The sequence below is a fragment of the Denticeps clupeoides genome, chromosome 3, assembly GCF_900700375.1.
Source record: "Denticeps clupeoides chromosome 3, fDenClu1.1, whole genome shotgun sequence".
Taxonomy (NCBI): domain Eukaryota; kingdom Metazoa; phylum Chordata; class Actinopteri; order Clupeiformes; family Denticipitidae; genus Denticeps; species Denticeps clupeoides.
The window spans coordinates 26635861-26779509 of NC_041709.1; the positions used below are offsets into that span (position 1 = coordinate 26635861).

The following is a 143649-nucleotide window of genomic DNA, read 5'->3' on the forward strand; positions in this document are numbered from 1 at the left end:
ACACTAAATTGTTATTTAGAAAAAGCGTAGACAGTTTAATCTCCATTTAATTGTTCTCGGACAAAAGGCAGATGAGTGACTGGACAGGGGCACTACAGTTCTTATTTTGCTTTGTGCATGCAGAAGTAAAGAATCCTGATTATGTGCTTTTTGCCTGATTGTGAGCGGAGCTGGTCATGGGCAGGGCTGGCCACATTGCAAACTGCAATGAGAACTTTGTCACCAGATCCGAAGACTAGGAGAAGAATCCACATTTCCTGTGTCTCTTCATCGGATGAATTTACCTTATGATTTTATTAACTTATTCTCACGCCTTATCAAAAAACAGCAGTAGTGTATTAGGGAAAAACATAACACAACAAAAAGACATTCTGGAATTCTTCAAGTTTTTCTACTATTTGTAACAAAATATTTCATTTCATTGATCCTATCCATAGGAGCACCAAGCATCACTTCAAGCACAGAGTAAGTCTTCTGTTTTAATGTTTCAACAATTTCACAACTTGTTTAACATAAACAATGACAACTTGACTGCTGTTAGACAATTTTGCACAGATTTTTTTAGCATCAGTAGTTTTTGCAGCCTGTTCACTAACAATAACGTTTTAGAACAAGTAGTCTAAATCATATTTCGTTATCACAGAATGACTGACATTCTCACATTATATTAATCTCTCTCTCAAAATAGTCTAAATAATTTTCTTGAATTGTCTGCACCATGTATCTTTACTATGTTTGAGCAATCAATAACACATTATGTTTAGTGGAGATATTTTGGTTCGATCCACATTAAACAGGCATTTAGTAACATATGATGCTATTTTTGGAAAAAACAGAACACTACAGAGAAATAAAAACAATATATAATTACGCATTAGTGTTATTATTAAACCAATTTGAGTAATAACTCAATATGGATGAATATTTTACACATTTTCCTTACACAAATGTTTACTATGTTTGAGCAATCAATAACACAAAAAATAAAATTATTAACACCAATTCCAATCTGACCCGCAGCCCCTTTGACCCCCTGATAATGCATGCCACTGTTCTGCATAGCATCAGGTTTTCCATTTGCTACAGCTAATTAAAACTTTTTATAATAAAAGTATTTTTTAAAGCTCATGACATGCATGTGCTTCACATTATTTACATGAAAGTCTACTGTGTGGGCTGGATATCGTTTATTTTATTTCATAAAAGGGATATTTAGTTTAACCTGCTGCTACAGAGATGATAGGAAAGTGATGTGGCCTTAGAAAAAAAAAGTCACGTGGCATGGATTTTTTGTTACACTGTGATCATTGTGTTTAAAACATTAACATCATTACAGACAATTTTGTAGGCTACTTAAAAAGAACCCTCCGACACTGGCGGCTTCTCTTTTTCTGGTGAAATCGATGCAGCTGCTCCCTGAATTCCTTATGGCGCATGGGCACATAACCATGAGGCTCACAAAGTTCCTGTAAAAACATTAAATAATAGCATTTATATGATCAATTTTATTGATACGTAATTATTGGTTGACCAGCTAGTTTGATCAACTTTAAGCTGCTTGTCTGGCTAGCTCAAGGTTTCATCAAATAGTATTTAGATGAATGCACTTGTACCGGAAAGCTATTATAGAATTGTTTGTATCCTCCCTGTAGAAGGTAGATCTCAGGGTGATAGAGAAGAGGGTATCTTCCTGCGTTTACTTTTCGATCCAGTTCTCTCAAATATCTGCATCTGAAAAGGAAAGAGAGAATTAGAACAACTTGACAGAGAGTCAAATGTCTATTTGTCTTAAACAAAGGCCAAATATGAATGGAGCATCATTACACCACTCCATACAACGATCAGACCACAACATCAAAACCATTTTTATCTATTTTTGCGTAGAAACACCCACATTCATATAAGAAATTTGTATCACTTTCTTTTCAAACAGTAAAATAAAATTACACTGGGTTTGTGGAAAAAGGACATTTAGACAAAAAAGCACATTATTCTTCAGAGTGCACTAAATGATTGTGCATGGCCACGCGTCCTGTCAGTCTTACAGGCGGGGACCTCTCTCTGAGGAGAACTCGCAGTGAAACACCACTAGTTTCCGGGGCGATGACTCTGCTGGAATGTCTGGTGAGCTGTTGGACTGTGACTCATCCCCATGAGAGAGACGCCGCATGCCCAGGACTGTCGTGTCTCCCGAAAGACTGAGTTTAGGCCCTGTTGTGGGGGACAGCTGGGAGTGAGACAATCCGTGATGAAAGGCCCGATGAAGCTGAGCTTCTGTGTGCAGGTTCACTGCACCCTGCCACAAAGGAATAGTTAAAAAAAACCATTTACTATTCTGAGTCAAGTTCAACTATTTTTAACATCTATTTCCCCTATTTGGTACACTTTTTAAGTAGTTTCCAACTAAATGTACAAAGAAGCCCAGTGCAAATCAGCGCAAATATCAGTCTTAAATTAGCCCAACCAATTAAATAAACTGCTATAATTAATGTAAAACAAATTAACTGTGTGCTGTGTGATAGCCTCACACTCTTTTGAAGGGTTAGACATGGGTGAGGGAGTCAGCAAATGCATGGCTTCATGGGTGCTGTGAACACAGTGCCACCAATTTAGTGATGCCACTGGTCAACACAACTTTTCTCATCCTCTGTATGCATTTAACAGTCATTTGAACCATTGAAAATATATGTATACACATACACACCTTTATATGGCCCCCTTGGTACTCATATGGATATCGACAGTCAACGATGAGGAAATCCTCCACTGCAGCACTAAATTTTCCAGTGATCAAAGATGCCACCTGTGTGATGGGACAAGGGGATCCAATGATCATCTACCTACAAGTAACACTATTGTGTGCACAGAATGGCACAATATAATTGCCTCGAAAAAAAAAAAACACTGACCGCTGTAGGTAATATAGAAAGGAAACTGTACATTTAAATTTTTTACACATGCGGGAGGTTGAAACTTGCAATTCTTACTGTCTGTGCTAAGACACAGTGCAGACCCAGATGGTGCATTCCCGCAATCGGAAGAAGGTGTTTCTAGGGACATTATAAAACATATTACTGTTTTGAAAGGCATTCATCCAATTCTATGTCTAAGCACAATTTTTGATATATACAATATTATATACAGTGCTTAACTAATATCACCTTGCTGTAGTCTCCTATTAGAATGCATTCTTCATCTGCTGGTTCTGGATACAGGAGATGTTTTGGAGCATGTATAGATCTGACCCTTCCCAGGGACAGCAAAGACTGTGAGACAAAATATTGTCTTGTATTAAACTAAATATGTTTATTAGGGAACAATGACTGGTATAACAGACATGGTTAGGTAAATGCTTTTCAACTTCCCACCATTTCCAGCAGTGGCCCTTTAGCCACCTGGCCTGGGGCGCCCTCTAGTGGTGACCACTGTAAACAGTCCCTCCCTTCGTCACTGGGGGCAGCAGCGGGTTCCACTGCAGACTGCGGGGACTCGGTGGTCACGAAGCGGCTGGCCAGCTTCACCCGTAAACGCAGCTACGAAGAAAGCAGCATGAAAATCGATCGAATGATCGATATGATGCGACCGTTCACATTTCAGTAGACGAGTTACCAGTTTGGGGTCAGAGCAACCAGGAGACGGTAAACTACAAAAAAAATAAAACAGTTGACAGAATTGTATGACATTTGTAATATACTTAAAAACAGAATTATCAGAATTATTCATTTTAACAGCCTTTGTACGTACCCTTCATATTTTCTTCTTGTGCTACATTTTGAGTATTTCTGTGCTGTAAGAAAAAGGTGGACACGTAAGATGAACCGGTAATTGGTCCGGTACGAAACATCTGCATCCAAAACCTGAACACTGAGTGCAATTAGTGTAGCTGCACATAACAGCATTCCATTTTCACCACAGTAAAACACGTACAAAATAATTATTATCAATACAAGTCGTTCTAGAGTATGGGGAGGGGGGTCGGTTGTTATCAATCGTATGGATATTTAGGATCGATCCGCACATCCCTTACAGGAATTTACTAATATAGCATCATATGGTGAATTTGTAAAGTAAAGAACACCACGGAGAAAATGATATATCATTACACAATCATTTTTATGTAACAGTGAATAAGCTTCAAGGTTTTCATTGTTAATTTTTACACTAAATTGAGTAAAATTAAATCTAAGAAGTAAGAGTTACTTTTTACTCTAATTTTGCCAAAATGTTGTCTGAAACAGAGTTCAATTAAAACTCTGTAGGTGTGCGCCAGCATCCTTTCTTCCTGGATTCTACAGAACTTTTTCTTTGCTGTCCACATGGAAACGGCGAGGTGTAAATCCTCCAGAAGGTGCTCTCCAGGGAGCAGGTAGCGGAACCTGCCTGAACCTGTCGGCGTGGCCACCTCCTGCGGGGTCGGGGGGCTCCGTGGGGGCGAAGTGTTGGTGCCACAGCTGTCGGTTTTAAATAAAAAGCGTTTTTAAAATAAATAAATAAATAAATGATTCACAGGTCAGCTGGTAAATAAAAAAGGTTAAAAGTGCGACTCACTCATCCTGGCAGCGTAAAGCGCGGAGACAGAGGGACAAGTCAGACAAGGGCGACGATCCGGTCCCCAGCGGCAAATCTCCGCCGACGACGTCCATGGAATTGGAAGTCGGTGGAAATACAGATGATGGAATATTACTATTTGTTTAGATGACATTTCATGATTTGCAATGCGCTCTTTTCTGAAGCCGGTGCCTCCGTCCGCGTCCTTCTTCTTGCATGTGGATCTGTGGAGTTGCTACAACAAGCGTCGCGTCGCCACCCCGCCCCGCCCACCACGCCAAGCCCCGTCAGGCCCCGAGTTGTCACTGGAGCAGTTATGGCTGGAAGGGACGCGCACAAACACATTTCTCGCCGAGTCCATGTGATCGCGAAGTTCCATGTTTGCAGCCTTAATAGATGGACTAAACACGGTTATAATCATCATCATGCCTGCAGTATATCATATAAGTGGGGACATAAGCTTGACGTAACAGGTTTATGGTTGCCGGAACATCCTTTCATGTTATATTTATTGGGGAAAAAAATACAAGGCTTACCAGCACCAGGGGTTTGTTTGTGGTGTTTGTTGACAGTCTCGTTCATATATGCTGTTATTATACACTATTCAAGCATACTACATTCTGCCCAATACTGATTCCTCAGACCATTCATAAACAATTTTATTCTGAAGGGGTCCAATTTGTCAGCAACAGCGTTTATGTAGAGGGTACTTACGCATAGTCATAATCAGTCTGTACTAAGGTCTTGGGCGGGAAGAGTCAGTCTTGACATTAATAGATCCACAGATCCGTAACAACTATAAAATCTGAACTTTCAATCGGCAATGTTGTGCTTTATCACGTGCATAAAATGGGCGTAAGACACACAGCCAATGGTAGGACGCCTGTCGCGTTGGTACTCAAATGTCAGGCCGTGATTGGTTGAGAGGACTGTCAATCAACTCTTTCCGGAAGCTGACTGTCAGGTGACTTGTTTGCTGGAGAGCAGCAGGATCGGCAGCGTTGTCGGGGAGTAAAACTGTCCCTCGTCCCGTTTTTGTCACCCTTCTGTCCACCGTCCCGTCTTTTATTGCTGCTGCGGAATGGACGAGACGAGCCCGCTGGTGTCCCCTCTCAGGGACGACTTCGGCTACTGTCCCACCGAGCCTACGAGTCCGCGGGGCGGATTTGGCGGAACGCCGGGCTCGGTGGTGCGCATACCGGCTGGGAGTCCCGGCCGGAGCCGCGAACGGCAGCCCCTGTTGGACCGGGACCGAGGCGCGTCTCTGCGGGACCCGCATCACAATGATTTGGCCGAAGACCCGGAGTTTCGGGAGATCGTCCGGAAAGCCGAGCGGGCCATCGACGAGGGCATCTACCCGGAGCGCATCTACCAGGGCTCCAGCGGGAGCTACTTCGTCAAAGACTCGCAGGGGGTAGGATGCGGCGCCTGGACGTTAGCCGGGCCCTCTTTCGGCTTTTGTGTGCTCCGAGTTCCGCTTCAAACTCGTAGCTCATCGGCACCTTGTGAGGAGCGGTCACATTCTGCGAAATTAGCCCTAATCGAATTGCCTGGATCTGCACAAACACGCTCTTCTGCGTCGGGGGAGCAGTTCTCTCTTTTTAGAACATAAATCCCATTTCCGCGTACCTCGTCCAGGGTTCCATTAGAAAGGGAACCTCATCTCACCAACTTCCCTCCAAGCGATGTCCTCACCTACACTCCTGCTCGCTTCGCCGCTCTTCCACCCTCATATTCTCTCGTTTTCTTTTAAAGAATAGTTCTTAACCTGTGGCACAACCGAAATTAAAGCATTAATAGAAATGGGGAAGTGGTTTGAAGCTAAAACCAGCGTTTCGCAATCTGGACCAATCAGATGAGAATCAGCTCGTGGTCTAAAGGTCACATGCAGGCCCCCATTGTGGAACCCGAGGATTAGGAGTGTGTGGTCTGTTGGGAGGAGGGATTCTGGGGAACTGTGGAAGGCCTTTCTTACTCCAGTAAGCGTAGAATTGTGCACTGTGTGGATTGCTGGCATTAATGTGATCGGAAGCTTGCTTTTTCTTCCACTTTTCGCTGTGTATCGCTTTGTCCGTGTTTGCTTGTGTACCTTTTCTCCACATCCTCCGCTAAAAGTAATTTAGGCCGCCTCCTACAAGCGACTCTCTTGATCACGTAAAACAATCCACCTCCTTGTCCCATGTTTCTTCACATGGCTCAGATTATAAATAATGGGCAAGACTCGTTTGAGGACTTTCTTTTACGGTGGTTTTGTCTTACAGCTGCTAAATGTCACCAGGGAAAACGATCATGATTGCTGACATTCCACAAAGAACCACAAAGTTTTTGTGAAGGTTTCTTCTTAGTCCAGCCACATTTGAAGCGGTGAAGGCTGGTATTGTAAATTCTTTTTTTTTGTTTATGAAACCGAATACCTCAATTTCTGTTTCGCTTTTTACTTCGCAGAGGATCATTGGTGTCTTCAAGCCCAAAAATGAGGAACCGTATGGCCAGCTCAATCCCAAATGGACAAAATGGCTTCAGAAGCTTTGCTGCCCGTGTTGCTTTGGCCGTGACTGTCTAGTCCTCAACCAGGGTTACCTCTCAGAAGCTGGAGCCAGCCTGGTCGACCAGAAACTGGAACTCCACATTGTTCCACGGACAAAGGTACGTGTCTCGGTACTGCCCTGAATCGCTGTGTGATCTGATGAACATCTCCATAGAAGGTTTTGTGATTATACTTGTTAAAACTACGCATGCTTATGAAACAGATATGAAAACCAGAAGGGTGATGATATACAAACTCAGGGAGCTTCTTTTAAAAATAGGATTGAGAATAGCACAACTGTGTACTTTGATTGTTTTGCTAGATTAGTCGTTGATTAGCTGCTATAGTGGCTCTGTGAACGAGCTTTCATTTAGTCTATATTGCATCCTTCAGGTCGTGTATTTGGCCAGTGAGACGTTTAATTATAACGCCATTGACCGAGTGAAGTCCCGGGGCAAACGGCTGGCCCTGGAGAAAGTTCCCAAAGTAGCGCAGCGCTTCCACAGAATTGGACTTCCACCCAAGGTAGGTCTATTAATGGAGAAATTTATTTATTTCATTGTTTTTACATAAGTGGATGTCAAAAGAAGAATCAAATAATTCACATGAATATGCATGAATATTTCATTTTGATTATGAAGTACATTGAAATAATATTGTACACTTATTATTTGCCTGTTAGACAATTACATACATAAACGGGCCTGGCAACTATTTTTTTCCAGTGTACATTTACATTTTACACTTTAAGCAGTTGAAACTATTTTTCATAACAAAAAAAATCTTTTTTTTTTTTTTTTCTTAAAAGGACAAAGAACCAAGGCAAAATGAATTCAATAATAGAGTGAAATTGACTATATGAATGCATGTGAAGGACAGAAAGCTTCCAACTTGTCATTCCAGTAGAGACTTTGCTTTGTCACCAAAAATTTGTATTAATTTCTTTGACATATGTTAATATGTGTCCATAGAACAGCATGACCTAGTTAGAGCTCTGACGTGATTTAATATTTTACAGGTAGGCTCCTTCCAGCTCTTTGTCGACGGCTACAAAGATGCTGATTTCTGGCTGCGAAGATTTGAGGCCGAACCCCTCCCTGAAAACACCAACCGGCAGCTGCAACTTCAGTTTGAGCGACTAGTGGTGCTAGATTATATAATCAGGAATACGGGTAACCACAGCATTTAAACATTTTTATTTAACCAAACATTCTCAACACTTAAGCAGTCTGCCTATTTACCACTCAAATTTTCTTCTGACAGATAGAGGCAATGACAACTGGCTTATTAAATATGACTGTCCCATGGACAACAGGGTAAAATACTTTACTTTTTGAATGACAAATTAAATGTGGTTTGTACTGGTTTCTGTGTCTGTTTAATTGTTCCCGTTTTCTGTGTGTTTTTATTCCTGAAATTAATTTGCAGGGATTCAAATTATTTTTATGTGATTTATATTGCAGGACACAGACTGGGTAGTGGTGAAGGACCCGATCATTAAAATTGCAGCTATAGATAATGGCCTAGCTTTTCCCCTCAAGCACCCTGACTCATGGAGAGCATGTGAGTTCTCAGAAACAGTCATTTAAGTAGTTAATAGCAACACAAACCTTTAATATGCTGTTAACGTTCATCTCGTACAGTTTGAGCATATTAATTGATTGGATTTTTGTGTTCCCCAGATCCATTTTATTGGGCCTGGTTGGCTCAGGCTAAGGTGCCCTTCTCTCAGGAAATCAAAGAACTGGTTCTGCCCAAACTGTCAGATCCAAACTTCATCAAGGACCTGGAGGAGGACTTGTATGAATTATTCAAGGTAGGGATGGAAGTTGTGTCTCAGCATCTGTCAACGATTCTCACGTTGTGTTAATCTTTTCTGTTTATACAACATGCTGCTGGAGCTTAATGACCATGATTCTGGTCATTAAGATGACCCTTGTGTGGTTTGGTTTTGTTTCAGAAAGACCCGGGTTTTGACAGAGGCCAATTCCATAAGCAGATATCAGTAATGAGAGGACAGGTGAGTCTAAAGCACACATTTCAATATTGGACATGTCACATGGTTCTATTAGCATCACTTCACTGATCACATATAACCAATATTATCTGAAGTGTCTTGTGTGTTTAAAACAGTACAACAGGAAAAAAAATGCATTTCTTCAAGGGATGTCATATGTGATTTTCATATTAGCTGATATATAAGGTTTATATATGATTCATTAAAGATTATCCTTTTATTCATAATTGTAAGAATGTATCAAAATTCATTTTAGTTTGGCTTCGGTTTTGATTGAATGGAATAGAAAGAGAACAAGGAAGCAATATTCAGTATTTACGACCTTGACAACACCATCAGAATTTACTGCATCCTTATATGAATCTTTCCAATTAAACCAAATTACCAAAAGAGAAAGGAGTCACACCCACCAATTTCTAGTCATTATATCAATCTCCTATTATGCTGTTCATGCAGATCCTAAACCTAAGTCAGGCTCTAAAGGATGGGAAGACTCCGCTCCAGCTGGTCCAGATGCCACCAGTCATTGTGGAGACAGCAAGAGCCCCTCAACGTGCCAACAGCGAGTCCTACACTCAGAGCTTCCGGAGCCGGCGGCCATTTTTTACCTGGTGGTGAAGGGTGCTATAGCTGTGAACTTTTGAAGCTGAGGCATCAAGCCTGCATGTCCAAAACAGAAAGGAAGCAATGGATGGACCATAAAAATAAAATGCAAAGGACAAAAAAGTGCACTTTTTTCCCCCTTTTTTTTTGTGGTTTCCTCTACAGGTACTTAATCCTGCTGTATGAAATTGTGCCTTGTTGAAGGCTTATGTGAGATTATTTTTGGACTAACCTACACTAAACCTTTGGACACTTCAGTCTGGACGAGCTTTGTAATGAAAGAGATGCATTCCTGCTGAAAAATAGCCAGAAACTTTCTACTAGACACCGTGTAATGCACACATGCATGATTCTTGTGACTCACTGATTCATGATTCTCTGACTGTGCACAGCTGGAACTACTGTTTTGCGTTTACCCCCTGATGTAGGTTACAGGGATTTAATTTCAAGGTTTGTGTGTGTGTCTTCCCTGGCCTGTAGTTACATTTTACTCCTCCATGGTGAAACTGGATGAGTTCTGCCCATGTTTTGACCTTTGATCTGATCAGTCACATTCTCTTGATGGTGGTGATAAATACATACATACATGGTACTGAATTGGGTGTAAGTGTGACTAGACGCATCCAGCAGTTTTGTTCTGGTGGCTGTCGATCAAGCTGGACAGTGGATGAAGCAACCTCCTGGGTCCAGAACGTAGGACTTCCTAGGGGCATATGGGCTCTGGATTCATAAATACACCACCCATTCCTGGTCATCAGTTTTTTTTTTTTTGCCTTTTCTTTTTACCAACATGTACTGATGTCAATAAATCTGGCCTAAAGTATATTGTGGCAGATACTGTATAAATAGTATGTAATATATTTAAAGGAAGATGAAAATATAACCCTATTCAACTGATGTGTTTGCTTAATATTTATTTACACCATCAAGCCTACATGGAATAGGCAAAAACGTTAGTTCAATCTGTTTTTTGTCTGATCCATTCTACTGAAAGAGTGATTTCCAAGTGTGTTCCAAGACACTGTAATGAAGTACAATGCATAGTGTTAAATACAGTACATATTGCTTTTGAAAAGGTAAAAGCTGTTTAGTCAAGTATTTTCAAGTAGAGTTGTGGAAAGTAGTGTTTCAGGGCTGAACATGTACATCATAGTTCGTTTTCCTTGACAGCATGTATCTCCCATCCTGATTCCAATTGATGGGAGATAAAATACCATTTAAGTGACTTCATGTGGAAAATCACTTCCAAGTTTACAACATTAACCCTGTAGTGTAAAACATTCCACATAATCAATCATGCACCAACATACAACACAATTAATACATTATTAGCAAGAACAGGGTCTGTTGCATTTTTCCCTCTTCCATGGTCTCTAGTGATTAAAGAGGTCAGGGTACAAAACTTTCAGGCTCAGACCACCAAACCTGGATGGCACCCCCATGATAAGGAATGCTCGTTATTGATTCAATCAGACGTAGATCATCAAGCAGAGATTAACTGCCCCAACCCCCATTCTCCTAGTTTTCCTAATCCTGCTGGCAGTTGGCCTCAGTGCCGGATCCTGTGGAGGTAGCGCTCTGGATCTTTCTCTCCACTACCATTCCTGGTCCAGGGGAGTTTTATGGGGGCGGCCTCGTCCGTCTTGGTCTCGTCCAGCCCTCCACAAGCTCCTTGCTCAGAGTCCACATCATGGAGGTAATTCACAGATGAACTGGATCCCTCATTCAGCCTATAAAAGATAATAGTATATTTTTAATGTGCAAATAATAATTGCACATTTTAAATTCCTGTTCATCTGTTTGTGTTACTTCATCATGGGTTATCCAACCTTCTCCAAAGCTTCATCCTTTGAGAGATTACTAGATTAATGAGGATTAGCTCATTTACTTCTTCAAAACACATTCACAAACTCGAATACTGTACAGCCAAGTGGTTATATTATATATACACACACACACACACACGTGCAGCAAAGGTTCATGTCTCACACTGCCTTACCTGACATGTCCAAAAGCTTTAACCAATCTGGTACCAGAGCCTCCATCTCGCATCTCCGCCCGGAGCCCATTTCTGGTGCGTGCTCGAACCCGGAGCCCAACCAACGCCTGAGCCAGTCCGCTCTCCACCTCAGCTAGTGAGTCCTCATTCTCGCCATCAGCTTCGCTTGCTTCTTGACTGCCCTTGCCCCACACCAGCTTTGCATGTTGCTCAGCATCCTGCTCCCCCGCAGCATGGAACAGGCGCCGCAGCTGTCGCAGGTTCACACCCTGGAAGATGTTGTGCAGCGCAGACTTGCGGCTCCTGGACTCCACGGGGCGACGGAGCGGAGACTGGGATGGGCCGGGCATGAGGCTGGGAGAAGCCAGGTCCTCCATGAAGGTCAGGGGGTCAGAGTTCATACGTGCAGAGGGTGGTTTAGCAATGAATGCGGGAAACGGCTCCACAGGCAAATCTGAAATAAAAAATACAATTGCCGTCAAATCATTAGTGATGCAACCTTAAAGGTTCATTATAATGTCAATCCTTTTTAACATGTTTTTAAATGTCCTCACACACACATATATATATGTATATATGTACATATGGCAAAAATCCTCCATAAAAGATTTTGCTCTGTTAATAGGTTTTGGAAATATCCAGAATTCTTGAGGAGGTCTAGAACAAGGTCGTTCAGGCTAAAGAGACTTTAAAACCGCAAGGCGAAACTATCAAGGCGAACAATGAAACTGGGTATGAGGCTCAAACGAAGTGCATTGGAGTAGATCATGAACAACAATATGCCCAAATAAAATAAAATAAAATAACGCACGTGCCCGAGGACTGGCCGCGACGCTCGTAAGCCACGAGCTGCTCATAAATAATGACGCACAATCCACGTCACGAGTCCTGCTTCTCTGAACAACGTCACAAACAGAGACACGCTTTCTGATTATGCGCCCATGCTTCAAAAACCAATCGCATCCAGACAAAACGCAGCAATATAAGCGTATTAACGCGCATCTACGCATACCTCTTTGCCACGGAAGCACGACACAAAACGTCCTATCTCCAGGATGTCATTGTCGAGTTTCTGTCGTCGCGACTGCAGTCACTTCTCTTCAACCTTGAAGTCGAGCAGCTCACGGCGCTTGATTCGACAAGCTGCCGAAAGTTTACGGTCATCGTGTTCGCCTGCTGAAGGCCGTCGGCCAATGGGAGAGCGGGTGAAGCGTAAAGGCCCACGCCCACTGCGCTGGCTCGACCAATCAGACCGCGGGAGCGCAGCACTGCCGTGCGTACTTGACTGCGGCGTAATCCTGCATTGACGTCAATGCTGGCGGGAGTGAGAGAGTGAGTGGCGGAGCCAGAAGAGTCACTTTTCGGACGGGGCTCCGCGAATCAGTTCACTCGGTTGGTTTCAACCCAGTTCCACCCAGCACGAGTCTGTTTATAGAACAGATCACGTCCACTCCTGGTCGGCGTTGCAATCACGAGTGAATGAACAAAACGCGAAAAGAAAGAAAGAAAACACGAACAGGGGAGAGTTGCCTGGAGAGTTGCATGCAGATTGTACAATGCTGGCACCGAGCTAAAGAGATTTAAGGTTAAAAAAGTGCTCTTAATTTGGTGTGACCTTTTAAGTAATCCATCACCCTTGATTTGTGCTTAGATAACCGAAGGAGTAATGTTCTTTCACCTAGAACTGAATCACAGGTCGACGTCAAACGACGACTACGTTTCTGGTACATTTTAATGGTAAAATTAACTGTCATTTTCAAAACCAACTGATTGCTCTGTGTACCTTCCCCTTGTAAGGTGTCCCGTGAATTTCTGTAAAATAATTTCCCAGAATGCATATCAAACAATTGGATTAACGTTATACAGCAGATACGATCTCAAAAGCAGAACATGAAGTTATTTACTTTAAAATGTATGGTCAATTTTTTTCCGTATGCATGGAAGAACAGTCTTCATTGTCCACAAGGTGGCGATGTTTTGCTGTTAGAAACTCTGTATATATGGCCAAGTCCTTCTAACCATCCCTCTGCCAGGAAGGGAATCCGTTATGAATTTTTTATCTACAAAACATGTGAAACAATGAGCAAAATGATGCAAATGTTTACGAATCAGTTTATACTTTTTGGTATTTTATTGTAGTAAATTGTAAGAGAAGAATGTCTGCAGAAGCGGTAGTTGATTAAGAGTGGTGGTTCAGTCATTTGACAGTCGGGATGAAACTGTTTAAGTGCCCAGTGTTTTTAAACCCAAGGAGCTCTGACCAGGGTGAGCTGATTTTCTTGCACCTTTTGTTAGGTTCTGATCCATGGAGGGTCTTATGCCAGGGGAGATGAGTGTCAATTATTTTCTACCTGGTGGGAATGATACACTACAGTGCTCCAGGAGCAAGATGCTGCTGTTTCAAGACAGACATTCATTGAGGGTGTAGAACTGGATGAAAATGTTCAGTGTTCCTCAGCAGGTGGACCCACATTGCTTTCTTGGTTGTGGAGAGGATGAGGTTGAGGTTTTCCCAGTACCACCCTGAGCCAAATCCAAGCCACAGCTCGAATCAGTCAATGCACAATTTTCAATGTAATATGCACTACTATTTAACTTGCATCCCCACTGTTGATGGTAATCTAATTCTCATGAGGTTTGGTTGGAATATTAAAAAAAGCATTTCAAATCCTGTTTTCCAACCATCTAAACATGCCAAACTCTCCAAATTACAAACCTGCTTGTTTTAAATACCTGCATTGATTTCACTCTATTTCATTACACATTAACTCATATCACTGTGATGCCCTGGGTGTCCCTGGAGACCACAGGTGGGACCAAACTGGACAACATGGGAGTGTTTGTACATTGCACCTGGAGGAATGGCATTTTGTGTCCATGTCAACTCATGTTGGACAACAGCTGCATAACAGAGACAGTAGAAAGTGCATTAAACAGGGTGCACACTCCACAATCACGGTTTTGATGGTGAAACGAGGAAAAAACTTTGCTTTTAGAGATATTGTGTAAATAGGGGTTAAATCTATAATGCTAAGCTTATTTCTCTGTGTGCAATGTTAATTGGCAACTCTTAGCATGTCTGGTTGTTGCAGTCATGACTTAAGGGTACGTCGGATCCATGTGCCGGTCCAGAGTCTGTTGGTGTTGATCAGTTCTGCCCCATTTCCAAATTGTATTCACCTGTTGTTACTTGTATTTAAGTAATCCTGTTGTGTCTCGTCTTTGCATTGTTTGTATGCAGGTTTGCCTTGTCCTGTATTGCGAAAAAAAAAACCTTGTCTGCATGACGTGTGTATGTGATCGCCAATCACCGTCACCCTGTGGCACTGGTACATTTCAGTCTTGGAAAGTAATTAGGAGTAAACTTCATTTAGGTTTATTTGTACCAAGTTCCAGTGCACCTCCACAGCAAAATCCATTTTACTGTGCAGCAATGGTACAGTGCTCACTCAGGGTGATGGGATAAATGCAGAGGACAAATTTCACTGTGTGCACTGTGTGTATCACATGTGACAATCACTTCACTTGAAATATACCCCAATCCTTAGCAATAAAAAAAAAAGTATAGATGTGGCCAAACGTTTTGAGAATGACACAAATACTGGTCTTCAAAAAGTTTGCATCTTCATTATTTTTAGATCTTTTTTTAGTTGTTTTGTGGTGTATTGAAGTATGAATACATCAAGTTTATGCAAAGAGTCAATATTTGCAGTGTTCTCTCTTTTTTCAAGACCTCTGCAATTCACTCTGGCTTGCTGTCAATCAACTTCTGGGCCAAATCCTGACTGATGGCAACCCATTCCTTCAGAATTAGTGCTTGGGGTTGGTCAGAATTTGTGGGGTTTTATTTGTTTACCCGCCTTCTGGCACAGTTTTTAATCATGCTGGAAAAGGCGTTGTTCTTCACCAAACTGTTCTGGGATGGTTGGGAGAAGTTGCTGTCAGAGGATGTTTTGTTACCATTCTTTATGGCTGTGTTTGTAGGCAAAATTGTAAGTGAGCCCACTCCCTTGGATAAGAAGCAGCCACATGAATGGTCTCAGGATGCTTTACTGGACAGGACTGATGGTAGCGTCACCTTTTCTTCAGACAATAACTTGTTTTTCATTTCTTCACACCTTTCCTTCTCTGAACTTTGCAACTCTTCATAACAATCTGGATTATATGCAAATTGCAATATGCAATAATAAAAATAGAAAAATCAAACTTTGTGAAAACCAGTATTAGTGTCATTCTCAACATCTTTTAAAACCCAGTGCCCCTTTATTATTTGTTAAATCCTAGTGTTCGTGAGTTGTTCTTTTTCAACCTCATCCCTTCATGTCATGTAATCCTGACCATTTTTGATCTGCTTCTCATTATCAGTCCCCTCTCTCAACCTCTGGACTCATGCACTCCTAAGGCATTTTTACAGCTACCATGTATTTTAATTTAACTGTTTGCAAATGAATTACATATGTTCACATTTCAGCTTTTTGAAACTGTTTCTTCCACAAATGCTTATGGAATAGAGGGATCAGCTAAAACATGTCTCCTGATATTTGCTATGAAAGCCCCGGGCCTGCAGAGCAGGCAGGACTGTTACTGCATCAGCAAAAGACCAACCTCTAGAGATATAATGTAACAGTCGGCTGCATGTACTTCATCTCTTCAAGTTATGTTTTTTGTTTTTTATGTATGACAACTGCAACCTTCTAATTACCTTTGATATTTTGACATGTACATAAAATATGTCTGTGACTAGCCAAAGGTAAACTATATACAGTGCCTAAAACTTTATTAATGTGGACTAATCAATAAAATATTAAGCACTAGAAATGCTTAATCAATTATAATTTGCTATTTAGTACTCATCTGGGCTGTCCTAAAAGGCGTAGTATAAAATGTCAAAATTAAAATATTGATATTTAAATAATTGTTAATATTGTTATTTAACCAGCACTCTTGGTGGCTTTTCTAGGAACCAGGAATTGATGGTCTGTCATGAACAAAAAATAATACTAACACAAAATTTTCACTTCTGAAATCTGCATGAAAGCCTTGTGAATACACCTTATTACTACCATCTCCCCAAACTGCCCCTGTAAAACTCTGCACCACCACATTGTACAAGGACTTGCTTGTGACCACATTGATTCTTCGAGTTTGCCAAGAGGCACCTGAAGGACTCTCAGACCATGAGAAACACAATTCTGTGGTCTGATTGACCTCTTGGTATGAATGGCAAGCATCACGTTTGGAGGAAACCAGGCACCACTCATCACCAGGCCAGTACCATCCCTACAGTGATGATTTTCAGCTGCAGGAACCTGGAGACTAGTCAGGATAGGGGGAAAGATGGGTTAGAGCAGGTCCTTGAGTGGCCCAGACAGAATCAGATTAAACATCTCTGAAGAAATCTTAAAATGGCTGTGCACCAACACGTCCCATCCAACCTGATGGAGCTTGAGAGGTTTATATCCACTGGATATAAAACTCAAAGTTTCTGCTTACAATCTTTGTAGGCCCCACTTCAGCATTTGATTAGAGAACTTCAATAGGACATTAATGCTGGCTCCTCTGGGGGTCTTCGTAGGACTGTATCTGAGAGCAGGGCACACAGACCCTGGTAGAGAACTGTGGGATAGAGGGATTCCATTAAAAGCCCATGTTTTCTGTTCAGTAATTGATAATTAATAGTAATAGAGACATGGGAGGATTGGACCCTTGGTGCAATGACTGCTGTGTGCAGAGAGACCACTCATTTCCTTTTAATGCAGATTTATTCCAGGCATGCTGTGTCATCTTAGATATATTTTCTCTTTGTTTAAATCTTATCTTAACATGCTCTGATATAAAATGGTGCAACAGACATAGCTGTAACTTGTTAGGTAGGGTACCATTCATGCAGTGCTGCCAAGTTTAAATGCTGTTCAATCATAGACCCATATTCATAAAAATGTAACTTGTGTTTGACCTCTATGAATCATACACATAGGCATACACCCATTTCTGCACAATTGTCTGAATTACCCAGGATTCTGCAGTTGTTCCTAAGCAGGAAGCTGCAAGAGCTGCCTACACTTAACACAAGCGATCAGTGTTAACAACACACACACACACACACACACACACTCACTCACACACACATCAGACAGGCACAGAAGGTTACCCTTCGGGGAGGAGATGATTAGAGCACAAAATTAATTTCAACTGGTGTCACTAGTAGAGCATTTCCAATTTTATGTCTGCATGGCTTTTTTTCCTCTTATGGATGCTGTCAGGAATTAATCAACACACACATTACCCCTTCGTCTATCTGCTCCTGAACCTGGTGACTTCATTTACTCCTGTCGTGGAGAAGGAGGCGGAGATGTCATTCCTTGCCCTCCCTCATCCATTCTCTAAGTTTCACACACACACACACACACACACACACACACACACACACACACACACTTACGCGGACCCATACAGAAATTACTTTCTTCTCATCTTTCTGTAGATTTTTGCCTCTACTTCTACCCCAGCCAACCCTTTCTGCATGTTTTCATGGGTTCAATTGAATTTCAGAGCTTTGACTTTATTTGATTGGAAATTCTGCTCAGAAGCAGATGCAGAAAAGAGGGAGGGTCTGCCAGTATTGTAGTGTTGCACTGTGGATTGGTCATACAGACTTGAAAAAGCCACTTCAGTACTGGCAGTTTCTTGTTGGCAATTGAGTAAAACAAATAAAACATGGGGTGGCTTGGCAGCATCGCAATATAATTTTTTTAACAGTGAAATACTTTCGTGAAAGTGAAAGACTTTCGTAATATTTAATAACAATAGCAAATAATGGGGTCTACATGGTGGCATGCCAGTTAGCAACGTGGCCTCACTCTCCAAAATGCTTTACAGTTGAAGTTCCCATTGAGAGGTGAATTTGAAGAGAATTGGAGTAATTATAAGGAGCAATTGGTCCCTTTGTTTATTGAGGATTGCTATGGTTTCAACACACACTCTAAGGGAGTGCCTCTGTTCTTCTGGTCAATTCTTTGGGGTCAATTTTTAGAACAGATTGAGAAACAGCAGCAAGTTAAAATGGTTTCAGGACCCCATTTAGGTCAGCTTGTCTAGATGCATGTTCATGTCACCTGGAATGAGAAGTGGAATGGAAGACATCAGAGACTAGCTCACACACAAGTAGCCCATCTGCAGCCAACATAATAGCATGTTGCTTACAAAGAGCTATTTGTTTGGATCGGAGTTAGAAATGAGAATTCCAGACAGGGTATGAACAAATAGGAGCAAGAGCAAACAGTGGAGCCAGGGAAGAAGTCTTTCCTGATCCGATCCAGGTCTCAGTGAGACAGTCTGCGCTGTTTACTGGAGAGTGGGAGTTCTGCAAACCCACTGAGAAGAATGAGAAAGGGTTAGCCAGATTTCTTTGCCTTCTAGTTCTAGACGACATGGTTTCTGAAGAAATTATATGAGATTTTAGTATATTTACTACCACCACTCAAAAAATGTCAATGACAGAGATAAAATGTGATATTATTTTCACTAAAGCAGCTTTTCCATGAAAATGTTAAAATACAATAGTTTTCCTTTCTTGTTAACAAGATAAGAATACAGTATTAAAAGTGTGCAAATGTCATGAAAAGTTGGTGAATTCATAAACAGAAAATGATTTGAAGCTGGCTAAGGGCCACATCCAGCCCTAGAAAAGACTCTTAGAAATAAAAAAAGAACACCTTGTGCATGCACATTCTGGACACTCTGTTCTAACTCTAAGTCAATCTATTTGCTATTTTAACATTTACAGCATTTGGCAGACTTTCTTATTCTTAGCAACCTACATAAGTGCTTTAAAATATCAATCATTGAAATCCATCACTAGGACCCAGTCTGTAGTACTTTTTAGTCTAGGATCAAGACAGAAGAGTCTAGATGAATGTTTTCCTAGCACCTTCCTAGCGACTACAGGCGAGTGAAGTAATAACTTCTTTTTTATTAAGATTACTAGCACACGAGTAACAATTGAAGTTATCACTTCTAATGGAGGAAGAATACGTTGCACTGAGCAAATTGAATATGTGAAGGGAGCCATTCTACTGACCATAGATGTCGAGAAGAGCATACAAAAGGCACAGAGCAAAAAACAATTCAGGTAAGGGTGGCTTCAAGTCAAATCCAGTAATTTATTCTTCGGCACAGATAAATTGCCCATAACCCAATTAGCACAAAAACTGAAACCACAGTAGTATGACAAACACACAGCCAGCAAGCAGCGGAAGTCACTAGTGGTGTAATCAGGCTGTGTGAGGGACAGGCTGAATGCCTATGGGGACTAGTGACTGACTTTTCGATATTCTTTTAAGTGACAGTGGCACTGTTGGCTTGTAAATCAGTGCCTTTGTTTAGCTGTATTAATATTACGAAGGGTGTCACTATACGGTCCGAAAAGGGGTTACTCCAGTCTGGGATCCGGATTGGAGTTTCATTGTCATGTTCCCTAATTGTTTTCACCTGTGTCAAATATATAAAGCTGCCCTGTTCGTTTCTGTTTGCTGTCAGGTCTTTAACGTTATGTTCCATGTTCACTAGTGTCAATGTCTCGGATGTCTCCCCTGTCCTATAATGATTCACCATTAAAACCCCTGTTTCGTGATGTCAGGTGATAGCGTCCTTCATTCCTCGTCACTCTTCGTCCTCCTCTCCATGCACCCGCCGCGTCATGCCCGCATGGACGTGACAAAGGGTTTTGTACTTTTCACAGGGAAAGGGGTTGTTTTTGCAGTGGGAGCGAAGAATGTGAAAGTTAATTTTAAAATTAAGGCTGTGAGGCTGTAAATAGCTGACCTGTAATCAGTCCAAATAAATTTTGTTTGGCAGATACCTTTAAAGTATTTTGACAATAAAACCTTTCATTTAATAAGGTACACAGTTCAATCGGGCACTTTCAACAAAGAGTGTACAAACACCTCTAAAAACAGACCACGTAAAAGTTTTATAAAAGGTGTGTGTTAACAGTTGGCCAACGTAGTATTTAATATTTAAGTTTATACATTTTTAAACTTCTATGTGCCACAATTGTACTATATTAGGCTACTTTTGGATAATGTGAGATTAATAACAAGCATAGAGTGGCTCAAGAGGAGGGGGGTCAAAAGGTCATTTGCATCTATTGCAATAGATCTGCTGTGAATTTTTAACACAACCTTTATCCAGTGGGATGACTCAGCAGCTTACACAAGAGGAGATTTTATTTGAAAATTACACTATTATAGATAATTACTTGACAAATACTCCAAATGGAAATTAGAAAATTGTTATCTTGAGAAAATTTTCTCTTGAGAAAATTGTTAAAAAATGTATTGAGGTATTTTTTTTCTTTCTATACTGATGATGGAGTCATATTTGATGCTGAACTAAAACAAACAGGAATTGATTTTTTCCCCTTTAACCTCTTGCCATACCTGCCGGCAAAAACTGACCCTTTATATAAATTATATCTAATTTATATACAATTGAGCTCTTCCGCACAAAAAACAAGGGTAGATTACAGACTCACTATTGAGACTATTGCATTTATCAATAGAAATGTTATTTATCTTGACTTAGTTAACAAGCAGGAAACTCACATGGAACTGACATAGCATGAACAGAAAAACAGGCCCTTCTTTAAAACCCAAATCTGGCAGAAGCAAAAAAGCAAGGTTAAATTAGCTCATTTCAAAATGGAAATCGCATTTCCATCACTTATGTTAACTGCACCCGGGCCCAAATCACATGCCTTATATGTAGACATCACAAAACAGTTTCTAATACTGAAACATTACATTACATAAATAACATCAGACTGGAAACAGGAGAAATGAAATATTTAATCAGTTCTCAGAGCTTTTACACAATATACATCCTATAATATAGCCTTTCTTAGCAGACAAAGAGTTGAAGGACTTTACAAAGAGCTAGGCCTTATATTTTGAAAGGAATAAAACCTTAATTTGGGGATGCTGTTGTTAAATTTTAATTTCAATGCTTTGTCATCACAATTACTTGAGTTGCAGAAAATATTTTTTTTACCCAAAGGCACCATCTGTATACATGCTGTTCTAAAATGCACCACATTATTGTAATTGCCTGCCAGAGACAACTAGGGATAGAAAACAGAAAGAAAAGAAAGAGACGTTGTGAATAGATGGTATAGAAATAATGGTGATATAGCGAATAATAGTCATAATCAGTACAGTGGTGTTCCATTAAAATGGATTTGAATTTCACTCCCCATGCAAGAAAATGAACCCAGTCCAGCCATTGTGTGTGGTTCTCTAGTAAAGTCATGGCCAATGTGTTTTCATGCACACTCTCTCTAGTTATGCTAATGGTGCTGTGCAGAGACAGAACATCAGTGTAAAAAGCTGTTCCCTGTGGCCACATCAAGTCTGTTCCTTGATATCATGCATTATGCAACATGATGCTTAAGATTCTAAAAACTTCAATGCTAGCATAACAATTTATGGTCCCCATATGGAAAATCTGAATTATTTATTGCAGTGTCAGAGAACAAACATATATTTATTATCAGTTAATTTGACAGAAGGTGTAACAATATGGATTTTCTTCCTTCAGCTGAAGATGAGTTCAGTGTTTCCAGTCAGCTTGTTATTTTTAACCATGGTAACCATTCAGTTTTTTTGTTTGCATTTTTGTGCACCGATGTCATTGTAAGAATGTGAACAGCATCAAGTTAGTCTTCACTGGTTAGGTTGTCCCCAAAGGCATGTAGTGCCATCGCTGTTTCCCAAAGTTGACTTACTTCCAGCTTTAGTCTTGGTTGTTCCTTCATTCAGACACTATTTAATCCAGACTGCTGGTGCTGCTTCAGACTGAAATAGACAGAAGAGTCTGTCAGTGTTCCTCAATACTGAACTGACAAGAGTCATTTACAAAAGGCTTGTGTTTTCTATGTAACCTGGGTGTGGGTGGGTTTATAAGTCTTCGGTGAATATTACATGAAAGGTCGGTGCACTCTGGGACCACTCTAAGCACCTCAATGCTCTAGGGGATTTGAAATGGCTGACCCTGTGCTATGACCCCAAAGAAGCAAATGTACCCTTGATAAAGTGATTCTATTCACTATTGCATACACTAAAAACATAAAACCGTAGCTGTATGTTAAAAGTTTTTTTCTCATTATTGTAGTTTAATATTGTAAACTTAATATTGTAAAATTTATGGTCATGAGTATTTTTTTAACTTTACTGTAATGCTAGTGACAGCAGAAAAGTTGGTCCACGCCTTTATTACGTCAAGGTTAGATTTCTACAACACATTGTTGTAGAAATGGATGTTCTGGATGTTCTAGTAGGTGACTGAGTAAACTCCAGCTAGTTCAGAATTCTGCAGCAAGAGTTCTAACCAGGACCAGGAAATATGACCACATCACCCCAACTCAGCATGAAACGTACCAGAGGGTCACCACAGCCACCACCACCATAAAAGCTAAAATAGACCAGTAGCATTATAATGGACATGCAATGTACACCATGATACTGGACTAAAACCTACTCTGTACTGTCCAGTACCTCCAAACATGGACAGATGCTCTATACTATACTTTGGACTTCTCCACCTCTCCAACTGTTGGACTTTTTTTTCTTTTCTTGGACAAATCATCACCAACCCTGCACTGACACCAAAGGCAGGCTCACTCTAATCTGGAAGGGGGTTCCTCTCTGTTGCACTCTTTCCCAAGTTTTCTACTTTTTTTCTCTCCTAGAGTTTTTTTGTCAAGTTTTTCCTTTTCCCAAAAGGGTCAAGTGTAGGGGTGTCAACTGTAGGGTCTGTCAAAACCGAGACATACTATATGTGATTATGGGCTATATAAGAAATAAATGTTGTTGTCGTTGTAGGTTTGTTTGGTTTATACACATTACGCCAATGCTAAAATATTAGGTGTGGCAAATTGCTTACATTTTTTCAACCTTTCAGTATAGACTCAAAAAAGTCCCAAGTTAGAAATGTTTGCCACATTTAGACAGAACAGAATCTTAAAATATATTTGCACAGCAGCATTCAGCCTTTGGGCATCATAACAACACACATTCAATTCAATGGAGTGTATATTAACGTATAAACACAAAACTGTGTCCTCTAATATCCAGAAATAAACTGTTTTGCTCACTGTGGGACAAGGAGTTCAATAGACCTGCAAATGTCGGAAAGGGTTTATGAGATGGCACTATATGACATAACAATAGGATCTTGCACGGCAAGTTCCAGTGTGCATATAATTCTCCTTTCCTCCCTCTGATCTACATGCTGCTTCCAAAATCTCTGCATGTCTAACAGACATCTCGTCTTGTATGGCAGCCCATTACCTCCAACTCAATCCCACCAAAACTGAACTAATATTCATTCCAGCAGATTCTTCACCACATCAGGATCTTGCTATTTACCTAGACAACTCGCAGCTCTCTCCTTCTGCAACAGCCCGCAACCTTGGCGTAACAATAGACAACCAACTCTCCTTCTCAACTCACATCAGCAATCTTTCCCGCTCATGTAGATTCCTTCTCTACAATATCAGACGAATCCGCCCTTACCTGTCAACCCAGGCCACCCAACTACTGGTTCAGTCCTTAGTAATCTCACGACTGGACTACTGCAACTCCCTTCTAGCTGGTCTACCACTATGTACCATCCGACCTCTACAACTCATACAAAATGCAGCAGCACGACTGATCTTCAACCTCCCCAAATTCTCCCATACCACCCCTCTGCTACGTTCCCTCCACTGGCTCCCAGTAGCTGCACGCATCAGGTTCAAAATACTGATGCTGGCCTACAAAGCCAAACATGGAGTAGCACCATCCTACCTCACAGCCCTTATTACACCTCGCACTGCACCTCGTTTACTCCGAGCCTCCAGTACTGCTCGCCTGGTCCCTCCATCTCTGAAGGTAAAAGGAAAACACTCATCTAGACTCTTCTCCGTCTTGGCCCCTCGGTGGTGGAATGAACTTCCCCTCGAGGTCAGAACAGCTCAGTCACTGAGCACCTTCAAATGACAGCTCAAGACCTTCCTCTTTAAAGAATATTTAGATTAAATTGTAATTTTCTTGTTGTCGAACTTTGTGTACAGAATCTACAACAGAGTGAATTAAATAGATGTATTCATAGTTGGGGTCCTAGTGAACCGGAATTGATCTCTTCATCGATGGTAACTTGAAAGCACGTTGTAAGTCGCTCTGGATAAGGGCGTCTGCCAAATGCCATAAATGTAAATGTAAGTAGTTGATCCCTCATCAATCAAATATCTGGCTCCCAGTTGTATTTTATACAGGTAAGGATCTGTGTTGTATATTGTGTTGTTGTTTTTTTTTTATTGTATTTATACCTTTGTATTCAATGTTACTGTTTTGTATTTAATGTTACTTGTATGGGTCTGAGAGTAACATAATTTCAATTCTCTGCATGTCCTGTACATGTGGCAGAATTGACAATAAAGCTGACTTGACTTGACTTGACTTTGACATTGGGAGCTTCCCAGGTCTTTAACTGTATAAAACTTAAAGACAGCAGCATTGTTTGGTTAATTCACTTTACGGTAATGCTAAAATATTAGGTGTGACATATTGCTTCAATTTTTTTTCAAGTTTAGCCAGAGTTCACTTTTTTCAGAGTGGACCTACACAACGTTGGAATGGGCTACAAGTGTTAAGATGAGACCAAAATTGAGCTCTTTTGCATCAACTCAACTCGCCATGTTTGGATGTGGAGAAATGCTGCCTATGCACCATCCGCACTGTCAATGCTTTGGGGGTGTTTTTCTGCCAAGGGAACAGTACAATTGCACTACATTAAAGGGCGGATGGATGAGGTCAAGTACAGTCTCATCTTGGGTGAGAACCTCCCTCCCTCAGCCAGGGCATTGAAAATGACTTGGAGAGGATCTGCATAGAGGAGGACATAGTATGTGCGAATTGTCTTGTCAAGTAAAAGAATAATCTGACCTCTTTGATGCCAACAAACATTTTACCAGAAAGTACTAAAAGATGTTTTGAAAAAAAGTACTTATTTAATTTTTTTGTTATTTATCTGTCTCTCACTGTTAACTCACAACTCATCTGTCTCTCACTGTTAATAAACTTACAATTGAAATTATATACTGATCATTTCTTTGTTACAAAATCAGAATAATTATTTACCCCACTGCACCTTAAATAACTCTAAGGGCATGCATATATAGGGATAAACCCGAAGGGCCTGCCCACTACTTGGGTATGTTAGGTATGAAAGGCTTTCTCTTGCTTTCCAGTCTTTTCTGAGATTGTAATTGATTTTTCACACAGCAGGAAGCTCTCAGGCACCTTCAGAATTTTCTTTAGGTCTTTTCCATTAAACATGTCTGTATTGAAGATCAAGCAGCATGAAGGGGTGGTGGGTCTCACTCAATATTAGCTGCTGGACCGAATAAAAACCCATTGATATTTTTAATATGATTGGATATTGCATTGTGGCCCTGTATAATTGGAGGGAAGCATTATTTGATTAAGTTCATTTTTGCTGAGCAGTACAGAACCAGTGATAATGATTACTTACTCACTCACTCAGTGTGTATACATAACCAAACCCACATGGGTCCTCTGTTGAATCACCCTTTTACAAAGTGAATTGATGTCTGTGCTGCTCCTTTCCTCCATTCTACTTCCTAGAATCTCTCCTGTTGTGTCTATTAGTATTTTGTTTTTCCAAGATTATGAATTTGTGTTGTCTATGTAGATCAGACTATGCACCAGTGTACATCTATATGTGTTGCTGTTTGTCCTGGAAATACATCTGTACTGTAAGAGGTTAAGGTTGCGCCTATGATCGTCTTGACTAACAGCAACATGGGAATATCAGATTCACAGTAACATACATTTACACTCATCCACATCAAACAATACAGATATACACAATACACATGTAGGCTAGAGTGAAGGCACTGAAAATAGAGTTGTAATATTAATCGGATTATTAGAAGCATCTCTTAAAAACAGACAATTCCCCTTTTGTAAACTAAAGACTACAAAGTCACAGGTTCAAACCCCTCTTATTGCCATTGTGTTCCTGAGCAAGACACTTAACCCTAAGTTGCTCCAAGGGTACTGTCCCTGTAACTACTGATTGTAAGTCGCTCTGGATAAGGGCATCTGATAAATGCTGTAAATGTAAATATCATAAATGACATAAAAAAGAGTGAATTGTAAGTGAAGCTTTTGTTGATGTATTTGTCATGTGACGTTAAATTTATATAAAAAATATTTTAGACCTTGAGATAGTAATTCCAAAACAATTGTGTATTTAATGCTGGTAATTTAAGTCTAATGATGGTAATTTAAGTCTCACACCCTGATCACAGGCTCTTTGACCTGCTGCCCTCTGGCAGACGTTATAGAAGCCTGCAGACCAGGACCAGCCGACACAGGAACAGTTTCTTCCCCCTCGCCATCTCCCTCCTAAACAGCTGATACTGTAAATCACCTCCATAATTGCACAATGCACTTTATGTACACTTGTATATAGGATTTAGTTTTTTTGCCTATTTATTTCATAAAAAGTAGATATAGTTATTTATAAATCACAAACAAATCCACAACTTGTACAATAACACTTACCACATCCTTGCACATTGTTCCTGTTGTTGTTTGTTGTTGTTGTTTTTTCCTACATTGTACTTGAGAGACACCATCTACCGGAATCAAATTCCTTATATGTGCTTGCACTTATTGGCCAATAAATATGATTCTGATAATTGCTCTGAAAAAAAATTACTCACTGGAGTCCCATATAAAACATATTGTGTTCCTTTATGTCTAAAGACAGCTGTTATAAAATCACTGCTTAAGAAACCTACTCTTATTCCTGGGTTTTATCAAATTATAGATCTATTGCTAACCTTCCATTCATGTCCAAAAAGGTGGTAGCACAACAACTTTGACCACAAATAACATTACACATTTTTCAGTCAGGTTTTAGAAAGTACCATAGTACAGAAAGTGCCCTACTAAAAGGTATTAACACTAGAACTCCCAGAGAGGGGCCATTTGGCCCGGTTGTTCTTACCTAATATCCTTAATCATGTGTGAATAGGTGCCTTTGTTCTGCAAATGTGGCAATTTGCTGGCCATCAGTTCATAGACAGACATGTCCCAATCAAAAACAAGAAGCTCTGCAAGCGATTTTTGACAGTTCTTCTGACTTCTTCTGTTGACTCTCCATCACATGTATATGTTTCTAGTTGTGAGTGGCCTCCCTACATCTTCAACCCACACCATCTTTTTGCGCCATCTTTTGCCATCTCATACTTGTAGTCTTTCTGTGTGGGCTGTGTCTCCAGCCGACCCACGGAGGAGAAGTGTGGGTGGTAGTAGCCTAGTGGGTTAAAACCCCACTTACTACCATTGTGTCCCTGAGCAAGACTCTTAACCCTAAAATTGCTCCAGGGGGGACTGTCCCTGTAACTACAGAGTCGCTCTGGATAAGGGCGTCTGATAAATCCTGTAAATGTAAATGTAATGTTCTACTCTCTAACCCGGAACACATATCATCACCTGAAGACATGTCAGAGTCCAAACTCTCTTGCAAGTGAATGGATGGAAGGGTGGAAGTAGCCTAGTGGGTAACAAGTCAAAGTCAAAGCCAAAGTCCAAGTCAGCTTTATTGTCAATTCTACCACATGTACAGGACATACAGAGAATTGAAATTGCGTTACTCTCAGACCCATGGTGCTTACAGGTAACATTAAATACAAACAGTAACATTAAATACAAAGGTATAAAAATAAGCAAATGTATAACATTTAAAAAATATAATATACAAATAAGGGCACATGGTGGAGAGTGCAAACCACGTAAACAATGTGAACAATGTAGTGCAACAGAGCTTGTAAGTGTAAAAGTGACAAAGTGAGGTAGTTGGCAGACCAATGCTGCACAGAGTGACTGGTGCATGGTCAGTTTGTGTGTGTGTGTGTGTGTGTGTGTTAGAGTTCAGAAAGTTTGTGGAGCAGAAGAGGGGAGTGGGGGCAGAGCCAGGAGAGAGTTGAGCTTCCTGACAGCCTGATGGGTGAAGCTGTCCTTCAGTCTGCTGGTCCTGGCCTGGAGACTCCGCAGTCTTCTTCCTGATGGCAGCAGGCTGAAGAAGGTTTGTATTGGGTGGGTGGGATTGGCTGCTATGCAGAGGGCTTTTTTGGTGAGACGTGTGCTGTAGATGTCTTGGAGGGAGGGGAGAGGGACACAGATGATTCTCTCAGCTGCTCTGACTATGCGTTGGAGAGTTTTATGTCAGGACGCATTGCAGGCTCCAAACCACACAGGGATGCAGCTAGACAGGATGCTCTCGATGGTTCCTCGGTAGAATGTGTACATGATGGGGGCTGGTGGCTTGTAGAGGGAGTAGAGACGCTGCTGTGCTTTCTTGGCCAGTGCAGTGGTGTTATTTCTCCAGGAGAGATACTCAGTGATGTGCACACCCAGGAACTTGGTGCTGCCCACTATCTCCACAGATGCACCGTTGATGGTCAGAGGAGCATGCTGAGTATTTCCTCTCCTGAAGTCAACAACAATCTCTTTCGTCTTCTCCACATTCAGAGAGAGATTGTTGTCTCCGCACCATGTGGCCAGGCGGCTCACCTCGCTTCTGTAGTTAGACTCATCCCTGTTATTAATGAGACCCACCACAGTTGTGTCATCCGCAAACTTGATGAAGAGGTTGGAGCAGTGTGACGGAGTGCAGTCATGGGTCAGCAGAGTGAAGAGAAGGGGGCTCAGCACACATCCCTGAGGAGCCCCGTGTTTAGAATGATAGTGCTGGATGTGTTACTGCCAACCCGTACTGCTTGTGGTCTTCCTGTGAGGAAGTCCAACAGCCAGTTACACAGTGAGGTGTTGAGCCCCAGCTGGATCAGTTTTTGTGTGAGCTGTTGTGGGATTATAGTGTTAAATGCTGAACTGAAGTCTATGAACAGCATACGGACATATGAGTCTTTTTGGTCCAGATGTGTGAGTGCTGAGTGGAGTGCAGTGGAGATGGCATCATCGGTGGAGCGGTTGGGCCGATATGCAAACTGGAAGGGGTCCAGTGAGGGGGGAAGGACAGACTTAATGTGCTTCATGACTAGCCGTTCAAAGCACTTCATGAGGATGGGGGTAAGTGCAATTGGACGGTAGTCATTAAAGCAGGAAGGAGATTACTTTTTTGGCACCGGAATGATTGTGGTTTCTTTGAAACAGGCGGGGACGACAGCCTGGGAGAGTGAGATGTTGAAGATGTCTGTGAAGACATCAGTGAGTTCCACTGCACAGTCTTTCAGTACACGACCAGGAATGTTGTCAGGACCCGGAGCTTTGCGAGCGTTGATCCTGCTGAGGGATCTCCTCACACTGTCTGGGGACAGAGTCAACACCTGGTCACCAGGAGGGGATGGGGTCTTCTGTGCTGTGGTGCTGATTTTCACTTCAAATTGAGCAAAAAATGTGTTCAGCTCGTTCAGCAGGGAGATGGTGCTATCACAGGTCTGTGGAGGGGGCTTGTAATCCGTGATGGTCTGTATGCCCCGCCACAGGCTCCGTGTATCTCTGCTGTCATTGAAGCAACGAGATATTCCTCTGGAGTACTGTCACTTAGCCTCTCTGATGCCACAGGAAAGGTTGGCCCTAGCTGTCTTCAGGCTTGCCTCGTCTCCAACTCTGAAGGCAGCATTCCGAGCTTTCAGCAGCCTGTAGACCTCCCCTGTCATCCATGGCTTTTGGTTGGCACGGACAGTGATGGTTTTGGTGACTGTTCATCCTCAGTGCATTTGGTGATGTAGGCTGTAACAGTCTCTGTGTACTCCTGGAGGTCAGTGATGTTGTTGTAAGTGGCAGCCTGTTTAAACATATTCCAGTCTGTGGTGTTAAAGCAGTCCTGAAAAACCTCTGAAGACCCCTTTGGCCACACTTGTATCTGCTTACGAACTGGTTTGTTGACTTTAACAAGCGGTCTGTAAGAGGGCATTAGCATGACAGAGATGTGATCAGAGGCGCCGAGGTGGGGGAGGGGAAAAGCTTTGTAAGCTCCTCTCTGGGTGGTGTAAACAAGGTCCAGTGTGTTATTTCGCCGTGTTGGAAAGTCAATGAACCAGAACCACACTCACCTATGAACCAGAAGACCCAGGTTCAAATCCCACTACCATAACCATTGTGTCCCAAGGGGGCTCCAGGGGAACTGCCCCGTGACTACTGATTGTAAGTTGCTCTGGATAAGGGTGTCTGATAAATGCCATAAAAAAATGGATACTTCCCCGCCATCTGAGTCACAGGAGTCCATGTTTTGCAGCAGAGCCAAAGCCTTGGCAGCAGTGTAATCTCTTGCCATCTTTGTGGTTTGTTTGTACCCGTAACCATACCACAGCCATGCGTGAAGTACTTTAGCAGTAGATTTACCAAGTTTTTATTTTCTGGTGAGAGTCCTGAGATGTTTTTCAGTAGCTGCATTTTACAACAGGTAGCCAGTAGCTGTATTTTACAACATGCTGGACCTGGTGGTGGCTAATTCCTATGTTTTCTACAAGGTAGGTACAGTGTGGGAAGGCAAAAGAAGATTGCAGCAAAAGGCAATGGAGACAGATATGAAGGTTGCTGCTGTGCCAGGACTTGTATGGACAATTCAGAGCCAGGTACAGGAGAACTGCACCAGAATCACAGCAATTTTACCTGTGCAAAGTGTTACAAACTCACTTGCACCAATTGCAGGGACAAATTTTTGAAACACAATTTTTTAAAATAAATAAAACATTTGTTTCTTATTTTCAGGTCTTTCTTATTTGCAGGTCAGTCAGTGTGTGGGATATTTTGTATAGATATGGCAGACTTTTGAAGCCTTCCATGTCATACACAAAGGTTTGGCCTGTCTTTGATTTGAGCTATTCTGAGTAAAAAAATGAAAATGTGCCAGGCCTCACAGGTAATGGGTACTTCAGGTAAAGGGGGGATGGGGAGTGACACATTCCAATGGCCCACCCATTTACAAATGAATGGGAGCCAATTGTCGGTGATTGAGTTCTTAGTTTCAAATCAAGGGGCCATTTGGCCTACCTTTGGTATGACTGAGGGGGTCAGGAAAACCTGGACCTTATCTCTGTGGTAGTGCTCTTAGACCTTAGTGCAGCCTTTGACACCATAGACCATAACATTTGACTAAATGGGCTTGAAAAATTAGTTGGAATATGTGCGACTGTAACGGCCAATACACCACCAGCCCACCAAAGAGCGCCAGACCAGCCGGGGATATGGCAACCCGGAAATGGAAGTGAGAGCGGGAAGCGCCAAGTATAAAAGCCAGGTGACCTATAAAAACCACAACCTTTTCCTGTCCCTGACCTAGAACTTGGCCTGCCCCTCTTGTGACAACGATCTCCGAACGGATTCTCCATTGTGACCATGACCTTTGCCTTCCATTGCTAAGATGTTACCCCACCTTCCTGCCATCCCAGATGCCCTCCCGTCTAGCCTCCTTCCTTCGCCTCCTTCCCCACTAACCCCCACGGAGCCAGAATTCCTTGCGGCGCTTCCACAGCCACACTCCCGTTCCAACTCACCTCCGGCCTCCCTATCACCAGCAAAGCGCCTCCGACCCTCTTTTCCCAGTATGACGACTGGTCTCCTCTCTCCAAGCATGCCTGTGAATGCGTCCCCGAACTCGGCCAGTGACAGGGACAGCTATCTCCTTGTTCAAATCCTACTTACTGGATTGCTTTCACTTTGTTGGGCAGTGATTACTCTGCAAAAACCAGAGTGAAATACAGGGTTCCACAGGGCTCACTACTGGGCCTTTTGTTATTTTCATTGTACATTCTGCCACTCGTTCATTTAATCCATAGACATGGGCCAAATTTCATCTTTATGCAGACGACACCTAAGTGTACATCTCAGTCAAGCCTGACGAAGTTCACCACTTCCCTAAACTAGAAAATAGACTGAAGGACAGAGACTGGATGACCCGCAATTTCCTCATGTTCAACATGGATAAGACTGAAGTGTTGGCCATCAGTCTCAAAGGGGCAAGATGTGGATTGATAGAATATGCATTGGAGTGTGCTGGTTTTTCAACTGGTTCAGGTACATCTGTAAAGAATTTGGGTGTGACTTTTGATGCTGATTTTTTCATTTGATTGTCACATTCAAAATACTTCCAGGATGGCGTACTTCCACCTAAGAAACATTTCTAGATGCAGAAAAATTAGTTCACGAATTCATAAGATCTAGACTGAATTACTGTAATTCTCTGTTTTTTGGCTGCTCTGCTGCTTCATTGAATGAACTTCAGCTCGTCTCCAAAACTCTTGCACACACTACAAGGTATGATCACATTATGCCTTTGTTATCTTCTTGGCTTCCAGTTAAGTTCCATATTAAGTTCCATATTCAAGATTCTGCCTATAAAGTTTTGCATGGTCTGGCTCCAGTTTATCTTAGTAACCTACTAGTTCCTAATATCCCACCATGTTCGCTTCGTTCTCTGGGAGAAGGCTTACTGACTGTCCCCTGTTTATGTAAATCACTGCTGGAAGTAGAGTATTTGCTTATAGAGAGTCCCAAATCTTTGGAACAATCTTCAGAGGAATGTACAGGATTCAGACACAGTAACAGCATTTAAATCTAAAAACCTACTTATACAGTCTATTTTTTTAAACAGCACTCCCCTCGCCATTAGTAACGCTTTAGTAGTTAGTGCCACTGAAAAGTTCTCTGTTCAGTCACTGTCATTTTCTGCTAACTCATCACTAACTCATTCTACACTTTCCTCTGTCCTTGGCCATCCACTCTACTGTGGATGGTATGTCCTGCCTGGGGAATTTTCAGGTTTGGAGTGATTACATGACATGGCCGACCTCCATGTAGTCTCCTACTTGGCTCTACATGTATATCACAGGAGAAGCAAGCACATACAATGTATTGTGAGAGGTCTTCCATCAAAGCTCAGCACTACAGTGTATGGTGCGACTGCCAATGTACCATTACTATGCTCCCGATCGAATCATCTGTTGCCTTTCTCCCACACTGCCTGCAGTTATTTCTCATTTCTTGATAAGTTGTGTCTGCATCTACTCCCGGTCGGACGGCCGAACCTCATACAGTAAAATAAGAGGCCTGAACAACCTGACTGAGTGATCAAGAGTGTGCTACTTAAATGAGTCAAAAATGTACCATGTAGTTGGATGGACTGTTACTCACTTGTTCTGGTGCTTTGAACCTTGTAGGTGGGCATAATATTGTTCTATTGAGTTCAAGGTCATCGCACACATTCTGCAGGAGTAGCTACTTCGAAGACCTTTGGAGACACAGAAGCATAATTGAGTTAGGACCTGTGTACAGTCAACACACAATTAGCAGCTTTCTGTCTTGGCCCCGTCCACACAAGAATGTTTCTCTAAAACAGGGCAAAATTTCTATATGATCTGACCTTGCGTCCAGTCGAAGATGGCATTTCAGGCAAGCTAGAACGGTTATTTTAAAAAACGTGTTCAAGAGTAAATTTCTTTTTTCTGTGTGGACGGTAACATTTTTGGGTGAAAATGCTGATGTATTATCCCAACCTCCAACCTGACCAAAAATATCATACATACAACAATGGATAACATGTTCATTGTTGTGCTACAGCAACTACAAAAAATCCTCTCTATGTTGCACATTTAAAATGAAAAGACAAGGCTGGAGAACAACTGAGTGTTTAACTCACAGCGGCGGAGAACTAGATGCAAAACAAACAAGGAGAGTGAGGAGTTACAGCGCCACTTACAGGTGTGGCGGTTGGTTAAAACAGCGTGCTGGACATTTTCTTTGACACTTTGTGGACAACTACATTTCAGATAACGCTCCCATGTGGACACAGGTTTATTAGAAACCGAAAAACCCATTTTAGAGAAAAGTGTTCCTGCGTTTTTATATAATGGACATTTACATTGCATTATCAGCATACGTGTTTAAGGTTTGACCTCTGACCAGACCTGTTTCTATGGCACCAAAACTCCCTGCAAGCTGTTCCAGTAGCCGTGCTCGACTGGCATTCCTCTTGTGTTTCTTGCCCTCATAGTGCTGCTGTGCCATAAGAGGGTTGTTGAACCATGCCCCACACAGGCAGCAGAATTTTCCTTCTTCTCTGTTGTTAATGGTGATGGACCAGGCAGTGGGAGGAGCCAGTGTAGGTGGCGGTGGGCAGGGATCGGTGGGGCTATGTGTGCCAATAACGGAGTCTGTGAATAGAAAAGTAATTAAAATAGTATTGCAAATTACTAATATTTTTTAAGGCTAATGTTGAAAGGTTGCAAAATCATGGTGATTTAACCAACAAAATCTTCAAGGATAAAAAAAAAACTGATTTTGGATTTTCTTTGGCCACGCTGGGACAAAATTGTACATATAGACTAAAGTAATACTTGAGTGAATGTCCCTTCAAGCTTCAGATAATACTGGGAGTCATCATTAAGGTTCTGGCATTATCCTGGCTGGATATTTGATGATTACTAGGCAGAATTTGTATAAATTTGTTGGTTTCTTGGCATTTTAAGCAACAAATTGTTTGAACTATCTATGCGTTTGTTTGAGGTGATTCATTTCGTATAAAGAACCACAACCACTGGCAGCAAAAAGCTCTTGAGTTCTTTCACTTGTCCATAATAACTTGTGAGTGGTAAAACAACTCAAGGTTTGTCTGGTCTGATTATTGAAAGGTAGCTGTGAATTTCGGTAATGTCTGAGGCAGGGCTTCTGTCTTGAACAGTCACCTCTCAGTCCTGAACTATTTCTTCTTCTACTTTCATCTGCTCCTGTTAGCAACCAACGCAATCTTCCACCTGCACCCTACTCTCACTACAGTTCATGTTTGTTCAATGTTGAGTGTTGCTCAATCCAATGAACCTCTGACCACAACACAAATAACTTATAACAACATTTAGACTGATTATTGTTGATGTTGTAGTAACAAAATTCCAAACAAATTGTCAAATTGTCATGTCCTTGAAAATAATTTGGAATGGTCTAACAACCTCTTTTGCTGTTGCTGTATTTACATTTACTGTTGTCTTTATTATTCAAATCTTGTTGAATCACAATGGAGCCACAGGGTATCCTTCCACTCCACCAGAATCATTCCAGGCCCATTCTGGTTTAATGCAATTTTACATTGAAGGGACAGTCACTAACCTCACACTCACCTACACGAACTCAAGTGCATGCAGTGGCACTAATACCCTCTGTACCAGTGCTTCCTCCTGCTCCTATGGTCCACTATGAAACTTCACACGTTTTGTGACTATTTTTTTGCATGACGACACTACCATGTATGGCCAATTCAGTTTGTCAAATCGGCACAATATTGGTGCCTGGCCTTGTGTAGATTATTTCAGCACATCCTAAACCATTCCACCATTCCAGTTTTGCAATGTGCAATGGCTCATTATTCCCTTGAAAAAGGACATACATAAAAGAGAATACTGTTTCCACGAAGGGCTTTACACAAACATGAATACAGGACACAAGGTTTCCCAACACAATATTGCCTTTGCAAGATGGATTTTTTTCAATACTGCATCCTGGTGTATTCAATATATACACACCATGTAATAAAATATACCAGGCAAGCTTATTCCACTGCTCATTGCAGCCATGTTTGGCAGTGGACATGGATGTGGAAAAAAATGGAGGTTAATATTAATTGGTTAATTGGAGGTTACTATTATTTAATTTTAAAACATTGCATGTATATCATGTACTATACTGTATAATGTAACGTAGAACAAATAAAAAAGGTCATTCTGAATGAAAATGTAATATAATAAATGTAATATAAGGTGGACCTGACCTCACCTAGTGAGAATTCATCAATGCTTTTACCTCCGGGTGGCAGGGCAGCAGGCTCCCCCAGCACAAGTCGTAACCTCTTAGCATGAGTCTTGCCTCGGTAATGTGACTGAGCCACAATAGCAGAGGTGAAAAACATGTTACACAGAGTACAGCACTTATTCACGTCCACCTCTGTCTCTGAACTATCCTGAGAGAGAGAGAGAGAGAGAGAGAGCGCAACAGAGATAGAAGTGTGTTCAGCTGAGTTGCTGTTTGAAGGCATACATGTTGTGTAATCATCCATCATCTAGAAACAATCATTGCTGTTTAACACAAACTCATTACACACCTATCTGTTATTTCATATTGGAATAAAAATAATAATTATAATCCGGCAGGCGGATCATAATGCTTCTTGGAAGCTCTCCAGGCTTCTAATTAGAGATGGACCATGCAGACCCTCTGAACAGCTCACATGAACAAGACTGAGAGAGAGAAACAGAGCGATGCGCTTTTGTTCAAGAGCCTAAGGCCGCAGGCTTGCTTTTTTCATTGCAAACATGAAACACTAATCATTAAATATCTACAAATAAGGGGTTTTGTTAAATTTTCGATTTTGAATGATTCTTCCTAATCACACAAATGGATTGGATGTGTCAATACACTAAAGTGACTGGAAGAAGAAAAAGAACTAAAAAGAGTGAGGTGTGATGCCACGGTGCCCCAGCATCGCCAGGTAGCACCTATGGTCATGTGTGTTGGGTTCTAATCACCCAAACCCCGAAGCAAGAATTATCTATAAGCAAAAACAACCAAAGACAGACAGAATACTGTATGGGCATTTAAGACATTTAAACTTTGTGCACTTAAATATACGAATTATGGGTTAAAAGCAGGTGGCACATTGTATGTTCTAAAACTGAATAAAGTATAATTCAGATATGTCCTTCCAGGATTTCTGTATGGCAGATATGATATGAAACTGACATATGAGAACAGAATGTTATAATATATTATATTAATAGTCCAGTGGACTGCTAAAATGTGTGTGTGTGTAATCTGTATGCAATAAAAAAAATATGTTTTTATTGCTCGCTGGGTAGATTAATCAGCAGATCTTGGGGTGGGTTTTGTAAGTGCAGGTAGGGATATGTAGGGTTATGAGTGAATGTAAAATGCATGTCTTCCTTAAAATGCAAGCTTCAAAACACAGCACCAGACCTTAAAAGTGAGTGAATTTTCCATCAATTTTATTCTTCTCTCTCTACAAGTTTCATTTAGTCCTAGAATTTCTGTCTCTTTCCTTCATTCTCTCTCTCTAGTGTTGAGGAGACTGGAAATACTAATTATGCACATCTGTGAGTTGGGGAGACATCTCGCAGTGAAAGCTGGCTTTCTGGCTCTATGATAAATTTGATATTTAGAATGAAATTAGAATTTCCCATACCACACTGCCTTTTTTAGTACTGTTGTGTCATTTAAACTAAAGCTGTCTGCATTTATTAGCAAACTGAACATAATATATCATATACACACACACACACACACACACACACACACACATACACACCCACACACACTAAATCAGGTCATTGGTCATTTCTACCACTAGTCTTCCATTTAGACTGATTCCCAGTATCGGAACTCCCACCTGGGTGTGACATTCTCTACTGCAATCTCCACTGAACTTTTCCCAGTAGTCACTTTTTTTCTTTTTTCTCCATCCTTCTCTCTCTCTCCCTCACTCACACATACACAATCCCACATGGCCATATGACCCAATTTGAGTTAGCTGAGTCCACTGTTACCGTCGACCAAAACCATTTGTTCCTGCTCAAAAATGCGGCACTAGAGAACAAGAGCTTCAGGAAGCTGGAGGGAAGTTGGAAATAAGCATCATACTTGAATCTCCCTGGGAAAGAAAAGGTATGGATATATGTGAAAAGAAAAGAAAAGAAAAAAGGGAAAATAAATGCATATCAGAATCATATTTTGGAATGATCTTATTTAGAAAAATTGATTTTATTTTAGGTAATTTTAGGTTTAGGCATTAACAGCAAAAAAATATATTAATTGGCATGCTCCATAAATCAGGATAGGAAAATGTATTAAAAATTTGGTATAGGTGGAAATCAGAGAGAATAGTCTCAGTTAAAATAATATGGTCAGAAAACAATGACTTGCGATCACTTAAACACATGCTGAAGGCAGACTTATCATGCCACGCGGTGAGACGGAAGTGGTCGGAAATATACAAATAAAGCAACCAAAAAGCAGCATAACATTACCAACTAATCAGAACAGTGCAGGATGATAACCAACATATGTGAGGGCGATAACCAACATATGAATGATCAGCAGCAGCTATAGGTGATTAGAACTCTTGTGTGTATGTGGCTGGCCCAGGTCTGCCTTGGCGTCACAAGATCATGGACTATGCAATTGGGTTGCAACCAATTACTCTTTCGATAGTCGGCCCGTCATTGACTATAATTGACTAGTCGATAAATAATAAAAATATTATTATATTAATATAATATAATCCTATTTATTTACCAGCATTTACATTTAGCCTAAGGTTAAAACTAATCATTAAAATTATGTGGTGAATAATAAAGACAAGAAAGAAAATTCACTCAAAAGCATATTTAACAGGCACATTATCATAAAAAAAAAAAACAGGCAAAAATGATAATAAAAAAGTTTATTTCAGCATTTCATCATGGTCTCGGGTCAGGCTTGTTCTCCACTGCCGAGAAGATTCGCTCTGGAGTTGGACAGAGGGGGAAAACGCCCTTCAAGGGTTTTTCTTTTTGGGTATTGCTGGCTCTATGAATAACATTAATTTTTCTTTGCCTTATCTGGGCTGAAATGCTGGCAGTGGTGACCCTAGTGTTTAAGGAGGTGGCCCCGTAATCAGAAGGCTGCCGACTTGAAATTTGAACCGCCAAGGTGCCACTGAGATGCCACTGAGCAAAGCACTGTCCCCACACACTGCTTCCCAGGCACCTGTCATGGCTGCCCACTACTCACTAAGGTTAAAAGCAGAGGACACATTTTATCGTCACAATGACAATAACTTCACATCGTCCCAGATGATGACTGCCTGATTTGTGGCCTCCATTATTTTACCTGTTGCTGAATGCTATTGCGATGCGAATAGTGAACTGGTGCACTATTATAAGACTGTGGTACTGCACAGGTAGAAAGGAAAGCGTCCCAAGTTGGTTACAGACCGAATGAGGCCAGTCCGCCTGAAGATCAATTTTGTTTGTGCTTTCGAGAAACATGCAAAAACGGATGCTGAGGAGGTGACATGGATGCTAGCTTCTGGCAATTACAGCTATGTGTCCATCAAAAGGCGACTTGTTAGCCAGTATAATTGTCCAAATTCCAATTGAAACCCTTCAATAATGGTTCATGGAGCCATTGCATAAATGGTGAATGGAAGTAAATATCAAGCTGATCAAAATCTATATTTTCGACAGTTCAGTCGGCAAAGGTGAGGCTCTGCAAAACTATGCAGCAAGCCAATGACTTCAGGAAACATATATATATGTTTCCTGTATATATACATACACACACACACACACACACACACACACACACACACATACATACGAGTCCTTGGGATCACCCTCACTGACAGCCTCAAGCTGACAGAACACAATGCGCTCATTAAAAAAAGCCAATGAACTCCTCCGCTTCCCCAGGCAACTTTGGAAAGCAAAGAAATTATACACGGCCCAGACCAACTTTTACAGCTACAATTCTCAGAAACCACTCAGCACAGGACCAAGGCTGAGAATGTCTTGGGCAAGCAATGCAGGACATCTACACTTCTTCCTCCAGCACTTTTCTGTCAGTTCGTTTAAAATGTATTAACCTCACCAAAACCATCATTTGCACTTTTACTTTAATTGTTTATTTGCAATTACACTATACTGACAAACGTGAATTTTCATGACATCCCGTTCTGGACCCATAGTCTTTAATATGGAGTTGGACCCCACTTTGCAGCGATAACAGATAACAGGAATTTTTGACCATTCTTCCAGAAGAGCATTTAAAAGGTCAGGCACTGATGTTGGATGAGAAAGCCTGGCTCACAGTGTCTGCTCTAACTCAGCCCAGAGGTGAGGTCAGGGCTCTCAAAATATTTGGGAAGAAATCGCTGATACCAGTGTTAGCATTCGAGTTAGAACACGGTACCTACCAATGTTAAAAATTCATGGACTTCATGTGGTGCAATGAAAAACATCTTCCTGTGTGAGATGAACGTAATCTCAGCCTTTGTGCAGACACTACTAAACCATGTCTGAGTTCATTGATGTCGCATTAACCTTTGTTTAACTAATCACCTATTAATTCATTCTCCCTCACACTCTGCCACACACACACAGAAACACACACATACTGGGTTATCAGGTCTCAACCTCTTGGAAGGTGGTCCTCCATCCTCTGGGTGAAGCATATAGAAAAGACGTACTTTGTTTGCATGCTTCTTACTCTAAGAGAGAAGTACAATAATATTCAGTATTAGAGACACAGTGACAAAAGTTGAAACACACACAAAACACACCACACAAATAAAATTGTTTGAATTAAAGCAGTGATGATTTATCTGCATATACAGTTTGGTAGCAGCCATGGTCCACAGAGCCACAGTGGTGATCTTACATTCAACATTCAACATTCAACATTCAAACATTTTACATGATTAGTAAAATCATCTGGCTTTCTCTCACCTCATAGTGTGCAACGCGCTGAGACTCTGAGATCAGCTGGGCATTGCAGATGTTGCAGTATCTCTCAGTGAAGAGTCTACCATCACACACTCCAGCTGTCTTCATCTGAATGGACATGGAGCAGAGGAGTGGCACTCAAACAACAGAAAACAGGAAGGGACCATTTTTATATATATGTCAGAGCTCTCAAACAGACATCTAAACACGGTTCTCTGCATTAGACTATTAAGCATATTCTCAAATGGACATACATCATAGGACATTATGTTAGGACATAACATAGGATGAGAAAAATTTCCTTGTTGTCAGGAAGGCAGGTTTCTTCAACAACAATCACAACAGTTTAGAAGTGAGACTGAAAGGAGCTTCCACTCCAAAGATTCAATACCACCGTAAATCTATCAGCAAATCTTTCAAGCACTGTATGTATTCTTTCTTGCACAGAGCCAGCCAAGTGTAATATGGTGTTTATGTCACTTTCTCGCGCAGTCTTACAGGAACAATGTACTTCATTATACATTTCTGTGTCAGTCAGATTTCAATGACTTTTCCAGAACTTTATATGTTTATTTCATATTTCATATTCCATAGAGTTTTTTTATTAACTGTAGGAACCCTGCCACTTCAGGGCACACACACAAACACACACACACACACATCATGTACCATTTTTATTATCTAAAGTAATTTTATAAAACCAATAAGGCACTCAAGGTAAAAATAAGATGTGGCATATGCTGAAACACTTCCACACTGCACTGAATGAATAATGGTTTTTGGGAAAATCCATGAATAATGGTATTTAGGAAAATCATTCTGCACACATCCATTGTTGTACAATAACATCACGGGCAGTTGCACCATGTGTGCAAGGGCCCGTAATCACTGCTTGCAGTTATATTTTTCTTTGAAACATCTAAACCTGCTGATTCCAGGTAATGTGACACCCTTTTTATAAGCAATCAGTTGGGCCTGCTGATATTAATATTAAACCAGCTGATATTAATTTAAGGCAGGATTGCCATCTAATTTTCATAGATTTCTGATGGTGTCATGACTTTTCATGCCTTTTTGCACCTCCCTTTCTTCATGTATTTGTTACTTGCATACCTGTTTCATTCCATTTTATTACTATATTTATGCAACTTAACCAAGACATGGTGTCCGGGGTGTAGGACAAGGGCTGGGCGTCCTGGTGGCCGTTCAGTCCAGGGCCCAGTGGACGAAGTCCCAAGTGTGGTTGTGTTAATTGACTGAGGGGATGGGGCCTTCTGCAACCACGGAGGGGGCGTGTCGCATGTTGGCTTGGAAGGGGGACAATGAAATGTTCTTGTTGCAGGCGAGCTGTAGGTTTCCAGTCCTTGGTTGAGCTGTTTTGTTTGGCTGTTCATTTCCGAGTGGTAATTCGATTGGACATGCTGCTATGTACTCTGCCACGTCTCAGGGGAGGCTGGGCCACCAGAACTGGCATTGGATTCAGCTCCACTGTTTGGTTGAAGCCGGGTTGACTGACCAGGATGCTGTTGTGCCTCCATTGGATGGCAATTGGAAGAGGGGGCTCTTGGCCCCGTCTTTGGCGCTCCCATTGAGTGAGAGGGGCACGTGCTTGTTCCAGCTGCATTGGCAATGGCGGTGTCCAGGTCGGGACCTCAGTCCCAGTTGAGCATCTCATACTTATTACTCCCTCTTAGGCTGTGGTAGAAGATGGGGTGTTGGGGGAGGTGCTGCTTTATTCCATTCCATTCATGCAGATTTCCCACTGTTGCCCTGGAAAACTGCCTGGATGCACTCCAGAAATGATGAGACTGAGCGAGAAAAACAGAAACTGCTGCAGCCATGTGATGAGAGAGGCCACAGCTGTTCCAAGCTGCTGGAGGGCGTTCTGCTGCTGGTTCTGGGTTGAGCGCAACAGTGTGATTGCATCCATGACCGAACTGTTGTCCGCTGCATCTTGTGATTGCCCGCTCATACTGTCAGCGTTCTGGGCACTGGGCACAGAAGCAGACATAATGACAGTCGTAGGTGGAGGAAGAGGCTGGCAGACACGGATGGGGCAGTAGCGTTTGATGGGGCGCTGGGGAGATCCATGTGCTGTGCTTGAGAGTGCACAATGTGCACTGAGGCGAGAGATGCAGCACCTTTACCATGATGTGCTAGAAGAGGATCGTTACAGACTTCAAGAGGTGAGCACGTTGCGGGGATGTTCTTAGTCTTTGGAGGAACGTTCAGTAGAGCGGGCGGTCGGCAGGAGTGACCAGAGTCCAGGTTAGACAAAGGGGGACGTTCAGAAGGGTTGGTCAGAATCCAGGCATGGGTCATACACAAGGAAACAGGGGCGAAGGTACAGGCAAGGGCAATCCAAAGAGGAGATTGAAAACAGGTGAAAACAGACGAGCAGCTACACTGAAAAATAAACCACGAGTGATGAGCGGGCATTGGATTCAAGATAGCAGCCAGCCTTTAAAACCAACGTTGACCACCTCTATTTTCAGGTTGCGGTTTCCAGGATTGGTTCGGCGCCCCCTGTGGGCATGAAGGTGGTGCGGGAAACATGACATGTTGATATCTGAAGATGTGCTAGAATTATATTATATAATTAGATTTTGTTGTCCCTGGTTTGCACTTGGTGCTCAGTACTGTATATAGACCTCCAAGTATAATAAAATAATGCACAATAAATATAATCAGCCTTTAAGTAAATGCCAGAATCCTGGCCTGATACCACTAATGCAAGACTTTACCTAGACCTAAAAATGTGCATTGTGTTTTAATTTGGATTTAGATTCGGGATTTTTTTCCCCCGGATTACCAAGCCTTAATGACCACATGAAAATGTTACTGTCCCTTATTTACTCACTAGCAATCTGTTTCTCTTCTATTTAGACAGCTGACTGCTTAGAAACCCCTCTAGAGGACATATGGCCCTGACCCTACTGCCACGGCAACTGAGCCACCACAGCAGAATCAGCTGCAAAATGTTGAATGCATTGAGCCCGATTGTACAGTGTGATATTTAATGCCACCCTAAGCAAGCGCTGCGTTACTGTTATTAAAATGTACCTGGATCAATACAAATGCAACTAAAGACCATGTGATTCTTCATCCGTGGATTCTGCCTCCTGCCTTCCTTAAATTTGCCCGAGACTAGAGACGCTTAACAAATCAGCCAGGTATGAGTCTCACTGCAGCAGGATGGATCCAGAGATCACATGCAGCAAAAACAACTGAAGCCAGAACCCAGGTGAATCGCCTTATCTTATTCACATTTATTAATATTTTTATTAATGCACAGCATTTGAAGACACTGTATAGTGTGTATACTGTTGTATGGATAATAAACTTCTCTTGAACCTCTTAAATCATCTGACCTTAGTGAGCATCGCTTAATTAAATGGTGGTAATGAATTTGGCAGCCTCAGGGCCCATTAGAACAGGTGGTGTCTCTCTCTCTCTGTCAGAGAAACTAATTCTGACCAAAACACAAAAGGAGATGGATGCATGACATAAAACACATGTATGAGGATGGATCTGGATATCCCAGGCAGCGGTTGGGGCAGTGGTTGGCCAGGCAGGTAAGGAATCAGAAGGTTCGAATCCCAAACTGCCAAGGTGCCACTGAGCAAAGCACCGTCCCCACACACTGGCTGCCCACTGCTCACTACAGAGACAGTTAAATGCAGAGGACACATTCTGTGATGCTGTAAAGCAGTGGATCACAATGAAATCACTTCACTTCATCGGACACACTGCGTCAACACAGGGACAGAGTGCAGATCCCTGGTGGTCTCTTCTAGAGAGAATAAGAGAAAACTCACCTTCTTAATAAAAGTAGGAAGTAAAGTTTGTGGAAGGAAGAGTCTCCGCTAGGTTGCTCGGTTCAGCCACCGGGGGACGAGAGCCGCTTGCCGCTTCTCCGCGGGGCTCCAGACTCGGGCTGCGGATAAAAAGCGAACCGGGAGAACGGACAGCAACTTGTCGTGCTTTGCCTCCTCCGAGTTTTTCCTGGTAGGACGTCGCTGCGCCGCCCAGATCCATTACTCCGCTGACGCCGGGAGGTGAAGTTACGGTCCAGGAGTTTATTCGCTTCCCAGCATGCACGAGTGGGAGCTGGGATAATAAATCTAAACTCCAATACTGCTTGTTCGCTTGCCTTCTAATATTCACCATTTGTGAATATTAGAATATTAGGTGGCCATGCTTCAGGGGTTTTACCGTAGTGATGATCGGTGTTGATTGTCATGTGGTAGAAATGGGGTGCATATTTTAAAGCTGGTAGAAATGGGGTGCATGTTTTAAAGCTGGCAGAAATGGGGTGCATATTTTAAAGCTGGTAGAAATGGGGTGCATGTTTTAAAGCTGGCAGAAATGGGGTGCATATTTTAAAGCTGGTAGAAATGGGGTGCATGTTTTAAGGCTGGTAGAAATGGGGTGCATATTTTAAAGCTGGCAGAATTGGGGTGCATATTTTAAAGCTGGTAGAAATGGGGTGCATGTTTTAAGGCTGGTAGAAATGGGGTGCATATTTGAGCTGGTTTGTAGCAATGAGCGAAGCCATTGTTGCTGGAAATGCTGATATTTCACATTTGCTGGGATAATTATAGACTGTAATTGCATTCTGTCTGTCTTCGCGAAGGTGGGGCCTTGAGAGATACTTTTTAAAATCTCTTGACATTTCAGGCTGTATTTTGTGTGCGTACTGAAAAGAGCAGACACTTTACTATGCAATCTGTACTTCATATAATCTGTACTTCATATGGCTCCTTCATTGATTGGACGATTCAGCAGGTGTCATTTTACTGCAAATATTAATTGGTTGTTTTGAATATTCCAGGACAGACGTCCAGTCTGAATATTTTTGTGTAATTGTATAACTAATTGTTAGCTACTAAAAAGGAGAACTAATCCGAACTAAACAGTAAATAAAAATGAGTGCATACTGATGAACTTATGGTGCAGTGGCTTGAGAGTACAGCAGTCACCAGAACTACAAAAAATGGCTTGTCATATATTCCATATCACAATGACATGTAACCATGGGTTGAAAGGCAAGGATAAATGTTTAAATATTTATACAAGATGGGTTGGGATGACCTTGAACTTTGATTATGTTGTATTATTCCCACATGGCATCATTATCTTCAAATATACATGCATAGAGTTCCAGTGGTTCTGGAGTGTGTCTGCTCAGCAATGAAAAAGCATAACACCAGAGGGCATGAGATCAACTGGACCCTGTGGGTGACAAGTGCTAAGGGTTTACAAGGAGTAAAAATACCAATCATTACTCATCAAATGGAGTTTTTTTTATGTTATACGTGGCTCAGCACGTAGAACCAAGGTAACCTCACACCTCCAGGGCTCTATCTTAGTGTGTGTGGCATTCCCGGCATTACAAGCTTCCTCTGGCTTCTCCATTTTCATTGCAACAGAGACAGGCGTTCATTCACACTATAAACCCTGGGAGTGTCCCTGCCCTGCACTCAGTCTCCTGGGATATAGGCTCTGGCAGCCACGACTCCTGACTGGGAGTAAGCAGTTATGGACAGTGAGCAAATTCAGAGAGCACTGTTTCGGAAAATTGCACAAGGATAAATACAGACTGCAGTTATGTACAGTAATAGTATCTATTATTACACACTGGTATTTGCACAATTTTTACTTCATTATTCATTTCACTAGTTTAACGCAGTATATCTGTCTTCTTTGTGACAATGACAATAAAGATTTATCTTTCCTTATCCTTGCACTGTCTGTGATCCCCATGTTTTGCATTTTATGCAGCCGGTTTGTCTGTTGCACATGTGCACTTTATGTCAGTATGTTACTTTGTTTAAATGTTACATGTAGCACCATGTTGTTTCGCTCCACTTTGTACTGTCTAACTTGTATGTAGCTGAAATGGCAATAAAATTCAACTTGAAGCTGAGCTTGTACTAGTTGTCCGTTTTTGAGGTGCATCTTGTTTAGAATGACATTGGCGACACCTACTGCCCGTGTTTCATACTGCGCACCTGGCGATCGACACACTCGGCCATCGATTTTCTAGTTAGACGACCCATCGCATAATCGGTAATCTGCATTAGAGCCTGAGACTTTGCGGAAGTTGCTAACAACTCCTGTCATCAGTCTGCGGCGCGTTTTATCCCATCCGGCTAACTGTAGCGCCCGCGTACATTCATTCCGATGCTGTACGAATAATTAGATTGCGGAGTGTGGTTAAAGCAGCACAAGAGGTAAGTGGAGTTCGCAGCTATCGGATCATTTTCAGGAAAGTTTGATCATCAGGAATCCGCGCCATGGCTCAGGTATAATTATTTAACATTAACTTCGAAGCAGTGGATCTATATCGGATATTACAATAATACACATTTGTAACATTTGTTGGTAAACATTAGTCTTCCGATTTTGCTGAGTGTCGTCTCTTCAAAGACGCAAAACCAGACGATGATCAGCATGAAGTTGCAGTAAGCCGGAGTGAAGTTTGGTGAAAGAGTTCTGCTGCTTTCATGTCAGGCAGGATGCATCCGGCAGCCCAGGAGCTTCAGCAGGGACACGGCGACATCACTCGGCTGCCTGACAAAGACCTGGCTGCCACCAACCTGGCCAGGGCCCGACCCCCGACCTTTGACCTGTTGAAAATGGTTGTCTCCTACAAGAGGATGGCCATCTACTTGGAACCAGTGTGGGACATAGTGGAGGTTGTGCGCTACCTGCTGGGGTGAGTGTTGCTGTTCCGAATGGAAAAGTTGGATTATTCCCGTTATTAAAAATACACGTCAAGCAGAAGACAATAGAATCCCTGTTTGCATTGTTTAACAGTGGGATTCATTTGGAGAATGACATGATACTGACATTGATCCAGATCGACTTACAATGTGCTTTCATGTTACCATCAATAAAGTAATCAGTTCTTGTTCACTAGGACTCAAACCATGAATACAATTATTTTATTCCGTCTGTTGTAGTTTTCTCTTGCATAACTATAGACAATCAGACTATAAGAAAGTTATCAGTTAGTCTAAGTATTCTCTAAAGAGGAAGGTCTTAAGCTACTATTTGAAAATACTCAGCGATTGTGCTGTTCTGACCTTGAGGGGAAGTTCTTTCCACCACTGAGGGCCAAGACAGAGAAAAGTCTAGATGAGTGCTTTCCTCGTACCTTCAGCTGTGGAGGAAACAGGCGAGCTGTCCTGGGTGGCCTGTGTTGACAGATAAGGAGAGATCCATCTGATACTGTACAGAAGGAATTTATATGAGTAGGAAAGATTGGTGATGTGCTATTTTGTATGCACAGTATGTATGTTTTAGTAAATTTGCATTTTGTTTAATGTAGAATGGCACATGGATCTCGTTTGCCACTTTTTGAGACTACTTTTAAGTGCAAATGCAGATGGAATCCAGTGTTAAATAAAAACAAGGACCTGCTAGATCGTGTTGAGGAGGAACTACTAACTTTCCACCTAATCACTTCTGTTTTAGTGTTATTATTTCTATCTATTATTATTCATTTTTTTCTGCCTGCATTGCTTTCTGAAAGTGAAGTGATTGTAATTGTGAAACACTGCAGCCAGGGAGCAGTGCATGGGGGCAGTGCTTTACTCAGTGCTCAGTGGCACCTTGGCGGATCGGCAACCTCCTGTGATCCCTCGTGCAGACATTTTGGCACCTATACATGCAGATAACTGTTAATTCCAGTATTCTTGGTGGACAAGTGAAAAACTCTCAATGTGCTATAATTTATGTAATCTGCCCCATAAAGTTTGTGCTTGGTGTGGCTTGCCATTAAAACACAATCCATCTTTTTGTGATGTATGATTTTTATATAGCTTTTATATATTTTTTTATATATTTCTTAATTAAGAATTAAATAATAGTACATCTATAAAACTAAGTAAATTGATATGATTAATGGTCATTAAAAAGCTGGAAAGGTTTTGAAAAGAGAATTTTCCAGGCCTTCTTAAATGATGGAAAAGTTCTGGAACAGTCATTGAAATCTGACACATGAATGTATAATGAAGTACATAGTTCCTGTAAGACATTTTTCTACGTTTATATCTACAACATTTAAAACTAGCGCAGGTCTATAGTATCTTTCCTGGCTTTACGTAGTGATCCACATCACGTGGTGCTGCTTGGTTGCTTCTGTATTCCAGCGATTTTTTTTTTTCCACATTTGCACTGCAATTTAAAGATTATATGGTCATGAAAATTTGCCTTAGAGTCATTGAAAATGTGTGCATGCTCAGCTCTCCGTGCTGAATGTCTCCTGCAGGTGGAGGACGCCTGTTTTCTCCCTGTTCTGCTGTGTCACACTGAACATCCTCTTGCTCACTCTCAGTGAAGGTAGGAGTCTGACTATTGAGACTAAATGTTATAAATTGTTCTGGAATTGGACAGACAGGCAGGTGCATGTATCAATTTGTCTATGAGGTCATATGTGTTAACCCCACAGTGAAATGTGTCCTCTGCATTTAAGCAGTGGGCAGCCATGACAGGCGCCCAGGAAACAGGGCCTAGGGATGGTACCTTCATCAAGGGGACCTCAGTGGCACCTCAATGGTTCAGGATTTGAACCAACAACCTTCTGATTATGAGTCCGCTTCCTTACGTACTCCCTTTCTTTGGAGAGGCGCAAATGTTTTGTTTATTAATAGGGATGTGTATTGGCAAAGTATCTCACAATACAATACGTATAACAAAACAATTATATCACAATATATTGTGATACTGTACATATTGAGATATTCTACAGTTCACTCAAAAAAAAAAAAAAAAATTAAAAACAGAGCTGATATATATAAGATGCTGTGATTAGTCTGTCATGCTGCGGTTTCCCTCTGCCTGAAATGCCAGGCAGTAATTCAAGCTGTCTCTGCTGACCTCACACCCAGTGGACTAAATGTGTATACAAAAATATGGATATTTGATGTCCCTGAATCGATAAAATATTTTTCGATAAAATACTTTGCTGTATTGATATTTTCTAACTTTCATATTTATTACGTAACCTCCCATGTGTTGTCTTCAGTTTTGTTTCATAATGAAAAAAATACAGGTCCTTCTTTAAAAAATTAGCATATTGTGATAGTTCATTAGACTTTCATATATTTTAGATTCATTACACACAACTGAAGGTAGTTCAAGCCTCTTATTGTTTTAATATTGATGATTTTGGCATACAGCTCATGAAAACCCAAAGTTCCTATCTCAAAAAATTTGCATATCATGAAAAGGTTCTCTAAACGACCTACTAACCTAATCATCTGAATCAACTAATTAACTCTAAACACCTGCTAAAGATTCCTGAGGCTTTTAAAAACTCCCAGCCTGGTTCATTACTCAAAACTGCATTCATGGGTAAGACTTCCGACCTGACTGCTGTCCAGAAGGCCATCATTGACACACTCAAGCTGAGGGTAAGACACAGAAAGAAATTTCTGAACGAATAAGCTGTTCCCAGAGTGCTGTATCAAGGCACCTCAGTGGGAAGTCTGTGGGAAGGAAAAAGTGTGGCAGAAAATGCTGCACAACTAGAAGAGGTGACCAGACCCTGAGGAAGATTGTGGAGAAGGACCGATGGGGGACCTGCGGAAGCAGTGGACTGAGTCTGGAGTAGGAACATGCAGATCCACCATGCACAGGCGTGTGCAGGAAATGGGCTACAGGTGCTGCATTCCCCAGGTCAAGCACCTTTTGAACCAGAAACAGTGGCAAAAGCACCTGACCTGGGCTACAGAGAAATGAAAGCAAATTTTGCATGTCATTCGGAAGTCCAGTGTCAAGTACCCACAGTCAGTGATGGTCTAGGGTGCCATGTCAGCTGCTGGTGTTGGTCCACTGTGTTTTATCAAGGTCAGGGAAGCTAGCTATCAGGAAATTTTGGAGCACTTCATGCTTCCATCTGCTGAAAAGCTTTATTTTATTTTTCAGCATGACCTGGCACCTGCTCACAGTGGCAAAACCACTGGTAAATGGTTTACTGACCATGGTATTACTGTGCTCAATTGGCCTGCCAACTCTCCTGACCTGAACCCCATAGAGAATTTGTGGGATATTGTGAAGAGAAAGTTGAGAGACGCAAGCCCCAACACTCTAGATGAGCTTAAGGCCACTATCCAAGCATCTTGGGCCTCCATAACACCTCAGCAGTGCCACAGGCTGATTGCCTCCACTGCGCATTGGAGAAGTCATTTCTGCAAAAAGATTCCCGACCAAGTATTGAGGGCATAACTGAACATGATTATTTGAAGGTTGACTTTTTTTTTTTTTTTGTGTGTTAAAAACACTAATTTTTTGAGATAGGAAAGTTGGGTTTTCATGAGCTGTATGCCAAAATCATCAATATTAAAACTATAAAAGGCTTGAACTACCTTCAGTTGTGTGTAATGAATCTAAAATATATGAAAGTCTAATGTTTATTAGTACATTACAGGAAACAATGAACTTTATCACAATATGCTAATTTATTTTTTTGGAGAAGGACCTGTGTGTGTGTGTGTGTGTATATATATATAAAAAAATAATATTTTCATTGAATAATGAAAGCCCGTCCAGTAAAGATGGCCAGCCTCAGTGTTTCTCTTGATTCCTCAGTGGCCTGGTTTTCCCTCTGCCTCTTCGCTGTGTCTGCACCTGCTGTCCTGGGTTACTTTGGTGACTGGTGTCTGAGTAGAGACAGCGAGACGCCGCTGCAGAGGTTCCATGCAGTCCAGCGCAAGGACCTGCAAACTGTCCACCTTACCAAGCAGGAGGCCATGCTGGAGGTGAAGGGCCTGTGAGTAGCCATGTTGGACATAATATCCAGTTCTTCTATATAGTGCACTACAGCATTTATAGTGGTGACAGAACTGTGATACACAGAGGTGTGATGTTACTCTAGTCATAATTAGTGGGAGTGTTAATTAGTAAAGGGTGGTAGTAGCCTAGTGGGTAAAACACTCGCCTATGAACCAGAAGACCCAGGTTCAAACCCCACTTACTACCATTGTGTCCCTGAGCAAGACCATTAACCCTGAATGTCTCCAGGGGAACTGTCCCTGTCACTACTGAGTGTAAGTCGCTCTGGTTAAAGGCGTCTGGTAAATTCCGTAAATGTGAAGATAAGTTTTTTTTTTTTTTTTTTTTTTTTTTTAAATCTGCCCTTAGTTGAACCCAATATATTTTAGTTAATATTTGTTGTTTCCTAACTTGTTTTTTACAGGCTAAAGCAGCTGGATGACCTGCTCACCCAGATGTGTGTGTGGATTGAGTCTGTATACAAGATGATGTACTGGGAAAGCCATTCAGCGTCTTCCTTGTGAGTGTCCTGTCGCTCTCTCACCTGCTTTTTAATATGGTTGTTGGTGACTTTTTTTTTTTTTTTTTTTCCCTGCACCTTTGGTGGCAAAAAGTTATCACACAAAGTTGAAATTATTTACAGCTTAATTGTAGAGGCAAAATATTGTTTTGATGTGGGGGGAAAAAAAAAAAAATCAGGTTCTGAAATTCAAAGGCTAATAAAATGTCAGTCAGATGGAACAGTTTTTTTTTTTTTTTTATCACCAAAGTTTTTATTACAAAAGGTTTTTTTATTACAACAAGAACAAGCATTAAAAACTACAAAAATGTACAGCATTTACCAGACCATCCAATCAGTTCAGGAACACAATGGTGTTCACAATGGTAGGTGGTGTTTGAACCTGGGACTTTGTCTTCTGTTTCATAGGCGAGTGTCTTATCCACTAGGCTACTACACACCCATATTTCATAAGATGCTTGTTTAAATGTTAAGTTAACTGAAATAGTTTTATTTTTAAATATAAATATTTTTGCTTTTTCCTGTAATCCTGGGGGCTATTTTTCTATTGCGATTTGCACACGCAAACCTGCAGTTGTGTCTTCATTTGTACCCTATGTGTCTCTTCAGGTTTTATGGGTGCCTGTTGTCTGCTGTGTGTTTGCTGTACATGGCACCTGTGGGCTGGGTGCTGGCCACCCTCAACAGCACCCTCTTTCTATGGAACAAAGACTTCTGCAGGGGTCTATACTTTACCTTTACCTTAAACCTGTTTTTAATGGTTGTTGTGTGGCTGTGAAGTTGTGTTACGTTGTGTTTGCAGTTGTGTATGAGCTAAAGGGCCGGTTCAGTGTCAGGCGGGCTGTTGAGGGAGCCAGTGAAAGTCCGGAGTCTGAGACCACACGACAGCTTGAACAAACTCCAACCCCAACCAGTGTGGAGGTCAGTGACCTCACCCCAAAAAGGTGGAACTGTGGTTCTCTACTGTGAGAGAGAATACTGTTCAATCCCAGGTCGTGACGCGCATTACAAGATATGGCAGCTATATCACTATTTATTACAGGCTGAAAATAGATGGCTTCTCCGACTCAGATTGACTTGTTTGAGCCATTCATGGTTTTACTTTTTCTGGAAAAACCAGAGGGGTATGACTGAGCAAGAGATACAATGGTGATTAATAATTTTTTTTACAGTTCAAGCCCATTCCCTCAAGCTGCAGGTGACATTTAGCAACAAGTCGAGTCTTTGTTTGTTAGGGAGAAGGTTCTCGTAACATTGGGAATAATAAGGTTCTTTCAACCTGTGACCCCTACCCTGCTGGCAACCGTGATGATAGTGTGTGTGTGTGTGTGTGTGGGTTTTTTTTTTTTTTTTTTTTTTTTGCTGAAGGATCTTTCCCCTGGAAGTGTTGAGGAGGCAGAAGAGGCCGAGCCTGATGATGAGTTTAGAGATGCCATCGAGGTACTGCAACCATTCCATCTTTCCATTTCTTTAAGTCTTATCCTCATAATATTTGTATGCAGTAATACCAGCACCAAGTTGATCTGTGTGTGTGATGTTTTTTACCCCACTGGGATGTAGTTTTCCCGCTTTATTTAATTACACTCTCCTCGTGTCTGATTTAGTCGTCTGTGTTGACCGTTCCACTGCCTCAGGAACCCAGTCTGGCCCTGCCGCCGGTGAGTAATGTGCTGTGCTGGCAGGATGGGATTATTATTCATAACTAGACTGAGTCGCCCCGTTCCATCCCAACAGTTGTGTTGACCTTACACGTTTTTGGAACACTGAAATGCACCCCACTGCTTAAGCAGTTAAATTCATAGACGTGATGTTTAAATAAAGATCTTGGTTTATAAAGATTTTTCTTATTTTTATTATGCCTTCTAAGGAGCCTACAATGGCCATATTGGTAAGTTTTTGTTATGTGTTTGCCATCATCAAATAACAATATCTGTGTGTGTGTGTGTGTGTGTGTGTGTGTGTGCGCACACGCGTACATCTTCATGTGCATGTTTTCATATTTTCATATTTTCTTGATATGTATTCACACACAGATCAACCACAACATTAAAACCTGTCACCAGCTAGTGAGCTGAATGACATTAATTCTCATATTACAGTGGCGAATAGTCATATTCTAGTATAACTACTAGCTGACAGACCTGACTAGTGGTGACCAAATCACTGCATTTTATAGTTTGTTTTCTTTAGACATGTATGCTTGCTGACATCAGCCATCCTTGTTAGGAAGGATACTGGATTTATTTGGCTGCAGATTTCCCAGCTATAGCTTTAATCCAGACTCCAGACCAATGTGGCCGATACATGACTTGCGATAATCATTTATCTTCAATCTGTAGTAATAATCTAATCCATTACAGCCGGTACTGTGTGAGGTATTTTAGGAATTCCTATTGATGAGCAGCAACACCAATAATGACTGTGAACTTGGAAGTGTTTTTTTTGGTTTTAATGGGCAAGAAACATATTTTGTACACGTCTCTTTATTACTCATATAGCAACCTATTTAGCATTCATACATCTCAAAATATACACATGCAATTTTCGTTAATTTGTTTAGTTTATTTGGGGAATAATTAGCACTTAGCTGCACAATGCCTTAATACAGGGCTAGTCTGAGGCAAAGGCAATATAGGAAATTGCTAAGGGCGGCATTTATCCAGGGTGCGCCACAAACGGAGGAAAACAAAAAATATTTGACTATTCTTAAAACTAGTTGGTATTAATGTATCTTAATATGAAAAGAACAAGCCAACATGAATTTACCATCTTAGCAAAGCCTATTAAGTAGCACTAGTAACAATAATAATGATGTGTAACTTTCCAATCATAAATTTTAGATAAAATGTTTTTTTTTTTTATATAAATATATACATTTTAAATAAATATAGGATGTTTATATAAATGTATATAAGTATACAAATTTTATATAAATATAGGACCTTTTTATATGGAACTGTTTCAGACTCCCCTAATGTGGACTGTACCATTTTAACCATCTCGGTCATAGAAGCAGTTTAGCCAGTTGCTAATGTTTTTCATGCGTAGGTAAATGTTGCCGGCAGAAGTCTAGCCTAGCCTTCATTTATTTGTTTAAGTGTTTCATCTGCTAATGCAAGCTGAAGTGATTGTCATTGTGATACACTGCAGCATAGCACACAGTGACACAACAAAATGTGTCCTCTCCTTTTAACCATCACCCTTACTGAGCAGTGGGCAGCCATGATGGGCGCACCGGGAGCAGTGTGTGGGGACGGTACCTTGTTCAGTTGTAACTTTGTGGTTCAGGATTTGAACTGGCAACCTTCAGATTACGGGTCCGATTCCCTACCTGCTAGGTCCCCATTTATAGCTGACATATTTATTAGTTGAATTACAGAGGCTGCTACAGTCAACATTTACATTTACAGCATTTATTAGACGCCCTTATCCAGTGCGACTTACAATCACGAGTTACAGGGACAGTCTCCCCCTGCAGAAATTTAGGGTTAAGTGTCTTGTTCAGGGACACAATGGTAGTAAGTGGGATTTGAACCTGGGTCTTCTGGTTCATAGGCGAGTGTGTTACCCACTAGGCTACTACCACCCAGTCAACATTAGTTATGTAACCAGGATCATTTGGGGAATAAATTGCGCCTTTCTGGTATTAATTCCACACCAATATCTGTAACTGTCGTTATGAACAGGTGACTTTAAGGCACACCCCCTTTTACCTTAAGTAGCGTATAAGAGCTCTTTCTTGCGAGTGAGAGGACCTGAGGAGTGTCTTCAGTCAATGCTACGTGTGTGAAGAAGGCAGGACTCGAGGAGGCCGGTTGTATCCCCCTTCTCCTCTGTGTCTCTCTCAAACAAATAAATACATATGTGTGAATCCCTTGTAACCGTGTGTACGCACATTTGATTTTGTTCTGAATAAATGTGCATGCCTCTGGGACGTGACCGGCCTCCATGTTTCGGTTTTGTCTTATTTAGCCACTAGCAGCTACACCTGGTAGTGCACTTCACACTCCAGGCAGGAAGAGTGTTACATGTTAATGTATTTGAAGGTTACAGAGTGTCTTGCTCAGGGACACAGTGGTTGTAGGTGTGGGGTTTGAAATGTTATGCTGTGAAAAAACATTCATTGATTCATATCAATGAAACATAGAGGGAAAAAAAAAAAAAACAGCTAGCAAATAATAAAGCTTAATTTAATTTTTTGTGGTATTGAGTTCTGTTCTCCTCAATTTCATATTTATTTTTAGAAGCTTCATCTATTATCCTAGATACGGTTTTGTTAAACATGGAACTTAATTTGCTTATTTAATACAGTGTTAATCAGTACAAATGTATGATGTTCCGCATGGGGAAAAATCCCCAACTTAAGCAATATTTCTTTCTAGGTCATGATCATTTTCTCATCACTGTTCTGAAAATAAAGGTTCCTGTAGTTCTATGACAGGTCTGTCCTTGCACTAATTTAGCTTGTTCATGTGCACCTCCTTGAAACGCTGTTTTCACCAGGCCATAAGTGATTGTGAAACTACCCAAATGAAGGTATTGCAGAAAGGAAAAGTAATGTTTGGGGTTCTGTGTGCACAAGCACACAGATACTTAATTTTATCCAAAATAACCATAACACATTTCTCTTTCATTGTGCAATCAGTTTTAGGAGCAATGCCACCACCTTCTGGTTGTAGTAAAGCATAGTAACTGACCTTTAGCTTCTCAAACACATTTTTCTTATAAACTATATGCAGTAGTGCTGGAAATCATTGTACAAATTGCCAAGATATTTCAATTAGTGTAATTAGATTCCAAATAACAATATCTAGTCGGGAGAAATATGGGAACATTTTGAGCAACCCCTTTATTTTCTTGTTGCTTAGTAAAATAACGCATGTCCACCAATGTCACAACAACTAGTTGTGGACATGGGCAGTGGTTGGCTTGTAAGCGGACCCATAATCAGAAGGTTGCCTTCTCAAATCCTGAACCGCCAAGGTGCTACTGATCAAGGCACCATCCCAACACACTGCTCCCTGGACGGCTGTCATGGCTGCCCACTGCCCACTAAGGGTGATGCAGGGTTAAATGCAGAGGACACGTTTCGTTGTGCCACCGTGCACTGTGCGTGTGGTGTATTACAATGACACTTCAATTTTTCACCTTGAAATTACAGAACGAAGAACTGTAAGGGTCAGACAGTGTCACCACCATGTGCTGTGCTACAGTGTGTCACATTGACAATCACTTTACATCATTTTCAAATAGTTTGCAACATTGACATGTGGAGTTGGTTTGGTCCTTTGACGCCAGTGGCTGAGATTATGTTTGCAATGTGTGATGATGCTCTGTGTGGGCAAGGGGTCCAAAGAGAGGAGAAATGGAGAAGAATCAATGCTTCACAAGGGGTATTTCGGAGCTGCAAGTTGTCTCTTCAAACCCCTCCCTTTGCTTAGAAGAACGTACATCTTTTGGGAATATTGGGATGTGTTGGTAGTTGGTTCCTCCTCTATAATATATACTTAAAAAAAGTCAAGGCATACAAGTGACCTTTGCAGAAACCATAAGTCTGCCTGGAGAAAATGGATCATGATGTCATCCTGGTGGGACAACTGAAAAATACAACTGATATTCGGTGTATTTATGTTTTATGGAGCTCACATCACAAATGTATTATTGTTTATACATTTGTCATAAGATTAATGGTCTCAATGCCTGGGGGATTTATTGATTTCCTCTCTCTTTCTCACTTTTTCTGTTTATTGAGCACATGCTGGTTCAGCATTCAGTAGCTGAGTTCAGGAGAGTTCCACTCATTTCTCATTAATCAGTCCAATCTTTTCTTGCCAGGATGATGAAGATGTTTCAACAAGTACACCAGACTATGACTCCATCTCCGACAACGGCCTGCTGAGCAGAAACGAACCAATCCGCAGCAGAGTGTCGAAGTTGACGGAGAAACTTCGGAAACGTGTCCCCTCCAACCCCACAGGTCAGCATATAATGAAGTGGCTTGCCAGAACAACTGGGCACAGAGCTACTTTTTTATATATTATTGTAACTATATTTCTTTGTGTTAGTTTTCTCATTATATATTTCACTTAATTTATGTTTCCATTTTCTAACTAACTAGTCAACATTTGCCGTGTGAGAGAATATGGCTGTTCCGAGTTGAATTTATGGTTCCTTTCAAGTGGGAATTTTTTTTATTCTGCTGCGCTGCAGTATTGATCTTCAGAGGGTTTTGCATGCACTGTGAAGATGTTCTGTTTTCTTGAATGTTTGGTCTTTTTCTTCCAGGTAACTGCTCAACATGTGGTAGTGTTTTTAATGTGCTCAAAAAGAGGGTAAGTTGTTTAACATGTGATTGCATTTGTAAATTGTCAGAAAATGTCTATTTCCAATACTCACTTTTGACTGACAAAACGACTGATTTCAAACTCTCTGATGCTCCAGCGAAACTGCAGTAACTGTGGCAACAGCTTCTGTTCTCGATGCTGCTCGTATAAAGTTCTGAAGTCCAGCATGGGAGCTACAGGTGAGCACCAGTCCCTTACTCAGACCACTCAGTCCACTTTAGTTCCACATTACCCCCCCCATTTTGTCTAATTAGCTTGGCTGCTCCCTGCCCCACTTTTATCTCCCTCTCTTTTGTAGCTCCTGAAGCCCAGAGAGAGACTGTGTTTGTGTGTGCAGCATGCAACGCCTATCTGTGCAAGAAGGACTGAGAACAGCTTGGCAGAAGATTTCTTTGGTCACCCCATTCTCCTATCAGTGTGGCAAAGTAGAAAGGACCTGTCAGCTACCTGGAAGAGGGACATGCTTGATCGCGCTTCTCATGAGAACCTCGGGAGGAACTCTTAAGGGTGGAACCCGTGTTTAACAATGTGTTGCTAGTTCAGAGCTGCCTTGATTTTGACCGTCTCACCCAGGTGACTCATGTCCCCAAATGACAGTGTATTTCTGGCTATTTTATCTTCATCATATCACTGATAGCTGCTGTATGGTTTGTGGTGCTTCTGTGTCAGTCAGTGGTGCAGCTGATGTCATTATATTGTGGGAATTCTAAAGACGGTTGGTTTTATTTATTTATTTTTTTAACATGCTTGTCTGCTCAGAAAAGGCAGTATTTTAACACACAAATGGGGCGGGCAGGCAGCTAAGTACTATTATGTTACTGAAATGCTGGGCTTTTTGACCAGCATCTGCTCTTAAATATCCAAATGATCAATGCTTTAAAGTTCTCATTTGTGACTTAAGATGGTAAGAAGTGAATTCTTGGATATATAAATCAAACAGGATAATTTTTGTAATCCTGTTTTTACACATCCTTACATCCTGTTGCACATAAAACAGAACTTGTACGTTATTCATGGTATGGTTATACTTGATTTTTGCTGTTTTGTTTGATTCCACGTCAGTACATTCACCAAGATGTACTGGGTGCTTTTCAGACCCCAGTAATAATCTCAGCAATGGACCAGCCAGCCATGTCTCTCTGTTCAGAATGGGTCACACTTTTTTCTCCTTTTCTTTAGGAAGCGTGTTACTCTCTATGTCTCTCTAATGTGGTTAGTCTGTCATTTATGCAAATGCAATAGTTTAAAATGCTGGGCATAGTAAACTGTTGAATCAATTTTTAATCAAGTTTTTGATTGTCGTTTAGGTAGAAGTGGTGATGTGCAATTTTATAATCTCATGCGCTTCTTTCTATGGTCACTTTTCACATCACTGTGTGGGAAATCCTAGAGTTCTCTTGGTGGAAAATATTTTAATGTCTTTTTAAAATAATTTTTATTATTTAATGCTTTGTTTAAAACAAGCTGAATGTAAAGGGTGTATATGGGTCCTTATGTCATCCCTGCTGACTCAGTACTGTAATCAATATTTTAGCCCCCCACCCCCCCGTTTCTGTTTTAAAGATTTTATTATTCGTACGTGTCTGTATCAGTCTTGTGTCATGTTTTTACCCTTAATAAATACTGTGGACTTAATATTTTCCTTATTTTATTTTTTTGTTTTCAATCTGAGTAATCCCATTTTTGTATGTTATAACCGACCACGCGCGCACCTCGTCCTGGTTGATGATTGGTCAGACTATTGAATGAAACAGAGCAGTTCAGAATGTCGTCTTTTGCTCATTTTAACCCCAAGAAAGACCGCAATGAAAATATTTCAAATAAGTTCACCTTTAAATCCAATAAATAACGTGAGCGTGTCAGCCATGTCTACCGCCCCGCCCACCTGCTCCAAGCCCCGCCCCTCACGCACGGCTCCACCCCCGTATCCCGCTAAACCGATTTCAGCGCTGGGCCAGTGACATGGCGACAGAGGTAAGCGCATTTCCTTTCTCCTCATCCTCCCTCCGCAGCGTTTGCAATGTTCGCCGCGTCTGACAGCCGAGGGCTCAGGCGTCGGCCGGACCAAATCAGCGCCCACGATTCGCCCATGTGCGGCCTGAAGGAACCTAGAATCACTAGGACGCAGCCTGTTCTGTAGGGAACCCGTTACACCCGAGATGGTGTAGCCACAAGTGCGCCGAGCGCCTGTTAAATACAGCGTCAGAAGATTTCATCAATAACTACGGCGTTACTCTCCGGATCTAACGATGTCCCTGCGTTTTCTCATGAAACTGTTCAATCGAATTTATATATATTTATACCGTCTGAAAATATATTGTTGTTCATTCAGAGGTCATTTTGAGTAAAGATCGGGTTAATTATTTATTTATTTTTTAAGTCGTTAGCACCATTCCGGCCTGTTATTTGCGATTTCCGGATCGTTTTCCATCAGCAACATTGTTGCTTACGCGGGCATGTTTTTTTTCTCCACGGCTGATGACGTCGACATCTGTCAAAGAGGATCAAGAACCAGTCCTCTCCTCGCTGAGCCCTTTTGGTGAAAACACAGACGAATATATAACATTTCTTCTTATTATTTCAAATCCCCGAGCCGAGGTCAGAAATGCGTTCAGCACCACGGACAGCAGCCAGGAGAACAACTCTCCCGTTCTACCACCAGTCTGTAAGCCTGTCTCTCTCTCTCTCTCTCTCCCTCTTTTATTCCCCTCTTCTGGGGTCTCCGGGTTGCTTTCAGGTCACAGCATCCGCCTGAGAATCCGTAGTTAACCTTGGGCTCAGCACAGGCGCGCCACGCCATGCTTTTTTTTTTTTTTTACAACTTTGGAACGATTTCCTGTTTGCGCTTAAAACGCCTAAAACATCCAAAAGAAAGAAAAGCGATGGTCGTCGCGCAGGGCCGGCAGCGACGGAGTCCTTGTCTTTGCGGTATCGACCAGCTGTTTTGTTTGGACGGCAGCTTTGTCCTCGCGTCTCGGATGTCGCGCAGAGGGGCCCTGGGCGCATCCAATTTTAATGAAGCGCTTATAGCAGCAGCAACAGACTTTTACTCACGGATTACAACGGGACTTCAATTTACACACCCAGGAGACAAGGCAAGGCCAGCTGTAGGCTGAGGAAGGTCACAACGCTGCAGCAGCAACACAGAGACACAGACACACGCAGATGCATAAAAACACACGCAGACACAGGCGACACGCATACACAGACACACGCAGATGCACAAATCCACACAACACGCAGGCATGCACACAGGAAACAGACCCGTAATCGGAAGGTTGCCGGTTTGAATCCCGCTGAGCAAAACATTGTCCCCGTCTGCCCTCAGGGGATGGTTTAAAGGCATTGAGTGCCCTGGGTGCTGTGCTGTGGTGTGTCACATGTGACAATTAGTTTCATTTCACTTCACTTTCAAACTCATGAAGAATACCATTATACATTGTGTCAAGGACAAAGGCCGTCTGCAAAGATCTAAGTGATCATTGAACATTAATATAAAAAAAAAAAACAGAGCATTCAAGGTTTAGTATTCTAGATGAAATTGTGTGGTCTTCTGTCTGTCAACTGAACCTGGGGTGAAATATGATCATGCATATCATCATAATTCTGTCATATATTCACTGCATATATTTAAGTGCGTGACTTCACACCTGTACGCCTGTAGTATTTTAGCAATCTGTAATCTTTGCATTTTTGTGTATATAAAATGAGTGTACATTGTATATTGTCATTGTGCTCTAGAGACTTCATTGGCCGGAATCAAATTCCTTCTATATGTTCACTCACATACTTGGCCAAAAAACACGATTCTGATTCATTTGAAGTTTATATGAATCAGTGAATATGAATATGAATATTGCACATGCGCAGAGGGGGATGCGTTCTGTGGTCTATTCTGCAGTGCTGTGATGGTTAAAAGATGGAAGACGGAACTGTAAACCTGTCTCTGTCCAGTTTCACAATCTGCAGGAGCTGAGGCACAACGCCTCTCTGTCCAACAAGGTCTTTGTCCAGAGGGACTACACCGAGGGCACTGTCTGCAAGTTCCAAACCAAGTTCCCCTCTGAGCTGGACAGCAGGGTGGGTTCTCTTCTTCTCCAATGCTTAAAAATGCTGGATTTTTTTTATTATTATTACCTGTCTATCATGCAGATAAGTAAATTTCAGTGAGGTCATAGTACAGTATCTAAGTGATATTTGTACCTTTAAGAAAAGTGACTGATCATTATAGAAGAAGGATGCAAGATGTTGTTGGAAATGACTGGAACAGGAAAGCTAAAGAAAGATTTAACAGAAGATAGGAAGTACATAATTTCTGCCAGCTTACCTAGCTCTAGTCCAAACTCCGGACCTGGAGTAGCCCCTGTCAGAACGGATCATGAAAAAAAGAGGGCAATCATAAAATTGGGACTTTTGAATTGGGACAAAAATTGGGACAAAAATGTTGCCATGTTGCAGAAATGCTATATGATGTTTCGCTGCACCTTGTGAGTTCGAGAAATGCTCTATTGACTTTATTGATAAAACCAGCCCCATCCCAGTCATGTTCTGCTTTCCATCTATCTCTGTAAACCCTGGAATAGTGCCTGTTTATTTATGAATGGGCAGATTGAAAGGACACTTTTTGAAGACACAGTGAAGACACTGAACAACTACTATGCAGAGGCAGAGAAAATTGGTGGCCAGTCTTACCTGGAGGGCTGCCTGGCTTGTGCTACTGCCTACCTCATCTTCCTGTGCATGGAGACACGCTATGAAAAAGTACGTCCATTAACTCTCGAACAATAACACCTAGACATTTTGACCCTGTCTGACTTAATTTCTGTATGTAATTGAAGTGAAAAAGTGAAGTGTCACTGCGATACGCTGTAGCACAGCACACGATGACATAACAAAATGTGTCTTCTGCTTTTAACCCAGCACCCTTGGTGAGCAGTGGGCAGTCATGACAGGCACCCGGGAAGTGCTGACAAAGTGTATAAAATTATACACACACATACAGTATTGGGGCAGTGGTGGCCTAGTGGTTAAGGTAGCGGCCCAGAAGGATCAGAAGGTTGCCGGTTCGAATACTGATCCGCCAAGGTGCTACTGAGGTGCCACCGGGCAAAGCACTGTCCCCACACACTGTTCCCCGGGCGCCTGTCATGGCTGTCCACTGCTCACTCAGGGTGATGGGTTAAATGCAGAGGATACATTTCACTGTGTGCACCATGTGCTGTGCTGCTGTGTATCACATGTGACAATCACTTCACTTTATTTATTATTTTATTTTACAGGCCGAAAATTTGGACACACCTTCATGACCATTGGTAGATTCTAACTGAAACTATGAATAAACACGTGGAGTTATGTACTTAACAAAAAAGGCGAAATAACTGAAAACATGTTTTATATTCTAGTTTCTTCAAAATAGCCGCCCTTTGCTCTAATTACTGCTTTGCACACTCTTGGCATTCTCTCAATGAGCTTCAAGAGGTCGTCACCTGAAATGGTTTTCCAACAGTCTTGAAGGAGTTCCCAGAGGTGTTTAGCACTTGTTGGCCCCTTTGCCTTCACTCTGCGGTCCAGCTCCCCCCAAACCGATTGGGTTCAGGTCCGGTGACTGTGGAGGCCAGGTCTCTACTTTTTGCTATGTACATAACTCCACATGTGTTTATTCATAGTTTTGATGACTTCAGGGAGAATCTACCAATGTAAATGGTCATGTAAATGGCCCACAAAGAGGCATATAATTGTATAAAAGAAAACCCATAAATCCTGAGAACATGAAAATGTTTAAAGTTTCATAAATGTTTTTCTATGCATAGGTTCTGAAGAAGATCTCCCATTACATTCAGGAGCAGAATGAGAAAATCTATGCCCCTCGAGGGTTGCTCATCACGGATCCCATTGAGAGGGGCATGAGAGTCGTATCCTAAAGGACAGCAGTCATGTTGGCATTGAAATTTTTTCATTTTATAAAAAAGAAAAATTATGTATAGAAAGTACCCCCTCAAATTTTTCACTCGTTATATTGCAGCCATTTGCTAAAATAATTTAAGTTAATTTTTTCACCTCATTTATGTACACACAACACCCCATATTGACAGAAAAACACAGAATTGTTGAAAATTTTGCAGATTTATTAACAACAAAAAAACCCTGAAATATCACATGGTCCTAATATTCAGATGCTTTGCTCAGTATTTAGTAGAGGCTCCCTTTATGATCTAATACAGTCATGTGTCTTTTAGGTCTCTCCAGAGATGCTCAATTGGGTTTAAGTCAGGGCTCTGGCTGGGTCATTCAAGAAATGGAGCCACTCCATTATTTTAGCTGGGTGCTTAGGGTCATTGTCTTGTTGGAAGGTAAACCTTCGGCCCACTCTGATGTCCTGAGCACTGATGTCCTGAGTTTTTGTCCATGCTATCACTGTACATGGCCGCATTCATCTTTCCCTCGATTGCAACCATTTGTCCTGTCCCTGCAGCTGCAAAACACCCCAATAGCAAGATTAAGACCAGATAATCTTACTTTTCATTTTAACAAACTCCATGCAGGCTTTCATGTGTCTTGCACTGAGGAGAATCTTCCGTTGGAGGGCTACAGTGATGGTTGACTTTCTACAACTTTCTCCCATCTTCCGACTGTTATCTCTCTCAGCCACAGTGCTCTAGGAAGAGCCTCTTTAGGCAGTTCTTTTGACCCCCTGATTCTCATTTACTCTGCCTAATCAAGTCCAATCAGTATAACCAAACACTGGTGGACTCAAATGAACGTTTAGAACCATCTCATGAATGATCAGAGGAAATGGACAAATGGAGTTAAATATATGAGTGTCACAGCAAAGGGTCTGAATACTTAGGACCATGTGATATTTCTTTTTTTTTTCTTAATAAATCTGCAAAAATGTCAACAATTCTGTGTTTTCTGACAATATGAGCTGCTGTGTGTACATTAATGAGGAAATTATTTTTAAAATGATTTTAATGATATTAGCTGCAATATAACAAGTTAAAAATTTTATACTTTCTGTACCCACTGTAAGTATAGGAATCCTTTGTGTTCTGCGTTGATTGTCTTTAACTGGCCACTGTTAGATTGAGATCTCCATCTATGAGGATCGTGGCTCCAGTGGCTCCAGCTCAGGAAGCAGCTCCACCACCTGCAGTAGTGGTCGATGACCGTTCCCTGAGCTTGTTAGGGTAGGGTGCACAAGCAGACACTGCCCCACATAAAACCTTATCCTCCAGACGTAACTAAACAAAAAATCAATCACTTTTCACAGACATCATCCTTATGTCACCAGATGGATGCTCAGAACCTGGGTCTGACCCCAAAACATGCTCAACTCCAACTCCATCACAACCCAACCATGAAAGCTTCATCTAACTGGACCATCCTACGATGACCAAACTGGACCATTAATTTGCACTTAAACTGCCTGAATCTATAACTGCTGTAGGAATAAATCCTGAGTGCAGGCTGGCCAGAAATGTGTGTGAGACCATTGCTTCCTCTCAGATATTGCTTGTCTCTGAAAATCACAACAAACCTGTAGACTTAGTACTATGGACCAAGTTTACGTAGATATCTCTCACTGTCAATTATGCAAAAGTAACTGGACCATTATGTAGCAACACTTGTGAATGAAATTTATGAAGCGTGTCTTCCAGATCGTCATAAAGGTATCATATATATTTATTTACTCATTGCACAGCAGCCTTCCAAAGAGTTGTTCATAACTGCCATAAACATGTAAGAAGTCTTTTTTTAGGAAGCCATTTTTTCATATTTGCAAAATTAGAATTTCATGAGACATGCTGCCATTGAAATGCACTGCCTGTGTTTTGCCACATAGCTGGGCTAATAAAATATATTCTCATACCACAGTGTCTTTCTTTCATTCTTTCAACATGATTCAGTTCAGACCTGGGTCAGCTGGTCATCCAAACTGGAACTTGTCAGTAGAAGTATCTGTAGGCTACAGCATCCCATTTACCAGTGCCTGGGGGCTCTAGTTTCAGATACACACAGCTATGCAACACAACTACACCATCATGACCCCGTCGCACAAGACATACCACGGATTTCACCTGTGTCTCTTCATGTATCTTTCCAGTGTGTTCCAGTGTGTAAATATATACATGTTCCCTTCATCTCTGTTTCTTGTAAATGCTTGTACCTACAGGATTTTGTTTTCATCTTGTTCTTGTATCTTTAGGTCAGTTGTTTTTAATAAACATCACCATGTTGCCAAGCACTTGTGCCTTGCTGCCTTCATATATGAAAGATGTCCGGATATTCATATATTCTGAACATATTTAGTGTTTTATATTCAAAGGATTCAAAGATTCAATTCAATGTGTCCATTGTCATATGTACAGAATTAATTACATTAAGGTGTTCTAGATAAGGGAATTCTGATAAATGCTGTACTTGTAAAATGAGAAGTTTTGTTTAATCAGATAGGTGGGGTAGGTATGGAGAACATTATTAATCCCTTGGAAGGTTCTTCCGGGAAATTTAGTGATGGAAGAAGAGTGAAATGAATATGATTCACATGTTTGACCGATATGTAAAGTACTTTACTTTTCATCCAACAATCAATTTACTTCTGAACCTTCAATCGGTGGCATCCCTGGTGTGTACTCAGATGAAAATCCAATCCACAAACATGGGATGATAGTGATCATGACCAGCATAATAATTAAAATCAATTAATATTATTTGAGTTCAAGTAAAGATTTGGGCCAAATTTGCAGATTTTCAAGGAATTGAGATATAACAATCTCATAAAATTATTATTTGTAAATAAATTAAGTGAAATAATCTGTATGCAACCCTTTGATGCATCTATTGCAGCATCATACCATTCCTGAGTTTACTTTCCCTTTTCTATCTGTAGGGGTCACTAGTTCCACACACAGGTCACAGGAGTGGCGAGCAGAAATCCCCTGTAATGAGGGAAGCTACTGCATGATATTAAGCATGCTTGCCAAACCACTGTTTTTTTCTTCCCTAAGCGGACGTGAAAAATCCTGTATTTCATTTAACGTTTTCATTTAACAATTTCACTTTGCCTTACTTTTCTGTAAAAGTCTTGATATAATATAAATGAAACAAATCAACATTTTAAACCTGATAAATGCTGGTGTGGTTCCTTCTCATGCAAAACATGCTGGGATCTGTTGAGACAGGAAGTGCACAAGACCTCTGTGGTATAGTGCACTAAGACTTTCATAGTGTTGTCTGCATTAAGGCGCAGTGGTGGCCTAGAGGGTAAGGAGGCAGACTCGTAATCGTAAGGTTGCAGTACTGGGTACTGTGGTGTGGTGCGTCACTTTCAAATTGAATTAATTAATTCTTAGGACTTAATTAATTCTTAGGAGATCTTAGGACTTCAAAACCTTGACTTCTTTGTCAAATCCCTCAGACCCCTCCTGAACAATATTTCTGGTGCATGAGTCTTCTGAAAGAGAAAATATTGTTGCCATGAAGGTAGATGGTAGGTGGTACAGCCACGTGAATTCCTGGAGCCAAGGTTTCCCAGCAGAAAATTGCTCAAAGCACACTGCCTCTACCCCAGTGCACATTCCTGTCATCTCTTCCCTTGATATATAACACAGTGGTCCACATGATATAAAAAATTTTGTTTATCTTCCATTGCTCTGTGGTTCTCACAATGAGAACACTTGAAAGTGAATGTGAAGTGATTGTCATAGACAGCACACGGTACACACAATAAAATGTGTCCTCTGCTTTTAACCCATCACCCTAGGTGAGCAGTGTTTGGGCACAGTGCTTTGCTCAGTGGCACCTCAGTGGTACTTTAGCGGATCGGGATTCAAACCCTTTGTATATTGAGAAGAGCCATCATTTTGCAAATGCCACAGTCCTCTAGCATCACAATAAAATTGTTCATCTTTAAGAATTACTAATATGTTTGACCCACCCCTAATGTAATAAGATGATCAGGGTGATTGGCTTGACCTGTCCATTGCTTTGGTGTTGTCTTACATGATATGTAGTGGTGGGTCTCTTTGTACAATGCTTAGCGTAGAACTGACGGATACAATTTGGTGGAGTCTGCACTCAAGATCTTCCTTGTGTGTTTCTGCTGTCTGCATTTAGGGTTTGGCCAAGCACTTGAAAATGTCTGCCGTCCCAATGTTCCTGCCGGCATTGTAAAGGGTCCTTTGAAGTAGGCCGTAAAACGATCCAGTGGATTTCTTAGCTAGGGTGTGCCTGGGCTTCTCTGGTATACCTGAGGGATCAGGAGAAAGGGCCCGCTGGGTTGAGGGAGACAGAGAGTGAGGCAGGTGGTCAGTGGAAGTGGTGGATGAATGGGTGTAAGCAGATATTGCTGAGAAAGGACAAACAAACAAAGGTAGTGATGAGGGTAATTTCTTTAATTGTACCAATTTCTCTAGCGGGTTAAAGATGGATTGGTCCTGAAACAATAAAAAAAGGAAACATAATTTCACTAACAATTCACTAAGGCTTGACCTTATGATATAATAGTACTGTTTCAGTCACATTAATTATAATAGCACACTAAGTTCTGTGGCATTTTGCCATTGTGATTGGCTGATAGGGATCATGGGAGTGACACTTTCTCATAATAATGCCACTCTGACATCTCTTTAATACTTCATCAAATGTATCAGATCTAAACCTCTCCTTTTTGTTTGTTTTTTTACAAATAAGTATTAAATATCAAATTTGGATTATAATATACCTTCTGCTTAGTGTCAACAATTGCAGCACGCCAGTGCCAAATACTCACTGTATAACACTCCACCTCATGTGTTATTGCTTTAGAAGAAATTATGAGTTACACTAGGTATTATGTATTCTCATATTTTTTTTTTTTTTACATTTACACCATTTACCAGACGCCCTTATCCCTACTGATTGTAAGCGACTTACAATCAGTAGTTACAGGGACAGTCCCCCCCTGGAGACACTTAAGGTCAAGTGTCTTGCTCAGGGACACAATGGTAGTAAGCGTGGTTCGAACCTGGGACTTCTCTTTCACAGGCGAGTGTGTTACTCACTAGGCTACTACCACGTATGATCATCAGCAATCATGGTCGTGTGAACGAAGAAATGATTCCACCAATAATCCACTGAAATGTGACAGATGATTAGAAAACAGATGCCTTGCTCTCATCCTGTTGAGGAAGAGGAGGAGGAAGAGGAGGAGGCGTTTGCCCGTTTTGACAGAATGACACTTAGATCGCAGCAACAGCGATTCCGAGCTTCTGAACAAATGAGTCGATCGCACGATTATACGGGAATTATTTTACAGCATTTTTTTTTACAACTTTGCGTTCTGAATATAGAAGCGTCAGCTGCGCGTTTGTGGAACTTGTAGCCGTAAATAGTTTTTTTTAAAAAAGAACCATGGTTGATAAGAAAGTGGTTCGCGTTGTGTCCTGCCTGCTCCTGACTTTCTTCATCATTGTCCTGATGGATTTACAACTGCGGCTCCGACGGCGACCGCCGCCACCGCCGCACTGGTCCCCCGCGTCGCCGCTCCAGCTCGGTGACATCTTCATCGCCGTCAAAACCACGGGCAAGTTCCACCAGACCCGCCTTGCCCTCCTGCTCGACACGTGGGTGTCGAAAACCAAGGAGCAGGCGAGTTTCCTATAATAAAGTAAAGTATCTATGCTGCTGCACGTGCTGGTAAGAAGTGGAACAGATGCTGTGCAGGTGCTGTGCTGGACAGATTCCTCTTCCTCTGCCCCTGAACACCATCTTTTATCTTGTTACGAATGACTTCCGAGCTGCATTAGACAAGAGAACCTGTAATATTCGCATAATGTCGAAGGTGCGATTTAGATGCAGGTGCAAGAAGCAGTACGTGCTTTTATCCCACTAATATGGACACACCATCATATACTTTCATCATCGTAACGAGTTTTATTTTTCCGTTCTCATGGAGCTCTTTGTGCATCTGAACAGGGCTCTGCATCTAACAAATGCTTCCCAGCGACCTTAAACATGGCAGTAAAATGCTGTTGCAAACGGTCACACAGCACAGCTCTGTGCCAAGACTCTTATCTCTGAGAGGCAAATTCCCAACATGAAAGACATAATGTAACACTTCCAAAAGAACATCCTGCAATCTGCCTGTAAAACAAGGGCTGCTTACTAGCATTTAAAGCCTTTACTGGGACATTAAAACACTCCTTGTGAATATTGTGTACAGGCCCCACTCATGCTTCCAATACAGCTCTGACACAGATTATAAGACATCGAGACACTAGCAGCAGGTTGGCTTAGCATCTGAGGAATTTGGATGTCCAAGTCGTGAAATCGTTGTCAGGTTCCTCAAACCATTCTTGCGAAATTCGGCAGGCACGTGGCAGCTCGCATTTTCCAGCAGAAAGGGGATTCATCAAAGCAGAACACTTTGCGTTGCTCCATTGCACAGCTTTGATTCTCACATTGTGCACCACCGACTTGATCAGGAGTGAGCAGGGCTCAGACAGTCTGTGGTTGAACTTGGTCATGTGCTGCCAGCTGCAATACGTGATGCGTTCTGACACTTTACTGTCATGGCCAGCATTTCACTCTCTTGCAGCTCTTCTGTGACAAACTATTCATGATAACCTTCATGCCCCACAGGTGACAGTGGGCCTTAAATACTTTAAGCAAAGTTACCTTTTTATTTCCATGGTTATTTAATCATTTTAGGTGCTTTAGTCTGCTACGCACGTACATAATACTGACAGGAAGTGATAACCACAGCCCAATTCTGAAAACTATGAAAAACAGAAGCTCATGTATCAACAGGAAGTCTAGCACAGTGAAACTGACTGCAAACTTTCCACCCACACGCACCTCCACGAACTTCACTCACGCATTGTCTGTTCGCCACCTAATGAATTTGACTTGTAATTTAGCATTTTGAATTTGATCTGTGAACACAGCTGAATAGTGGTTGGTTACAAACAGAAGCATCAGAGCACAATAGAATTTACAGTGCATACATGTTTGGGTAATCTGTTGCACCTGCAGTAATAGCTAAACATCACATTTGAACTCACCTTTATTTTATTGTCGTTTGTGTGTGCGTTTCTTGACAGACATATATATTTACTGACATGGCAGATGAAGTGTTGGTCTCCAAAGGTATGATATGTTCATTTAAAAAAATTGCTTATACAGAAACAAGTACCTGAGTTTGCTGCTACACGTTTTTCAAGGCTACAACATCATTGTCACCTCCTGTCCTCCTGAACACAGTCATCAGGCCCTGTCGTGCAAGATGGCTTCTGAATACGACTATTTCATGGCGTCTGGCAAGAAGTGAGTCAGCGCTTTTGTGAGAGAATTACAGAACACTGTAATTGTCTTTTCTTGGTCTTTTTATTAGAACATTAGTTCAGCTGGACAGTTTAGACTTCTGGATTGATTTGAACTATCAGCAAGAACAAGAACATTTAAAGTGAAGTAAAGTGATTGTGAGACACTGCAGCACAGCACATGGTGACACAAAGAATTGTGTCCTCTGCTTTTGGCACCTTGGCGTCTTGGGATTCGAACCGGCAACCTTCTGATTACGGGGCCGCTTCCTTAACCGCTAGGCCATCCACTGCCCCAGATTCTAATAGTCTAGTCTTGTCAGATTTTTTGGAAATGTATAGATTTCCCTGTGAAAAGAGGGAAACCAATGATTTAGGGAGAAATAGACTATATCACAGCGAAAACCACACTTTTGTAAACTGGACCAATATATAGGGCAAAACTGGAAAGTAAAGGCAGGTGAACCACATGACATGGTAAAGAAACAGGTGAAAGAAGAACTCTGAGGGTTGTATTCACATGCAGCAATGCACAGGGATTAGCTTTTTCGCCAAGCCTAGGTAAGAGAGTAATAGTTTAATTTAATAAACCTTGCTTTCACATACTTCACTGTCTTTAAGTGGTCTGATGGCCATTTTAGATTAAACACTTAAGGTTCGCAAAACAAATATTTGCATGATTATTTTTCAGTGATTTTTCCTAAACTATGAAATATGACGCACAAGCTCTAATCCACAAGCAGCATAAACTCTAACAAAAATCCAAATCTCTGCTGTAGTTCCGTATGACGCCCCTGGCTTTCTTTGAAATCACAGAATTAAACCCAACATAGTTAGTCTCCCTTTGTAGTACAGCTCTCTACAGAGTGAAGATGGTGTAATATATATATTCAGCCCAGGAGTGCGCCTTAAAGAAATTGCTGAAATTGAAAGGTTTTTTAATGATCATGTTGGCAATCGTCAATGTGAGAGGAAAAGGGCGAGAACACAAATGAGCAGAAAAGAGCAGATTTCACTTGTCATTATCTATGTAGAAGTAAACGTTATGCACACATTACTTTTCATTTCCAGTATACTTTGGCAGTAATGCATGGTATTATTTCAATATGTTCATTGTAAATACATTAAAGTAGCACAGGTTTTATATCATGCAAGTATTTACATGCAGTCTAAACATATTTAATTTTTTTACAATAAATATAGGAAAACATGTTTCCATTGAGTGCTTTATTCTTAATTTCTTATAAAATATTGAGCTAGACAGATGCATGGTGGTCAATGTCAATGTAGGCTACAGCTGGTGTACGCCACATACTTTCGACATTCTGTATTTATGTTATAATGACAGATTTGTTTAATTTCATTGTTGTAGGTGGCTGTGTCACGTTGATGATGACAACTACTTGAACCCTGCTGCCCTGCTGTCTCTTCTCTCTAAGTTCCCTCAGGATAGTGACATCTATGTGGGAAAGCCTAGCTTGGATCGTCCAATGAAAGCCCAGGAGCTGCTGGAAGGCAATAAGACAGTGAGTGTTTGTCATTATTAAAAATTAATCTGAATGGATTTGTCACATGCATGTTTGAACAGTCCATACACTTGTTCCATGAAAAGGAAACACATACAAGATCCAAAATAATTTTTTGTTGTGTTGTATTTTTTTGATCCTGCAGGTGGCAGTAAAGCACCAACACGAACTATTTCACCTTAACATAATAGAGGGTGTGACTGAATGGTTTTGGCACAGAAGTGGAGAATGAAAAAGGCCCACACATGCACACACACATGCAATGCAATGAACAGGGAAAGCAGGGAAGGATATACTACCATGAGATCCCCAGTGTGTTGTGTAGGGCGGAAAGCTGCCCCCTCCGTGTTTCCATTCTGCATTGCTTTCTTGTCCTCTCATCTGCTACTTTCCCCTCTTTCAGCCCTTTCTTCAGTGCTCTGCCATCCCCATGGATAACGGAAATAAAAGGTGGCTCACATAATTACCGACGAGCCACTGGGTCCTTAGTGCAAAAGCCCAGTGACTGCAGCTGAAAAGAAAGGCTGATTGTGTGGCTCGCATCTTCTGGCTTAGCCCACAAATCCCCACCATCTAAACCAGTGTCCTATTGAAATTTTCTAAAAGAGCTCTCCAGATCATTTTCTGAATGTGATTGCATTCATGGAAGACGACCAGTATGGAATCTTATTCAATTGGACACGATTTTGTGTGCGTGTGTGTATTTGCAGAGAGAAGTGGAGTTCTGGTTTGCTACTGGAGGTGCAGGCTTTTGTCTCAGCAGACGACTGGCAGAGAAGATGGCTCCGTGGGCGAGGTTTGTGTTTACACCTGCTAACTGACACACTCCTTGAACTCTGATGTTAAAAGCTGTCAATAATTAGGTGTGTAGACTGGAGTGAAAAAAAATAGGACAAGAGGATGTTAATAATGTTTGTGTGGACCTCTATACCTGAGTATACATTCAAAAATACACAGTGAAATGAGAATGGAGGGAAAAAACAAAAATTTTATGCAGTAAATCCGTTGGTGTCCTCAGTGGTCCCCAGTTTGAGCGGGTCTCAGCATCGATCAGGCTTCCAGATGACTGTACAGTGGGCTTCATAGTGGAGAGGAAGCTGGGCGTCCGCATGGTCCACAGTCCAGTGTTCCACTCACACCTGGAAGACCTGCTGCTGCTCACACACAGTGCTATGCTGCATCAGGCAAGGCTCGGTTTTAATATCCATCCTGTTGCTGACTGTGTTAACACATTGTACCTATCATGCTGCCTCGTGTGTTTCAGGTAACGCTCAGTTATGGGCTGTTTGAGAACAAGATGAACAGTATTGATATTAAGGGACCATTTTCTAAAGAGAGAGATCCTTCAAGGTCAGTACTATCAAAAACTTATACTTATAGTGCTCTCTAGCGGCAGGTGGTCAAGATGGTCAAGGCCTGAGCTAAAAGTGCATAATTTTATATAAAATATAGTGCACCCAGAAAGTAATCTAAGCGCATAAGTTTTTCCACATTTTGTTATGTTACAGCTTTATTCCAAAATTGATCAAATAATTCTACACAAACACCCTATAATGACAATGTGAATAAAGTTTGAGGTTTTGGCAAATTTATTAAAAATAAAAATAAAGTGAAATCACATGTACGTAAGTATTCACAGCCTTTGCTTAATACTTTGTTAATGCACGTTTGGCAGCAATTTCAGCCTCAGGTCTTTTTGAATTAGATGCCACATGCTTGGTACACCTATCCTTGCCCAGTTTTGCCCATTCCTCTTTGCAGCACCTCTCAAGCTCCATCAGGTTGGATGGGAAGCCTCTGAGATTTAAAGATCTTGCCAGAGATGTTCAACCTGATTCAAGTCTGGGCTCTGGCTGGGCAACTCAAGAACATTAACAGAGTTGATGTCCTTTCAAAACTTGACTGTGTGAGTAGGGTCGTTGTCCTGCTAAAAGATGAACCATTAGCCCAGTCAGAGTTCAAGACTGCTCTGGAGCAGGTTTTCATCCAGGAAATGTCTGTATATTGCGGCAGGCATCTTTCCCTATATCTTTCCCTGTCTCAGATGTCTATAGACAATTCCTTCGACTTCATGCTTGGTTTCTGCTCTGACATGAACTGTCAACTGCGGGACCATATATAGACTGGGATGTGTCCAAACAACATTTTTTTCCACAGTTTAAGTCAATTTAAGCTGTAAAAACATCTCAAGGATGATCAGTGGTAACAGGATGCACCAGAGATCAATTTTGAGCTTCATGGCAAAGGCTGTGAATAGGCAGTGGTGGCCTAGCAGTTAAGGAAGCTGCCCCATAATCGGAAGGTTGTCGGTTCAAATCCCGATCCACCAAGGTGCCACTGAGTAAAGTACCATCCTCACACACTTCTTCCTGGGTGCCTGTCATGGCTGCCCACTGATCACTTAAGGGTGATGGTTAAATGCAGAGGACACATTTCACGTGTGCTGTGCTGCAGTGTTTCACATTCACTTTCACTTATGTGCTTTCAGTTATTCAGTTTTTTTTTATTATAAAATTGCCAAAACCTCAAGTAAACCCTTTTACTGTTGCCAGGGGTGTTGAGTGTATAATTCTAGAATTCATTTTGGAATAAGGCAGTAACATAACAAAATGTGGAAAAAGTGATGCCCTGTGAATATTTTCTGAATGCACTGTATAATGTCATGCTTAGACATCTAATAAATTAAAAGAGACATTTGCAAATCATTCTCAGATTGTTTTCCACGTAAACCATCTTCATGTTGGAAGGTTAATTTGGTGCATAAACTGGAAACATGGCATCTGTAAATAGGAATCTGAACAAAATCACATATAAGGTTAATATTTCTTTTCACAGATTTATGACTGTGCACTGCCTTCTTTACCCCCTAACAAGCTGGTGTCCTTGAACTTGAAATCCCTGGATTCCAGGAGGCAAATGGGGTTCAACAAAAGTGAAAGTTCCTTGTGGCGGTTTCATAGTTGTGGAACTGTCAGGATGAATATGTTTTCAGTCAGCGGAGCCCTTACGCTGAGCATAAAATGTTCTTTTGTAACAGCAGTGCAGGCACATTAAAACCGATGCTGAACAGCAGTGCTTTGTTAGCTGCACTTTGGTTATCTAAGGAAATTTTTGCACTGTCTGTCTGGTGGCATTGTTAATTTTCTTGCTGTGCACCCACATCTTCCAACACGGACTGTATACGATTATGATTACATGGAACAGTGGCACTCCCATGCATAACATGATCATGTGGTTTCCCTTTTTTTTTCGTCCAGTGTGCCAGGATGGGCTCTTGCACCAACTGTTATTGAAAATGAATGAGTGAGTGCTCTTGGATGGTGGTGTGTGTGTGTGTGGACAGTCAGAGCTTCTTCCTTAAAGATTTTAAACTTTATTTTTCAATGACCATAATGTTATTTTGTGTTTTGTAGTCTCTGAATTGTGATTTCTTATTTATTTAAAGCTTTATTTATTCACAGCTGTGTGCCTTAGATCAAAGAGTCATGAGATTGTTTCACAGTATGAAATGTGCCTTTGTGTTGATGTAGATTTGTGCACTCTAGATTCATCCTTCTATCCAAAGGCATGCAGCTTAAGATTAGGAGTGGTGACTTGAGTGGCTGTATATGTACATGTGTCAGTGAGTGTTATCTGTAGGATGGACAGATTGGTGCTTTTGATGAGTGTGAGGTTTTAAACTCATGGCCCAGGAATAACTGATAAGGTTGTAAATGTAATAGTCTAATTCTACAAATTTGGTATAAAACTACAAATGTGGCATTTGCTTGATTGTAAGTTTGGTGTGATTATGTCAGTTGCTTTTTACTTATTGTTCATTGTATCTGAGAAGACTGAAATAATGTTTTAAGAATGAAATATTCTTCTGGGTTTTACCCTGCTTTGAAGGAATCCATTATATTGTTTGTGCAATTTACATTATGTTTCCTTATAACAATGTGCCATGATACAGATTCCAGTGTTTTTCAGAATTCCCAACAGCAAGATCCCTGAATGAATTAAAAATATTCCATATTGGAATGCAGTCTTAAATTTTCAGATGTAGTCTTTAAGAACAATTTTTGATAAAAATCAGATGAAAGCAACGAAATCTTATAAATTCACTAAAGGTTTCTTTCTGGCAAACACGCACAAACTGTTCTTCTGTTTTAACTTTTCATTATTATTCATTGTTATTTTTACTATTGTTCCTGAATTGATGATTAAGCACAGTTCAAAGAAAAACCCTTGTCTGAATAAGAGAGATATTCAAATGAACATTACTTTCATGTGGACATTTGATGTGGACGGTCTTAAATCAATGACGACCCCCATTTTAATTTTGCACAAGACAAGAAGGACAGATGGAGTCTGATGGTGTCACTTGTCAGCACAAAACCCTTGATCATTGGTAGATTTTTTGTCTATGAGTCTCTCTCTTCCTCTGGTGACTGTTGAAAACATCATGAATAAAAAAGTATTTAAAATGTTTTTTCAAATGTGACAGTTCCAAATTGATATAGATACAGGGAGTGCAGAATTATTAGGCAAATGAGTATTTTGTCCACATCATCCTCTTCATGCATGTTGTCTTACTCCAAGCTGTATAGGCTTGAAAGCCTACTACCAATTAAGCATATTAGGTGATGTGCATCTCTGTAATGAGAAGGGGTGTGGTCTAATGACATCAACACCCTATATCAGGTGTGCATAATTATTAGGCAACTTCCTTTCCTTTGGCAAAATGGGTCAAAAGAAGGACTTGACAGGCTCAGAAAGTCAAAAATAGTGAGAAGTGAGATATCTTGCAGAGGGATGCAGCACTCTTAAAATTGCAAAGCTTCTGAAGCGTGATCATCGAACAATCAAGCGTTTCATTCAAAATAGTCAACAGAGTCGCAAGAAGCGTGTGGAAAAAACAAGGAGCAAAATAACTGCCCATGAACTGAGAAAAGTCAAGCGTGCAGCTGCCAAGATGCCACTTGCCACACGTTTGGCCATATTTCAGAGCTGCAACATCACTGGAGTGCCCAAAAGCACAAGGTGTGCAATACTCAGAGACACGGCCAAGGTAAGAAAGGCTGAAAGACGACCACCACTGAACAAGACACACAAGCTGAAACGTCAAGACTGGGCCATGAAATATCTCAAGACTGATTTTCCTAAGGTTTTATGGACCGATGAAATGAGAGTGAGTCTTGATGGGCCCGTGGCTGGATTGGTAAAGGGTAGAGAGCTCCAGTCCGACTCAGACGCCAGCAAGGTGGAGGTGGAGTACTGGTTTGGGCTGGTATCATCAAAGATGAGCTTGTGGGTCCTTTTCGGGTTGAGGATGGAGTCAAGCTCAACTCCCAGTCCTACTGCCAGTTTCTGGAAGACACCTTCTGCAAGCAGTGGTACAGGAAGAAGTCTGCATCCTTCAAGAAAAATATGATTTTCATGCAGGACAATGCTCCATCACACGCGTCCAAGTACTCCACAGTACTCTGCTGCTGTAACTACAGCAAAGACCAGATACTTCCAGGACAAAGTAAACAACTGCAATGACTCTCGAAAACTTTTCTCGACTTTCAACCGTCTCCTGAATCCTCCACCCCCTCCCCCCTCCACTTCTCTCTCATCTGAAGACTTCGCCACCTTCTTCACAGAAAAGGTGGCTGACATTAGCAAACAATTCTCACCACCTAACCCCAGACCCCGTCCTGCTGTTACCTCTGAAACCAGGAATCTGTCTTCCTTTACTCCCCTCTTTGAATCAGACGTGTCTACACTTCTCCAGTCTAGTCACCCCACCACCTGCTCCCTGGATCCAATCCCCTCACACCTCCTTCAGTCCATACAGCCCACCATATTATCTGCTCTGACACATGTCTTAAACTCCTCACTCACAACAGGAACATTCCCCACTGCTTTCAAACAGGCTGTCATTACTCCCCTGCTCAAAAAACCCACATTAAACCCATCTCTACTGGATAGCTACCGCCCAGTCTCCAACCTTCCTTTTCTTTCAAAAATTCTTGAAAGAGCAGTCCTGGCTCAACTTTCCTCATTTCTCCACAAGCATGATCTTCTTGACCCTTTTCAGTCTGGTTTCAGGAAAGGGCATTCTACTGAAACCTCCCTCCTGGCAATGATGGATGACCTTCGTGCAGCAAGAGCTGCCCGCAGATCATCCGTCCTTGTTCTACTTGATCTATCTGCTGCCTTCGATACAGTTAACCACGAAATTCTTCTCACCACACTCTCTGATTTAGGAGTCACAGGAACCGCACTAGATTGGTTCACCTCTTATCTCTACGACAGGTCCTTCAAGGTATCATGGGGAGGTGAGACATCTGTCCTCTCTAGGGTAACCACAGGGGTTCCACAAGGCTCTGTCCTTGGCCCCCTTCTATTCTCAATATACACTCGCTCACTTGGTCACATCATCCAATCACATGGCTTCTCCTATCACTCCTATGCTGATGACACCCAGCTCTATCTGTCATTCCCACCAGAAGATGCTACTATAGCAACAAAAATTTCGGCCTGCCTCTCAGACATATCGGCATGGATGTCTGAGCGACACCTCCAACTCAACCTATCCAAAACCGAGATTCTGATCTTTCCGGGCAACAATTCTCCTCAGCAAAACCTTTCAATTCAAATTGGATCGCTATTGTTAACACCCACGGCATCTGCAAAAAGCCTTGGGGTTTGGATAGATAACAAACTGAGTTTGAACCATCATGTTGCTGCGATCTCCAGATCCTGCAGGTTCACTCTCTACAACATTCGCAAGATTCGGCCTTTTCTCTCACAACAGGCTACGCAGCTCCTCGTCCAGGCAATGGTCATCTCCAAACTCGACTACTGTAACTCTCTCCTGGCTGGAGCCTCTGCAGTCACCATAAAACCACTCCAGATGGTCCAAAATATGGCAGCCCGCCTCATCTTCAATCAGCCAAAATACACCCATGTTACACCTCTCCTTACCTCCCTCCACTGGCTCCCGGTAGCTGCTCGCATTGAGTTCAAATCCTTGATGCTTGCCTACAGGGCTGTAAATGGAACTGCGCCCTCCTACATCAACACACTACTACCTAGATACACTCCTACACGCTCTCTCAGATCGGCAAACGAAAGGAGACTAAAAATTCCTTCTTCACGGGGTCTCCGATTCCAATCATGTCTGTTCTCCGTTGTTGTCCCTGGCTGGTGGAACAACCTACCCTCCTCCACACGACTAGCCGAGACTATCACCACTTTTAAGAAGAAGGTGAAAACCCTCTTATTCCAAAAATATTACAGACAAATTTAACACATACACATGCATACACATTTAACAAACAAATACAAAATGTATAAATACATTATAATTTTTCTTAGTCTAGCACCCAACACTCTCCGAGCATGTTCTTCAATGACAAGTCTAAGCCTTATCAGGGCTCTTAGTTTGTATACTTGATATTCTATAGAAATCGAACGAGAATTGCTGGTGTCTTCCCATTGTAAGTCGCTTTGGATAAAAGCGTCTGCCAAATAAAGTAAAGTAAAGTAAAGTAAAGTAAAGCGTGGCTGGCAAGAAAGGGTATAAAACAAGAAAAATTAATGACATGGCCTCCTTGTTCACCTGATCTGAACCCCATTGAGAACCATCATCAAATGTGAGATTTACAAGGAGGGAAAACAGTACACCTCTCTGAACAGTGTCTGGGAGGCTGTGGTTGCTGCTGCACGCAATGTTGATGGTGAACAGATCAAAACACTGACAGAATCCATGGATGGCAGGCTTTTGAGTGTCCTTGCAAAGAAAGGTGGCTATATTAGTCACTGATTTGTTTTTGTTTTGTTTTTGAATGTCAGAAATGTATATTTGTGAATGTGGAGATGTTATATTGGTTTCACTGGTAAAAATAAATAATTGAAATGGGTATATATTTGTTTTTTGTTAAGTTGCCTAATAATTATGCACAGTAATGGTGACCTGCACACACAGATACCCCCCTAAAATAGGTAAAAATAAAAACAAACTAAAAACTACTTCCAAAAACATTCAGCTTTGATATTAATGAGTTTTTGGGTTCATTGAGAACATGGTTGTTGTTCAATAATAAAATTATTCCTCAAAAATACAACTTGCCTAATAATTCTGCACTCCCTGTATAACAATAGATATATTTGTCATTGCATCAAGCATTTTTTTAATACTGATGAATTGAGGTCTTTAATTTTGTATGTTGATGATTTCAAGGTGTGTAATCCAATAGGAATCTCCAGGAAGAAACACAAGACAATGGCAATATCTCCTGGGTGTTAGGAAATATTCCACCACAAATGCGGTCTGATTCAACCTCCATTCACTTGGCAGTACTTTGTAAATCAAATGATGTGAAAATACATGGTTTTTCAGTCCTGGAACCATTACTGAATGCCCTTGTAGTTTTGGTGTCAGATGGATTTCTTGTTTCATGTCTTTCCAGTAAGATGAAAGCTACTGTGCAGTGTGTACTAGCAGATAATTTAGGTGCACATTCACGATTTTCAGGTTCATTCACATGCAGACTTCGTCTGGGTCACTACTCAGATTATCAATTGAAGGAGGCAAGAACAGGTGAATTTCAGGTACACTCAGTGCACGTTCAGACTGGATTGCATGACCAAAGAAGTTGCAGCTCTTTTTGGTGTCAAAAACCAGTCTGTACTCACTGAAGAACTGAGTAACTTTCATGTCTTGACAGGGTACCCTCCAGGTTTATTCCATGATCTTTTTGAAGGCATTGTTTTTCTTGAGTTAGTGTTAAGCTTGAAAGTCTTCTTTCAGAAAAAATAGTTTGCTTTGTCTGAGGTCAATGATTTAATCGTTGACCTCATGATTAACATTTTCCATTTTCCAAATGGAGTGAAAAAACTACCTGTCCAAAGCCAGTACCGCTCACATTCTCCACTTGGAAGAGTATTGGGGAAAATGCGCATAAAATTGAGATTTTATGTCATTTCCAGCTGATGAACCAGCCACTTTTGGCCACTTTTAATGGACCTGAAAGAAATTGCTGAGCTGGTTGCTGCTCCATTCCATACAAATGAGACAATTTGTTACCTTTCATTTTCTGGAAAAGAATTCAGAAACATTTTGTTATATTTTACCAACAAACATCACCTGCTAATGGCATATCAATCACAGAATTGAACATGTGTTTCACATATTCACATTGTCACAGGCTAACACTAACTCTGTGTCCTGCCCTGGTACTGTTCTGGTTTGATCCTGACCCATGGACCCACTGCAGGGCTCACAGATTTTGTTATACAATGCTGTGAAATGCAGGAGACACAAACGCTCAACATGAAATGTGAACATGAAATGGCCAAAATACAAAGACACAGCACAGAAAAGCAGCAATACAGTAACAATTCAGGGTAAGGGAGTGAGGGAGAAAACCAACATATGAAGGGTTCTAATCACCCACACCAAACCTCATGTGTTTTTGTGGAGCCCTGTGCTTCTTACTTTAACAGCAATAAAGGGCCCTCAGAATACATCCACTCCACTTCAGACGTACTGTCAACTGCGTCTTCAGGCAATTCATCAGATTTTCAGTTCATCAGATGAGACAGTGATGCTTCCCCCTCTGAGGAGTCAAGGGTTGCGTTCACAACACTGGCCAGCTCACTTTGATAGTCCTCAATTTCCATATGACACAGAGCTGATTTTGCAGACAGGAAAATAAGAGTTCCTTAAAAATGGGGGTCTCTTAACCCTTGTGCCCTATTCCTCAGTGCTACACTCAGGTAAGTGAATGTTTTATTTTTTTTGTATGTACAAGGATTTTATGTCGGATTTTATGTGTGTAATTTTTTGTACTTGAAGAGTGCGAGAGGGCGCAAAAAGATGCAATGGCACAAAAAAAAATGTCCAAGACTCAAATTGCTATTTATTATATAGAAAAAAAAGTTTTTTTATAATAATTGATTTAAATGATTAAACTGGCATTTAAAGTAAAAATCCTGAATTATTGAATATTTGATCATTTTTAAAAGGGCTCAGGTTGAATAAGTGATTTATGAAAAAAAATCAGAAGAAAATATTGATGTATGAGAATTTTATGGCAGATTTTGGTGCATATACATTTTTTGCCACAAGAGGTGTCATGACTCATTATTTAGTACTACACAAAAACTACTAATGCAGTCAAATAATTTTTTTTGCTTATCTTTTACACGACCAAAACTGAAATTATAACCATTGTCTCATCTCCCTATTATTTATTGTATGAAAAATATTTGTTTAATTATTATTATTTTTAATAATTAATCAGTGAATCAAATGATTGAACTGGCATTTAAAATCCTGAAAATCCCAATAAGTTTGTAAATGGCTCAAGTTGATTAAGTGATTTATGAAAAAAAAAAATTGATGTATTTTATGGCAGTTTTTATGCGTGTACATTTTTGTACACGAAGAGAGCCAGTATGGATGTCACTGGATTTTGCTAAAAATAAGATTAATTAATATCAATTAATGTTCATTCATATTTAATAAATCTGCTTATTTAAATGTTATTTAGCAAACTTAAACCTGCATGCTCAAAGTATAAAACTGAAACATTTTAATTATAATGTTGACTAATGTGTGTAGGTCTCAGAAATACATACACCTTTTAACTATTTTGATTACTAAACAAAATATGCAATTTTTCATCATAAGGTGTGCTCTTACCAAATGTGAACCTGCTAGGTTTAATTATTTACACATGATTTTGTAAGCTTATTTTTTTAAGCATTCTCTGTGTAGTTTTTGCTTTCAGAATATTTTCGCCTTAGTATAATATACCATGAGTTTTTTGCACTTAATTATTTGCAACTCACAGAAAGCAATCCACAAATAATTGTTGATATTCACAAATATTTCAGTATCCAGAAATATGTGTTTTTAGATTTGCGTTTTGTAATATCAACATTTATTTGTGGATTGTTTTCTGTGAGTTGCAAAGAATTAAGTCCAATAAAAGCTCCCACTGAGATACACATTGGGGCAGTGGTTGGCCTATTGGGTAAGGAAACAGACCAGTAATCAAATGCTTGCTGGTTAGAACATCAAACTGCCAAGGTTCCACTGAGGTGCCACCATCCCCACACACTGCTGCACGGGCGCCTGTCATAGCTGCCCACTGCTCACTAAGAGTGATAGTTAAAAGCAGAGGACACATTTCGTTGTGTCACCATGTGCTGTTTTTCACAATGACAAACACTTCACTATTTTATATAATGCATAGATAGCAACGTTCTTCAACACCTGTCACGGTTGCAGATGGGGGATGCAATCACTCGACTTGGGTTGGTGAATGAAGGTGCAGAAAGGAAGGCATGTCTGTGTTTTTCCCGAAAAAAGAAACCCACTGGTTCTTCAGAGTCTTGCATGACGGAACTAAAAACAAATATATTTGTGCTCATTTTTACATCCAATAACCTAGCAGTTTCAGTGCTTTGCATGTTTGGAAGCCATGACGGTCGGTGGAGAGAATGTTTTAGGGGAGGGGAGGGTGGAAAAAGCATGAGAAACATTTACCTGCTACTTTGAGTAGAAAAAGAAGTAATTATTGTAGTAGTAGCCATGATAGTAATAACATTTCTCAAATTTGTCTCAGGTTTATACTGTATATACAATACATGTATAAATGGTTATAAACAGGATGAATATTATATATTAGACATATACATTTGTTTCAGATACCTGTGTGGTTATAAATCATTGAACAGCAGAGGAGATCATTTCTATTTTCAACAATTTTCAAATACTGGTATACTGGCCAACAGACACTGTAAACTGGACACTTGTGGCACAAATGAACAATAGTGCAAACAGTAGTATAACGAAAAATTGGTAGAGTGGGAAATGGTGAGAGAGAAATAAGGCGTCATTTGCAGATGGCAGTAAAAAAAAAATGGATTGTCTGGAGATCCCTCCTGAACAGAGGTGGCACGTCTCATACTTTCTGAAATGAAGGCCTCTGTGAAAAAGCCATATATCACTCTTGATATGTGCATTTTTTTTTCCTTGATTGAATTACTACTCTAAAAATTCTCAGACCTACTGACGTACCTGCTACTCCACAAAGTCTTTAATAAAACCAGTCCATTACTGTGTGCTGAATAACTCAGAAAACATTGTTTTCAACAAGCTTTTCATAATGTGAAAATGGGACAAATGTCAGTGTCAAAATAATTGTGGCCTACTCTGCACACAATAGCACCTGATAGTGTCTTTGTTGGCGTGTGTCTTCACACTGTTTTCAAACTTCTTTTCTAGTGTACTATGAAAAACGACCTACAGAACTTGCATACAGTACAAGCAAAAAGTTTGGACACACCTTCTCATTCAATGTGTTTTTGACACGCGAACCGGGACCAGAACGAGAGAGACGTGTAGGAGGAAACGAGAGACCTCGGTGCGGCGGGACGCAGGGAGGCAGGTAAGTTCCTCCGCGTTAATCTGCGAACGTGGACGGCACGAGCCGCAACACCACACTGATGTTGTCGTTCGCGTTTTAAGACACAAGACAGGGCAGGACAGGGCGACAGGAAGGAGTTCGTGGATCAGGAGAACAGAGAGGACAGGTACGGTCTTACTGGGTTGAAGGTTTTCGGGGCCGAGTCGAATGGTGTGCGTCATTCAATGACTGAGCGGTTGGCAGCTGCTCTCCAGCCTAATATATAGGAGTCACGTTACCTCGTTTCCGTGTTACTCCCGGTCACATGATGGAATCATGTGACAGTACCCCCCCCCCCCCCTCCAGGGCCGACCCCCGACGGCCCCGGAGCGGCGGCGGTACGCTGCCGGTACTCAGTCACCAGTGAAGGGTCCAGGATGAAACGACTCGGGATCCAAGACCGTTCTTCTGGTCCATAGCCGGTCCAATGCACCAGGTACTGGACCCCCCGACCTCTGCGGAGAGAGGCAATAATGCGCTCCACCGTGTAGGCGGGTCCCCCGTCGACGATGCGTGGCGGTGGCGGATCCGGAGCCGGAGGATGAAGCGATGAGGAGGGCCGACCGCACAGATTTCCAGGCCTTTCGGCAACCGTGGATCATCTGACGAGCCGAGGGGACCCCACCTGCAGGCACCTGGTGCCTGAAGATGGGGGGCTGATATCCATGGCAGATCTCAAAGGGGCTATGGCCGGTGGTGGAGGAGACTTGCAGGTTGTGGGCCAGCTCCGCCCAAAGGAGAAACCCGGGCCAGGTGCGTTGGTGTTCCGACGCAAAGCACCGCAGGTATCGTCCCAGCTGTTGGTTGGCCCTCTCCACCTGACCATTGGTCTGGGGATGGTAGCCAGAGGAGAGGCTGCAGGTTGATCCAATGAGGCAACAGAACGCCTTCCACACAGCTGAGACGAACTGGGGTCCCCGATCAGAGACAATGTCCTGGGGGAACCCATGGAGGCGGAACACGTGTTGAAGGCCACCAGAATGCCCGGCGAATGAAGGAGAGGGTCCGTTGGCATCCTGGATGGCCTGAGAGGACGGAGGAATGGCCCCAATGCAATACATCGGGCCGGCAGGTATTTGGGACGTACAGGCACCCAGGTGGGGTGTTGGCTGGGCCAGGGTCGGACACCTGGGCAGCCCGGACCTTCGTCTCGAGGGACCACCGGAGAGGGCCTAGGATGCGATGAGGAGGAAGAACGGGTTCGGGGTCAGAGGATGGTGAGTCTGGGCCGTGTTGACGGGAAAGAGCATCGGCTTTTTGATTTTTGGACCCGGGACGGTAGGAGAGTTGAAAATTGAATTGCTCGAAAAATAATGCCCACCTCGCCTGGCGGGGATTGAGTTGTTTGGTAGCTTTGATTGATATGAGATTTTGGTGATCGGTCCAGACCAGAAAGGGGGTGTCACTGCCTTGTAGCCAGTGCCGCCACTCCTCGAGGGCCCACCTGACTGCCAGCAGCTCACGGTCCCCCACCCCGTATCGCCGCTGTGCAGGGGTGAACGAGAAGAAGCAACATGGGTGCAATTTCCGGTCCGGACCGCGTTGAGAGAGGACGGCACCAGCACCTACCTCTGATGCGTCCACTTCTACAACAAACGGAAGGGAAGGATCTGGGTGTTGAAGAATGGGGGCGGTGGTGAAATAATGACACAAGGATTTAAAAGCATGAATGGCCTCAGGGGTTAGGCAGAACGGACGTGGTGAAGGTTTGGTGAGAGCAGTGCGACAGGAAGGAGTTCGTGGATCAGGAGAACAGAGAGGACAGGTACGGTCTTACTGGGTTGAAGGTTTTCGGGGCCGAGTCGAATGGTGTGCGTCATTCAATGACTGAGCGGTTGGCAGCTGCTCTCCAGCCTAATATATAGGAGTCACGTTACCTCGTTTCCGTGTTACTCCCGGTCACATGATGGAATCATGTGACAGTACCCCCCCCCCCCCCCCCTCCAGGGCCGACCCCCGACGGCCCCGGAGCGGCGGCGGTACGCTGCCGGTACTCAGTCACCAGTGAAGGGTCCAGGATGAAACGACTCGGGATCCAAGACCGTTCTTCTGGTCCATAGCCGGTCCAATGCACCAGGTACTGGACCCCCCGACCTCTGCGGAGAGAGGCAATAATGCGCTCCACCGTGTAGGCGGGTCCCCCGTCGACGATGCGTGGCGGTGGCGGATCCGGAGCCGGAGGATGAAGCGATGAGGAGGGCCGACCGCACAGATTTCCAGGCCTTTCGGCAACCGTGGATCATCTGACGAGCCGAGGGGACCCCACCTGCAGGCACCTGGTGCCTGAAGATGGGGGGCTGATATCCATGGCAGATCTCAAAGGGGCTATGGCCGGTGGTGGAGGAGACTTGCAGGTTGTGGGCCGGCAGGTATTTGGGACGTACAGGCACCCAGGTGGGGTGTTGGCTGGGCCAGGGTCGGACACCTGGGCAGCCCGGACCTTCGTCTCGAGGGACCACCGGAGAGGGCCTAGGATGCGATGAGGAGGAAGAACGGGTTCGGGGTCAGAGGATGGTGAGTCTGGGCCGTGTTGACGGGAAAGAGCATCGGCTTTTTGATTTTTGGACCCGGGACGGTAGGAGAGTTGAAAATTGAATTGCTCGAAAAATAATGCCCACCTCGCCTGGCGGGGATTGAGTTGTTTGGTAGCTTTGATTGATATGAGATTTTGGTGATCGGTCCAGACCAGAAAGGGGGTGTCACTGCCTTGTAGCCAGTGCCGCCACTCCTCGAGGGCCCACCTGACTGCCAGCAGCTCACGGTCCCCCACCCCGTATCGCCGCTGTGCAGGGGTGAACGAGAAGAAGCAACATGGGTGCAATTTCCGGTCCGGACCGCGTTGAGAGAGGACGGCACCAGCACCTACCTCTGATGCGTCCACTTCTACAACAAACGGAAGGGAAGGATCTGGGTGTTGAAGAATGGGGGCGGTGGTGAAATAATGACACCAGGATTTAAAAGCATGAATGGCCTCAGGGGTTAGGCAGAACGGACGTGGTGAAGGTTTGGTGAGAGCAGTGAGGGGTGCTGCGACCGTACTGTAGCCACGGATGAAGCGACGATAGAAATTTGCAAACCCAAGAAACCGTTGCAGTTGCTTCAGCGTCGTGGGTAGGGGCCACGACGCCACTGCTTCCAGCTTCTTGGGCTCCATGGCCAAACCGTGGGACGAGATGGTAAAACCCAGGAACGTGGTGGAGCGCTGGTGGAAGGTGCATTTCTCCAGCTTACAGTACAGTCGGTGGGCGAGCAATTTCTTTAGGACTGCTCTCACGTGTTGAATATGGGATTCCAGAGTGGGTGAGTAAATGAGTACGTCGTCCAGGTAAGCATACACCCACCGTCCCAGCATGTCCTGGAGAGTATCATTGATGAACTGTTGGAAGATGGCGGGTGCGTTGCATAGACCGAATGGAATGACTAGGGATTCAAAATGGCCAGTGGGGGTGATGAAGGCGGTTTTCCACTCGTCGCCCTCTCGGATACGAATCAGGTTGTAAGCAGACCTGAGATCCAACTTCGTTAAAATATTTGGCTCCCGAGAGGGCGTCAAGGGCGGTGTTGGTTAGAGGTAAAGGTGTTCGATTTTTGACTGTGATTTTATTGAGTCCACGATAGTCCATGCACGGTCGCAGGCCACCATCCTTCTTGGTCACAAAGAAGAACCCTGCCGCGGCCGGGGAAGTCGATGGGTGGATGGTGCCGTTTTGAAGCGCCTCTGCCACAAACCGCTCCTTGGCCACTTGCTCTGCCTTCGAGAGGGAGTAGAGATGTCCTTTCGGGGGAGTGGTTCCTGGCAGCAGGTCAATGGCCATGTCGCCTGGTCGGTGGGGAGGCAGCTGGGCAGCTTTGGCTGGGCTGAAGACGGTGACTAGGTTGTGATAGCAGGAGGGGACATGGTCTAGGACAAGACGGGTCGGTTCTGGGTTCGAGGAGGCAGACGGGGAGGGCTGTGGCAGAAGGCAATGGTGATGGCAGTGCGCTCCCCACTCCAACACCACGCCCGATGACCAGGAAAGGTGGGGTTCATGGAGGGACAGCCAGGGGAACCCGAGGAGGAGTGGTGCAGTGAATGATGGGTCCTGCGGAGATAGGATGACCATCCACGGAGGTGATTGTGAGAGGACTTGTGAGGAGTTCCAGGGGAATGTGATGTTGTCGGATGAAGGAGTAGTCTATGAAATTTCCAGCCGCCCCGGAATCCACAAAGGCTGTGGTGGAGATGACTCGCTTATTCCATTCCAGGACGGCCGGGAAAGTGAGTCGGGAGGGCGGTGGCATCAGATGTGGAGGAAGGGACCCAGCTGACCGCGCCGTGCTGATCTGCTGGGTGTCCCGTTTCCCCGGACGAATGGGGCAGGTCAGGCGGAGGTGTGAGGGGGAAGCGCAGTATGCACACAAACTCTCCCGAAAACGCCGCTGCTTTTCTTCAGGTGTGAGGGTTGTCCGTCCCAGCTGCATGGGTTCCCCCCTATGGTCTGGAGGAGTGACGATGGGCTGAGGTGGTGAGAAAGGCGGTCGGGGAGTCTGGTGCAGGGTCGGAGTGGGGGCCGCAGTTTTCGGGAGTGCCAGCAGGTGGCGATCAATCCTCAGCGCGAGTTGTATGAGGGCCTCATACGTTGCTGGCATCTCCCGGCTGACCATCTCCCCACGAATTCGTGGGGCCAGTCCCTCATAGTACATCATCCGGAGGGCGTGGTCGCCCAGCGGAGTCTTTGCAGCCAGGGTCCGGAATCATGCGGTAAACTGACTGACAGATGAGGAACCCTGGCGCAGATGGTAAAGCTGTGACGCGACGTCTTCCACACCGTCCGCATGGCAGAAGGTGATTTTCAATTCCTCCACGAATTCGGAATATGAGAGAGACGCAGAACTGGGTGAACTGATTCGCGCTGCCGCCCTCTCCGGCGCGGGACCACCGAGCCGGGTGAATAATAAGGCGTTTCAGGACCGGGAGCTGGGGTAGCGGCTAGGCTGCAGCTCGAAAATCAACGAGAGAGCGGTGAGGAGCGCCTCGCCGCTCCCCTCGGTCCCGTTCCAGCGCTCCGGGAGCGGCAAACTGGGTTCGGGAACCGCGGGGGGGTGAGGGCTCTGTGCAGCGCTCGCCGCTTCATGCTCTCGGTGCGCGACAGTCATCTCATGTACGCGCTGCCGCAGGAAGCGAACCTCCTGCGACAGACTTCCAGAGATTCTCCTGCCGCGCTATTGGATCGCATAAAGCAGCGAGTTGTGAAGCGCGTACTTCTGGCTCAGTCATTCTGACATGCGAACCGGGACGTCATTCAAGCGGTTGGCAGCTGCTCTCTAGACTAATATATAGGAGTCACGTTACCTCGTTTCCATGTTACTCCCGGTCACATGATGGAATCATGTGACAGTTTTCTTTATTTTAATTTTTATTGGTAGATTCTCACTGAAGGCATCAAAACTATGAATGAACACACGTGGAGTTATGTACTTAACAAAAAGTGGTGATCCGGCCTCCACAGTCACTGGACCTGAACCCAATTGAGATGTTTTGGTGTAAGCTGGACTGCAGAGTGAAGGCAAAGGGGCCAACAAGTGCTAAACACCTCCTTCAAGACTGTGGGAAAAACATTTCAGGTGACGACCTCTTGAAGCTCATCAAGAGAATGCCAAGAGTGTGCAAAGCAGTAATCCGAGCAAAGGGCAGCTATTTTGAAGAAACTAGAATATAAAACTAGAATATAAGTACATAACTCCACGTGTTCATTCATAGTTTTGATGCCTTCAGTGAGATGTAAATGGTCATGAAAATAATGAACACACATTGAATGAGAAGGTGTGTCCAATCTTTTGGCCTTTACTGTATATAGATGAAAGGGTGAGAAATGACCCTTTTGGTTGTTGTGTAATCATTTCTGTCACTGAGATCACAATCGTTAATAATGTGACATAGCATGAGTGAGAGTTGTCAGACATTGCTATGGGCTCCCTCAATTTCAGCTGATTAGGAAACATCATTAAAGATCTCCGAATTAATTACACACCAATAGAAAGGGTTGGTATCTTGCTTGGTTGGTCAACACTCCCCATCACTGTCACTTGGAGGATGAGGCATAAATTGTTAGAAAAACAAGCATATAAAACAATTCAGGGTGGTAGTATCCTAGTGGGTAACACACTCGCCTATGAACCAGAAGACCCAGGTTCAAATCCCACCTACTACCACTTTGTCCCTGAGCAAGACACTTAACCCTAAGTTGCTCCATGGGGAATGTCCCTGTAACTACTGATTGTAAATCACTCTGGATAAGGGCGTCTGATAAATGTAAATGTAAATGTAAAATCATATAATTTAATATAATTCAGCTCTTATCCACTAGGGAGCAGCACTTGGCAGTTGCACTGACAGAAAAACAAAACCTGTATGCCTCTAGTCTGTCTACAGAACTGGCTGCTCTGGTGCTGCATCAAATACTGCCTATGGGTGACAACAAAGTGAGTCAAATCAAGTCTGAGTCACCTTCCTCCCCCTAATCCCCCCATAGGTTGATTTTGTTCTGACATTGAGGTCAGCAAACACCCAAAGTGTTGTTCCCTCATCAAGGACATCAGGGCTGTCTTGTTTTTCACTTCCGTCTATGCGTCTCAGCTTGCTTTGTCCTGATATTTCTCTTAATTCCTGCAATAATATATGCTGAGAAAGTAGATCTTATAAATAAATGGGTCTGGCTTGGTTGATCTAGCATTGTGTACTCCATATTAAGACTATGAAATGAAAATCTGCATCTGGATAACTTCCGACATATTAGACCTGTATTTGGGCATCAACTGAAACCTTAAGCAAAAATAAATGTTGAGTGACACAGACAATGTGTTTAGTGAACCAGTTACATACAGCAAGAGAAAATGTCGATGTCATATTGGGACTGTCTCACTCATCAATATGGAAATCCATGATTAATTAAATGAATGTGTTCATCATTGTATTAAACAACATTAAATACAATAAAAAACTTCTGAAATGTAATTAATTACCATTCTATTAATACAGAGTGCTTTCCAAAGGGAAAGCATGCAAGATACCTGGTCACCTTTTCCATGCTCCTAGATCTGGGGACAAATGATGGTTCTCTGTAATAACAACATTGTATTACAGTTGTTTTTTTCTTTGGGTAAAATTTGTGTTAAAACTGCATTGCCCTATGCATTATAAAACTGCATTATAGAGTAACTACACCAGTACACACCATGAAACCAGCTACATGTTCTGCCACATTGGCTGTAGTGTACAGTATGTGTTGACTTATCACTGCTATATTTGACAACTTCATTATTTTCCAGATGCAGCATTGGTTAGTTTAGTTTGTTAATGAACATTCATGCTTCCAGACAGCCAAGGAAATCAGGCTATCATGACCGGGGTGGAGTGAGGGAGGACGGAAGCTGAAGGTTGTAAATAAAAGACGTTTTTTTTTTTTACAATTAACAGAATGTGAAACTAAACCACTGCGTCTTGCCGCTGAAATAATCCGGGGGGCTGGTACTGGCGTGCGTGGGCACTAGAAGCTCCTGAGTACTCTCTTACAATGAATCCCAGTTGGATTCAGACAGCCACCTGGCTTTTCCCCTCTTGGGGGGTCACTGGGGAACACTCCAACCAGACTTCATGTCTGGAGGAGAAATCACGGGGAAAACAGGTAATTCCTTAAAACAGAATCATAGTGAAAAGCCGCAGACATACCACGGCCCAGTATGTATGCTGGTGGATGACTCTGCAGAGTTCCGGATCAAGTGGGTTTTTATAGGGGAACCATTAGCATCAACCAACCTCACCTGATACCAGTTAATCTGAGGAGGGTATGCAAAGCTGACGCGGACGTGACACAGGCCCTTCCTGAAATGACATGTTTCTCAACCCATTTCCAGTCCTTGTGGATGTATGAGATGTATGAACCATCTCTATTGTTTTCTCAGTATTTCTAAAAGTCTGTCTCAAGGACTTTGTGTTAGATCTACCTGAAATTTCTTTATGATTATTCCTATTAGTGATAGTACAATTTCCATTTTTTCCTGCATTCACATATGTGTGTGGTATGTCTTGGCATGTGGCTTGCCTCGCCCTAAATGCAGCGCTCACAGTTGCCATGGGAACACAGCCACAGCACACCAGTTGTGAAGAGGAAGCCGACTGTGTGTGTGGTGAAGCAGGGTGTTTGTGAGTGTGTGCAAACTGTGACACAAGCCCATTTGCTCATGCTGGCCCTGAGTTATCGACAAGCCCTCCAGCTCTCCACAAATTAAAACATATTTCATCCTCAGCAAAAAATCCTCTGAATGACCCACTGAAACATTACGTCTCTTTCATCGTGGCCAGTATCTGTCCTAAATTTATATGCAAAGACACCATTCTGTGAGAGGATCAAGGTAGAAAATTAATTCATTTTCTGTTCCCATATGTCTTTTTTATCAATTGCGTTGTTCCTGTGACTATGTATCTATGATAAAGGGCAGTCAGATGCAGTCTACTAAACCCACTGGTTTGCTGGCCTATGCTGTGTCTTTCAGTCACCCCACACTGAACAGCTGGCAATTCCCCCAACCTCCTGCTCACCTCAGCCAACCAGGAGCCAAACCATGAGGGGATTACATCCTGTCATTAACCCAGGGGGATTTTGGTATTAATCTTTGTGTACAAGATACACAGTGTGCTATGTGTGTCAAAAACATTCACTGACATACAGTGGGTACAGAACGTAGTCAGACACCCTTTCTTTTTTTTTTATTACTTTTTTTAGATTCCAGACATTTGCTAAAATCATTTAAGTTCCCTTTTTTCCTAATTAATGTACACTCAGTAACCCACATTGACAGAAAACAAGAAAGGGGTGACATTTGGGCAGATTTATTAACAAAGATAAACTGAAATATCACATGGTCCTAAGTATTCAGACCCTTTGCTGTGACACTCATGTATTTAACTCCGGTTCTGTTTATTTCTTCTGATCATCATTGAGATGGGGCTACACCTTCATTTGAGTCCAGCTCAATGATTATACTGATTGGACTTGATTAGGAAAGCCACACCCCTGTCTATATAAGACCTTACAGCTCACAATGCATGTCAGAGCAAATGAGAATCATGAGGTCAAAGGAACTGCCTGAAGATCTCAGAGATTGAATTGTGGCAAGGCACCGATCTGTCCAAGGTTACAAAAACATTCCACTGCATTTAAGGTTCCTAAGAGCACAGTGGCCTCCATAATCCTTAAATGGAAGATGTTTGGGACAACCAGAACCCTTCGTAGAGCTGTCCCTCCAGCCAAACTGTGCTATCGGGGGAGAAGAGCCTTGGTGAGAGAGGTCAAGAAGGACCCAAAGATCACTGTGGTTTTTTATGTTAATTTTAATGTTAATTTGACTAATTTGCTTGAAGTGAACATTTGAGAGCCAAATGTCCATAGTCTTCTATTCAAAGCAAGGGATCATTTCATATTCATAGCTTACCCGAGATCTTTCTGGTACATCTCATTTCCCTTGACAAGGTCTGATAAAATAGTTATAGGAGAGAATAGCTGATAATATTATTTTCCATCAGACCTTTTCACATGTATCTGTGTGAGCATTTCATATGTGTGTGTGCGTGCTTTTCACATGTATCTGTGTGAGCATTTCATATGTGTGTGTGCGTCCATTTCACATGTATCTGTGTGAGTGTTTCATATGTGAGTGTGTGAGTTTTCAGTAGTATAAATGCATGCTTGTCAGTTTCATTTGTGAATGTGTGTGTGTTTAACATGTGTTTGTGTAACAAAAGTCTGAAATATTTCATATGTGAGTGTGTGAGTTTTCAGTAGTATAAATGCATGCTTGTCAGTTTCATTTGTGAATGTGTGTGTGTTTAACATGTGTTTGTGTAACAAAAGTCTGAAATATTTCCTAAACGGCCCCTGATAATTTTTTGTGCATATGGATTTCGGTCATGTTATTGACTACATCCAGGAACAATTACAATTCTGGAGAAAATGCATGATTATAGATGGATATTCACAAAGTGCAGAGAAAATGGTCTTAAGGCCAAAAAAAGTAGAAGTTAGATATTAGTCAAGTTGGAATCTGAGGGGTCAACTTTAAGAATATTAAATAACTGTCCTAAACTTGTTCACACAAGATAATAACTTGTTCACAGAATTCTTTTCCCCCCTTTCATCGTACTTAAGGGGCTCCGTTGTAGCGATCTAGCTGCTTGCATAAAACAACATATATCCCCCCAAACAAACGACTACTATGCGTGCATACACGATATTCTTTATCAAGCCAAAAGCCGAGACCCCAAAAAAGACCGGCAACATTAGGTTTTACCACAGGGTCATTAAGTCCCTCTGGAAGGAATCAATGTTTATGAGTGATATGCCCCTTTTGCCTTTTCCTGTTGCTGTCATGAGTGTTTAACATCACCGCCACAGGATAGCGTTCTGAAGAAATGCAACACTTGACAACTGTCTGCTTGAATCTCATACCCATTAACTTGGGAACTATGGATCAAGAAACACTGATCCACTCATCATGTACATGAATGTCAGGCTAATTTTGAGAATTCAATTATTATATTGTACTGTTCTTTTTTGATATATACAGCATAAATCTTTATTCTTTAAAATAATATATATATATATATTGTTAACCCATTTGGTAGTTTTCAACAAGCTTTGGCAGAATTCTTCATTTATGCAGAATCAGTAGAGTAAATTTGATGTAAGCATAACAGTTTTTATGTCTGTTTGGGATTATTGTTTATGAAATAATGACAAATACACAATGAATAATATTGAACATCCAGTTGTGCCCAAGAGTCAATTGTCCAGCTGTTTATTGTGATTTTGAAAGTTTTAAGGTAGTTCTCTTTCTTAATTGTTCCCATTTGTTTTGCAAAATGGTAGCAAAAAAGCCCAGAGCATGATGCTACCACCACCATGTTTGACAGCTGATACAGGTGTGAAGGTCTCAGCTTCACCCCTCCTAACTACTCAAACATACACTACATTGTAAAAAGAATTGGTAGGAGAGTGGTAGGAGTGGTACATAAGTCCATTCACTAAATTTCCTCTGGAGTAAATTTCCTGGGGTCAGCGCAAGCTGTTGATTTCTTGCAGACCTCCAAACGTCATGTGGCTTTCAGATGAACTCAAGCACAATCTATAGAGAGCTTCATGCAGTTTCCATCATGCGGTGGTGTAAAGCCACTGGAAAAATGCTCTACTGAGTGACTAAATCACACTTCTGATCTAAAACTTGAATGTAGACACTGGTGTTCCTGGGACATTTCTGAACATACTAACCAGTTTCCTTTCAGCTGATGGTTTGTGTTTGTGTCTTCTGCAGATAAAAATGCAGCACCTTCCAGTAACGTGTACTTACGTACAATTGTCTGGATTCACGATACAGTTGTGTAGAAGTGGCTCAAAGAGACCTTTCATGATGTGTAAATCTATGATTCTCTTCACTGAGCCCTGTGGACATTCCCATTGTTCTGAGGTTTCATCAATCCATTGAGTGCTGTCAGGAAAAATGAAAAAGTTCTTTTTATGCTGGCACAGAGAGGCTAGCAGCTGTACTCAATCATGATCACTAATGAGAGGTTAATTGGCCTTGGCCTTGTCACGTTAACAGACAGTGTACAACCTTTTGCACCTGTGTGGATTTTAGAAAAATAAAAGTCTGCACCATTTTTTAAAAAATGATTATACTGTAGATGTGGGTTCAATGATCTTATTGTTCAGCTGGGATGAACACCAAGCAGCATTCATTTTATGCCCAGGCACCTGCTTCTCTATTCAAAGAGCTCTGCTTTCTATTGCAGGTAATCATACACACTTACACTACTGTATTCCAATAAAAGTAATGGAGGCTGCTTAAAACAAAGCATGTATTAAATGCAGATGGCTTTTTTTTTTTACATCAAAAGTAATGTTTACTCTCAACAGAGTGCACTTTGATGCTGTATTAATGTTCGGAAAATCTTTGGCACAAACAAATAAAGTGATTGGTGAAAACTACATTTTTTGTGATGTTTGTTGCTCAGAATGCACCGTACAGACCGTTCTGCAGTGACTCACGGTTCTCAGCCTATTACCATTTCATGCCCCATGGGGTGAAGCTTTCACTTTTAATTGTTCTTTGTTTATTACGGTCAATAGAACACGAATGAGCATGGAAAGGGGATGCTGGCTGGTGGTTGTGGACCAATTTCCCATATGATTAACACAGCAATGTGTCATAGTTAAACATTAGGTGTCACTGTGAAAAGTGTAAGTCTATGCAAGGAAAATATGTAACATATTTTGTATGGCTATAAAATGGTTTGATTAGTATTACTTATACTGGCTATGCCTACTCTCTTAATTCGTGTTTTAGGATAACATTAATTGTTTCCATAGTGCAGTTTTTACTCTTACAATCACAATGGAGGGAAGCTTATGTTATCTTATTGAAATAAAAATCTTGTTTATCATAGAGCATGTGTGAAATTTGAAATTGTAGATATGCTATGATATTACATGATACTGAGGGTGTCATGACACCAGGGCAGGGGATGACCTGGGTGCTGTTTATTGTAATATGGCACAAACAAATGTATAGGAATGTACTTAGGGGAAGGTGGAAATGGGGAAAAGAAAGTCTCACTCACACGGGACACGTTCCACACTCGCACCACATATGAAACTACAAAACAACACCATTAACTTACACAAACCATACCCCAGAGTCCTTGACTGGCTGGTGCGGCTGGGACTTCCCTGTGGCCACACGACAGGAATTCACAGGGAATGCCCCGACAACCCTTTAAAACCACTGGCAAGGACCGCATCGAACCTTGCCAGGGCACCAAACACACACACACCACACTCTCTCACACACTCTCACCACGCACACACACACACAGTGACAGACAGATGGCATAGACCGGACAAGGAACACTGGTGCAGGTATTCCTTTAAAGGAGGGGGAACGGATGTAGGGAATTGGGATGGGTGGGGCCTGACCTCACGGCCAGCTCATGCTGGACGCAGGGGAGGGTACTTTGCACCGCCATCCATGAGCATCATATGTACACGCCCCTCTCCCTTTTCTGCCAAAATAGCCCACCTTATACACCAAAGCATCACATTGCCTGCTTCCCATAGTGCATCCAGATGCCACGTAATCCCCAGGTAAGTAACGCACAGGCACCCAGGCATCCTCAGAGCAGAATACAATTCTTCCTTTGTACTCGTGTGTCCACTGTTGAGGTTTGTGGTGGTGCAGGTGGGACAGCATGAGCACCCTGAGCAGTCAGCGACTATGCAGCCCCAACCACAACAAACTGTACGCTGTGTTCTGACACCTTCCTATCACAACCGAAAAAGCCCACGTTGTCTTGACCTGCCTTGCTATGACCCAGCTGAACAGCCATTCCAACTAGGCCCTCAAAGTCAGAGTAAACTTTATTGTCATCTTCGCTATATACAGCCCAGTACATAGAAAGGCGAGACACAGAGGCTCCGGTTACAGTAAAACAAGATCAGATAGGACACAGAGTAGACGTATTTCATCAAAGTCCCTGAGAGGTTCACTGGCTTCCTAATATATCCCACCCACTGCTAGGTATGACTGTAACCAAATAATCAATGTTGTTCAATGTTGTCATGATGTGGTGGTAATAGCTGATCAGTGTTCTTTCCTTTATTCTGGTTCTGTGGTACAGTTTATCTCTGGTAAGAATGTGGTTTAATATCTAATTATCAAACCAGGGTTGTCTGTGTGTTGCCTAATCTCGAACATGCATTTTTTTTTTACAGCCATGAAGCATTTCTGCTGCTAAGCCACAGACCAATCCTGTACAGCCATTCATGTATTTGGTGAATGGGAAGACGCCCAACTCTCCTTCCGCCCTCCTGCATTACAGCACTGGGCGTGTGGAAGCCAGCAGTCCAGCCGACTCTGCCAGATGTTGCAGGGGAGCAGGCGGAAAAGAAGAAGCAAGAGAAGGGAGACTGGGTTAGTGATCACTGATGGGTGGGGGGTATCTGCTACGTGCTTGGAGTTCCAAGCAGCGTGTGTGTGTGTACGCACACACACACACACACACACACACACACACACACACACAAAGTACACAGCTTGTTTAATATGAGTGAGATCCATGTGATCCAATGTGATCCAATGATGATTATTGTGACACAAGCGCTGACGATTAGGGGCACAAGTAGCGTCTCTTATACACACACGGACTCTGGCGTCACACCAGATCGCGAGTTGCAATCCACCTAATGTGTCTGGAGCACCCCCCCCCCCTCTCTCTCTCACCCAGTCGCTATCTGCTCTCTCTCTCTCTCTCTCCCGTGTCTGTGTGTGTGTGTGTCAGCCCGCAGCTCCGGTATCGGGATAATAACCGGGCTCGGTCCTCAGCACACGTCGCGGAGCAGCAGCTGCTTGTAGGTACAGTTCCATCTTTTTTATCTATTATGCCCGAGACGTGTCGTGGTATTCGGTGGCTGGTCGGACCGAGGAAGAGTATGCGGCCACCTGCATGATGTGATTTGTAATACGGGGCGAATGCAACGTGTTTCGTTTCAGGGGCTGAACGGCGCTGCGAATATCATTTGAAATAAATATGTTGGGTTTTTTTTTGTCACAGCGGCACATTGTGCGGGGCAGGCTGTTGAAGTTTGAGCCGCTGAGCTCCGTCCATCATCCTGCCAATCAACACTTTCAATTCCGCACTTCTGTCACGTCTCTCTCTCCCTTCATGAGGGACTGTGAGACAGAGAGATAAAGGGAAAGGGAGAGAGTGTGTGTGTATGTGTGTGTCTGAGAGAGAGAGAGTTGCTCTGTGTGTGTGAGACCATGTGTGTGTGAGAGAGAGGGTGTGTGTGTGTGAGATAGGGTGTGTGTGAGAGAGAGAGAGTCGCTCTGTGAGAGTGTATATGTGTGAGAGACATAGTCCTTTTTTGTTTGTCTGTGTGTGTGAGTGAGAGAGTCACTTTTTTTGTGTGTGTGAGAGTGTGTGTGTAAGAGAGAGAGTCACTTTGTGTGTGTGTGTGAGGGAGAGAGTTGCTTATGTGTTTGTGTGTGATTGAGAGTCACTCTGATTGTGTGTGTGAGAGTGTGTGTGTGTGAGAGATAGTCTCTTTGTGTGTGTGAGAGAGAGATAGAGTGTGTGTGTGTGTGAGTGAGAGTAGCTCTGATTGTGTGTGTGAGAGAGTGTGTATGTGAGAGAGAAAGAGAGTGAGAGAGAGTTGCTTTGTGTGTGTGAGTGAGAGAGTCGCTCTGATTTTATGTGAGAGAGAGAGTGTGGGTGTGAGTGAGATAGAGAGTCACTTTTGTTTGTGTGTGTGTGAGAGAGATAGAGTGTGTGTGTGCGTGAGAGAGAGAGAGAGAGAGAGAGAGAGAGAGAGAGAGAGATTGCCCATAGCTTGATTTATAAGCGCAGCGACTGGTGATGCCTGGGGTCTCCAGCTTGGCTGGTCGCCATTTGAACACATGTAGAGGAATGATAAGCGGACGATAAGACAGAAGAGCTGTAAATGAGGAGAACAACTCCTATTGATGAGATTTTTCTTTAAATTAAGCAGCAGTGCTAAGGACTATTCCTTCCTTTTAAAATTTGTTTACCCCCAGCCAACTCAACAAGTGATGGGGTACCTTGAATAGTTTCTGAGAGGTCATTATTTTCTTGAGCCATGACCCTAACAGAAAAGATTTTTCAGTTCTCACCCAGCACACACAATCCAATAATGCTGGCCTAGACATAACAGTGCTTAATGACGGGGCCTTTGACCTGCCGTTCGACAAGTGCGTCATCCACATGGCAGATCAAATCAGAAGCTCTGACGGTGAGGCACGCACACACACACACACACACACACACACACACACAGGTTGAGGATGCAGTTATATCAGAGCAATGCTCATCCATCAGATCTAATAAGTCAAGCTTGCTTCCTGTCCGGTTCTGGTTGTTGCGATTGCGCCGACGTATAATCCTGAACAAATTCGATAAATAGTTTAAGTGTATAGGAAGAGCAGGGCATGGAGACAGTCATGTCAGAGGATCATGACAGAGGAATTACTGACATGAACATAAGAAAGTCAAATATGTAAATATACCAAAATGGGTTACGATTCAAATTACATCATTGTTTATTGAAATTGAGTGCCATTCAGTGTGATTCAGAGGGCCATATGCAGAACCATATCTTTTAAAATAGCGTAATTGCTCCAAACATTTAAATCAGGGTCCACTGCAACACCTGACAAGTACCCTGACAGCAACATGTGGAGGTCTGTCCAGCCCTCCATAACTGACCCATTATTAAAAAAAATTTGTGTGAACAGCTAAAACTCTATTGTATTCCTCAAAGCATCCACATGAATGCAGGACCATCATGCTGCCTCTGCTGGCTCATCTTCTTCTCGTAGTGCATATTGCTGCCAGGTTACTCACTTGGGAAGCAACCATCACACGACCAGCCAATGTGATTCATTAGACCAGACCACTTAATTACGTTGTCCCTGTCGCTGGGGTCTTGACCACTGCAGACTGAGGGTGCTTTCGCACCATAGTTCGTTTGCTTTGGTCCAAATCAGTCGGACTGTGTTTGCATGAAATTGGAGAGACATGGTGGAAGTAAATTTACATGGGTTGGTTCTTGCTCTGTCAATTTTATATTATATACATTGACCACATCAGGCAAAACACACATCATGAAAATGGTTAAGTCTCAAAAACAATATGCTAATGCACTGAAGTCGCCAAAGGCAAATAACAAGACAACACAGGCGGTGGCGTGCATTAATCATACAAAACTGTATGGGCTCTCAAAGACATGGAAATGTACCCATAATTCACTGTTCTCAAATCATGCCTTGATTTGGTTCTGTGTGATTCTCACCAGGTGGACTGCACCAGAGTTTGTGGGTCTTGGTGCGGTTGTTTTGGTGTGCACCCATGAAATGGATGAAACAAACTACAAACAAACAGTCAAGTGAAAGTGAAGTGATTGTCATTGTGAAACTTTCAAGCATAGCACACGGTGACTCAACGAAATGTGAACCAGATGACCACAATGTCACAGGTTGAAACACCATTTACTTCCATTGTGTTCCTGATCAAGACACTTGTGAGTGTCTCCAGGGGGACTGTCCCTGTGACTACTGATAAGGCACTCTGTGCAAGGGCATCTGATAAATGACATAAATTTAAAAGTAAATTGAATATATACCACACAGTGCCATTTGCCAGTTTAAGATAATTACTTAATTTAAGTTATCCACTTCTCCTATCATTGGACAATGTTATGGCAGTGTTGTGGGACAGTGGTGGCCTAGCGGTTAAGGAAGTGGCCCCGTAATCAGAAGGTTGCCGGTTCGAATCATTACATTTATAGGGAGTGCAGAATTATTAGGCAAATGAGTATTTTGTCCACATCATCCTCTTCATGCATGTTGTCTTACTCCAAGCTGTATAGGCTCGAAAGCCTACTACCAATTAAGCATATTAGGTGATGTGCATCTCTGTAATGAGAAAGGGTGTGGTCTAATGACATCAACACCCTATATCAGGTGTGCATAATTATTAGGCAACTTCCTTTCCTTTGGCAAAATGGGTCAAAAGAAGGACTTGACAGGCTCAGAAAAGTCAAAAATAGTGAGAGGGATGCAGCACTCTTAAAATTGCAAAGCTTCTGAAGCATGATCATCGAACAATCAAGCGTTTCATTCAAAATAGTCAACAGGGTCGCAAGAAGCATGTGGAAAAACCAAGGCACAAAATAACTGCCCATGAACTGAGAAAAGTCAAGCGTGCAGATGCCAAGATGCCACTTGCCACCAGTTTGGCCATATTTCACAGCTGCAACATCACTGGAGTGCCCAAAAGCACAAGGTGTGCAATACTCAGAGACATGGCCAAGGTAAGAAAGGCTGAAAGACGACCACCACTGAACAAGACACACAAGCTGAAACGTCAAGACTGGGCCAATATCTCAAGACTGATTTTTCTAAGGTTTTATGGACTGATGAAATGAGAGTGAGTCTTGATGGGCCAGATGGATGGGCCCGTGGCTGGATTGGTAAAGGGCAGAGAGCTCCAGTCCGACTCAGACGCCAGCAAGGTGGAGGTGGAGTACTGGTTTGGGCTGGTATCATCAAAGATGAGCTTGAGGGGCCTTTTTGGGTTGAAGATGGAGTCAAGCTCAACTCACAGTCCTACTGCCAGCTTCTGGTACAGGAAGAAGTCTGCATCCTTCAAGAAAAACATGATTTTCATGCAGGACAATGCCCCATCACATGCGTCCAAGTACTTCACAGAGTGGCTGGCAAGAAAGGGTATAAAAGAAGAAAAACTAATGACATGGCCTCCTTGTTCACCTGATCTGAACCCCATTGAGAACCTTTGCTCCATCATCAAATGTGAGATTTACAAGGAGGGAAAACAGTACACCTCTCTGAACAGTGTCTGGGAGGCTGTGGTTGCTGCTGCACGCAATGTTGATGGTGAACAGATCAAAACACTGACAGAATCCATGGATGGCAGGCTTTTGAGTGTCCTTGCAAAGAAAGGTGGCTATATTGGTTGCTGATTTGTTTTTGTTTTGTTTTTGAATGTCAGAAATGTATATTTGTGAATGTGGAGATGTTATATTGGTTTCACTGGTAAAAAAAATAATTGAAATGGGTATATATTTGTTTTTTGTTAAGTTGCCTAATAATTATGCACAGTAATGGTGACCTGCACACACAGATATCCCCCTAAAATAGCTAAAAATAAAAACAAACTAAAAACTACTTCCAAAAACATTCAGCTTTGATATTAATGAGTTTTTTTGGGTTCATTGAGAACATGGTTGTTGTTCAATAATAAAATTATTCCTCAAAAATACAACTTGCCTAATAATTCTGCACTCCCTGTACATTTACAGCATTTATCAGACGCCCTTATCCAGAGCGACTTACAATGAGCAGTTACAGGGACAGTCCCCCTGGAGCAGTTTAGGGTTAAGTGTCTTGCTCAGGGACACAATGGTAGTAAGCGGGATTTGAACCTGGGTCTTCTGGTTCATAGGCAAGTGTGTTACCCACTAGGCTACTACCACCCTTGTGGTACCACCCCTACCACCCTTGAATCCTGAACCGAGGTGCCAAAGAGGTACCACTGGCCAAGGCAGCGTCCCCACACACTGCTCCCCGAGTGTCTGTCATGGCTGCCCACTGCTCACTAAGGGTGATGGTTAAAAGTAGAGGACACATTTTGTTGTGTGCACCGTGTGCTGTGTATCACAATGACAATCACTTCACTTTCATTTTCACTTCACTTATGGCAAATTGGTGTATGTTTTCTGGTGCTTTATTTATGCTCATTGCATTCTACTTTATTTTGCCCATTCTCATTATCTCTCTTTATTTTTGCTTGCTGCCTGATATCTGAGCTCTAAGCCCTTTCCATATTTGCCATTTCTGCTGGAGGTAAATGTGCAAAGCCGGATTTTATCCCTTATCTTGGTTAGGATAGACGTCATGATTATCCAGAAGGCATTAGGCAAGGATAATGCCTTTTTGGACAGTCCTGATTTGTGGCCTAAATTAGCTAGCTAACTGAGAAACCCTGTTTTGTGAAATACTCTGCTGGTTCCATTATGCTTTCTACTGTGAGCAAAAGCCATTGTTTTGTTCGAGTACCCAGCAAGAGGGGTTATGCAGAGGTGGGCTTCATATGGTAAAACGAAACGGTTGTAATGTTATTAATAATTTTTAAAAAGGAGCCAGTGATCTTAACAAGAAGGTGCCAAACAAATTTCTTAGGGACACCAGAAAAGTTATGAATATATTTTTACCCGAACTGAATAATTTTTTAACCTGACAGAGTTCAAGATTCCCCAGATCAGTAAATCTGTGGGATGTGGTCCATAGAGGCCAAATTTTGCAATTTACATAGCTGCAGAGCTGGTGTGGAATCCATGCCTCCATGTTCCAGAGTTGTTGTGGTAGAAAATCAGAGTAAGCCGGTTGAGGCTAATTGGTGCCTGCAGTGAAATCGAGATACAGTATCAAAGAACACATTTCTATTCCAGTTTATCATCTGCATAAAGATTACAGCTTTTGTTTTGCAGGTGACCTGGCATTGCCCAACATTTTGGTTGTCTTTAGTAACAGAGATTTCAGTGTCATCCTGTCCAAGGAAAGGAAAGAACAGTCGGAATTCAAACCTAATGGTAACATGTAGGAGAGATAATTCAAGTGTAAAATAAAATTTGATTAATTTTTGCCTCATCTAATTCACTTTCACTTCTTGTGCAATTTACTTGTGTGTCATCCATCCACTGCATGCACACTTTCACCCTTTACATCACTGTACCTTTACCTAGCCTACCCTTACTCCTACTTTGATTCGGTTGTTGATATTAAAAAAATTAATGACTTGAAATATAAAACAAAAGGCTGTTGACTGGTATAGTACAGTTTTGATCAACCTACAGGCATCTGCTTAATATTCTTTAGTAGAATATTCAACTCAAACCTCGGTTTCTCTTCAGTGGGCTGGCTGGTCTGGCCTCTACAGGGAATATTCTTCAAACCTCTTGCTAGGATGAGTCAGATTTAAAGCGGAACAGCAGCACTTCAGTTAAAGCTTGAGATTCCTTTTCCAATATCTCCCAACTTAGTACAGCATAAGATAAATGAAGACTCTGATCCTTGGTCAGGCTTTCCCATATGAGTCATTTTATGAACACTGACCCAGGTCAGCAAAGACTCTTAATGCATTTGAGGTCTGAGGATGCTGTGATAAAGTGTGGAGAAGTGAGATGGCCTTCTCCAACAAAGCCATTCTCAGTCATCCACAGAGAGAAAAAAACTGATACAGTGAATGAGACATGCACATAGACAGTAATCCATTCAATTTCAAGGTTCTCACCTGGAACTTAGAAATACACCACTGCGCAAGTCATTCTCAATGCTCTCCCATCATATATTTAAATACAAGTATAGCATACTTTACTTGAACTCTATACTTGAACTCAAGTATAGGGTTCAGGTATACTTCTGAAATATTGATCTGGCCAGATATGTAGCAGAGAAGGTTGTTAGTCAGTGTCAACTGTTTTGGTGTTAATTAAATTAACAGGAGCCCTAATGAGATTACTCCAAAAACAGGAATGGAATAAGTCACAAGAGCATGGAGGAGATTCCAGGAGACAGGCAGTTCCAGTTGGAGCCCTGGACATAGTCGTTAAAACCCATCAGCAAGACCAGTATCTGCTTCTTTGTGCAAAGAGAAATAGGATGAGTCTTGCCAGAGACCTACAAAGTGACCTCCGGTGGGCCACAGGCGTGACTTTCTCTAGCCAAACCATTAGAAACAGACTTCATGAAGATCCTGTGCTGACTGCTTGGCACTGAGGATCTCAATTGGCATTTGCCAGAGACAACCAGAGTTGGCAAGTATGGCACAGCATAATGTGCTTTTCACAGATGAGAGCAGGTTCACTACATAAATGAGAGCAGGTTTAACATAAATAAATGATCTGTAGAAGCTGCGGAGAACATTACCAAGACTACTTGTTCTAAGTGTTGTCAGTGAACAGGCTGTAAAAGTTTAGGCTGCAGACACTCAGCATTGAAAATCTGGGAAATATTCTATAACAGTGGTGAAGTTGTCATTGTTTGTGTCAAATAAGTTGTGAATTTGTTGTAACAGATGAGGACTTTGTGCTTGAAGTGATGATCAGAGCTCCTATGAATGGGATCAACGAAAAGATTTTGTTACAAGTAGCAGAATAACCTGAAGAATTCTATGATGCCTTTTCATTGGGTGTTGTGTTACAATTTACCCAGAAACAATACTGTTATTTTCTGATTGGCTGGTAAGAGACAGGCTCTAGGGATTCAGTGGAGACGCGCCTGTTTCAAAGTGGGGCGCTACTGCTATGGTCTGCAAAATATTGGGTGACAGGAGTGCATGACAAAAGACCTCGGTGTAACAGTGATGCCCTAGTCAGGATCTAATAGGAGATACCCCAGGACACCATTCGTCATCTCGTCGGTATGTGGGGGCCATACAAACTACCGAGTACCATTTTGAGTTGCTGCAATGACATTTCAGCAAATTGGACTAGCCTGTTGAATTAGTTTTTCAGTTTACATTTCTTGGTGACTTTGAATTAAGCCCTCTGTCGGTTGACAATTTTCATCAAATAATATTTAGCATTAATTTGTTTTCCCAGTTGAGATCTGCTGTGTTTTCAAAAATCAATATTTTTTTTGGTGTATTTACTTTATAATTATTAATCCTAGAATATCTTGCAATATCATTTACAAATAAATTCCCTAAATGTGAATTGATTACTCTGGTGGGCTGGCACCCTGCCTTGGGTGAGTTCCTGCCCTGTGCTCAGGGTTCTAGCCGCCGCGACCCTGAGAAATAGGACTATGCAAATAAGGTTAGTGAGTGAGTGAACTAACTGCATAATGCTGATGAAACAGAAAAGGCACAAGTGCAGTCTATGGTGTGCACATAACAGGTACTTGACTGGTCTTACTAATCAATAGACTTGGGCCCTATAGTCGTAAGACAAAAAGGAATGATTTTTCCCAGGGTCCTCAAAGCCTAAAGTAAAGCTTGGATCGAAAGGAATGGGCTGCTTATGTGAAGTTTTGTTCTGTTTCTCTGTCAACAGGCGATGCCTACAGTTGTTTGAAAGTGAAGTGATTGTCATTGTGAAACACTGCAGCACAGTACACGGTGCACGCAAGGAAATGTGTCCTCTGCTTTTAACCCATCTCCTTTGGTGAGCAGTGGGCAGACATGACAGGCGCCCGGGGACCAGTGTGTGGGGATGGTGCTTTGCTCAGTGGCATCCTCAGTGGCACCTTGGTGCATCAGGATTCGTATTGGCAACCTTCTGATTTCAGGGCCGCTTCCTTAACCACTGGTTTTCATCCACAGATTACCTGTTGGCAGTCAAATGGCAATCAAAGTCTGTTCCATTTTAATACAGAACAGATTACCTTTACACATTCCATGTGTAAACGACTGTCATAAGAGGCCTGTCCATGTCATCTCTATGGCAGAATTATAAATTATGAAGTGCTCATGGATTAGAACTGCCATATGTTTGAACATGCTTTGTACTTAAGACACTGTCAGTTTCCCATGTAACACTTTTCTCACCCTGTATTTATTGACATTATGTTTGAGCTTTTACTAAAGAAACACCAATCATCAATGTTTTTGAGGAGAACATAGTGAATTTACTTGTAAATAAAGATACTGGAAGTAAAATAATTTTGGGTCATTGCAATTACTAATGCATCAATAACTGTTTTATCAATGCTTTGCAGCCCTCTAAAAACTAAAATTTCCCCTAGGTTCTACCCTCAAAAGTCTTTTGGTCAGATAAGTATGCAATTAGGAAAATCAGAAACACATTATTTTAGAGCACTGAGATTTAAAATTCTAGAGTTAAACATCCTTTGTTTTTCTTCAATATCTTTTATTGCAAAGTTGCCCATACTGGGATTCAGCTAAAACCCTTAGAGTTTTTTTTTCATCAAGTTTGTGACAAATAAATATATAGTCAGATTTTCTCTATTGAATTCCCTCAAAAATCCTGCAGCTTACATCCCTCACATCCGTGAAAGTCAGAAAACCATTTAGAGCAGTGAAACGAGATTGCCCTTTGGCAAATATCTAGGGCCTGGCTTTCATAATAATAATTCAAAAACAAGACTCATTCAAATGGTCTGCAAACATGAAGAATGCAACAATGTACATCATGCTAAAATACCACAGAATGCCTGTTTATGTATTTTTTGTGTGTGTAAAATTATTAAGATTTAAATGTGCGTTGTTTAGGGTAATTCTTTCCAGAGTGTGAAGTTTGAAAGGGTGAATATATTTGAACAGCATGGACAACATGCTCTATCCTCTGATGGTTTGCTGCAAAACTCAACTTGGTTGGTTTGCTCTTAGATCCCAATTTATTGCATCAACTCAACCATGCAATCCCTTTCCTGCAGTTTTAATATGTACATATTTAAAACCAAGAATTTATGGCTATAAAGAATAGGAGTCTTAAATAAAAGAATACTTTTATATTGCCAGTACGATTTTGCTTAAATAGCAGGAAGTATGGCATGAATAGAACTATATTGTACATTATGTACATTATAGTATGTAAATAAGTATCAGTGTGATAAGAAATATGTTTAATACACATTTAATTTGAAATAGAAAATCACAATGCATTGAAGAAATATACTGTACATCAATTAAATAAAATTGATTAAATTAGACTTTAAAAGTGCCCGGGACACAGGCGGTTCACATTTTTAGTGTGAAGTTACTCCGTTCACGTGACCAGGAGCGATATGGAAGCGGAGTGACACGACTTCCTTAAAAGGGCAAGATGGCAAACACCAGTCGCCTTTCCCTTGTCTCGCCTGTTTTTCACAAACATCAGCTCCTGCTGAGCGTATATTCACAGAATAAATCTGCCTCCTTGTGCCACTCCGCACTGGTTTTTTTTTTCGTCCTACACATGCTCGCTCGCCTGTCCCGTCTGATTCTCGTAACAGAATGACTGAGCCAAACATTAATCATGCGGAGTTCGCTGCTTTGTGTGACCAGGTGTCCTGACAGGCGACATTAATTGAGCGATTGTCACAGTAGGTTAAAGTGAAGTGATTGTCACTTGTGAGTCACAGAAGCACAGCACACGGTGTACACAGTGAAATTTGTCCTCTGCATGACAGGCGCCCGGGGAGCAGTGTGTGGGGATGGTGCTTTGCTCAGTGGCACCTAAAAGCACCTGTGGCAGAATTTACATGAAATGGCTGTCAGGTGCTGACTGCACAGAGCGACGCTTCGGCACAAGGTCCTCCTCCATCTCCTGAGCCTAGTTTGGCTCTCCCGGAGCCCTGCAGCAGCACCATGGGGAGTGGCGAAGCCCTCTTACCCACTTTATCTTTGATTTTTGAGTTGCAGCCTAGCCACTACTCCTCTACCCAAAAAGATTTTAGCATCTGGAGAATTTCGCAATAATTTTTAAAGAAAGGTGATAAACCATGAACCAACTGGCAGTATTCCCTGCCCTGAAATGCTGTGTATGTGTCCAGTGAAAGCACTGAATTCCGTTTATGATGTGTCAGTTGCAAATATGACCTGAAAATTGGATGCTAGCGGATTTATTGGACTGGTACTGTCTGAACTGCGGTAGCCGGAATCTGATTCAGGACCGGAGGATCAACGCTGTTCCTCTCAGTCTGTAACAGAATGATTTTTCCTGCAGTATTTATAAGACAAGTACACAAGGCAACTTACACTGACAGGTGGGTACTCAATGCTGACAGCAGTTCCAACTTTCAGTGGGACTGGAGGGTGAGGGCAGGGGAGAGGCAATATTAGTATTTCCCTACTCACCAAAAACTGTAGATTATTTAAAGGAATTAAAAAATGGGCTCCAAACAACTGACATTAAGAGCTGTAATTGGGCCTAATAAGTTATACACTGGCCTAAGCTTGACAGAATTCAACCCGAGCATGACAGAATCCAACTCAACAGCTATTAAAGTACAGCTATTTAAAAGCCTGCCTTTCTTTGTTATCACTATGAGCAACACTCTTGCGATAATTAAAATGCATCACCTGACAACCGTGGCTGAGAAATGCACATCCAATTAACATTTCATTTAAAAAATGATCATTTAACAAAACTAATGTACAGCGTCTATGAATTGGCTGTTAAGGGTTGCTCATCAGGAATGTACCAAATTACTTTAACCTTGTGTCTGAAGTTACTTTAAACTTTTGACTTGGTTGAGTTTAAAGTAACATGGACATGGCAAGTGTATGAGAATCACATAAGCAACATGTAATATTGTTTGTAATGGAGTTGTAATAGAGTTTCCATCTTTGCAGATTTCCAGACTTTTTTTTAATTCTGTGGATTGCTGCTGAGCTAATGAATAGCAATATTTTTGCCTAATTGGATGTCCCTTGCCATATTTAGACAAGATATCACCAAAAATAACTGATCCATTTATTTACTATGCACCGTCTTTGATTTTTTGATGACGATGGATTGGCCACTTCTAGACTCTAGCATGAATTTAGCATGTGACTTATTCACTGTCAGGGAATGGTTAACTGGTGCACTGCCTTGGTTGTTTGCATCAGAAAGAATAATAATAATAATATAAAAATATATATTACACCGACAGATTCATGCATCAGTGGGTTAGCTCAGCAATAGCAAGAGCTAGAGCCTCACTTGCAGCTGACACCAGGGTATAGTTGAGTCACAGTAAGGGCTTCCGCTTTCTCAAATTTTCTGAATTCAAACTGAAGCACTGCAATGATAAAGTGAGGGCACCACCATGGAGATAATACCTCCATCAGATACACCGTTTCTGGAAAGCCTAAGGCAAGCGCTGTTGCCCCTTAATGATGCATCTCACAGTCAAAGCCACAGAGAAACAATGGTTTATTTTGAAAAAGGTGAAGTCTGGGAAAAAAAGAAAAAGGTGAAAGCCTTGCAGCACAGTGTACTGAAACAATACAAAAAAATCCTGGCAAAAAAACACCTCTTCACACTTTTAAATATATCTGCATATATATATTACACGGTTACATTTTTTCATACTTGCATCTATGCCACCCTCACTTTCACTACTCCTCATCAATTTAGCTTTTCTTCCATATCTCCTTTTCACCACATCGCTTTTGTTGCATTTCTCCTTTTGAGACATAATCCACAAATCATCTTCTTCCCCCGCCACCCACTTGTGCCCCTGACCATCTGCTGTCTGCCATGAGAAAGAGAGATAGACAGAGGGGGAGAAAGGTTGTGTTACGGTTTATGCGGTTGATGGGAAAGTGACAGACATCTAGACGTCACACAGATTAGAGTCATGTGCCACTTTTTACTTTTTAAAATATATTCATAGCATAATAAAAAAAGGAAAGGATTAGATGCAGGCTGTCAGATATGTGTGTTTGCCAGATGTCTGTAGTTTTCAGCAGTCTGTAATCCTGCTTGACGGCAGCCAGCAGTTTCCACTGGATGTACACACCTCTGCTGTAGCCCTCAATCTGTGTTGCCTTATCACCATTAGGAATGCACTGATACAGTGATAACACTTTTCTCTTTAGAGCTGTCTTCCCACATGCTGGTGCACAGGACAGCCGGCGTCTAGCAAAAGTCACGAAAGCATGGTACAATAAGATCTGCCTGGAAACCAAAAAATCTGTGGATTACCCTTATATTTTACATTTACGGCATTTATCAGACATCCTTATTCAGAGTGACTTACAATCAGTAGTTACAGGAACAGTCCCCCTGGAGCAAGTGTCTTGCTCAGGGACACAATGGTAATACATAGTACTTCTGGTTCATAGGCGAGTGTCTTACCCACTTACCTGGATTTAATGCTTATCAAGTGCTCAGTTTGCAGTGGTGGATACAAATGTGTATATTAAGTTTGCTTTTCTTCAAAGTGCTGCCTCATAGACAACAAACTGTGATGCACTGTGTGTGTTTTGACACCTCTGGTGGCTGCTGTTTTTTCCTTGGCCCATTTTTGGTAGTTCCTGACCACTGCAGAAAGGAGCTGCAGTTCTGCTTTCATCAACTTAAAAGACCAAAGAAAAGGTATTCTGTCATTCTACACGTTATTCTGCTACTTGTGATGAAAACAATAATGCTCTGAATATCACAGAGTAAGTAACTTTTACAGCCTGCAGCATGAAAGCATATGGTAGTACGTAGAATAGCCTGTATAGTGCATCAGGAAAGTATTCATAGTGCATCAGTTTTTCCACATTTTGTTATGTTAGAGCCTGATTCCAAAATGGATTAAATGCATTTTTTTCCTCAGAATTCTACACAGAACACCCAATAATGACAACGTGAAACAAAAGTTTATCTGAGGTTTTGGCAAATATATTCAAAATAAAAAAAAAAGAGAATCATATTTATCTGAAGAAAATATTCCTCAAAGTACAATTTGATTTTTTAAGAAGCTCAAACTTTCATTTGTGAAACAGAATTTGGTCCTCAGGCCAGAGAGTCTCTTACATAGACTACGTACATTCAAACTGCTCTTTACTCTTTAGCTACTCTACACTCTTTCCCATCAGCACAGTTTTAATAGCTGGATTTCTTTCTTCTTCTTGGCTGTGAAAATTAGGTGTGGGGTTAGAAGACTTCATTACAGTCCAAATGGACTTCATTACAATATAAAATCTTACTTGCCTTCCTGTACATCATTTCCTGGTCGTGTCACCTAGCCATTAATTAAAATCAGTTCTTCTATTCCTCTTCATAGAAAATTGGCTTTGGTTCTGCAACTGGCTATACATACACAGGAGATGGAAACCTCAAGAAGAACTGACAATGGGTTCGGACAATTATGTTCATATGAGACCATTCATATTGTATTTTTTTATGTATACTGAACCTGAATATGAATCTAGGAATGTTGTGCATTTTTATTTTAGTTCAGTTAAAGATGAGACGATTATTCCCTGTTAATCACATCGACATTTTGATTAGAGCTGCATATAGGTCTTCAGTTTTAGTGCAAAGTACAACTAACCATGTGCGTGGGGCCTGTTTGCTTGTGCCTGTAGTGTAATTATTTCCAAAACCCCAAAGCCCAGTTGGATAATGGATTGGATTAAATCATAAACATTTTTGCTCAAAACTAAAATCACTTTCTGACTGACATCAGACTATATCAAGTAATACAATTTTTTTTGTTACTCTGGATCAAACCCTCAGTTTGGATTGTTCAAAATGTTTGGATTGGATAACTTTGATCAAAAAGTTCCCAGCCATAGGATGGATAAAAATGTAAAACTGTTGAAATAAACATAATGCAGTATACAAACCACTATTTGCCCTATTACAGTATCATTTGCACAATAATTTTTACTTGGCACCTTTAGTATTCGTTTGACTGGTTTTAGTGCTGCCTGTGTCCCACTTTATGTAGCCTGGTTTGTCGATGTCACACACATGCACTTTGTTTAAATGTTACACGTAGCACCTGGTTCTGGAGAAACATTATTTTGTTATGTACCATATGTTCACTATGTCACTTGAACTTGTCCCATACACTCTTCTTAAAACCCCAAAAGACATAAGGTTTCAATGAGCTCTCTCCATTGCACGCAGACCCCCATGACATGTTCAACTTTTCATATTCTTGTACCATGGTTCTGTGTCGGGTGTGTTTTTGGGTCACCCATGTTTTCTTTTGCCAGGTGGTGTCCAAATTAAGGCAACTCGTGGTCTGGCATTATTCTTAACAAGTGTCCTAGCAATCTGAAATGTGATGCTCTGGTAATGCTCTTAGTTGGTTGTTTTCACAAACTCAAGTTGGATTGGGGTGGAGTTTATGCATATTTCTTTTTTGGAATTGTTGATGTTGAGTCCAACTTGCTGGCATATTTGTTAAATCCAGGAGAGTCCAGGTCTTCCAGCGGATGCTGGTTGTAATTCAGTCTATTGCGTGTAGAAAGGAGGACAGGAGAGATGATGCACCTCTGCCTTACTCCATACTGTAAAGTGAAAGTGAAGTCACAGCACACAGTGACAGAACAAAATGTATTCTATTAATTCACCTTCTCTATGTATCCTCTATGTAACCCATAACCCTAAAGGGTCAGTGTCATCATGGTGGTTTGGGATTTGAACCAGCAACCGTCTCATTACAGGTTCGCTTCCTTACCCGCTAGGCCACCACTGCCCCATCCTACCATGCTGTTCAGAGAACCATTCAACCAGAAATGGAGAAATATGTTCATTTAACTGGTCTTTTTATGCACATATGCACAATGTCATATAAACAGCTGTTTCCATAACCTTTAACACTTTGTGTCTCATACAAGTATATATATAGCAGAGGACTAGAATCTGCTGTCAGTCTGCATCAATTTAAACTCTGTATTTTATTTGAATATATCTTCTCTACTGTTTTACCTGATCATAATAATCTTTAATGAAAACTTTCTTGAATGCCTTTCCACAATTCTGAAGTTTCTTGTTGTTTGACTAGAAGACAGATGGTCAATTATTGTTTTAAGATGTTTGTAAGATGCTACAATGTCCCTCTGCTTTACAGAACAGATAACTACTGTTTCTGTATCTGTGCATGTACATATCTATTCATATGTATAACTAATCCTGTGTGTACACTCTGAAATGAAACAATACCAGGTTGTCCTCTACATACCATCTGGCCTAATTACAAGCTGTGAAGAATTCCTTGAAACATTCCCTATAGAACTGTTCCAATGGGCCTGCTGCCCAAAGAATACGCTTCCATCCCTCACCCTTCACGTCGCTCTACCTACAGCATACTTACAGCATACATACCTACCTACAGTGAAAAATATGGTTTACCTAAATAGCCTGCTCTCCATCTCACATTTACTGCCATACTATGACAAAACTGTCCCATCTGGAAATAGGCAATGGTGCTTACATTTCACCAAAGAATGGATCAAAGTCATTAGGATTATTGAATTATTGCAAGTGAAGTGAAGAGTGAAGTGAATTAAGGTTTGTAGGCATTTATAAATCAGCTTTGAAAAGGTCACTACTTTTAAAAAATCTGTTAAACATTTAATATATATTTTACAAAACACAAACATGCTTTTAGGCAAATTGCAAACACATTTTAAAGGTTTAGATCAATATGACTTAATTCACTGATACTGGGAGTTGAATTTTAATTAAGCCCAAGAAAACCTCTTAGAATAAACCCAATAGTTATTTCCGCCAGTGGCTGAGCCAGCACTATAAGGACCAGTGGTTGCCTTGCAAGTAGGGAATCGAACTTGTAATCAGACAGTTGCAGGTTCAAATCCCAAACCCAAGGTGCCACTGAGGTCCCCTTGTTCAAGGTTCCATCCCCACACGCTGCTCCCCGGGTGCCTTTCATGGCTGCCCACTGCTGGGTGATGCATGGTTAAATAAAATCACTTTCACAAAGCTCAGATTTTTTTAGACACAAACACATACATGGCGATGAAGAAGGACGCATACGCACGACGTCACAGGACGGGTTTAATACAGACTACACACGACAAGGGAACATCACCAGACAATGACCTAACGGCGAACAGACACGAACAGGATAGCTTTATACAATTATATGATTATGTACAGGTGAACACGATCAGGGAACATTGCAAAAGACTAACAGGAAACTCCGGTCTGAACTCCAGACCCGGAGTCACCCCTGCCGGACCAGATCATGACAACCAGATATGACACTAGGTTTAGTAATGAGCATGATGAGCATATATTGGGGAATTAAATTAAAGGGATTTCCTGATGATAATGATATTGTGATTAAGCTGGTAGTTTCGTTCATATAAATTCACATTTAGGGTTACCTGCATGATCAAACATTTGAACTGAACTTGATTTGTAATGGGTACTTAAGCCTCCTAAAAAAAACTAGACTAAATTACAAAAATGCACCATTGTTCAAAGAAAAGCAGTGTGGATAAGAAAGGACAATGAGAACATGAAGATTAAGCTGCTACATGGACTTTTTGAGGGCTGGATCAAGGAACAGGGCTCTCATATTCATTGAGAGAAAACTGTTCTCCTTTCATTTTTGTTTGACATTATTAGCTTTCTTTTGACATCCTTCTTCTTTGTGTTTGTCCACTTGTTCACCCCTTCAGCTTTTCTTGATTTATTCTTCAAGGAGTAAATCATCAGTGTTCGTCAAAGCTACAAAGGATGTGATTATGTCTGGAAAAAAAATGTAAACAGATCTTTTAAGTGTTTTCCTCATACCTTGCCTGGGCACACCTTGTAGACGTTTTTTGGGTGACATGAAACAATGTTATGCATGGACAACAGATCCTTTATTGATCCAACAAGGAAAACCTTACAGCAGCAATTTATAAGTAAAAAAATCACACATTTCACAAGAGCATATCAGCACAGTAAAAAAGAACATTAGTCACAACATTAGTATGACCTGTTAATTTTTATGTAGGTCCTACTCATGCTGTCATACCAGTTATTGCCTCCCATGTGGAAATTACACACAAACAAAAATGCAGTTACACTCTCTACTTCAATATACAGATAGCAAGTGTCTTGTTCTTATATATTATGTAAATCCTGAGGAAATACAGAATAATTATTTGAACCCCTGCTGATTTGGTAAGTCTGCCCACTAACAAAGAAATAATTACCCTATAATTTCAGTGGTAGGTTTATTTGAACAGTGTGAGACAGAACAATCCTAAAAAATGAATTTCATAAACATTACCAATTAATTAGCATTTTCATGAATTAAATACGTTTTTATCCCCTATCAAATCAGTGAGATTTCTTGTATTTGGCCACAAGCTTTGCATATCTCAGGGGGGATTTTGTCCCACTCCTCTTTGCAGATCCTCTTCAAGTCATTAATGTTTTGTGGCTGATGATTGGCAACTCGAACCTTCAGCTCCCTCTACAGGTTTTCTATGGGATGGTCTGGAGACTATAATAATAATGAAAACTATAACAAAATATCTCATGTAATATTGTTGACAAATAATACTAGACTAAATATGGTGTCCAAAAAAAAATGTTTTGTTGACAAGATTTACATTTACATTTAAGGCATTTGGCAGACGCCCTTATCCAGAGTGACTTACAACGTGCTTTCAAGTTACCATCGATGAAGAGATCAATTCTGGTTTACTAGGACCCCCAACTATGAATAAAATCTTTTTATTCACTCTGTTGTAGATTCTGTACACAAGTTTGACAATAAGAAAGTTACAAGTTAATCTAAATATTCTTGAGCTTGAGGAAGGTCTTGAGTGACTGAGCTGTTCTGACCTCGAGTGGAAGTTCATTCTACCACCGAGGGGCCAAGACGGAGAAGAGTCTAGATGAATGTCTTCCTTTTACCCTTAGCGATGGCAGGACCAGGCGAGCAGTACTGGAGGCTCGAAGTATACAATGTGCAGTGCGAGGTATAATAAGGGCTGTGAGGTAGGATGGTGTTACTCCATGTTTGTAGGCCAGCATCAGTATTTTGAGAATCTGATGCGTGCAGCTTTTGAGAGCCAGTGGAGGGAACGTAGCAGAGGGGTGGTGTGGGAGAATTTGGGAAGGTTGAAGATCAGTCGTGCTGCTGCATTTTTCATGAGTTGTAGAGGTTGGATGGTGCATAGTGGTAGACCAGCTGGAAGGGAGTTACAGTAATCCAGTCTTGAGATTACTAAGGACTGGGAGTTGAATTGTCTGTGCCATGTATCATTTTTGTCTTCCACAGGTCTTGATTAATAACCATAACAAATAAAATTATTAATGAAGCATCCCCATTCCAGAGGCGGTAGTGGTGGGGTTTACTGAACTGTAACCCTTACCTGTCATCTGAACTTGAGAGCCCTCCGTCTAATTAGCCTTTACCGGCTATTTGGGGGAATGGTAATCAGTCAACAAGCTCACACACACACACACACACACACACACACACACACACACACATATATATATATATATATTGTAAGTATTTTATAATTTGCAATTGGTTTTCTAAGACAAAGCTATTCGGTTTCTTGTGTGTATTTCTACACTAGCAACTGAATGTGTCATGACCGTAAGGTTACTTGTCCTTGTCCACCCCAGACACAGGGAACACGCAAAGTACAATTCAAATCATACACTTTATTTGTTGTTTAAAATATTCATGGATAATTCCAACTAAAATAAGATTAACATGCAATAAAATAAGTTTTACTTGACTGAAACTTTACTAGACTAAACAGGCCGCCAAACACAACTATAGAGTTGATGCCAAAGAAAACAATATCAGCCTCATCTGACTCAACACCTTCACCAAGTTCTCCTCTGAATCATTTAGATGTTTAGTGGCAAACCTGTACATGTGCTTTCTTGAGCAGAGCGAGCAGGATTTCAGTCCTTCATGGCGGGGTGTCTAAACACTATGTTGTCGCAACTGCCTTGAGATCTTTGACAAGTTCCTCCTGAGTAGTTCTGGGCTGGTTCCACACCGTATTTTAAATCAATAGCAAAATCTAAGCTTGCTCCTTGTCATTAAGATTTGCAGGCAGCTTTTGCCTTTCATGGCTGCCCACTGCTTAAAAGCAAAGGACACATTTCGTTGCGTCACCATGTGCTGTGCTGCAGTGTATCACACCTGTGACCCAGCCTGCAAGTCACCGTCCGTCCTGGTGCTTGAAAATGGAATGACATTGACTGACCAATCATAAGGATTTTCTTGGTGGATCCAACCCACTCAAAACAAGTTGTATAACCTGACTTAGAACACATCAATTCCTATCAGTTTATTATTAACACTTATTAAGGGAAATTATATGTATAATTAAGTTATGAAAAAGTGGTACATCATTGTAAAATAGACAGTAATAAATGAAATCCCCTGATATGAATATACGTTGTATGTGTGATGTTTGGATGTAGATGCCTGAGGAAAGGTAGTGTATGTGTGAGCTTTTCTTGATATATGGACTAGGGGGCGCCTCATACCTTGAGCAGCTTTAAAATACAACAAACTATATACAGTACAGGCCAAAAAGTTTAGACACATCTTCCCATTCAATGTGTTTTCTTTATTTTCATGACCATTTACATTGGTAGATTCTCACTGAAGGCATCAAAACTATGAACGAACACATGTAGAGCTATGTACTTCACATTTGTCCAAACATTTGTCCTGTACAGTACATATAGGGTACTGTGAAGAAAGTGAAGTGATTTTTTATCATAATGCATTATTTATATGCAAATTAGCGAGTGTCATCAGGGACGTCTACTGATCTTCTGGGTAAACTTCAGCTATATTCTGTAGGAGATTGTTGGCAACGCTGATCAGAACAAAGTACTCAAATAAGCAGAGGAACTGAAGAGTGAAGGACTGGGTTGGAGAGATAAATCGTGTTAAAGCAATGCTAATGTACTTAAGCTTGCCGATAGCACAGTTTCGCTGCAAGCTACAGCAAGGCAGAGCCACCGCAAGAGCTCATTAGTCTGAACAGGGGAGAATCGGTAAAGGGATTAGCCTGACATGGATTAGGGTATACGTCTTAAAATGCAGGATTCAGGACCAGCAGACAAACAGGCGGACGTGGAGTAGCATTGGAACGCTAGGCGAGGGAGTGAGGGAGCAAAAACCCATAGAGTGAGATGTGTATCCACAGGCATTCTAGAAAGTTCTTCAGTGGCTAGTTCTCATGAGTATGGTTCCAAAGGGAATGGTGTGTCATACAGTCCCTGTCCCTAAGTGTATAATTTTGCATGCTCATCCCATATGGATCCACAGTGTAAAATGTGCAAATTGGCTGACAAACACTAAATTGTTTGGAAAGGGTCTGTGTGTTTGCGTGTTGTGTGTGTTTTTTGATAGGAATTTTTCATACACTGTTTAAACCATCCAAGATTAGATACTTTATCTCAGATTATTGACCTTTAAACTCGCCTGGTTATGTTGGTTCATCACTTGAGGATTAGATACATAGATTAGAGGACAGAGCTGACAGAGATGACTTTACAAATCCATGCTCCTACAGCCTACATATGTTGAGACTAGATGATCAGCAAGTTTTTCATTGGTAAATATGCTCAGACTGTTAAATGTTACATTTTACACACAGTTTCAAAACATTTGCAGAGGTTAATTTAGGATGTGTAATATTTTCTCTCAAAGCATTATCTCTCTAAATAAGAAGATCATCTGGGCATGCTGAACAGTATTGGTGATAATTCAGAACTCTGAATTTGAAACTCTCTTTATATTTAATATATTGCACATGCGCGAGTGTGTAGCAGCTTGGTGCAGTTGCACCGGGTTTCCGGGTTTTGTGTGTTTTTCTTGTGTTTAATACTTTTTCTCTTTTGTCTATTTTATAACTTTTTTTTCTAAGTCAGTAAGTCTATTCTATTTTATTTAACTTCTATTTATTGTTATTTCTTGTTGTATTTTAATTTTTTTTTTTTTTTTAAACTTTTCTTCCTTCCTGGTAGATTAATTAATTAATTAATCTGATTAATCTGAGCAACTGTATAACCAAGAGCAATTTCCCTCTGGGATTAATAAAGTTCTTTGAATCTTGAATCTTTATTATTACTGGTGCAGTCATTTGCTTGCAATGGTGTTGCCATAGCTTTTCGTGCACATACAATGACTAAATCCTTGTTTACGTACAGAAGACTTGCTCCCAAGCCGGTCTGAGGTTTAGGATTTGTCATTATATATCCAAAAAGTGGTTTGAGTAAGTGACAGATCTAGTATTTGTCAATAATTGCATCGTGCTAAATCTAGATATTGCTGCCTTATGCGTGAAAATGGATTTCTGTGTGACTCCCTGCAACCCTGACCTGGATAAGCAATTTTAGAACAAGAATGGGTGGACCTGTCTGTGGCCATTAACAGAAATTACAGAAAGAAAAAGAAATTACAGAGAGGAAAAGTAAAAAGTCATTACATATCTCATAAATCATCTTTGTAAAATTACTAATGTTTTTTCCTCATTTATTTCAGTTCAAACTGACCCGCACTGTGTCATTTATCAGACTCTTATCCAGAGTGACTTTCAATCAGCAGTTACAGGGACAGTCTCCCTCCCTCAGGGATAAGTGTCTTGCTCAAGGACAAAATGGTAGTAAGTGGGATTTGAACTTGGGACTTGAATTTATGGTTCATAGGTGAACTTATTTGGCATAAAAAGTGACAGTTGCAAGATTCTAGATTGCTGCATATTAATTCATAAGCAGGATGCTTGTAACAGAACCTTTTGTCAGTTGTAGTTAGATTAATTGAATTTCATGATGGAAGTTAGTATATACAACCACCTATCAGGTGCACTTGGTCGCTATGATTCTGGTCATTTTAGTGTAATACCTTGTAAATCAGGCTCCAATTGAGTGAACCAAGACTATACTAAAGCACTGAACTGTCAGACATTTATCATGCTAAAATAAATTATGTGCAGGTTTTACCTCAAGCAAGACACTAGCAATAAAATGTCTGTGAGGTATTGTTGGCATAAATACTTCCATTGCTCTATGAGTTCTACCAAAATAAACTTTATGTGGGACAGAGTGGGATTTTGACACCAGCATCTAATCTCTTTAGAACAGATCTGTGTCAAATCATCTTTTCTTCTGAATTAGAAGCATTCAGATATATAAACGTGTTTTGCTGACTTCTTGCTTAATATCTGTGTCGCACCTTCATTTGCTTCACTTCTCTTCGCTCCTTTTCTCCCTCTCTTTTGGAAAAGCAGCTATGGCATACAGACGTCAGCTTAATATTAGCTAAAACCAGAGCCAGCACAACATCATACTAATATTAACTTATATCTATGCAAATTGGCTTTCTTGCCATTCAACCAGCATTTCAAATTAACTCTAAAAAATGATGCTGCTCATTGTACCTTTTTTTATTTTCTTGTCACCTACAGCAACATTAGATTAATTTGAAAAAAGGAGCCATCTTAGTACAGTTAATACTCAATTTAATCATAGTTGACTTGAAAATGCAACACAACAATTTTTCCACTAATACTTCTTCATTATCATAGGAAATGACATATCTTACTACTTCACTCATTGTAACTGGTCAGCCATAAACAATGCTTTTTAATTATCAATTTTTTTGCTTTTGCTTGGAGTGGCAAACCTGTGATATTAACTAGACCCCAGGCTGACCTGAATTGTGCACCCAATGCAGTCTCAGTTGTTTGAGAACTGGTTGTTGATTCTCATTGTCATTTATTTCACAAGGACTAGACATACAATGTTGCACTGTCCTTGTTTCATCTAAACTGCACAGTCATTTTTAGCTCAGGGCTGAAAAGTAATATGAGGATGTTTTTTCAGACAAACCTCATCCATCATCTTTACTTCAGTCTCATGTCATGGCTTTGCACAAAAGTTAAAGCCTTTAAACCTTTCATCAGGCACTCTCTTTTATAACTCCAAATTCAGCTTTGAAATCTTTCCCAGGATCCTGCTAATTAACAACCCACCAACAAGCTTATCATTATCTTATTAGCTGGGCTTATATAATGAAAAAAGGAATTATCAGACACCTTAAGCTTGCATAAAGTCATCTTTTTTTAATATTCTTTTCCTTTCTACAAAAGATCAACTGAGCTCAAGGCAACATTTCATATGAATTCTTATGAAACATCATTCACATGTTTATTTTGGCCAACAACTTTTTTTCATTGCCTATGGGTGTTCAGTCCCTTTTTCAACATTATATTACCTTTTGTCACGTTGGGCTGGACATGGCGAGGAAGAAGGATGCATACGCACGATGTCACAGGACAAGGGTTTAATACATAATGCACACGACAAGGGAAACATCACCAAACAATGACCTGACGGCGAACAGACATGAACAGGATAGTTTTATACAATTATAGAATTATACACAGGTGAACACGATCAGGGAACATTACACAAGACTAACATTAAACTCCGGTCCGAACTCCGGACCCGGAGTAACCCCTGCCAGACCAGATCATGACACCTTTTTATTGTACTGCGATTGGTTTTCCTTTGATTCTTTGTCATCATATATTTCTTTCTTATGAACCTATTCTCCTCTTAGATTCGCAGCTCCTTCCATTTTTAATAACAGTATCAATATTTGACCAGAACAGTTGTCACCATTGCCTTGGTGGGTGATTAAAGTTATTACTGGGGTATTTTGCCCCTCTGAATACTATAACACAGCAGAATGCCTTTATATCAAATAAGTAACATTTTGCCAAAGCAAATTTTTCCTAGGAAAATTGAAGGGGTTAAGACTATGTGAATGGAAATGCCCTTTCCTGTAAACAAATCAGTAAAGAATCAAAGCAGTGTGAGGACACAGAGCTAAGGTGGAGAGGACAATGAGCAACTGGGAGTGGATGCAGCAGCGAGGAGGGAGGTGGCCTGTCATCATTTGAGATGCTGGAGAGGAACTGGAGGCGCAGGGTGTAAAAAACATGGAAAAAGGAGAATTCAGCAGATGAAGAAAGGGAAGACAGGGGTAGCCATCATAGAATTGCATTGACCTTGTTTATCTGACTCCATTAATTATTAGCAATGTATTTAAACTCATCGGACACAAAGAGACATGGCACAATAAAATGAACAGTTACAAGAATGAACAGTTTTTAATTTATTAACACAGGTAGATAAAAAAAGAGAAAGTGGGATAGAGGAAGAGAGAGAAAAGCCGGGAACCAAGCTTCAGAGAGGCAGATTGGCCTAGGAGAAACAGGGGGAGAGAAAGGCCCAGAAACTGAGGGGAACCCCTGAGTTCCCAATGGAGGAGGAAAAGAAGAGGCCACAGCTTTTAAGAGAAAACTCTTTTATACTCGCCATTGTCACATGATTCCATCCATGTGACCGGGAGCAACACGGAGATGAGGTAACGTGACTCGCATAAATTGGCAAGATGGCCAGTCATTGATTGGCATTCGTCATTTCGACATGGCTCCTTCTCCATATCAACTCGTAAGATTATCCAGTTAATCTCCTCACCTCTCAACTCTTCCCTCTCATCCTGTCCCTTCCCAAATTCAGCCTTAACGGCTCACACCAGCTCTCGATCTCATATTAAACAGGAGGAAACTTACCTGCCTCCTTGCGTCCACTCGCACCAGGGTTTCTTGTTTCTGCCAACATCATGTTCTGGTCCTGCCCTGGTACCCTGATAGAATGACTGAGCCCTCTTTTAACCCTTTGGAATTCGCTGCGTTATGTGATCAAATGGCTCGGCAGGCCACCCTCATTGAATGTTTGTCGCAGGAGGACTCCGGGGTGGCCGGGAACTTCATAGACCATAATTTTGTCAGACTGCATCAAATCCCCACTGAATTCCTTTCGTCTCCCTTCACCATCACCTTCGTGGACGGCCACACGCCTGCAGGTTTCTTTTGGTTTGTTTCCTTTATTTTGGCCCTCGTGACATTTCTTTTGTGTTATTAAATAAATCCCTTTGTTTAGTATGTCCAGTATATCAGCCCGTGGGTGAGACAGTTATCTTGGAGCACTGACTTTTAAGAAGCTCTACCGCCATTGCTTGAACTGTCTTGTAACTTGTTTTAAACTGCATTATCTTGAATATATGTATTGTGAAGCCGCATAACTACCTGCAGCTAGATGACACTGATTTAGTGTAAGTACAGAATGAGCCATTTCCTGTGTACAGTATTTCATAGGTAAAGGAAGTGTTTGAAGGAAGTGTTCGCCTTGATCATTCATGATCTCCCAAATATATGTAATCAAAGTTTGGAGTGGGTAAAGGCCAGAGAAAGACTGTGGTAAATGCCAGGGAATTGTAATTGTCTTTGTACAATATCCAGGGCACATGGGCTTCCTTTCTAGTCAGATGTATAAATTCTGGGATAAAATATAATCCTAACAATAAATAAATCAATTAAAACGGGCATGAGGTAGTATATATCTCCATTTAGCACTGATTTGTGTTCAACTGAATTACAGTAAACAAGATGTGAAGAGATAGGAGTATGGCCAATTCTGATTGTAAGTCGCTCTGGATAAGGGCATCTCATAAATGCCGTAAATGTAAATGTAAAAATGTAAATGATTTTGAGACAACGTCACACAGTTTCTTAGTTTCTTAAATGAAGTGTTAGGATTGACTGCAGCTGTGCTCATCACCGGTGGCCAATTCTGACGGCGCATAAAACCCCTAGATTTCCGCCCCTTCGAGAGGGACGACATTTTCGTGAACTCATTCGTGAACTTGACTTCCCCGGGTGAATGTCTATGTTTTGAGTTCTGACAATCAGCACACGCCTGCGGGTTCGTTTATGTTCTTTATTTAAGTTAAATCCTTTTGGCCACAGCGCCATTGTTTATTTGTGTTTATTTTTTGTTTATTAATGAAACCCCTTCCCAACATGTCACACCTCTGCGCTTCCTTCCCCCGTAAGTCCGTAGTCGTGACTGAATGCCGGAGATCTACCCAAAAGCGCAGGGGTAAAAAGAAGCAGAGAAGGAATACGGACGCAGCCGAGCACGGGCGCCGGAGGAGAGACACGCCGCCCGTTCTGGTAGAGCGATTTCTCCCCGATGAGCCACGACGCGCGGCGACGCATGATGACGTCACCCCCGGGAGAATCCGCGACACCCGGAAGCGACAACGTCGTCGGGTGAGTGGGCGGAGCGAAGACGGTGGAGTCGGCAGCAGCGAGGAAGTGACGTGGGCAGACAGCGCAGAAGAAGCGACCCCCACGATCTTCGCCATGTCGAGCCAGGAACTCTGCGCTCTGCAGGCAAGGCTCCCCGTGGACTGGGACGACATGGACGATGACGACCACGAGAGCACGAGAGACGCGAGTTGTACTCCGCCCATCGCACCCATCCACAAGTGAGGAGGTGGGCAGGCTCCAGCCCGAATGGCCAGATTACTGCCCATGGGAGATGATTGCGGCATGGGTCCAGGATGTCCGCAGGGTGGACGACCCTCGGAGTCACCGGTGGGAGGACACGGATGACGAAAGCGGCGATGACATGGTCTGTGCCGGGAAGGCTCCGCCCATTGCGTGCGTCCAAGATCATCGGGACATCCGTGATTACCCACGTGACTTCCGGAGGGGGTCACGGACGACGACGAGAGTGACTAAGAGAGTGTGCCCGTCCCAGATCGTCGTAAGGTCCGTGGAGACCAATGTCCCTCCCAGCAGTGTGAGGACAGCTGGTGGAAGAGGGCGACAGGAGGTCTGCCTCACGGGGAGTACGCCTTCCCAGCTCCGGTCGCCAACCCGCCTTCCCACTGCCCGGACGTTCCCCAGCTGAACGGCAGCGCAGCACCAGCGCCCCCACCTGCTGGAGAAGACGTCCACTACCCTCCATGGCACACACCCACCACCATCTCCAGTGACGTGCCCAGCCCCGTGTGGGACAGCCAAAGGGTCCCAGGACCCTTAAGTGGGGCAGCAGACACTGATGAGATCACCACCATCCTCACGTGTCTGACTGGGTCAGCATGGGGCTGGAGCGCAGCCCTCGGGCAGCAGGGAGAGACGGACAGAATGAGTTATCGGGGCTTCCAGCAGAGACTGAGGGCGGAGTTTGAACGGCCAGAGCCTGAGCCAGGGATCGAACTCTGCCCCTCCACCACGTCCAGCGCCAGTCAGGATCCGGGGCAAGAAGACCCAGCACTGGCGGGCGATGAAAAGGTCGCTCCTCCCAAGATCCTGGCTGTGCCCCCTGAGGAGGTCCCGGAGAGCCCAGAGAGGGAGCCAGAGTGTGTGCGTGCGTGGCATTTGTGTCCGTATGTCGCCCCCACTTCCCCTCTTTGTGTCCACCAGATGGCGACCCAGCAGCGGAGCCGTACCCCAGGCAGGGAGTTCCCAACCTGACTGCACCGGTCCAAGGTGGACGAGCCCCATAGTACCCCTAAGTCCAGCCCGGGGGGGGGGTGCTCCCCCAAATATTTTTTTGGGGGGGTGCAGTTTGGGTTGGGGGCTCCTCCTGAGGGGAGGGTGGGGAAGCAACAGAGCTGGATCCTCCGGTAGCCGGTATGGAGGGCGGGCCAGGCATGGGCCTGTGTCTGCCTCCAGGGGGGTGGAGCGCCACAGAGCCCCCCGGTAGGCATGAGGACCCAGCTGGGACAGGCAGGAAGAGGGCCTGCTTGTCCCAACGGACGCAGAAGGGGCTAGCCGGATGGTCTGGCAATGCCCCTCTCTTAGCACCAGGGCCGTGCAGTGAGAGGGGCTGCATAGTCCCAGAAGGCACCAGCCTGGGGTGCCTGGAACGGTCACCGGAGGCTCCGGGGCCACCTCCCTGCACGGTGCAGGGAAAGACTCAAGACTCGTCAGAGGGGACATGCGGAGACGGGGCCTGCACGTACCCGGATGGATCGGCCCTGATTTTTCTGTGCGGGTCCGGGGCCGTCATGCGGGACCACGCCGGGGAGCCAGGCCGAGGGTCCGGGGCCGCCATGCGAGCCCACTTCCCCGAGTGAATGTCTTTATGTTTTGAGTTCTGGCAATCGCCACACGCCTGCGGGTTCATTTATGTTCTTTATTTAAGTTAAATCCTTTTTGGCCACCGTGCCGTTGTTTCTTTGTTTATTGTTTGTTATTAATAAAACCCCTTCCCAACATGTCACACCTCTGCGCTTCCTTCCCCCGTAAGTCCGTAGTTGTGACATGAACAGTTAAAAAAAAGTTGTCTTTATTGCAATTATTATACATGTAATTATTGCAGTGAGTAATTATTTTGTGACAAGCAATCAAACCGAATGGAAATATTTATGTCAATTGAATTGTTTTTAAATAACTGGCTGAATATCATATTAATAAAGGTCATAAGAACCAAGCTCTGTGACACTCCACAAATTAGATGAACTGTGATAGTGATGAATGTTCAGAAAAATTATTTAAGCAGTGGATAAATCAATCATATTAAATTAAACAGGCAGATTATTTAAAAAAATATATCTGAGCAGAAAAAAATTTTTAACACCTGTTTCATGCACTTTGTATAGTTGTGGTGAACAAATGTGAAGGCAAGTTTATTACCAGGGAGCCAAAATCAAAACATATACCACATGGATAATCCAAACAGGCAGTAAATAAGGACCTGGTGAAGATGCTAGTGCAAAGGGAACCACACATTCATTTGCATTGCTCTTGGTACTTGGGTTGGTCATTAATTAACTGAATCTTCATTATTTTGTGTATTGATAGTGGATCGCCTGGAGGTGTGAACATTCATTCATCTCTCGATCTGATTATGATTATCAATGCATCACGAGGCATCCCATATATTTTCTACATGGCTTTACATAATGTTTTCAAATACGAGAGGTGAGGTCTCGTTCACTTGTGTGGATGCTTTGATTTGCTCAGAGTTCAGTCCGATGCCACCTGATGCCACATGCCTGGTTCAGACATCTGTGGCATCACGTGATCGCGGACTGAATGCAGACAGTTTTTCTGCTCATTGTAGAAAATCTAGAGCCGCTGTCAGAACGAACATGGCATGTGCTGTGCTCGCACCAAGGTTTTCCCTTCTTAAAAAATAGCGAGTTGAGCTCAACAGGCTGTGCTTGCCACGGGTCTCAGCATCAACAAAAAAAAGTGTGGATTTCTAAACTCCTGTTAAGAAGATAATGCTGTGTTGTAGATCTCTGGGCAATCTGGGCAAGACAAACAAGTGTGTGTTTGTGTGTTTCAAAGGGGCAAACAAACACTATTCCGCTCTGAGCCTATTGGTTGCATGAAAATTGAACTTGCCTGCATCTCGATGCATCGATTAATAGCCCATATACCCGTCCACTACCACTACTGCTTTTTAAAAAGGAGGCTTTTTATTAATTTGCACTGTAAAGTCAATTTGGCCATTTTTTGGCCCTCAGAAAAGGAACCATTATGTGTGCCTAGGGTGTTGTTAGGTGTGTAATTTGAGATATTTTATTAATATTGATTGGACTTTGACACCCAATTCACTGTTGAATACATAACCTTGCCACCAAGTTTGTACTGCAATTCACACATTTCTTTTCTTATAATATGTACTTGTTTTTCATGTCATCTTTGTCAATTTAAGCAAAAAAAAGTTTTGGTCCATACTTTCTTGGGATATATATTGACCACTCACCATTTCTTTTTGCTTTCTTTTCTCTTCTCTCTCTATTTGTTCCAGTTCAGTCAGTGAAATAATTGCTCTGAGGCCTGCAAACTACTTGATCTGTAAACGGCAGTAAGTAGAGGAACATTTTGTTACCCCTTGCTCTCTAGTGGTCTGTGGAACATGCTGAGCCTACAGACCAAATTGAATTAGATAACCCAAGTCACCATTTACACCATTGTCTCTTAATGATGCATTGATGATTTCAAAAAGGAATGAGGAAACCATCGACTAAATGTATCCCAGTAGGGCTAAGGGCTACTTAGATATGTCTATCCTGAAGTGTTGGGTATGGGGGAAATATTCGACCTCAGGTGGACAAGGTTGATGCTGTCCAGCCACTACAAAGAAGGGGGCACAGTCATTTCTTGCGTTAGTCGGGTAGTGTAGAAGTTTTATCCCCAATTTCTCTGCACGGACAGCAGTTCTGACTGATTTGACACCTAAAGCCGGTCCCAATAAGCTGGTTTGTGGCAGCACATTCCTGAGGAGTTGACCTAGCTTTCACCTTCGAGGAGGACACGTCGGGTGTGGGTTAGGCGTAGTGCTGTTACAGGGAGATGGAGAGGGCAGGAGCACTATATTAGTCATAAGCTGTCACGACGCCGAGCTGACGGGCGAAGGAAGCGCAGACGTGGGACAAGGATTTATTAATAAACAATAAAGGAACACAAACAAAACCAGCGCGATGGCTGAAAACAGGTGAATGAAGTGGGATCAACATAAACTATCCCGCAGGTGTGTGCCGGTTGCCAGAACTCAAAAGGTTGCCAGGTAAAATAAAAAGGTCAAGTTCATTCAACTGAGTCCACGAAAATGCAGTCCCTCCAAAGGGGCGAAGTCATAGGCTTTTAACAGCTGTCAGAATTGACCTCAGCTGGCAACCTCACCTGGAGCCTATCCTGACAGAGCCCCCCCTCCAAGGGCTACCAAATACGTCACCTCTGTCTGGTGCCTTCTGGGCACATGCAGCCCCTCTCGCTGCACGTCCCTGCTGGCAGAGTGGCCAGCCTCCCTCCCAACACCGCGGAGGGAGGCAGTCCCAGAGCCTCCGGCGACCATTCACGGCACCCCTGTCTGGTGCCTTCTGGGATCGCGCAGCCCCTCTCGCTGCACGCTGCAGTAGTGGTGGTAGTAGCCTAGTGGGTAACACACTCGCCTATGAACCAGAAGACCCGGGTTCGAATCCCACTCACTACCATTGTGTCCCTGAGCAAGACACTTAACCCTGAGTTGCTCCAGGGGGGACTGTCCCTGTAACTACTGATTGTAAGTCGCTCTGGATAAGGGCGTCTGATAAATGCTGTTTCTTTTCTTTTCTTTTCTTTGCACGTCCCCGCTGGCAGAGCGGCCAGCTTCCCTCCTTGCACCATGCAGGGAGGCGGTCCCGGAGGTCCCAGGAGGCCCTCTTCCTGCCTGTCCCAGCTGGGTCCTCATGCCTATCAGGGGGCTCTATGGTGTTCCATTCCTCTGGAGTTGGACGCAGGCCCATGCCTGGCCCGCCCTCTTCACTGGCTACCGGAGGACCCATCTCCGTCGCTTCCCCACCCACCCTCCCCTCAGAAGGAGCCCCCAACCTGAACTGCACCCCCCCAAAAAATTATTTGAGGGAGCACCCCCACCCCCGGCCACTGGCGCTGGGTGTGGTGGTGGGGCAGAGTTCGATCCCTGGCTCAGGCCGATCAAACTCCACCCTCAGTCTCTCCTGGAAGTCCTGAAAACCTCCCATCGCTCTCTTCCACCAGCTGTCCTCACACTGCTGTGACCTTGTGACGATCCGGGACAGGCACAATGGGCGGAGCCATCCCGGCACCGACTGCCTTTCATCACTCTCATCATAGTCCGTGTCTCCCTTGTCTTCCTCGTACCCCGGAAGCCACGTGGGTCATCACGAACGTCACGATGATCTTGGGCAGAGCCGTCCCGGCCCCGACTGCCCACCAAACCACGTCATTGTCGCTTTCATCATCCGTGTCCTCCCACCGGTGGCTCTGAGGGTCATCCACCCTGCGGACATCAGAGCTTAATACCAAGCCAAAACAGCTTAAACTATGGGTATGTGTCCATTCTTGGTTCAGCTCCTTTGGAGGATGCATTTGTAATAAGTGATCCTCCGTTTGCTGTGCTCATCCGATAAAGGCTTGGTTGTCCTGTCTGTCCCATAATTTTTTCAGAACAAAATAACAAAAAAATGTTCAGCCAGTTCAAATATCAAACCCCACTTTCTACCATTGCGCTCTGGATAAAGATGTCTGCTAATTGTCATAAATTTAAATGTAAAATCTAATTCCGATTTTGCTTTACAGATTTTCAAAAGTATGTTCTTTTTTGTGTATATAATCTTAATTTCAATAAAAACTACTTTTACGATAAGGTGATATTGTCCAACTCTGTAACTCTGCCAGAGAGTATATCAGTCCTGTGTTGCTGTTCAAGCTTGACATTATATGTCGGGATAGAGGGTAATGTTTGCATTACTCTGCAATGATAAACTGATGTGATGATATGACGTCCATATCTTCATTCCTAAAATCTGTCACTTTTGTGTGTGTTTGCCTGACTGCAGATCATTTGCAGACCAGCTCACAAACCACTAAACCCCTAATTATAAATAATCTAGAGCAGTGCAGGCTCAGATATTACCCCACTGCAATAATTCTATGTGGTATCATTACCGCACCTGATTTGCAGCAAGTGCAAATGAAGCATTCATAAAAACTGATCAACATCATTTTGAATTCTTAGACTGATTGTAAATTTGCTTGTTTTTATAGCCTTTTGCTTGCTTATTGTCATTTAAAGAAAAATATATCTTTCTGTCCTATTTATAAAACTAATTAAATACAGACAGTGTGTGACACAGGACACTTTGATAATTGCTCAGCCTGTCATCCCCAAACTGTTTGTAACTGGTGTGAGCTACAAAATGAAGGCAGGCTGAAGGCAGGCTCACCATCTTTTGTGAATATTTCCTGTGAATTTTGCATTTATTTATTTGTTTATCTATGCTTGTGCATATTTTCACTCCACTTTTGTGACTTTTTTTTAGTAATGGGGGAATAATGAGCTATCCATGTGTTTGGTATTAAGCAGTGGATTGTCACAGATATAGACCGGCTGATTTGCACTGGACATTGTGTCAGTAATGGTCTGGCATTGGGCCACAGCGATGTCAGTCTGACTTGAGAGCATCCCAGTGCTTACTTGGTTTGACACTAACTGCTCTTGAGAATTCATAGTACAGTGCAGGTTGGCCAAATATGACAGAAACGAGGTGTGAGCAACAGAGTAAGGTTGCCAGGGAGAAGAGTAGCTCACATAAAGCTGCCCACACAATAGAACCGCTGTTTCCTTTCATTTATTTTTTACCCTTCCTCTTGTTGGACCATGTTTGATCCCCTTAGATTAACAGTCAAATGGGTAATGTATCCTGTGCAGGTCCCTTTGTTCCTTCATATATTTTCTCTCCCTTCACTACCACCACCCGACCAGGAAAGAGGAATATTTCCCTTTATGTCTTCCGATAATTACTTTTTCTCTTTTGCTCAGATTTATATTTATATCTCTTTCCTGTTCTTCCATGTACCCCACACTCTAGCTTCTATACGAAATCTTGCACTCTTTTCTGGTTCCTCCCAATCCACTCGTAGTTGTCTGACTCACTGTTCTTTTTCCATGCTAGATTGAACATCCCAGCTCAATAAAATGTGATTTAAAAAAAATCACATTAACTCAAAAAAACAGTGCACAAGACTGGTGCAAGAGAATGTTGAAGCCTTTACATTTATGGTATTTATCAGATGTCCTAATCCAGTGCGACTTACAATCAGCGATTACAGGGACAGGGTTAAGTGTCTTGCTCAGGGACACAATGGTAGTAAGATGGGTTTGAACCTGGATCTTTTGGTTCATAGGCGAGTGTGTTACCAACGAGGTTACAACCACACTAGTAGCCTTTAGACAGGACAAATGATATTGTAGGACTCCTAACTGGTTTCAATCACATAAGTTTGTGATAATTGACAAAGGGGATCTAAGTAACTACTGTTGGGTGGCTAAACTTTCCATGAATATCTCCTTACATTTACAGCATTTATCCGATGTCCTGGAGACATTTGGAAAGGTTTTATTCCTTCTCTTTAGATAATCTTAAATGCCTTAATAAATGTTCATGTTAGTGGTCTTGAAAACTGGACAATTTGAGCAACACACATTGATCTATAGCAGGCTGGGAAATGTCATTTCTTTCGAAGTGTCATGCCAGTGAGCTGACGGGGGAGAGAAGCGCAGAGGCGGGACATTCGGGAAAGGGATTTTATTACAAAAAAACACAAATCAACAAGAGCAGCGTGATGGCTGAAAAGGGAGATAAAGGGGAACAATGTAAACTAGCCCGCAGGCGTGTGGCGATTGCCAGTCAAAAAGACTGACACAAAGTTGCCAGATCCAGATCACAACAGAGTTCACTAAAATGTTGCCGCTCCCGAAGGGGCGGAAATCCCCAGCTTTTAAAAGATGTCCTGATTGGCCACACCTGGCAACATCAGTTGTGGCCAATCCTGACACGAAGTCTGCAACCTTTTAGATTTTAGTACTCATGGTACTTTTACTCTACATAGAGTTATTATTATAATTATTATTTATTTTTATTATTTAGAGTGGTAGAAGCCTAGTAGTAGCCTAGTGGGTAGTAGACTAGTGGGTAACACACTCGCCTATGAACCAAAAGACCCAGGTTCAAATCCCACTTACTACCATTGTGTCCCTGAGCAAGACACTTAACCCTAAGTTGCTCCAGGGGGACTGTCCCTGTAACTACTGATTGTAAGTCGCTCTGGATAAGGGCGTCTGATAAATGCTGTAAATGTAAAATAAGGTAGTCAGACTGGCAGAAAGACACAATTTGATCGCAAATACAGAATATGAATAAAAATAGTAAATGGTAAAAATTAGTATAGAGCAGATATGTACAAGGGAGAATGTAGAATTGACTGACATATAAATACAAGGGCTAACATGGCCAGTAGCCAAATGTCCAGAATCCTAGTTATGGTGACAGCATGTAGAGTGACAGTGTTAAAAAACCTGTGGTATGAAAGATTTCCTCACCGTGTCTGCAGAGCAACTGATAGTGAGGTGCAGAGGGTGGAGGGCATTGTCAATCATGGGGGTCATTTTCTCTGTATCTGACATCTTTGTGTTATTGCATATAAATGATTCTTTAATTATCACATGCTATGGCATCTTACTATGGCATCTAATTATTTTTTTCCAAAACAACAGTGTGTTTTTTCTTTTTTTCTTTCAAGTAGCATCCATTGTCAAAAAATATTAAATGAACTTTCAATATTCAGGAACATTTGTTATTGTCTAAACTACAGTACAGGCCAAAAGTTTGGACACACCTTCTAATTCAATGTGTTTGCTTTATTTTCATGACCGTTTACATTGGTATATTCTCACTGAAGGCATCAAAACAATAAATGAACACATGGAACCCACAACTCTACGTCCATACTAAACCATTCTGACATAAGGAGGATGAAGTGTGAAGCAGTCTGGCTCAGAATGGGGGGTGCATGGAAAACCTAATCCTATTTGTGGGGAGAAACAGGACTAGTTTACATAAAGAGTGATGAGAAATCTAATCACTTCTGATTCATTTCAGGGACTGATCCTTTAGTGCAAATAAACACATTATTGACATATTATCAGTAAAAGATATCTGAAATGCAAGCTGGAATATTAAAATATTCATTTGGCAGTTCATTTGTTTGTAGCAGAACAGTCAAATAAATGAATGCAAACAGCTCACAGATATGCAGAATGTTTACACCATCAAATCTAACGGGACATAATGGTCTTTTTATGGATGAATAAAATGAAAAAAAGGGTATGCAATTTAAATGTAATTTACTTTTTGATATTTGTGTGTCTGTTTTGTGGTATTGTCTCCAGCTTTAATCACTCTTCAGGAAAGGGGACAACTTAACCTAACCTAACTGCTGACGTGAGTACATCGAATGTCCAACTGTACCTTCCAGCACAGACCCATCCCTGGGGACGGAAACATCAGATTGAAAACACAACCAGCCTTTAAACTGAGATCTGGCTGTAAGACAGCAGGTAAGGCTGAGAATATATACAATACAAGGTATTTAACAATATGAAGAAAAGTGCTATTGTATTTCATGTACAATAGTACCGGACCTACTTTGGCTCTCATGCAAACTTCCAATTGAACACAATGGCTTGAGTTTGTATTTGATTAAAAAATCCTGCTAGACTGGTAAAAACACAATGAATCTTGGTCTTCTGTAGTTTTTTTCTTCCAAAACTATAGAGATGTTTCTCTTCTCATTCAATTCAAGCTTGAAGAATGTAGGACATGATTTACTCTTTCTCTGTATTGTGTGGAAGAATGACATATTTCAAACTTGTTGGTTCAAAAAGAAAAACCTTCACGCGGATATTCACACAATTACTTGCATGCCTTGCAAAGAAAGAAAAAAAACATCCTTTGTTGAGTATGTTCATCTTACATGAGCAGCAATTCTGGTACAGAGAATTGATAGGGAGTGTAATGTGAATTAAGCATGTTTCCTACACTTTCTACACAGTATCAGTAGGAAAGGGGCAACTGAGGCCTTATCCTTTCTATGCTGATGGATAAGTAAGGGTAAGAGAACACACTAACCAAATATGGTTCTTCTGAAAATTATGCATTAAATTCTTCTGACCCAGCATAATTTCATGCTGACATTAACTATGCAAGTGTTAGTTTCACACTAAAATGTTTACACACTAAAAGTTTTACACAATTAACTTAACACTGATTAACTATAATTTGGGTGTGGATTATATAAGTACTGGCACACGTGCTATGTTAGGTCAAGATAATATGAATTTTGCACTTATTGCCAGCCTCAAGTTCAATGTACTTCACCACTTTAGTGGAATCTGCGTACACAGAAGCCTCCCTGAAAATGTTGTTGTAAAGCAGTCCTGTAGAGCTGGAACAGGGCCCTCAGGCCACACTTCAATGTCCTTGCAGACTGGTTTAGTGCATTTGAGTGAGGACTTGCTGAAATCGTGAACACAGTTATGGACTTGTAGGCCCCACGAGTGCTTGTAAAAAGAAGACATCATCCAGGCAATTTCCCCCTCATTGCAAAGTTGACATTCTGGATGAATAGTGGGAGCTTACTTAGAAATAACACTACATGGTACATACGGTACATCTGGAAAGTATTCACAGTGCATCGCTTTTTCCACATTTTGTTATGTTACAGCCTTAGTCCAAAATGGATTAAATAAATTTTCCCTCTGAATTCTACATACCCCATATTGACAACGTGAAAACAACTTAACTTGAGGTTTTTGCCAAATGTATTAAAAATGAAAAAATAACATAAGTATTCACAGCCTTTGCTTAATACATTGTTGATGCATTGTTGGAAGCAAGTACAAACTAATGTCTCTTTAAATATGATGCACAAGCTTGGCACACCTATCCTTGTCCAGTTTTGCCCATTCCTCTTTGCAGCACCTCTCAAGCTTGATTTTCATCCTGATTAAAGTCTGGGCTCTGGCTGGTTCCTGAAGCAACTCCTTTCATATCTTAGCTGTGTGCATAGGGTTGTTGCCCTGCTGAAAGATGAACCATCGCCCCAGTCTGAGTTCAAGAGCACTCTGGAGCAGGTTTTCATACAAGAGGCCTCTGTACATGGCTGCAGTCATCTTTCCCTCTATCCTGACTAGTCTCCCAGTTCCTTCAGCTGAGAACCATCCCCACAGCATGGTGCTTCACTGTAATTTTGCTTTTTTTTTTACTGAATTTTGGTTCTCATGAGTCCTTCAGGTGCAATTTGGCAAACTCCAGGAGGGCAAACATGTGCCTTTTACTAAGAAGTGGTTTCCGTCTGGCCACTCTAGATCTGGCCATACATGCCTGATTGGTTTATTGCTACAGAGATGGTTGTCCATCTAGAAGGTTCTCCTCTGTCTACAGAGGACCTCTGGAGCTCTGACAGATTGACCATCTGGTTCTTGGTCACCTCCCTGACTAAGGCTGTTCTCCCCTGATTGCTCAGTTTAGGTGGCTGGACAGCTCTAGAAAGACACCTGGTGGTTTTGAACTTCTTCCACTTACGGATGATGGAGGTCACTTTTTTTATTTTTAATAAATTAGGGTTAGGCCAAATTAGGGTTAGGCTCAAGTAAATTTTTTTTATTGTGTCATTATGGGATGTTTTGTGTACAATTCTGAGTGAAAGATGGTGTTAGATTCAAAACTTGTGGTTTTGAAAAGAATTCATCCTTTTCACATTTCAAGAAAATATCTTGTTGAGGAAATGGATTGAAGAAGACATTTCTTACTTAAGTATGCTAGAGTTAAAATACTGCATCTGTTAAATAAATCTGTTTTTTGCCGCATTATTGTATAATTTGTATAATTGGAAAAGAAGCAAATGGAAGTTATTGGTAATCACCAGTATTCTTTACTGGTGCTCATCAGAAATCATCACTGACTGATGTGATGCATACATCTGTCATCAGGGTTTTAAAGAGTTTGAAACAGTTTTCTCATAACAAAATTATTAATATGACAAATTATGAATGTTTTAATCACAAAGTTCAGCATTGTGACTGTGACTGTTTGTCTTTGTTTTTGCCTTTGTGCATCTCCAGCTCCTCAGTAGTCTGTAATGCTTGCTCCAAAGTGCCAAAAGCAGTTGGTGCCAGCATGTGGTTAGTGATGATAGAATTTCAACTACAGCAATGTAAAACATGCAAAACCTAATTTATGCATTTATGTTCTCTGTTATTCATGTCCATGAATCATTCTTCAAATTCACATAAGGAGGTCTATTTGGACTGCTGTTTTTGACAGTTGCTGCTGTCTGTGGGACAGCAGCAACTGCAGGAAATCTTCAAACTAAGCCAGTGTCCTGCGTTCCTCTCTATTGATTTAATAAGGGGGATCAGACATGTTGAGCACCATGGTGGCTCTGCCCTGTTGGCTCATTTGCATTAACCACACTAATCTCATTAGTCATTTTATTGCTGAATCCTGGAGGATTCTTTTCTCAAAGCTTCTGAATATTCAAGCCTTAAAAATAAGAAAACTCTTGAAGGGCCACCTCATTGTCTGCTGTTGCCTTCCAGGTACAGAGACAGTGAGCTTTGAGGAGTTTGTGATGGAAATGCATGGACACAGTTATTTTTTACAGTTGTGTTCACTATGAATCTCTCCTGTCAGAATATATATTCCACTATATTTTGATGATTATAAATACAATGATTGTAGATTGCCTGTAAATAGAGTTGTTCAGCCTGAAGTTTGAGTTTTGATGTTCACTTTGTTCATTTTGTACCCATGTGTCACATTATAGATTTCCTGAAATGAAATTCCAGAGAACCTGGATGAACCGGGAGGTTGGCATATGCTTCCATTATTTGTGTAGAGTGCAGTAAAACAGGTTAAAAGTGAGTGTGAGAAAGTCAAGCTGAGAATATTTTATGGGATAATTAGTGGATGATTGGGTAGAGAAAAGGTAACGCAGAGTAAGTGAGAGAAGAAGAGATGGGGGCATACAGAGTAATTCAGAGATTGTGGGCTTGAGAAGGTTTCAGCAATAGAGGGGGCAGTCCCATTCCCATGACTATTTAGATTCAGATAAGATTGAGTGAAAAAGGCATTATTTAAAGAGGGTGTGAGGGTGAGAGAAGTATGAATTGTGCTCTAAAATATATTAATTGCCCTTTATAAATTACACTACCCACCTGTGTAAAATGGCTGTGTAATGGCTATTTTAACTACTTATATGCTTAGCAAACCTTCAGATTGTTGACATGGAAATGGTGTCTCATGATGGTTTTGGAGAAATTATAATTTATCAGTAGGGAGCCTTGTTAAATCCATATTTTCCACTGATGGTTCAAAAAGCTTTAAATAAAAAGAAAAATGTTCCATCTTGTTACAATTGCGTACAGCATCCCTGTAATGTTTGAGTGACCTTACTAACATGATATTCTCAATCATCAATGTTATGCCCATGCAAGGCAATATTCATCATTTTAAATCCAGTATACAGTGCACTGTACAATTTCTGAATTTTAGTATGGTGCATATAAAAGTGAATAAAGATAAATCTGGGGAATTATGCTGATTGTACATTATGATTATTTTTTATTAAACATTTGTTGTGCATCAGTTTGGGTTTTTACTGAAGGCCAAAAAGAACCACAGACCCTCATGGGAGCATGCACATCTTCAAAGGAAGCTCACTACAGAGCCAGGGTTGACAGGTTATCAGCATCTTCCTCTCAGGGGTCAGGACGACTGGCCAGTGTTACACCAGAGTGTCATTCAAAATAACTGAACCCAGGAACTGATGCCAAACAAGCGGATCAGTGGTCTGTGCATATATATTTTGAGAGGAATAAAATGCAGACCATTAAAATGCAGGCCAAATCATAAAGGCTGGAGTATCTCTGGCAGTTCCTATAACATGGATGCTGTTGGATGCTGTTAACCTCAGAAATGGCATTGAGACTGTTCTGGGTGGTATTTCCCTAGTGGGTTACACACCTGCCTATGAACCAAAAGACCACAAAGTCCCAGGTTCAAACCCCACTTACTACCATTGTGTCCCCTGAACTGAGTGTCTCCAGGGGGCTGTCCTGTAACTACTTATTGCAAGTCACTCTGGATAAGGACATCTGATAAATGCTGTAAAAGGGTCAGTGTTGGCCTAGCAGTAACGAACCCATAATTGGAATGTTGCCGCTTCAAATCATCCCACGCTGTTCACCAGGCACCTGTCATGGCTGCCCACTGCTCACCAAAGGTGATTGGTTAAAAGCAAATGATGCCTTAGTGGCCTCATATGAAAGTTACTTATCATCATTATTATTACTACTACTCCTTAATAGGCTTTGTTAAGCAGGTAAATTCATGTTGGCTTGTTTTTTTTTTCATATTAAGACACATTTATACCAAACCAGGTTTTTCTTCCTCCGTTTGTGGCGCCCACTGGATGGATGGCACCCTTAACATTGGCCTATATTGCCTATGCCATGCCTCTGCAATCAATTCACTTTCAAATGTAAAATGCCTCTGCTCACTATGCTGATACTTGGCTGTGTGTTGTCCCGCACAACGTTTATGGCATCATTAAGTTTGCAGATAATACAACTATGATTTGTGTACATATAGAGCAAAGGTCAGAGGCACAAAAATGGGTGTATTAACACTGACTCCCAGAGGATCTGTGCCCTGCCTTGCCATCAACACCATCATCAAGAATGCCCAGCAGCACCTGCACTTCCTTCAAGGTGTGAGAAAGGTCAGTATTTTTACTGCCTTCTGTCAGGGTATCACAGAAGCATCCTGTGCAGCACCTTCACACTGCTAGTCATTCCACCTGCAGATGACGTGAGGTCTCCTACTACTCATCTTGCTAAGGACACATTTCATGCCTACTGAAGTTTGAATACCTTGCCCAATTAGTTTAATTAGACAACAAGGTAATATATTTGCATATGAGTAAGGCTGTGGGCCCGCACACAGAGCAAGGGACAACGCTCATATCACAATTTACACTTCCATACATTCTGTATGCATACTTTTCTTCTCACATTGTGACCACATCTGCTCACAACAAACTCGGATCTTAATGATTTTATTCTGCTCTGCCACTATTCTGTTGCCAGGCAACCAGTAGTTCTCTCTGTGTGTGTTAGCCTGATATTAGTTTGAAATTCAGCCGGCATTTACAGAGTTGAAAAGAAATAATGAACATTTAGCATAGTTTCGTCTCGCTGTTGGTCCACACGCTGTAATCATCAGACCCATGTTTCATTAAGATAGGGTTCTGCTGTTTGACCAGGTGAATTACACATGATGAACAAAGTGAATTGTGTATTATACTGTATATGCCCCTTTCCTTAGCTAAAAGTGTGGAATTATTATTAACAGCAAGGAAAATCATTTTAAGCCACACGATATTGGTGTTGGTGTACTGATCTACAGCACTTTGCAAGTTATTTATTATTAAAGTGCCTTGGACAGACAATAAGTCACATAGCACAAAAACAATAACAAATAATAACATTTAAAGTGAGATTAAAATGTAAAAAAGAAAGTTTATCTCTGCTGAAAAAGAAAGATGAGTCGACTCAGCTGTGCGTGATGTTAGCAGGCACCTGCTTCTTCTAGCTGCTCATCTCACTGTGGGAAGAGGGACATTTGAATTCCTCCTTATCTAATTGGTCCCAGGTGTTTTCACTTTCCTAGTTATCTGCCTGGCCGCTTTCCTTCCATCTTAACCCATAGAGCAGGGAAACAGGATATAGTCATATTAAAACTTCTTAATGCTAAAGGGCTTGAAGAAAGACCTTTATTCTGCCTGAACCGTTTTTAATTGTAGGTTGTTCGAGCTCGAACCTTGTGTGTGTGGAGTTTGCATGCTCTCCCCATGTTGGCATATGTTTCATCCAGGTTCTCCGGTTCCCTTCTGTTGTCACACTAGGGTTAATTGGTGAATTGTTTTGTAGGTGTGTGGGTGTGTGTGTGTGCTGGGCTGGTGCCTGAGTAGGACTAAGCAGTTCCCGTGTGTTTTTGTGAATAGTAATAATAATTATAATTGTTCAAACCAACATCACATCCTGACTCTAGCAGCCACTTTTGGATTTGTTGTTTGTGGGTGTCTTCTTGAGTTTACATTTACATTTACAGCATTTATCAGACGCCCTTATCCAGAGCGACTTACA

General features: G+C 41.9%; 8 protein-coding genes and 1 long non-coding RNA gene across 22 annotated transcripts in view; 5 read left to right on the top strand and 4 right to left on the bottom strand.

The window, feature by feature from the left end:
• Positions 1 to 465: 465 nt before the first annotated feature.
• Positions 466 to 6331, bottom strand: cdc25d (cell division cycle 25 homolog d). Of its 3 annotated transcripts, none has more exons than XM_028973851.1 (11): positions 4549 to 6331; positions 4201 to 4451; positions 3745 to 3787; positions 3610 to 3643; positions 3369 to 3533; positions 3162 to 3266; positions 2979 to 3050; positions 2705 to 2803; positions 2046 to 2296; positions 1614 to 1731; positions 466 to 1466 (listed from the first exon to the last, which is right to left on the bottom strand). In XM_028973851.1, the coding sequence occupies exons 1-11, from the start codon at positions 4641 to 4643 to the stop codon at positions 1350 to 1352; spliced, it is 1350 nt and encodes a 449-aa protein (XP_028829684.1). In that variant the 5' UTR covers positions 4644 to 6331; the 3' UTR covers positions 466 to 1349. The 3 variants fall into 3 exon arrangements, with proteins under 3 accessions (XP_028829684.1, XP_028829685.1, XP_028829686.1); XM_028973852.1 differs by having other exon boundaries at positions 2988 to 3050; positions 4549 to 6329; XM_028973853.1 differs by having other exon boundaries at positions 4381 to 4451; positions 4549 to 6327.
• Positions 5506 to 10592, top strand: pi4k2a (phosphatidylinositol 4-kinase type 2 alpha). Its single transcript, XM_028973854.1, has 9 exons — positions 5506 to 5962; positions 6994 to 7194; positions 7469 to 7600; positions 8094 to 8247; positions 8339 to 8391; positions 8539 to 8638; positions 8758 to 8891; positions 9036 to 9095; positions 9549 to 10592. The coding sequence occupies exons 1-9, from the start codon at positions 5630 to 5632 to the stop codon at positions 9708 to 9710; spliced, it is 1329 nt and encodes a 442-aa protein (XP_028829687.1). The 5' UTR covers positions 5506 to 5629; the 3' UTR covers positions 9711 to 10592.
• avpi1 (arginine vasopressin induced 1) lies at positions 10593 to 12866 on the bottom strand. The gene is made up of 3 exons (XM_028973856.1): positions 12707 to 12866; positions 11695 to 12148; positions 10593 to 11425 (listed from the first exon to the last, which is right to left on the bottom strand). Exons 2-3 carry the CDS (start codon positions 12093 to 12095, stop codon positions 11245 to 11247), a joined length of 582 nt encoding a protein of 193 aa, XP_028829689.1. The 5' UTR covers positions 12096 to 12148; positions 12707 to 12866; the 3' UTR covers positions 10593 to 11244.
• Positions 12867 to 30441: 17575 nt separating this feature from the next.
• LOC114785184 (zinc finger matrin-type protein 4-like) lies at positions 30442 to 36729 on the bottom strand. The gene is made up of 4 exons (XM_028971038.1): positions 36552 to 36729; positions 34694 to 34939; positions 33921 to 34017; positions 30442 to 30688 (listed from the first exon to the last, which is right to left on the bottom strand). Exons 1-4 carry the CDS (start codon positions 36682 to 36684, stop codon positions 30442 to 30444), a joined length of 723 nt encoding a protein of 240 aa, XP_028826871.1. The 5' UTR covers positions 36685 to 36729.
• A 4136-nt stretch (positions 36730 to 40865) lies between these two features.
• On the bottom strand, positions 40866 to 45235 carry LOC114786749 (uncharacterized). The gene is made up of 3 exons (XR_003749244.1): positions 45091 to 45235; positions 41276 to 41380; positions 40866 to 41037 (listed from the first exon to the last, which is right to left on the bottom strand). It is a non-coding gene; the product is annotated as an uncharacterized LOC114786749 (long non-coding RNA).
• Positions 45236 to 47358: 2123 nt separating this feature from the next.
• Positions 47359 to 60553, top strand: zfyve27 (zinc finger, FYVE domain containing 27). Of its 4 annotated transcripts, XM_028974438.1 has the most exons (14): positions 47359 to 47508; positions 47789 to 47993; positions 49551 to 49621; positions 51872 to 52052; positions 52479 to 52574; positions 53184 to 53296; positions 53377 to 53495; positions 53943 to 54014; positions 54179 to 54232; positions 54442 to 54462; positions 58410 to 58551; positions 58860 to 58906; positions 59016 to 59097; positions 59217 to 60553. In XM_028974438.1, the coding sequence occupies exons 2-14, from the start codon at positions 47794 to 47796 to the stop codon at positions 59285 to 59287; spliced, it is 1269 nt and encodes a 422-aa protein (XP_028830271.1). In that variant the 5' UTR covers positions 47359 to 47508; positions 47789 to 47793; the 3' UTR covers positions 59288 to 60553. The 4 variants fall into 4 exon arrangements, with proteins under 4 accessions (XP_028830271.1, XP_028830272.1, XP_028830273.1 ...); XM_028974439.1 differs by lacking the exon at positions 54442 to 54462; XM_028974440.1 differs by lacking the exon at positions 54179 to 54232.
• Positions 60554 to 60832: 279 nt separating this feature from the next.
• golga7ba (golgin A7 family, member Ba) lies at positions 60833 to 66787 on the top strand. Of its 3 annotated transcripts, none has more exons than XM_028973030.1 (6): positions 60833 to 60892; positions 62873 to 62998; positions 63527 to 63679; positions 64729 to 64830; positions 66001 to 66105; positions 66189 to 66787. In XM_028973030.1, exons 1-5 carry the CDS (start codon positions 60881 to 60883, stop codon positions 66082 to 66084), a joined length of 477 nt encoding a protein of 158 aa, XP_028828863.1. In that variant the 5' UTR covers positions 60833 to 60880; the 3' UTR covers positions 66085 to 66105; positions 66189 to 66787. The 3 variants fall into 3 exon arrangements, with proteins under 3 accessions (XP_028828863.1, XP_028828861.1, XP_028828862.1); XM_028973028.1 differs by lacking the exon at positions 60833 to 60892 and adding an exon at positions 60899 to 61583; XM_028973029.1 differs by lacking the exon at positions 60833 to 60892 and adding an exon at positions 60899 to 61583 and having other exon boundaries at positions 66210 to 66787.
• Positions 66788 to 69955: 3168 nt separating this feature from the next.
• On the top strand, positions 69956 to 77777 carry mfng (MFNG O-fucosylpeptide 3-beta-N-acetylglucosaminyltransferase). Its single transcript, XM_028972828.1, has 8 exons — positions 69956 to 70546; positions 72001 to 72046; positions 72121 to 72223; positions 73592 to 73745; positions 74456 to 74541; positions 74764 to 74929; positions 75010 to 75095; positions 76581 to 77777. Exons 1-8 carry the CDS (start codon positions 70310 to 70312, stop codon positions 76630 to 76632), a joined length of 930 nt encoding a protein of 309 aa, XP_028828661.1. The 5' UTR covers positions 69956 to 70309; the 3' UTR covers positions 76633 to 77777.
• A 22337-nt stretch (positions 77778 to 100114) lies between these two features.
• Positions 100115 to 143649, top strand: part of LOC114786748 (protein phosphatase 1 regulatory subunit 29-like) — a 73120-nt gene continuing 29585 nt past the window's right edge. The window contains exons 1-4 of one of the 7 annotated variants that reach the window (XM_028974155.1): positions 100115 to 100195; positions 100563 to 100636; positions 130888 to 130944; positions 136831 to 136998. The gene's annotated coding sequence lies outside the window, so the exon portion shown is untranslated. Of the gene's footprint in view, positions 100196 to 100507; positions 100637 to 130887; positions 130945 to 132266; positions 132928 to 136830; positions 136999 to 143649 lie in introns of those variants that run through there. The other 6 variants (XM_028974157.1, XM_028974154.1, XM_028974156.1 and 3 more) reach the window with 6 other exon arrangements.

Bases quoted from the DNA above. Each gene is read 5' to 3' on its own strand.
- zfyve27 (XM_028974438.1), top strand. From the start codon at position 47,794: ATGCATCCGGCAGCCCAGGAGCTTCAGCAGGGACACGGCGACATCACT. The intron at 53,297-53,376 runs GTCTATACTTTA...TTGTGTTTGCAG, and splicing joins GAACAAAGACTTCTGCAGGG to TTGTGTATGAGCTAAAGGGC. The intron at 58,907-59,015 runs GTAAGTTGTTTA...CTGATGCTCCAG, and splicing joins TTAATGTGCTCAAAAAGAGG to CGAAACTGCAGTAACTGTGG.
- mfng (XM_028972828.1), top strand. From the start codon at position 70,310: ATGGTTGATAAGAAAGTGGTTCGCGTTGTGTCCTGCCTGCTCCTGACT. The intron at 70,547-72,000 runs GCGAGTTTCCTA...GTTTCTTGACAG, and splicing joins TGTCGAAAACCAAGGAGCAG to ACATATATATTTACTGACAT. The intron at 73,746-74,455 runs GTGAGTGTTTGT...GTGTATTTGCAG, and splicing joins TGCTGGAAGGCAATAAGACA to AGAGAAGTGGAGTTCTGGTT.
- golga7ba (XM_028973028.1), top strand. From the start codon at position 61,524: ATGCGTTCAGCACCACGGACAGCAGCCAGGAGAACAACTCTCCCGTTC. The intron at 61,584-62,872 runs GTAAGCCTGTCT...GTCTCTGTCCAG, and splicing joins TCCCGTTCTACCACCAGTCT to TTTCACAATCTGCAGGAGCT. The intron at 64,831-66,000 runs GTATCCTAAAGG...GGCCACTGTTAG, and splicing joins TTGAGAGGGGCATGAGAGTC to ATTGAGATCTCCATCTATGA.
- avpi1 (XM_028973856.1), bottom strand. From the start codon at position 12,095: ATGAACTCTGACCCCCTGACCTTCATGGAGGACCTGGCTTCTCCCAGC. The intron at 11,426-11,694 runs GTAAGGCAGTGT...TATCTTTTATAG, and splicing joins AAAGCTTTTGGACATGTCAG to GCTGAATGAGGGATCCAGTT.
- pi4k2a (XM_028973854.1), top strand. From the start codon at position 5,630: ATGGACGAGACGAGCCCGCTGGTGTCCCCTCTCAGGGACGACTTCGGC. The intron at 5,963-6,993 runs GTAGGATGCGGC...TTTACTTCGCAG, and splicing joins TCGTCAAAGACTCGCAGGGG to AGGATCATTGGTGTCTTCAA. The intron at 8,892-9,035 runs GTAGGGATGGAA...GTTTTGTTTCAG, and splicing joins ACTTGTATGAATTATTCAAG to AAAGACCCGGGTTTTGACAG.
- cdc25d (XM_028973851.1), bottom strand. From the start codon at position 4,643: ATGGACGTCGTCGGCGGAGATTTGCCGCTGGGGACCGGATCGTCGCCC. The intron at 1,732-2,045 runs GTAAGACTGACA...TTTCCTTTTCAG, and splicing joins TCAGAGAGAGGTCCCCGCCT to ATGCAGATATTTGAGAGAAC. The intron at 1,467-1,613 runs GTACAAGTGCAT...ATGTTTTTACAG, and splicing joins AATTCTATAATAGCTTTCCG to GAACTTTGTGAGCCTCATGG.
- LOC114785184 (XM_028971038.1), bottom strand. From the start codon at position 36,684: ATGTTTTTCACCTCTGCTATTGTGGCTCAGTCACATTACCGAGGCAAG. The intron at 34,940-36,551 runs GTGAGGTCAGGT...TTCTATTCACAG, and splicing joins CATTGATGAATTCTCACTAG to ACTCCGTTATTGGCACACAT. The intron at 30,689-33,920 runs GTGAGTAACAGT...GCCCTCTTACAG, and splicing joins GGTTCAAAGCACCAGAACAA to ACCGCTTGTTAAAGTCAACA.